The 144,179-nt window shown below is 42.2% G+C and overlaps 1 protein-coding gene across 1 annotated transcript; it reads left to right on the forward strand.

Moving 5' to 3' along the window:
• The first annotated feature begins 27,123 nt into the window (after positions 1–27,123).
• On the forward strand, positions 27,124–115,195 carry LOC146866309 (uncharacterized). The gene is made up of 3 exons (XM_085640843.1): positions 27,124–27,197; positions 60,531–60,599; positions 112,489–115,195. The coding sequence occupies exons 2-3, from the start codon at positions 60,546–60,548 to the stop codon at positions 114,544–114,546; spliced, it is 2,112 nt and encodes a 703-aa protein (XP_085496969.1). The 5' UTR covers positions 27,124–27,197; positions 60,531–60,545; the 3' UTR covers positions 114,547–115,195.
• Positions 115,196–144,179: the final 28,984 nt, after the last annotated feature.

Genomic DNA, 144,179 nt, shown 5'->3' on the forward strand with positions numbered 1-144,179 from the left:
TTTTTCTGCCGTGCGCGTACGGTAAGCTTACCGTACGCGCACCCCGCGATTTTTAAAAATAAATATAAAATGTATTTTTCATACTTTTGGGTCCTTCTTGGACCCCCTGACAAACGCTAGGGGGTCTGCAACTCTCTTCGTTGCCCCCTTTTCACGTTCTCCACCTTTGTTTATCAGTGTGAGACACACAAAATGGCGGCCGACACTTCCTGATTTCGACCGATTCGAATGTTTACAGTCATGTAACCACCAAACAGAATTAAGCTCGCGCACGGCAGCGTGCGCGTACGGTAAGCTTACCGTACGCGCTCGGAGCGCGCCTATAGATATATATATTGATTTAAATGCTATTTTCTCAGGAAATACTGAACAGATTTACACCAGACCTGCAAAAGGCACATTCCTGACCTGAGGACTACCTCTCTGCCAAATTTCAAGTAATTCTGTTTAGCCGTTCGGGCTGTAGCTTGGACTAAAGGTCCTATGGAAAAATGCATGGGGAAAACGCGTTTTGGGACCCCCCCTTTTCTCAGCCCCCTCTTGACGAATCCCCCCGAGACTTTCAGGGAAGGAGCGGAGCGGAGCGCCTCACAAATTTCGCGAGGATTCGTCAATCGGCTCCAAAGTTATTCAAAATAGAATGTTGCGGATTTCCTATGGAAACACGATCCTAACTATAACTATCTACTGGCGACTGCCAGTAGATAATATATATATTTTTATATTTGTCCTCATTAAAGAAATAAAGTGAGTGATCGTAAAACGGTATCATGGCACCCTCTTGAGCCCGACAGAAGGGAGACGTAGCCCTGTAGATCTCTTTCCACCTCAAGGGTTTTTAGGGACACCAACTGTATGACACTTGGGAAATTTCCGAGGGTAGTATGACGCCCATGGTTTATCCATAAACCATTTTCCCCAAAACTCACTTGTTTCATAATCATTGGACTTTTGTGCTTACTTTGAAGTTGCAGGACTCAAATTATTAGCCCAATTATCCCAGAGCCCCCAAAATCTCGTTCTATTCTTTGCCTTGCAACCCATATCCAACTTGTGAGTTCTTTTAACAAATGACACCCAATCTAAAACCTTTGGAGAATTAGGAGAGATCCAATTTAGACAGATTTCTCTCTTTGCCAAAAGGATTAAAACAAACAATAATGAGGCTTGGAAATTTGACAATTTGATATTAATACTGTCTTCAGGTAAAATCCCAAAAATAATTATTATCAGGCTTATCTGAATTTCTTGGCCCATTACATCTGAAATGGTCTAACCAACTTGCCTCCAGAAGCCCTGAATCTGAGGACACTGCATGAACATATGCACGTCATCTACGCTTCTCAGATTGCATTTCACACAGGACTTCTCTCCGCCTCCAAGCTTAGAGAGCCTCTTCGGGGTCCAATAAGCTCTGTGGAGTGTGAACAGATGATTTCTCCTCAGTGATGCAGCCTTCACAACTTTCCACAAAGTGCATATAAATACTTGCCATAAAGATGAAATATCGCTGGAAGGCAAATCTCTTCTCCTGGGCTCCTCCATAGGCAGCAGTGGCAAATCTCCTTTAATCAATATCCAGTACCATTTTGCCACTTCTTTTTTTTGGTGGCATGGGACTAAAAACCTGCTCTCCGATTCCTCATGAATAACACCATCTTTGCCCTGCTTTATAAGCCAGCAGAAGAGTTGATAAAATTTAAATCTGGATAAACTTTGATTTGTTTAGGATTTAAGCTCGTCCCATGGCAAAAGTTTGTTATCACGCAGTAATTGGCCCCATTTCTGAAAACCATATTCCCATAAAGGGGCTGATAATCTGTCATTTAAGCATTCTGGAGTGCCTGGAGAGTTCCAAATGGGTACGCTAGCATAGCAATATGGAATTTTAAGCAGTTTCCTCATCTGGAACCACAGGTCGACCGTATCACATTCAGTTTAATTTTTTTAAAGTATTTGGGGTGTCCAAATTTAAAAAGAAACCCATCACTCCCTTGCGGTGAGCTATTAGACATAGCTAAGAGGTAAGGCGTAAAACTGGAAGATTCAAGAAGAAGAGATCTTATGTTCTTAAAAAGAAAAGTCCAGCTGTAGAACCTGAGATCAGGACTGGCTATTCCCCCAGCTATTTTTTCGCATCTCAATTTCTTCCATGCAATCCTGATCCCTTTGTCAGCCCAGAGAAAACTATTTATGTCCGACCGCAAGATTTTTAGAGCAACTGAACTGAATAATAGACAGATTGCACCAAAGATGAATGTCATTTTAGTCAAAACCGACATTTTAACCAAGTTAGAGCGACCAAGAATTGATAACGGGCGGTTACGCCAAGATTTCAGTAAGGCTCTAATCTCCTTCCGTTTAACCTCTAAGTTAACCTGAGCCAATTCGTTGCTGTTCTGGGTTATTTGAATACCTAAATATCTTATTTGATGGTATACCAAAGGCGAGCTGAATTGCCAGTTCCATGACATAATCTCAGTTTTTTGGGAATTAACTTGGTAGCCCGATATCTTCCCAAAATCTGTCAACAGTTGTTCTAAACTTGGCAAGATCGCAGGTGAATCCTTTGTAAAAATCATCAGGTCATCTGCGTACAGGGCCAATTTTTTAGACCATTCCCTAAATTCAAAAGGGGCAAAGAACTCACTGGACCTGATTATTTGGGCAAGTGGTTCTATGTAAAAATCAAAAAGAAGAGGGGAGAGGGGACATCCATGCCTAGTGCCTCGCTCCAAAGTAACTGAATTGGTTAGGTTCCCATTAACTATAATCCTAGCTGTAGGGGTTTTATAGATCTTCCTAAGAGTTCTTGCAATATTTTCTCCTAGGCCAAACGCTTGGACTAGCTGGTGTAAGCAGGTCCAGTTGACCGGGTCAAAAGCTTTGGCCACGTCAAATGCAAAGATCGTAAGTGGCAGATTGTTAGCTGAAGCGATATCAATAGCACCAAATAACTCATGAGTTAAATCATGCAATTGGCGCCCTCTGAAAAACCCCTTTTGATCCAGATGGATTAAGTCTGTAAGACTCACATTTTTTTTGTCTTTATTGGGTTTCAGAATCAAGGTGATGGCTGCCTCGTTCCAGGAACTAGGGATTGGGGAATTATTTGTAAAGATGCTATCAAAAAGTTTCTCTATGACCGGGACAAGCGTCTTATTTAGACCAATGTAAAACTCATTAGGGATTGCATCTAGACCTGCAGCACTCCCCCTCTTTAAATTTGTTGTTACAGCCCTGATATCAGATAGTGAGATCTTCCTATTAAGCTGTTGAGCCTGATCTTCAGATAATGACTGTAAGGAGGTATTATCTAGGTAATTTTCAATTTGGGAGTCAGTGACTACTAGATCTTCAGTATATAGATCCTTAAAAAAAGTTCAAACGCTTTTTCCATCTTGGCCCTATCTGATAGTATCTCCCCTGTTTCTATATTGCGGATCTCTTTAATCACATTTCTCGTTAGATTAACTCGAGATTTCCAGGCCAGGAGCTTCCCACTACCTTCTCCATATTCATAGTTAGCCAGTTTGCTGACTTCCCATCTTCTTCTAATATTACTGTCTAGATAATCTGCCATGTCTTGTCTTTTAGCTAACAGCTCAGGACTATCCTCCCTCTGTTCTACACTATTGCAATTAGTTGATTGGATAAGCGAGGCTTTGAGAATTTTGGCTTCCAATATCTTAAATCTTTCTTTATTTACCTTATTAATATTAGCTGAGATGCCAATAATTCTGCCTCTGATAAAAGCCTTATAGGCGTCCCATATTATCTCTAAAGGAGCAGACCTATCATTTGCTTCAAAGAAAAACAGAGTGTCCATTTTTAACTGTGCAACCACTGACTCATCGTTAAGAATAGATTTATCGAACGTCCATCTTTTGGTTTCTGATTGGCGAGAGAACTTTAAATCTATCCGGACAGCTGAGTGATCTGATAGATGTTCTGGGATGTGAGAAATTGCACCAGCCAGTTCTATCAATCTATGATCTATCAGAAAATAGTCTATTCTAGAATGGTGTTTATGTTTTTTATTATGAAAAGTGAAATTTTGAGGGCCAGTTATAGACTTATTTTTCACTCTCCAGATATCTACCAGATTTAAATCAGCCATAAGGGTTTTGATCAGTGAGCCCATTTTCGTATGTAATAATCTACCCCCTTAAGACCTGTCCAAAGAATGATTTAAAAGAACGTTAAAATCTCCACCCATAATAATGGGGTAATTTGAGTCAAGTAGGTGATTATAAATCGTTCTAAGAGATGGCTCATCGTCAATGTTTGGGCCATAATATCCCACCAAAGTCACCCACTTATTTTGTATTTTAAATCCGTTATGATCCAGCGCCCCTTATTGTCTATCATAAAGGAACCTAGAACCGCGTTGGCAGATTTTTTCAAGCTAAAAGCCACGCCCTTAGTACAGAAGGGTTGTGTGGTGTGAAGTGAACCATCTATCCATCTTTGTTTAGCAATAGCCAATTACCATTCATCAGCTGTAAGATGAGTCTCTTGTAGAATCATAATATCAAAGTCTGCTTGCCTTAAGTATTGAAATATCCTCCTTCACCTGCTTGGGACCATTAAACCATTAATATTCCAAGTACAAATTCTAATTTCAATCATTTGTACCAGCCCAGCGAGCCCCAACTCCAATCAAGCGAAATGCACTCTGGATACCGTCCCTTCCTATCTGGTTAGCAACTTCCTTAAGAAATCTGTATGAATGAGGACTTTTTCTTTTTTTTCCCCTACTTTTCTCCCCACCCAGTGAAAATTTAAAATTACATTCTTTCCGTGTATCCCCAACCCCCCCTCCCCTGGGAGTCCTCCTATTCCACATGGGGTTTGATATAGAATAACCCCTATGAGCTCATCACCCGCCCGTCAACCTATACTTGTCCTGCATTTTCTATGCAACATTATCCCTGAGCTTTCATTTGATCAACAAAGATCCCTACCTCCTTAGGATCCCTGAAATTATGCATTTTATTTCTCCACATCACCCTAAGTAAGGCGGGAAACCTCAGCTGTACTTTGGCGCCAAGTGATCGTAGAATTGTTATGAATTTCCCCAATTCCCATTGTCTATCTTGTGTCATTCTGGAAAGATCCGATCTTATCCGAAAGACCCAATCCCCCTTTGTGAAAGTCCCGGCTTTTAAGGCTTCCGATAGAACCCGCTCTTTTGGAGCATACGTTTTAAAATTAACCAGAATTCGCCTGGGATTTTTCCTATTTGGATTCTTGGAGAAAGGGTCTCTGTGAATTCTCTGGATGTCTATTTCTAGCTCCTTAGCATCTAATACGGGGATGAACTCTTTTAATAAACTTATAACATAGGTTTTAATGTCCTCCCCCTCTGAACCTTCCGGAATATTCATGATTTTAATGTTATTGTGCCTGGCATTGTTTTCCAATGTTTCCAGCTTTTCTAGCATGTCCTTTTCTCCCATTTTTAATGCCTGGATTTCAGTACAGTTCATCTCCACTTGCTTATTTAAAGATTCAATTGAGGCCTCCATTACACATATTCTTTCAGTAATGGCCGACATTTTAACTTCTAAAGACTCACATGAATCTTGGATCTTAGCCTGGTTTACCTCAGAAATGGCGAATTTGCTCCGAATTTCTGAAGAGAGGGCGCCTAACAACTGCACCAAGTTTGGCTGGTCGGGAGTAGTTGGCAGTGCTGAAATTACCGGAGGGGTCGATATAGTGTTAGCGGTGTCAAAACCAGATGTAGGTTCCAGGCCATTTTCACTCAGTGCCTCAAACATATTTTCTGTTGTAATATTGGGGAGATCCGCCCCTCCAGAAGCCGAGAAGATTTCCCTTGTGCCCATTTTGGCCTCAACTACCTTTAGTATCGTAGTTGGTGGTATTTTTCCACTGCCCTTACTTATAGTAAATAAATTTAAAACTCTACTGGACAAAACTTGCCCAATCTTATCGGATGATCCCATTATCGCCACCAGTCAATTTCATAATTGGCTTGGCGAGGCCTCAAATCTCTTGGTACCCACCAAGCGTTATTCGAGGAATAGAAGTACACCTACTGCTCCATGGTTTACCGAAGAACTAAGAGCTCAAAAACAAATAAGCAGGAATAGAGAAAGGCAATGGCGCAGAAGCTACGACGCCAAAAGTAAGACCATATATAAAGAATCTCTGGCCACTTATAAATCCATGATTGTCGCAACCAAAAACATATATTTTTCGGAGCAAATTGAAACTGCTAAAAAATTCCAGTAGACAACTATTCATCATAACTAAAACATTGACTGGTAATGCGCCAGACCTAAATCCCCCCCCATCCCAATTACTCTGTGACGCGTTGTCTGAATTCTTTTACTCTAAGGTTAACGACATCTACCACGCTTTTTCCTCTAAAAACAACATCAGCAAAGTCTCCCCTGCCTATACCGTCCCCAGTAATACTCTGACCAGCTTCAGAGCTCTTTCTACTGACCAAATAATAACTATTATCAAATCTATGAAATCGGGTTCGGCTCTGGACCCTTGCCCTTCTTCAGTATTCTCTATGGTAATGGACACTATTGTCCCTGTCATCACACATGTCTGTAATACCATATTGACTTCCGGGAGTTACCCTGATTGTCTCAAAAATACGCTGGTTAAACCCTTGCTAAAGAAACCTAGCTTAGACAAGGAAGAGCTTAAGAACTACAGGCCCATAGCTAGGCTTCCTTTCCTAGCTAAAGTGGCAGAAAAAGCGATGAACCAGCAGCTTGCAGAGCATTTAGAGACACATCAGCTCCTGGACAATACACAGTATGGCTTCCGCAGATACCACGGCACGGAAACCGCCCTCCTCAAGGCAGCGGATGACATAAGAATCATTCGTGATCAGGGCGGGACAGCGTTGCTTGTATTGCTTGATCTCTCGGCAGCATTCGACACGGTCGACCACAAGATCTTGGTGGACTGTGTCGGGAGGATGGGCATTGACCATACGGTGAGAGATTTACTCTCCTCCTTCCTGGCCGACAGAACACAGGTGGTCACTTTGGGGCCATATCAATCAGCCAAGCTGTCACTCCCGTGTGGGGTTCCTCAAGGCTCGTCCCTGAGTCTGACACTATTTAATATCTATGTGTCGGACCTTGCAGGTTTAATCAAAGCATTTGGGATGAGCCTAACCTCATACGCAGATGACACGCAACTGGTGCAGGCCATCAAGGGTGAAGGGACGGAAGTGGCAGAGCGCTTCCAAAATGCCATGAGCTTGATAGGAGAGTGGATGGCAGGTAACTGCCTAAAGCTTAACTCCGATAAAACGGAGGTGGTCATCTTTGGATCCCTCTCACCAACCTGGCCCGCTCCTTGGTGGCCCCCAGCCTTCGGCACTCCACCCAGCCCGACTTCCAAGGTCAGGAATCTGGGAGTTATCTTTGATGATCATCTCAACTTCATGGCTCATGCTAATAAAGTAGCAGCCACAGCCCACTACAAATTGAAAATGATAAGAAAAATCATCCCATTCCTCCCTGATGCTGCTGTCAAAACACTGGTCAGCTCCCTGGTCCTATCATCCCTGGACTATTGTAATGCACTTTTTTTAAATACCCAAACCAGAGTTATAAAAAAACTACAAAATATACAGAATGCGGCAGCCCGTCTCCTATCCAGAACACCCAAGTTTGTACCCATCTCTGATACCATCAGGACATTCCACTGGTTAACGATCAAAAATAGGATCAAGTTCAAATCTCTCTGCATAGTCTATAAGGTACTCCATGATCAAGGTCCACGCCCTCTTAAGGACCAGCTCAAACTCTATCGACCGACTAGACAACTTAGATCCACGACTCTCAATCAACTAGTGGTTCCACGTTCTAAAACAGTTTCCTGGGGTGATCGCCGCTTGGCGGTGGCAGCACCCAAGATCTGGAATACGCTGCCACAACAAATCAGATCCAGTAAATCACTCCTTCAGTTTCGCAAGAACCTGAAAACCTGGCTGTTTAACAAGTAAATCTTTCTGGTCCCTCCAACGTTGGGGAGAGTCAGCCGCTCAGTCAAGCGCCGAGACGCCCACGGGTATTCGTTCGCGCTGTATAAATGTCAGAAATAAATAAATAAATAAATAGTAAGCCGGGACTCCTCCAATGGCAGTCGGGGAGTTAAATACGTTTTCTCCTGTACCTTAAAAAAAGATCTTAAGGTCGGCTTCATTTTAAGACTTGAGGATTCTTTTAACTGTCGTAAGGACCGAGACGAGATAGTTTGCTGATCTCCTTTTGAATTCTTGCCTGGTGTTTTAATAGATTTTTTAGTAGCAAAGCTAGTAGCAAGGTTCCCTGCTGTAGGAGCGCATAGAGAGGTGGTATGGAACCATCCAGATGCTCCAACTGGTTGTAGATTTTATTGCGAAGAGTATATCTATTAGGGTGCTCTAAAGTCGTTGGCCCTTCCTCTGTAACCACTTGAGAGGACTGACTTTCCAGTGTTTCATGCAATTCAGCTGGGTTAGACAGATTAACCGCCGATGGGCCCCCCTTATTTATACAGTCTGCGGTGTGTGCTTGAGGGGGTATCACAGGCGGAACGCTAGATTTTACTTTTTTTTCCTCTCTTAGCTGGGAGGTTTGAAGAGGAGCTCACATCACAATCCCCCTTATTTAATTTTTTAGATCGTTTAGCTCGTTCGGAGGTCATAGGTTGGAACAGGTTAAAACACTCCTTTGTACTCCTACCCTGGGAACTATTAGAAGGCAGGGATGTTTGCAGCAAAGTTGTCTGCCCTTGTAAATGTTGAACGTAATACTGTACATTTTTAAAGTCCTCCCGTTGTAAATCCGAGAAGGATTCAGCCAAACAGATACTCCTGCTGCAAAGACCTAAATTTGTTTTCGCCCCACTAATACAGCAGTTACTATAAGCTGATTTCCACCTGAATGAGATCCTACCTGGTGTTCCTCGCAGGGAAATCCTGGCGGTTGCACGCCTGTCAGAGAGGATCCCAGACGCCGCCTGTAGTAGTCTTCCCCCTCCAAGAGCAACCGTAGGTCCCCCACACAGCCCTACCAGCTCTTGATCCAGATTTGCTGCAGGGAACTCCCAGTCACTGTTAACCAGAACTGGGCACCGCCCCCACCGCACCAAAGCAGGCAGCAAGAGGCAGGAAACAGCACGATACACCGAAGCGCCGCCAGACACCCCCACCACGTCAAACCGCAAAAGGCATCAGCGAGAGGCAGCGAGAGGCAGCGAGAGGCAGCGGCGGCAACCGGCACCCGCAGGATGCTGAAAAAACGAAACCCCCTGCGCTCGCACATGATGACACTTGGAGGCATTCAAGACCGGGAAAGCAAGGTTTGGATGACCGGCATCGGAGGCGCCACCTTCCGTGAGTGATTTCTTAGGGTTTCTCCACGGTTAGTGCTCAGGAGTCATTAGGAGGTGCCGGGAGGTGGGGGAGAGCTCGCGGCGTGACCTAGTCAGCCGCCATGTTCCCGACCTCTTCAACTATATTATGTATAAATGAATATTTATATATTAAATCAATATATTTAAATTCTTTTATACATTGAATTAGAGTCATTCTTGGGTTGTAAAACTTTATTTTATTATTTAATGGTTATTAATATAACTTTTAAATTAATTTACATTTATATTTTTCATTAAATATGTGTTAAAAAAATAGACTTCATGACATTCTCCTATACTTTCCCATAAGGAGATCTCCGTTTCCATGGTGGAAATCTCAGCCTCGTGTGGAGGACATGTCTGCCAAATAGGTAGCAAGTAAAATATGGTTGTAACATTACTTGAATTCACTTTTCAGTTATATATATAATTGTCAGAGACTCCACCACCCCCTCACTTGACAGGTTAAATACATATGTCTACACCTAAATGTAAAACTCCACTCAGAAATAGGGAATAGCAAAAAGTAGCGAGATACACCTAGGTGTAAGAGTAATCATAAACATGGGTAAATATATACCTTACCTTTGTAAATAGGGCCCACAGTGTATTGCACTATGCATAAGGCATGCAGGAACAAAGGACACATGCAGGAAACCGGGGTCACCAGTCCCTAAGGCGGTAACGTGACACGAGCGGCTGGGCACCCAAAGGCCTTTGTGTTAAGCAACCATACAACACGCACATCCCCTGAAGCAGTAACCGCACACAATAAGGGACGCCACACAGTAAGGTGAATGCAAATTAATCAGATTTATCTAATCAAAGGAGCACGCACAGTATCTTACAGGGTAATGTATCCTAACTTGTACACATTAACATTATAGGCAATGCATCTTAACTGGTACCCATTAACATTTGCATTTCCGCCTCTTATTACGATTACCTCAGCAACCCCATGCGGAATGACCTTCACTAGTGCTGCGGGACACCCTATGACGCTAAGGCGTCGCTCTACACGGAGTGCCTTGCACTTGAGGCCTCAACTGGAGAATGGAGCGCTTGGAGACACAAACGGAGGGTACACGCTATTTGGACTGGGCACTCATCGAGCACTTGTGAATACACATTAAGGGTCAGCGCTACTTAAACATACAACGCATTGAGTACTTGTGAATACACATGAAGGATCAGCGCTACGTAAACATAGAACGCATTGAGCACCTGTGAATACAAATGACGGATTAGCGTTACTTAATCATAGAACGCATTGAGCACTTGTGAATACACCTGAAGGATCAGCGCTACGTAAACATAGAACGCATTGAGCACTGCAAGTCACACGGACGGCAGTCCTCAGTTACAGGCAATCCCACGGAGGGGAAACTCTCAGTACGGGGGGAAATCCCACGGAGGGGGAACTCTCAGTACGGGGGGAAATCCCACGGAGGGGGTACTCACAGTCTCTGCATGCGGTGTCACTCCCACGTGGCAGGGGGCGCACCGGCCTTCTCAAGACTTCCGGGGAGTGGAGGGGCGAGTCTCAGGCCGCCACACGGCCGCGCTACCTCCCAGCCCCCGGGGGTTACCTTTGTCTCGTCGCTCGGCTCCGCTCCGGGCCCTTCGCCCGATACGCGCAACGGCGCGTAAAACGTCACAAATCCTCTCTCCTCCTCCTCATGCTGCGACGGCAGCGGCGGGGCCCCAGGCTTCTCCTCGGGCCCCGACTCGGACCTGTCACGTCCCTGAGGCCTACGGGCCGCGGCGGTGATCACGCTGCTGGTCCTCGCACCAGGGGGGTCACAAATTAAGCAGGAGCTCGGCCAGCTCCGCGCTTGATGACAGGTCAATGTAGGGGATTCCAGACCAGGTTGGGAAGCGCGGGAAACCCAGCACTAGTACCTGGTTGATCCCCTGCAGTCGGCAATCAATCTCCACAGAACGTTTCAATATGCAGCTCGTGGTCATTAGGTTCCAGCATTCAGTTCTTGTCATGGAGTTTCAGTATTCAGTTCTGGTGGCGCAGATGATACTGGCGCCCTTGGGGTTCTGTTCCTGGGGGGTAGGGAATGAGTTGGCGACTAGGACCTTCCTAGTCAGGCTGGGCAGAGGTTCCCTGGGTCCTCCTACTGCTGGGCAAGATCAGTGGGTTTCACAGGATACCTCACTCACTTAAGAGGCAGCACCTAAGCCCTGTCACTCTCAGAGGCATAAGTCCCTGGCTAGGCCCTACTGCCTACACTCCTGCGTGGATTCTCCAGCTCTGCTTCACCCCAACTGGCCAACTGACTAGAAAAAGTTCCCTCCCTCACTTATGTATCCCTAGGTCAGGTGACCTCTAGCCAAGGCGGCAAAAGTAAAAACCACACCTCCCTTCTAGAAGGTTCCAGCACATTCCAGGAGCTTCCCCATTCTACCTATGGGACAAAAAAAGGCGGGCTGGTGTTGCAACATTGTTGTGGGGTTCCACCCAACTCCTGGCAGCTAGGGTGCTACTATGACAGACCACTCTGCAGTAGCAGGGGTCTGTGGCAGACATATTGGGAGAAGGGAGCACCTGCACCTTAACACTGGTTGGCAATGAAAAGGCGCCCGGAGACCTAAGTCCAACATCAAAAATGAGGGTGGAAAAAATGAGGCACGATCAAAAATAGATGGGGAGACTACCCTAGGGCTGACAGGTCTAACAACACAGATATGTCTAAGTTTGCCCGCTGTCCTCCTCATCACAGCCGAAAGAGGGGAGAGCTACCCAACCTCTAGGGAGTTCTCATCGCTAAGGCGGAAAAACCTGGAGAGACCGTCAGCATTGGCGTGGTCAACTCCGGGCCAATGTTCCACCCGAAAGTCCATCCCCTGTAGGGAAATGGACCACCTCAACAACGTGGGGTTTTCGCCTCTCATCTGCATGAGCCAGCGAAGGGGGCAGTGGTCGGTCCGGATAAGGAAGTGAGTTCCAAAGAAGTATGGCCTCAACTTCCTAAGAGCCCAGACCACCGCGAAGGCTTCTCTCTCAATGGTGCTCCATCGCCGTTTCCGAGGGAGGAGTCTTCTGGATATGAAGGCCACTGGTTGATCTTGGCCCTCGGTGTTGAGTTGCGAGAGCACCGCACCTATGCCGTGCTCTGAGGCGTCGGTCTGCACAATGAATTCCTTGCTGAAATCCGGTGTTGCTAGTACTGGGGCGGTACACATCGCATGTTTCAGCGTGTCAAAGGCTTCCTGACACGCAGCTGTCCATATGACCTTGCGAGGTTGCTTCTTCGAGGTCAATTCCGTCAAGGGGGTGACGATGGTACCATATCCCTTGACGAACCGGCGGTAATACCCAGTGAGGCCGAGGAAAGCTCGGACCTCTGTTTGGGTCTTGGGGGGCTCCCAAGCCAAGATGGTCTCTATTTTGGCCTGGAGGGTTTGCACCGAGCCTCCGCCCACCAGGTGTCCCAGGCACACGACAGATCCCTGTCCAATCTGGCACTTGCTGGCTTTAATTGTTAGGCCAGCACGTTGCAGCGCCTGCAATACCTCCTGGAGGTGTTGCAGATGGTCCTCCCAGGTGCCACTGAAGACAGCTATGTCATCCAGGTAGGCCGCTGAGAAGGACTCCAGGCCAGATAGTACCTGATTCACTAACCGCTGGAATGTGGCTGGAGCATTTTTGAGCCCAAAGGGCATCACTCAGAACTGGTAGTGGCCCTCGGGGGTGGAGAATGCTGTTTTCTCCCTTGCTCCATCGGCCATGGCAATATGCCAATATCCGGATGTCAGATCAATGGTGCTGAGGTACCGGGCTGCTCCCAGCCGGTCCACCAGCTCGTCTGCACGTGGGATGGGGTGAGCATCTGTCTTCGTGACAGAGTTCAACCCCCGGTAGTCCACACAGAACCGAAGCTCCGGCGTCGTACCCGGTGGGGCTGCTTTTGGCACCAACACCACTGGACTAGCCCACGGGCTGCTGGAAGGTTCTATCACCCCCAGCTCCAGCATCTTTGCCACCTCACGCTGGATGCTATCTTTCACTCGGTCAGAGAGCCGGTAAGACTTGTTCTTCACCGGGGGGCTGTCCCCTGTGTCCACATCATGGGTACACAGATGAGTGATTCTATGCGTGAGGGAGAACAACGAGGCAAACTGTCCCAGGACATGGCGGCAGTCCCTCTGTTGCTCTGGGGTCAAGGATGGGGAGAGGATTACACCTTCCACCGAACCATCCTTCTCTTGTACCGCTAGAAGGTCAGGAGGAGCTTCACTCTCTTCCTCTTCGCTCCCATCCGTCACCATCAGGAGAGCAAGCTCTGAACGCTCATGATGCGGCTTCAGGCGGTTGACATGGAGCACCCTTAGGGGCTGACGGGGGGTCTTCAAGTCTACTACGTATGTGGTCTGGCCTCGTCGCTCCACAGTGTCGTACGGACCAGTCCACCGGTCCTGGAGGGCGCAAAGCTCCCAGGTTCCATGACCCACACCTTCTGTCCCACGTCCAACTCGACCGTCCGAGCGTTGCGGTCATACCATTCCTTCATCACGGTCTGGCTAGCCTCCAGGTTCTCTGAGGCCGCCTTCCACAGCTTGGCCATCTGGCTGCGGAATGCCAGCATGTAGCTGACAATGTCACGGGGAAGCTTCTGCGAAGTCTTCTCCCACCCCTCTTTCACTAAACTGAGGGGACCCCTAATGGGATGGCCATAGAGCAACTCAAACGGGCTGAACCTGACTCCCTTCTGCGGTACCTCCCGATAGGAGAATAACAAGCAGGGGAGGAGGACGTCCCATTTACGCCTCAAGCCCTCTGGCAGGCTCCGGATCATACCCTTCAATGTCTTATTGAAGCGCTCTACAAGTCCGTTAGTCTGGGGGTGGTAAGGAGTGGAGAACCGGTAGGTCACCTCACACTCCTTCCACATGGCCTGCATGTAGGCCGACATGAAATTTGTGCCCCTGTCCGACACCACGACCTTGGGGAATCCCACTCGGGTAAAAATCCCCAATAGTGCCCGCGCCACCACCGGTGCAGTGATGGTCCTCAGAGGAATAGCCTCTGGGTACCTTGTGGCGTCCACCAAAACCAGAATGAACCGGTGTCCCGCTGCGGTCGGAGGGTCCAATGGCCCAACAATATCAATACCGACCCTCTCAAAAGGGGTCCCGACCACAGGGAGCGGTTCCAAAGGGACCTTCAATTTAGTCCCAGTCTTGCCACTTGCCTGACAAGACTTACAGGTCTTGCAAAAGGTGTCTGAGGCAATCCTCATCCTGGGCCAATATAAATGAGGGACCAACCGTGCAAAGGTTTTGTCCTGGCCCAGGTGTCCGGCTAAGGGAATCTCATGCGCTAACTCCAGCAGGAAGGCCCGGTAACATTGGGGGACCACTATGGCCCTCGAAGATCCATGGACCGGCACCCTGGGCTCACTGTATAGTCCTCCCAATACACATGATATCCTCCCATCTCCTGACTGGCAACTTGGGCTTCGGCCTGTCGCCGTATGCCTTCAAGCGTGGGGCACGCCCTTTGTGCCTGACAAAATTCCTCCCGGGTAGGGCCTCCTCCCTCATGCCAGTCAGCAAGGGTCGGCAAGTCCTCCACGGGAACGACATCCACCTCCACGGACTCCGGGGGCCCCTCTGCGGCCTCCCCATCCATCTCACGGGGCGTGTCCTTTACCACCTTCTTCTTTCCTTTTCTGGGGTCGGGTTGGGCCATGATTCCAGGCTCCCACCCAGGGTGAGTTTCATGCTAGGCAGCCATGGACCGCGTGACTACGCAAGTCCACCCTGGTAATCCCAGCATCTCGGTGTGAGCTTGAAACTCGACATCTTTCCATTTGGTGTGCTCCAGGTCGTTCCCTAGCAAGCACCCCACAGCCAAGGCAGGGCTCACAGCAACTCTCAGTAGGCCTTTGACTCCTCCCCACTCAAATGGAACACGAGCCACTGGATAGTGACTCACACTGCCGTCAGCCAATACGGCGGGATGGAACTCCTCGGGGACTACTTGGTCCAGGGACACCAGCCGCCGCACGACAGTGGTCATGCTGGCCCCTGTGTCCCTCAGAGCCTCCACCTCCTCCCCGTTAATTCTCACCCTCTGCTGATATTCAGCAGTGTTCGGAGGCAGGGACACTACGGGGACCACCTCTCTATTCCCGAGTGAAACCAGGGTCAGGCCTGTCCACTCCCCTTCCCTATCTAAGGGCAGCTCCACCCCAAGCGCTATACTACTCACCCTGGGACTTTTCCCGCCCGTTGGGGCTGGGGGTCACTTGCGACACTTGGGATCTCCCTTGTAGTGTCCAATCTCCCCACATTCGTAGCACCGCACAATCCTTGGCTGCTGACTCCTGTCAGGGTAAGTGGGTCTTGTGGAATTGGACGGGGGTGGGGTTCCTACTCCCTTCCCAAACTTATTTTGGGGGCCTTTAGAGAACTCCACCTTTTTATCTCCCCCCTCCTTCTTCTGGGGGAACCCTGTCCGCCTTTCGAGCCATCTCCCCCGGGGCCCTTGTGAGACAACCGGGTGCTCACTAGGCCTGGGCAAAAATTTCGTTCCGTTCGCGGAAATTGCGATAATTTGACATTTTTGCGTTCCGCGGAGAGCGCGAAAATGTCAAAAATTCCGGTTTCCGCAGCTTGGCGATAATTTGTTTCTTGCTCGCGCTGTAAAATGATACATTCTCGCGCGCGCGCGATCGCCTTACCTGAATCCCTGCGTTCGCCGACAAGTTTTCTTGATCCGGTCGCGTTCTCCATGAGATGTTGTATTGTTTTTAGCCATTTGCGCTGTCTCGCGACAGTTCGCGCCCGCAGTGACGTCATGCGTCGCGCGATCACGTCTTTCTTCTCGCGATCATGCACCGCGAGAACAACTCAAAACAAGATGGCCGCGCCCGCAAGCAACCACATGGGTAAGTTGGCGACCCGCAACCATGCAGAAAATCTCGCGAACATGCCGGAAAAAAACTTCCGCATCTTCGCGATATTTCTGCTTGTTTGCGATAATTTTAAACATTCTCGCGATAATTTGCGAAGGTTAATTCCGCAAATTCCGCCCACCCCTAGTGCTCACCCAAATATCTGCCTCCTCCGCAAGCTCACGGGGATCCATTAACTTGCGGTCCACCAGATGTTGGCGCAGCTCCGGAAAGCACTTATCCAAGAGGTGCTCCCGTAAAAAAAGATTGTACACCCCTTGATAGTCCTGCACCTCGCTGCCACGCACCCAACCATCTAGTGCCTTTCTCGCATAATCAAAAAAATCCACCCATGTCTGTGTGGACAGCTTATGGCTGCCACGGAACTTCTGCCTGTACCTCTCGGGGTTAAGACCAAACTTTTTCAGTAAAGCCTCTTTCATGGGGGCATACCTGACCTGATCCGCCTTGGCCAAATATAACAGGGTGTCCCTGACGTTGGGAGGTATATACCGATATAAACCACCTCCCCAATTACTCTTGGGTACCCCATGGGCAGTCAAGGCTACCTCGTATGCCTCCAACCATTTAGCAATGTCGTCCCCCAATGTGTAATTGGCAATGACTTCCTTAGGTAGGTAGAATTTTGACTCGTGAGACTCTTTAGGTATGCTGCCACCATTGTCCTTATTGGACGCATTCAATTGGAGGGCGCGCAGCTCCAACTCTTTCAGCTGAAGCTCGTGCGCCAGCTTCTTTTCCTCCATTGCCCATCTCTTGTTTTCTCTTTCTCTCTCTCTTTCGTGTTCTAATTTCGCTAGCTCCCACTTTAATTGCCTCTCTTCCCTTCTGTCCTGGTACTCCTCTGGAGACGCGCTCCTCCTAGACCCTGTCCTACTACTGGCCCCAGAACGTCTCCCTGGGGGCACATTTTCAGACATATCTACGTTAAGTATGTCTAGTACTTCCTGGGCGCTCTCCTCCTGAGGTGCATCTGGCGCCTCCTGTCCCTCATCCTCTCTCCCTTCTGGGTGGGCCTCTACCCATGCCCTTATGGCGGTACGGAGTTCCGGTCCTTTGGCCTTCCGCACCCCAGGCACCCCCATCCCCTGCCCGAACTCTCTCAGTTGCTTTACAGTGTACCCCTCGAGGTCAGCTAACCGGAATTCCATCGTGACAGGTGGGGACTTAGATACCAAGGAAGAAATTCCTAGGATATGAGTGAGAGTAAGCAGCTAACCAGGATTCTTTTACACACTCAGCCGTCCAGTGGAATCAATAAACACAGCAATCAATGGTTTCAGAGCTTTTTGAAAAAACAATAGGCGTTTAATTGTGGCGCCCTCCACTTCACGGAAGGGTGCTGTATGGTCACAGGTCCTAAAATCCCACCGCTCGCCAACAATGTAGGAAACCGGGGTCACCAGTCCCTAACGCATTGAGCACCTGTGAATACAAATGACGGATTAGCGTTACTTAAACATAGAACGCATTGAGCACTTGTGAATACACCTGAAGGATCAGCGCTACGTAAACATAGAACGCATTGAGCACTGCAAGTCACACGGACGGCAGTCCTCAGTTACAGGCAATCCCACGGAGGGGAAACTCTCAGTACGGGGGGGAAATCCCACGGAGGGGGAACTCTCAGTACGGGGGGAAATCCCACGGAGGGGGTACTCACAGTCTCTGCATGCGGTGTCACTCCCACGTGGCAGGGGGCGCACTGGCCTTCTCAAGACTTCCGGGGAGCGGGGGGGGGGCCAGTCTCAGGCCGCCACACGGCCGCGCTACCTTCCAGCCCCCGGGGGTTACCTTTGTCTCGTCGCTCGACTTCGCTCCGGGCCCTTCGCCCGATACGCGCAACGGCGCGGGAAACGTCACGAATCCTCTCTCCTCCTCCTCACGCTGCGACGGCAGCGGCGGGGCCCCGGGCTTCTCCGCGGGCCCCGACTCAGCCCTGTCATGTCCCTGAGGCCTACGGGCCGCGGCGGTGATCACGCTGCTGGTCCTCGCACCAGGGGGGTCACAAATTAAGCGGGAGCTCGGCCAGCTCCGCGCTTGATGACAGGTCAATGTAGGGGATTCCAGACCAGGTTGGGAAGCGCGGGAAACCCAGCACTAGTACCTGGTTGATCCCCTGCAGTCGGCAATCAATCTCCACAGAACGTTTCAATATGCAGCTCGTTGTCATGAGGTTCCAGCATTCAGTTCTTGTCATGGAGTTTCAGTATTCAGTTCTGGTGGCGCAGATGATACTGGCGCCCTTGGGGTTCTGTTCCTGGGGGGTAGGGAATGAGTTGGCGACTAGGACCTTCCTAGTCAGGCTGGGCAGAGGTTCCCTGGGTCCTCCTACTGCTGGGCAAGATCAGTGGGTTTCACAGGATCCCTCACTCACTTAAGAGGCAGCACCTAATCCCTGTCACTCTCAGAGGCATAAGTCCCTGGCTAGGCCCTACTGCCTACACTCCTGCGTGGATTCTCCAGCTCTGCTTCACCCCAACTGGCCAACTGACTAGAAAAAGTTCCCTCCCTCACTTATGTATCCCTAGGTCAGGTGACCTCTAGCCAAGGCGGCAAAAGTAAAAACCACACCTCCCTTCTAGAAGGTTCCAGCACATTCCAGGAGCTTCCCCATTCTACCTACGGGACAAAAAAAGGCAGGCTGGTGTTGCAACATTGTTGTGGGGTTCCAGCCAGCTCCTGGCAGCTAGGGTGCTACTATGACAGACCACTCTGCAGTAGCAGGGGTCTGTGGCAGCCATCTTGGGATAAGGGAGCACCTGCACCTTAACACTGGTTGGCAATGAAAAGGTGCCCGGAGACCTAAGTCCAACATCAAAAATGAGGGTGGAAAAAATGAGGCACGATCAAAAATAGATGGGGAGACTACCCTAGGGCTGACAGGTCCAACAACACAGATATGTCTAAGTTTGCCCGCTGTCCTCCTCATCACTTTCTTCGAACCGGGGTTTTCTATTCAGCCTACACACAGACCATCAGCCAACAAAAGTTCTAATGATAAAGACACAGGGACTGATTGCCCAACTGATATTGAGAAGTCAAAATAAATGCATGCAAGCAATTCAGTCAAGTCAAACATTTTGGCAGGGAATCTTAAAGGAAAAGATAAGTTGGCTTACTGGATTGCTTTTTCTTCTTACAATCAATTTAGTATGTAAACTTGAAAAAACACACCACATGCCCACAGAATGTATTATGTTACTACAAAGATTGAGTCACTACGTTGATGGCATTAAACATTATAATATAGGTTTTAAATGCAATTTACTACTAACTTGACCTCACCAGCCAGACTGAACAACTATCTTGACCTGTACTTAATTATTGTAAAAATATTTTGTTTCATGTACAAGACACCAAACTTGCCTTGAAGATCCAAAGTTGACATGCACGGTGAGCACAGAATCTTTCAATCTGTCATGGCACAACAATTAGCATGCAGATATTTTTTGTGTGAAATCATTACTGATTAAATCATTGATATGTGACTCAGGAGCATAACTCAGGCCCCTGTCCACCTGGTAGGCTTGAACTCTCAGGAGCCCTTCAACCCTTGATGGGTGCCCGTTTCAGCAAAAGGTCAATAAATATCTGTGAGAGATTGGAGCCTCAGTGCACCCTCCTCACACTGTGTGGGTGACGGAACAGGCATTATTTTTCATTACACCACTGGTGTGAATACGGCACAACAAGATTTTTTATCAAGCACACAGACAGTGCTGAAAATGTCATTCAGCGCTGCAAAAACTTTTATAAATTTGTGCCATAAAGCTTTTAACTACTACACCTAGGTCCTGATTGGTGGGAAACAGGACAGCCTGACAAGCTGTCTGCAGTCCCACACCCTGAATCACAATGCGACCACCTTCAAGGCAGTTGCAAAGTGTATATTCTGTATTGCGGCAGGTGCTGTGGGCACACGCTGCAGTACAAAATATATACCCTGTGCATATCCCTGCACTATGTGGCAGGTAACATGCGGTGCCTGTCACATGGTGCAGGGATATATTGGGGGGCATCATAGGTGCCCCCCAGGTGCCATGTTCGAGTGCCAGGAAGGAAGGGGGGCCTGCTACGGGCCCAGATGTCCCTTACCACCTTCCTTCTCATGGCAGGTAACCCGCCATGAAACGGCTGGCGGGAAGGGACATTGTAATCCCGACGGCAGTGCCTGGGCAATCACCGCCACAGTTGTAGGGATACAAGTCCCTCTGACAGACCTGATGTGTGGCGGTTGGTCTCTCCGACTGTCAACCATCTGCCCGCCATCTTAATGTGTCGGGCGGTAATCAGTATTACGATTGTCGTGGGATCGCCACTGATGGGCTGTCGGTGGTAGTCCCACCGTCATCTTAATCAGGCAACTAGTTATTAAAGGATGAGTATTCCTTCAGAATCCCTCTCATTTTGCCTTCTCAAAGCCAGTGGTGTTTATGTTATGTTATGTTATACAAGTTTATAAAGCGCACTGTTACCCGAGGGTGTCCTAGCGCTGCACACTGTTTCCCTGAAAGAAAGTCCACCCTCCCGAATGTGACCGGATAATTAGTCTGGGAACAACCAAGTCTTCAAATTTCGTCTGAAAGTAGTGAGTTCCGTAGCAGACCTTAAGTAAAATGGAAGTTTATTCCAGGCGGAGGTAGCTCTGAGCACAATGCTCTTGCCACCCCAGCTGGCCTTATTTGCCCTTGGAACTGCTGCCATTTTGGCTTCCGATGACCGCAAAGTTCTCCTGGGGATATACCAGTGGATCCGTTCTCTCAGATCTTTGGGTCCTGTTCCCTGAAGGGCTCTGAAAACCGTGCAAAGAGCCTTAAATTGGGCTCTTTTTTTGATTGGGAGCCAATGAAGATGGGTAATCCCTTTCTTAATTGATACCGATCTTGGCGTGCCAGTAAGCAGTCTTGCTGCCGCGTTTTGAGCCATCTGGAGTCTGTTAAGATGTTTATTGTTTATTGACAAATAAAGACTGTTGCAGTAGTCTAGACAGGATAAAATTAATGTAGTGACTACCGTTCTAAAACTATCTTCCTCCAGAAGGGGTTTAATTTTTTTCAGAGTCTTAAGGATAAAAAAGCAAGTGGAAACCACTTTACTAACCTGATCCCCGAAAGAGAGGGTGTTATCCACCATCACACCCAGATTTTTTACAGAGCGTGCGGGTACAGGTAAGAGCCCCATCTCACTTGGCCACCATGCTGGGGACCAGAGATTGTGGTTATTACCAAAGCTTATCACCTCGGTTTTGCCCGGTTTGGAACTCTGTAACAACGTCTATGACTTTTTTCATGAAAAAAGCACCAAGATCTAAAGCAACTTCAAAATCCAGCCACTCCCATAGGCCTCCCAAGCCTGCTAACCTCACCAACTAAGGACTTCCAACTGACATCATAGAAACCTCTATCCATCGAGGACACTGCAGCAATAATGAACACAGTCCACGGAAATTCACAAACCCCTGCCCTCACCATATCTGCAACCTGGGAAGAGCCACGATCAGCGATGCACTCACTTACATCATCAACATCTTCCTCAAGACAGCCACCTTCCCAAACAGCGGGAACACGTAGAGGTCAACACCTTCCTCAAAAACTCAGTTACCATTGAAGTACTCAGCACCTATGACTCATCTCACTGCTTCCCTTCTCAGCCAAAGTCATCAAAAAGACGACCAGCAGACAATTCTCTGACCACCTAGAATTCCACAAAATCCTTGATGAGTCACAATCAGAATTCTGAAGCAACCTAAGCACAGATATAGACCTCGTCACTGCCATAGACAACATACACACCATCCTCAACTGTGGAAAGACCACCACCCTCATCATCCTTTAGACTATCCACCACTTTTTACACCATCTCTCACATCACCAGACTACACACAGTGGCAATACAAGGACCAGCACTCAAATGAATAGTGTGCTTCGTCTCAGGAAAAATGCAGTGAGCCAGGCTCCCGCCCTTCACATCAGAACCCAAGGAACCCATCTGCAGAGTCCCACAGGGATTATCAGCCCCACAGTTTTCGAAATATACATGACTGCTCTGGCAAAGATCATCAGATCCCATGGAATCAACGCAATCTCCTATGCCGCAACACCCAGCTCATTTTTTCCCTTTCAGATGATACTGTCATCACCACGACAAACGTCAAACACTGCATGACCAGCGTGGCCAAATAAATGAAAGAAAACTTCCTCAAGCTCAACACAGACAAAAACAGAATACTTATCTTCAGGAATAAGAGCTCACTTTGGGATTCCACCTGGTGGCGCACCGATCTTGGACCCACACTCACCCCAAGCAAACATCCTAGGAAACTCTACCTCATCCTGGACACCAGCCTTATCTGGAAGCCCCAGGTCAACACTGTCACCTCCTCATGCTGCCACATCCTTGGTATGTTACACCAAGTCTTCAATTTGCTCCAACTGGATGCCAGACATACTAACACCAGGCACTAATCACTAGCATATTGGACTACGGCAACGCACTCTATGCCTGCATCCCAATCATCTCCTTCACAGACTTGAAACCATCGAAAATGCCACCGCCAGACTCGTCCTCAATCTCCCAATCCAAACCAACACCACACCACTCCTCAGAGAACTCCACTGGCTCCCCACCCAGAAGCGCTGTCAGTTTGAGCTTCTCACACACTCATTCAAGTCACTACACAACACGAGACCTGCATACCTCAATCACCTGCTTCATTTCCACCAACCCACCAGACTACTTCACTTAGGATCACTCTCACTCACACACACACATACACCGCATCCACAAAGGCAGAATGGGAGGTCAGTCATTCTACTACCAAGCCCCTAAATTCTGGACCGACTTTCCCCCATACATGAAGGCCTCCTCCTCACTTCTTAAATTCCACAAGAGGCTAAAGACCTGGCTTTTCAATTAGTGTTCTTGCGTGACCATTAAGACTGCCAGTATTCAGGCCCAGCCTCACCCCACGGCTACACTCATTTACTCAGCACCTGGATACCCTCATGGGAGACAAGCAGCACTCTACAAATCCACCTTACTTACAAGCACTGCTTTATGTACGGTGACATCCCCACATTTATTTATTACCTGTTTTTAGAGAAGTGCTTGTCTTTAACAGAATCATGCCCAGTTTTAAGTGCAGATACGAAATGCTGCACCACTCTAATAATGTCTTTCCTCTTTTCTGATGTCCATGCATTTTTATTTGCTTCTGTAAATCAAAGTATTGTGTTGTGTAGGGTCTGTTTTTAGTGAGCCCATACTTTGTTGTAGCGTAACTCCTCCTGCTGGAGACAAATCCAAATCTGACTCAAAACTGGTCATCCACAGTGCCAAACTCCCTCTAATAACAACTTAGGGCCTAATTACAATGTTGATTGGAGTTGGCTCCCGTCAACACCATTTCGGGGAAGGAACCGCCCGACCTTAGATTGGCGGTTCCGACAACCCCATTAGGATACGACTGCACATGGTGCGGTCGCACACTTCCATTTTTCAATGGGAGCTTGTGCAGCAGGCTGAAACCACCCGCAGCATTAGCTCCCATTGAAAAATTAAAGTTTGTACTCATGCCTGCACCATGAGGCAGGCACACAGTGCAGGTATGTGGGGGGAAAGAAGCCCTGCTAGGGGCCCCCAAAGTCGGTTTCCAACAGCCAATCCATGTCGGAAATGCCAACATGGATTGGCTGTCGGAAACCGACATCATAATCTCGACGGCGGAAACGCGATCCTTAAGGGATTATGGTGCAGTTCTGACTGATCGACGGGCTCCTTGAGCCCTCTGGAACTGAGTGGGATTACACCACTAATTTAAACTCTGACCGCTGTCATACTAATGAGGTGGTTGGAGTTTAAACCTACCACTTCGGTCACAAAGACTCTGATCAGCGGTCGGAGGCTTTCCGACCAACATTGTAATTAGGCCCTGAGCCTTCCCTTCTATCCCATTCACTACAGATTACCAAAAGGCGGGCATTGCTGTATCCTATTTGTACCAAGATATGAATCTTAAGAAAGTTAGCAAAAAAAAATCTTTTGGTTACTGGGACTTGTAGTTTAATTATCTTGAATATAAAAAAGCAGACCTGATGTTCGAGAATGGTGTGAAAGCCAGGGTCAGAGCAGGCACTGGTCTCAAGGGAAAGCTTTATGATGAGGGGGCACTACCACTAAAATAATGAAGAAACGAAAGCAGCATGGCCCAAACTCGACAGGCCTGGCACAGTTTCTCATCTGTGTGAGAGACATTGTGAGAGGCAAAAAAAGGGTAGTGCTGGCAGGCCTCATGCACTTTCCAGCGTGGCATTGCCTTTGAGTGAGAAGTGTTTGCTGCTGCTACAGGGCGCCCTCTTCTGCAGGGGAAGGGGAGAGCAGTCATCAAATAGTATGTGGCAGCATGTTTCCGTCACCACTACTTGCTTGTTATAACTTCTGAGAAGTGAATAATGACATCATTGTCTTATTACAGATGTGCTCTGAGGTCAGAATGTTAAAATAATATAAAGAACAGGAGTTTTTGCACTTATAATATCTCCCGCTGATTATCAATTAATACCTTCCCTCTACCTCACTCTTTGGCAAAGATACTACACTATGGAATTCTATCTAGTGGCCTGCAGAACTCAGACCAACACCCAGCCAGGCCACCCAGGCAAGGAACCTCGCGGGCACTAGTCAACAATGAGCTCGCTGTAACCAACCAAGTCAACGCAGTCTCGTGCTTGCACACAATAGGCTCAAAAAGATCTTCAAGTATTTCCGATTAACATACTCAGATCCGCCACTCAAGCCCTCCTCACCAGCATGCTGGTCTATTCCAATGAACTCTACGTCGGGATGAACACACAGCTAATCAGAAGACTCCAGAACAAACAAAATTCGCAGTCAGACTCACGCACAGACTACCTAACTGCACTCACATCACTCCGCACCTCAAAGACCTCCACTGGCTCCCTGTCCACAAACACACTCTTCAAAATCACACACATACCTCTGGACAACATTGGCCCCACTGACCTCAATAACGCATCAACATCCACACACCTACCAGACATCTTCGCTCAGGCAGACTCCTATCACCACACATCCCCCACATGTAACGAGACACAGTGGTTTTGCCTTTTCCTACCACGCTCACCGAAGCCTAGAACAACCTGCCCCTTCACGTCAGAGCCGCCTCCTCAGTGCTTGAATTTCGCAAAAAAAACTAATGACCCGACTCCTCACCTAGACAAAGCCCAGCCATGGCTGGCTGAGCAGCTGCTTCCAGCTCCAGTATACCTTCACGGCTGAGGCGTGTGCTCTACAAATACACCTAACATGACGTAACTTAACATACATAACATAGTATAGCCCTCCCTTCACCTTTTTTCTTGTATATAACACTGTCACCTTAAATGGTCATACATTAATGTATGTATTTTCTTGTTAATGCTCAGTAGGAAGCAAATAAGTAATATAAGTGCAGATGTATACAGCTTAAAATACTATTTATTACCATTGTTGAGTGTGGGGAGAGGGCACGAATTCATGGGAGGCACAGCCTCGAGGGGGTACAATGCCCCTTCCCTCCCTCATCGATAGTAATAAATGCCCCGATTACTTACCGGTAATCTTCATTACTCCGAGTATAGTCTTTTTGTGGTGTGGAGCTGAAGCTCACTTTGTTAGTCATGTGGCGAGGAAGACTAACGAGGAGGTAATGGAGTGTTATACTCAACTAATCCGCATGTATGGTTTGTGGCAGTCTGCTTTTCTATTCAATCCTGTCAGCCAAAGAACAAGGGGTTCAATCCATGCCGAGGTAGAATCACATTTCCCAGGTCCTCACATTTCCCAGGTCCTCAATTGATTTCTTCAGAAACTCTGGTAGTAAAATGGAATCTGTGAGAAAATAAGCATTGCTTCTCATGTTGTTAGAGCTGCACCCTATTCATAACAGGAATATGGCTTTTGCACTTCAGTAATAAATACACGAATTTGCGGTTTGAAATAAACTAGTTCCAAATAAACGTTTATTGGACCACATCTATTTTGCATGGCATACTCATTTTAGCATGCGCCTTGCATGTAGAACATATAAAACTATTTTTTTTCATTTTGGTTCATAAAACTTTATTTGTAACAACTGGATGTTAACACTTCAATCGTGAAAGGTAATTTATCCATCATGAAATATCTCGTGCAGTTCGACGTATCCCAGAGTTGCTTTCCTTGCCTAGACGTTAATGTGCAGTGTTACCAGCAAGGTATACAGTTGCCTACCAAAGGAAGGTGGGCCTCTGATCCAACCAATAAAACTGGGGCACTCTATTCATTCTTGTAGCAAAACACAGCCATAATTGGGTGTAGTTCCATCGCAGCGCGGGACCCGATTCCACTGTTCCCGCTGCAAAAGTTACAGCTAGGCCCCTGCGTGCATACATTCGTTTAATGAAAAACGCCACAATAAAGCCAATGGCTAGCCTTATCATGATGGAACGTAAACCCAGTCATTTTCACTGAGGTATGTAATTCAAAAAGAAACAATCAATTACCTGGAGCTCATGTAATCCATGCCCTTAATTCTGAGCAAGTGATAGTTTAACTGAAGCCAGCGTAATAATTTAAAGCCCAGAAGGTCAATTATATCTCCCTCAGAGGTGGCGTTGTGGGAGATTAGTGTGTTTACCTGGTGAGCAAATGAAGTCATTCACAAGCGGGTGAGATGTGATTGGTGCGGGGAAGCGCAAACGCAAGGTTATATTCTAGACGAGCAGAGCATTGTGGTTACAGTAGCCGTAGAGCCTGCAGTCGAATACAAACAGTAGGAGACTTCTGCACAGAAATAAAGGTTTCCCTCGCTGGCACCAAAAACAGGTAGGCTGCTTCATTAGCAACTATTGATCCGTTTGCTTTTCTTGAGTCCCTAGAGGCCTCAATGGAAACACCCAAGCTGGCTCCTGTAGGATTGCTTTATTCACAGTATTTATACATAGGAGCTTCGGTATATTCGATCTCATTTTAAAAATAGAATTTATGGCATTGGATATATGTAATCTAAAATAAGCCAAGCTGACACCTTGAAGTAAAGATAAGTGAGAGGGTGAAAGTGTATGAGGGAGAAATAGTGGGAGGGGAGGAGAGAAAGTGAGAGTGTTTATCTGTAGTTATGGATGCATGAGTTAAAACTAGAATTTATGGCATTGGATGTATGTAATCTAAAATAAACCAAGCTGACACTTTGAAGTAAAGATAAGTGAGAGGGTGAAAGTGTATGAGGTAGAAAGAGTAGGAGGGGAGGGGAGAAAGTGAGAGTGTTTAGCTGTTGTTATGGATGCATGAGTTAAAAATAGAATTTATGGCATTGGATGTATGTAATCGAAAATAAGTCAAGCTGACACCTTGAAGTAAAGATAAGTGAGAGGGTGAAAGTGTATGAGGGAGAAAGAGTAGGAGGGGAGGGGAGAAAGTGAGAGTGTTTATCTGTAGTTATTATGGATGCATGAGTTAAAAATAGAATTTATGGCATTGGATGTATGTAATCTAAAATAAGCCAAGCTGACACCTTGAAGTAAAGATAAGTGAGAGGGAGAAAGTGCATGTGGGAGAAAGAGTGGGAGGGGAGGAGAGAAAGTGAGAGTGTTTATCTGTAGTTATGGATGCATGAGTTGTGCGAGCAAGTGCAGTGCGTGCATCTTTTTATGAGTGTCTCTATGCTCTTTTGTACCTGAAAGTGTAGGCATCTGTGTATGCATTTTTGTGTGTGCACGTGCGCATGGGTAAATGATTGTGGGCCTGCACGTGGCCTAGATGTATCTCTGTATGGGTGTGTAAGTACGTGTGTGCAATCACTGTGCATAAGTATATACCTGAAAATGCATCAATCTGTGTGAATGTGTGTGCGAGAGAATGAAAAAGAGATACAGACTGGAATAGGGATGGGGTGAGATAAAAAAGCATACAAGAAAAAGGAGACAAAAGAGGGTAAACGACATTTGTGCTGCATGTGAAACCTGATGGAAAAGTTTGAGTGGTGCAATTAAAGAATAACCGAAAAAACATATATTTTTAAAGCATGATTTTTTGCCTATTTCTGTCACAAATGCAACTTATAAATGCAGTGTATAATATTTTATGGCACGCAAGGAAATCATTGCAAATTGTATCTGCTAGTAATGAACCTTTGCTCGATACGAGGTGCTATTCTAAGAGGAAAAACTGTTATGAAATGTTCATTCCTTAGTGGTTAATTATTTCAAAAATCTACATCACACCTAGACTGAGGGGCGACCACATGAAGAGAGTTAATAGCTGCCTGCAGAAATAGGTTCAGCTGAGTACAACTGGGGAGAAAGGATTCAAACATGTCCCATCTCTGAAGTACAACCATCTTAAATTTCTCAGACAAAAAATCGATTGACAAGTTTATTTTGAGAAAACTGCCAATGCTAATAATACACGCTTCACAGATATTGCTGTATCATGTCTGTATTTGTTATATTTTTCGATTTTCTCTCACAAAAAGAACATTTCTGTGACTGGTTTACCCTATACTGTTTTATAAAATCACCAAATTCACGAAGTTTTCAGTTTCTCAAATAACCTTCACAATGCCACTTAAAATGAACATACAAACATCAGTCTCAAACAGGTGACTGTATATAAGTAAGGTGGAGTTGTCTTGTTGTATTTTTGTTATTCAGAAGGTTCAGTCATTTTTGTTGTTTTCAATACTCTTCTAGCAGAGATGCAGACCACATTTATTCCACTTGCCTGCGAGAAATCCGTCCTCGTGGCTAAATCTCACATACAAAAGTCACACAAGACTAGTTCGACTACAAATTGTGCCCAGGCTGTGCCACAGATCAAGGGGTAGATTTACCAAAGACTTGCACTGCCCCTGCATGACACAAGTCGTTTCAAGGCAACAAAAGTCCTTAACAGGCACGCACAGACACTTTGCCAGTTTTGCGTGATTTAGTAAATAGAAAGTAACGCAACGCAACGCAATGCTGCCTTGCATTACTTTGTGTCGGGTGGGAGTTACATAGGTGGAGCATGGACATTCCCATGCATCCACCCATGAATTTTGACCGTCCCAGATTCACTAACACTTGTATAAATGGGTTTGCACCAAAATGGTGCATCTACCCAACAGAGGCGTAACAAGGAGAAATATCCTTAATTATCCTCTTTGCTTCCTCCTTCCACGTGTGCTTCATTTTGCAGCACAAATAGGAAAAATCAATGTGCCTCTAAGGATTGTTTTTGTGAGCTTTCTGCATATAAGTGTTGGGTCCATGCGTTATCAGTAAATCCATTCAAAAAGGGGACTGTCTAATAAAGGAAGCATGGACTGTTGAGTCAAAATGGAGTACAGGATCATGGATTACCGAGTTACTAGACAATGCTGAAGCAGTTGCACCGCTTACTTTCTGTTGAAGAGGAAACAACCCCTGCTGCATGCTAAAATTCAATGCATGCCTTGCAAGGGCCCAGATTGAGCAGGTCAAAACTGAATGACATCCTAAAGAGGGAGAGGGACAAGGGTTCACTTCTTTTCTGTCTTTGCACTTTCTTTGCTATGATGATCATCTCAGAGCTAAGGTTAGCCGTTTCAAGGGCCAGGTACAGCCTGGGAGGAATACTTAAAAAATCCAACGTTTGATGTGGATTTGGGCTCTTGCTCTACTTAGCACCTCATTATGAGTAGGCCAGTAACTGGAAAAATATTCATAATAACAAATACATCTGATTACACTGCGTCAGAATCCATTGGGTGCAATTCTACCCAATTAGGAGCTTTTTCTCAATAATGGGGAATAATATGCAGAGTTTGATGTTTACCTCACCAAAAACCGCTTCTCTGTAATACACTAGGCATTCTTGACCGATAAATATTAGCAGGCTTGACCTGCCGAAATGTATCCATGGATGCAGTTTTTATTGCAATATTCATAATTTTGATAAGTACCGTAAGATAAATTACTGCACGTATTAGAATTGAATGGCCAAATTAAATGAGGGACTATTTCTCTCTGACATCCATTGTTTGGACTACGTCTGATTTTGCAACCACAAGAAGGAGCAGAGGGTGTGGTCCAGTAAGATGTCATCCTTGTAGGTGATCCGCAGGCAGCAAAGAGATTTCTTGCACCAGTAATCCCAGTTTGGGTGTAGTTATAAAACATCTCAGAAAAGGTGACTATCAACAGTTTTGTCAAAAACAGCAAAATCTGTTGAGAATACTGACCAGCTTTCCCATTCTCCTTCTATTTCTCCTTATCAACATAACTAATGGGGGAGCAGCTAGATTTAATCTCAAGTACAAATTAAAATATGCAATCTAAAACCATCTAATAAAATTTATGAGCCTTGAGCAAGCTATTAAGCAAATTTAAGAAACATGGTAGGACATGATGAAGCATCATACAAAGGAATTGACAAAATGCAGAGATTCTCATAAATTTCCATACAGATCACCATTAATACTGCAACTATTCAGGAAGGAGGATATTATTAGCACCCTGCTACCATATGATAAGCATTCTTCTAGAGTAAGTCTGCAGATTAAAGACTGTAGGGCACATATTTCACCTCAGTGAACTGGTGGGAACGCTTTAGACTTGCAAAGACAATTGTAGGAACAAGTGGAGGATCAACAATACACTTTTAAGGTTTGATCCAAAAGACAAGGGCCCTGAAAAATAAGAGCCTGTAAATCTAACGCCAAATGGTTCAGGATCCCCCAGGGTACACGTCTAAGTTTCTGCAGGAGCTTCCCTTGAGTTACAGACCTCTGTTTTTGGGATTTGACATGTGATATTTTTAAGATCATTTCAATTGCAGAGAGGCACAGCCACGATGATCTACTTTGGGATGTTCTCATTGTGGAATTCATAACTACCTCCCTTGCTTTGAAACAGTCCCCCATGAGTATGCTGGTTCTGCTATTTACTCATCCTCTGAAATCAGCTGTGAATTTTCAGACTACAGAGCTCTTAAAGAAATGCTGGCCAGCTATACACACACTGCTCACACCATGTTTGTAAATAGCTTCATACCTCGGCCCATGCAGCTGCAAGTGGAGGTTGATGCCTATGGCACATAGGATCTGTAGGCAAATCGGGTGCAGAGCAGAATAGGGAGAATCATGCCTGTGCGGTGATTTATTGAATTGTTTCTTTATATAATTTATTCATTGGTTTTCAAACAGAAACACACAACTCTCAAAGCATAGCCAGATGTATGGAAGTGTTGCTATTCACTTCACCTCTTCCCTGGCAGGAGTAAGATGTGCTCCTTCTCAGTGAAGGATTCATTAAATTATCCTTTGTAGTACCCACCTACCAGGCCCATGTTCTTTTTAAATGGTATGGGTACTTCATTGGAAAGTCAAAATGAAGTGAGGCACCCTATCATGCCCTAAATAAAAAAATCTGTGTATGCTGTGGTTCCTCGCTCATACTTATATGGCACTGATGTGTATCCCTCCCAAAGAGGTCACCCTTTAACCTATTTGGTAGTACAGAACTTGCCAGAAGGAAAATGGACAGAAGGATGGAGGAACAAAGATGGGAGCAGGGTGGCTGAGGGGCACAGAAACACAAAGTAGAGGAGGGTTTAAGGCAAGACACAGGCAGACGGGAAACAAGATGGAGACATCTACTTAATTAAAAGCAGGAAGCACTGTGTGATGAACTGATCTTCTTGGGACTAGAGAGCTTTCAAAGATTCAAACATCTGTTGGGATGTGGGGATCATGGTGAGATTAGAGACCCAAAAACAGCCTTGGCGAACATTTACAAACCAACCAGCTCTCTCAGTCTCTTCGCACACTTGCTCTCTTTCCAACCATGTTTTTTCTCTCTCTTTCTCCTTCTCTTCTCTCTCTCTGTTTACTTTCCCTCTTCCTTTTCCCTCCCTTACTGGCCATGCCTGGGAGTACAATCAGAATACAATCAGAGTGTTACAGCAGATACATCATATGCTGTGATACAATCAAAAGAACAAACAGCACCTCTTTGAAGTATGGCACAAAGGAGGCTGAAAGTAACCAGTGAAAATTGTGGTGAACTAGGATAAGGTATGAGAGTGACAGACAACTTTCCTATAAAATAACTGCCCTCAGACTCCCATGAATTAGATGTGTGAAGTCAAGTTAATCCTTGCTGCACATGGGGACATGAGTGGGCACAGGTGATTCATTTAAGACATGGAGACTCATTGTGCAGGCGTGAATTCATTTGTCTTTGATTGTTTTCTTCTCACTCTTTCTTTTTGTTGCAGAGGGAGAGAGATGTTACATCACAGGTAATGCTGCTCTGTGGGTGGGACTGAGTCACTCTGCCCCTTTCACATGAGGAAATGAGAGAGGAGGGAGGGGAGGAGGACAGGAAAGAGTAAGGTCCGTAGTAGAAAGGGTGTAGAAGGAGTAGTATGCCATGAAGCTAACTCTTGACATAAACAGGTAATTGAAAGAGAGAATCACCAGGGTCATGACTCCAAGAAGGGGCAATGAGAAAGGTTTAGTGACTGAAGTAAGTGGGGCAACTGAAGCCACGCAGGATTAAAATTGGTGAGGTGGATTCTAATATTGAAAACACTTGAGGAATCAGAGTGTGGGAATCAGGGATCTAGACTCTGAGGGCCAGAGTCACAAAGGTAAAATGAGAGGAAAGTCTAACTTTACGACTTTCGGTATTCACAAAGGTTATTTATCACTCATAAATGCCCTTTGTGAATACAGAAAGTCGTAATGTTCAACTTGCTGATTGGTTGTCAGCACTTCAACCAGAAAGTGATGGCAGCCATCTTGGGACCAATTTACATAATAGCACCCCACTGAAATGCATTGTAGTGAATGGCTGTTTTTGAAGGTCACTAAAAAGAGAACATATATAGGGATAACAGATTTTAGTTACAATTTAAATCATTTGTTGCTATGGTGATTTTAACCCATGAAAAATCCCCTGCTGGGGTTTAAAGAATTATATTTGAGATAAAACAGTTTTTTCATGATTTTCTCATAGACGTTATAGATGGGGCTCCAGAAGCTTAAATGAGAGCATATTTTCTGTAAATTTGCACTCTGTTTCTCAGCCATATGAGAATGGAGTCTGACATTCTGAATAAAACATGTACCCCCAACAGGAGCAGCCTGTTAGTTGATTCCTTTGTGTTCTACTGCAGCCTCCCAGGGTGTTCTAAAGAACAACCAGAGTGCTAAGAGTCTTAAATATGACAAAAGTGTGACACACCTGAAACCATCTCGATTAAATCAAACTGGTAAAACTTAAAAAATTTAATTTAGAGAGGAACAAAATGAGGGGGTTCATTTTGTCATAGAAATTATGGTTAGTGCTGAGGAAAGAAAAATTATGACATGATTGAAGTGAGTTCTCAAATATCTTCCTCTTCTATTTCATTAAAACATTCTGACATGTAGACTGAGACATGCTCTTTCAACATTAGAAGCAGACTGCCAGTTAACCCCCTGATGATCAGTGTAATGTTGTACAATCAAGCAAAGTAGACATATATAGGAGATACTTTAATACAACACCTCATCCAACAAAAACTCTGTATTCTATGTTCTCTTTGACATTATTCTGCCTGGCGACATCTAAGCAGGCCACTAGACAATATCACAATACTCCTTTCTACAATAAGATATTACAATAACTGACTAACAAAACAAAATATGAATTGTAATATAAAATCTCAAAATAATGCAGACACATACATTAATTAAAAAATCTTCTTCATATTAGCTAGAAGCAAAATAGATCCTAAAATCGTATTTCACATAGTCCTTCAAATATGACAGAACAGAACAACTGTGTGTACTTCTTCTACATTCTTCAGACTATTTGTATTATAATCTCTAGACACTATTCCTCCCCACCCTCAAACCTGAGGATCTGACTTCAAGTTCTCATTTCCAATTACACCAGATTTTAGTACAACCATCAACTATTTTTCCATAGTCTTGTATCCTTAACCTTTACTGTATTTCGTCACTTGAATGGGGTTGGTACACTTAGACCAAGCCATTCATCATGCTGGAGCTTTGATCTGTGCCCAATCCCCCACATACTTCTTTCTACACTTAACTTTTTTCCTTCCATCAAAATGTTTTTATTTTTTTCTTTTGTTTTCAACTCACAATCTCTCCATGCCCTAGTTCCATTTAATTTTAGTCCCTTGTCCTAATCCATCCAGTGTGGACACAATAAGGTATTGAACGATCTTCCCTTGATTAACTCAAATGGAGATTTCTATGTAGTAGAGAGAGGTGCCATGCAATGGGCAAAAATGCATTTCTGTAACTCCTCCGTCCAATTTAGAGAATTCACTCTTGATAACTGTATGTTTTGTTTTAACACTCTATTAAATCTTTCTATGGCTCCATTCGTTTCTGGATGATACACCGATCCTTTTTTGTGTCGTCTTCCACATGACTCCAGAAAATCGTTCATTTTCTATGAGCAAAATAATGTCCCATTGTCATATAATAGTGATTTTGGAAAGATTTCCCTCTTAAACACTCCTTGCAAAATCTTGATTACAGTATTAGAGGTTATTTCCTTTACACAAGAAAACTCTACGCATCTGGAGTATAATTCCATCATAAGTGCAAGGAAAGGGGTATTTTGCTCACCTCCTAATGGCCCACAATATCAATTGTCACCTCTTGTCATGGAGTGTCCAGTAATTTCCGACATACCATTGGCATCGTAAATGGCCTCAACATTTTGTCGCTGCTCCTACATTGTATACACTCTCTAACCACACTTTCAATACTTAAATCCATTCCTGGCCACCAGAAATTTGTTCTTAATCTTTCCTTGGTTTTTACAATCCCCATGTGACCTTGATGTTCTTTCTCAAATGATTTCCACCTTACTCAATGAACTAGGAGATACCAATTTCATTCCTCTCAATAATGTGTCTCTATCCACAGACAACTCTTCAAATACATTAACCCAGGTTTTCAACAAGGTTTTCCCATTCTCTTTACCAGACTGTATTTTCGTAACAATTTCCATTAACTCCACATCCTTCCTTTATTTTTCTTTCCACACTGCTTCCATTAAGGCTTCCCATTGTGATTTCACAAACATCAAATTCCTCTTCTTTCTGAACATCCTCTGAAAGCTCAACTTCTTTTACATTTCCCAGCAATCTGGATAAACAATCACTGTCAGAGTACTAACTCCAGGAACATGATCAACCATAAAATCAAAATCCTACAGAGGCACCACCCATCTTCTGATTCTTGATGATATTCATCTAGACTTTTCTTTTGAAATATCTCCTTTATTGCCTTATGATCAATGTCAACTCTAAAATTAGTCCCCCAAATACAATTTCAAAACGTATTCAGTGCACAATATATACCCAAAGCCTCTCTCTCTACAACTGAATAATTTAATTCTGCTCCACGCAATCTCATAGAGGCATAGGCAATTAATTGTTCCTTATCAGTTCTCTTTTGCTTCAATAATGCCCCTACACCTGTGCAACTAGCACCAGTTACTATCTTCGTTTCTTCCCCAGGTGCAAAAGCCTGTAAATTGGGGACATTTAGCAATTTCCTTTTTAAGTCATCAAATTTTGTCTGATATTCCAAGGTCCACTTAAATTCCCTATTCTTCACCAGTAACTGTATCATAATATTAGATTTGTCTGCCAGATGATTCTAAATGAACTTTCCATAATACTCAACCAGGCCAAGAAATGACACCACCTCCTCCTTAGTACATGGTGCCGTCAATTTGGAAATCGTGTCCACTTTGGAGCCACAATTCTTCCTGTAATTAGGTGACCTAAATAATTAACATCTTGTTCAGCAAATTCAGATTTTTCTCTTTTCAGAGTCAAAGCTGCATCCATTAGTATCATCAAAACAACTTTCACCCTAGAATAATGCTCAGTAAGTACACTTCCAAAAATCAAAAGATCAGCCTGATAGCATTGAACACACATAACTCCCTTTAAAATTGAGGCAATAACTCTCTGAAATCAGCATCAGTTACATCACACAAGGACACGTTCCTTTTGGGCTTTAGGCATGGAGAGATTAAGTGATTTGCCCAGAATCACAGGATGTCGAGCTGATGCTGAAACTTGAACCTGGTTCCCTAGTTGCAAAGTCTGCAGATCTGGCCGTAACGCCACATTCTCTCCCCTAAGTTCAACATTAAATCAAGTGATCAACTTGGATAAAACAAATACCAAGATCGTCATTTAAAATCGTTATTTGAGAACTCAAAAAATATGTCCTTGTAGCTTTTTAGAGTACTAACTATGATTTCTATGGGAATTAGATACTCTCATTTTTATAATTTCTAAAGGAAATGCTTTCGGTATTAGCAATCTAGTTGCTCATTAGAATACTGTGGGGAGGTAGATGTTAGGGGCTCCGATAACTGAGGGCAGGGAGAAGGGTGCAGATGCAACAAGTTGACCATGCTGGGCAGGCCGGAGGGGCAGTGGCAATATAACAGACCATTGAGGGCAGAAGGACGCAGTAGCAGTCGACCAACAGGCCCAATTCGGACAGGAGACTCCTATTGTTTTTTTTAGCCCAAAAGGGATTTATTTTATATGTTTCCTGCCTAAACTCTCCTCTTTTTCAATGTAAGTCAATAGGGAAAATCCATTACCCAGGTTTAAAAAGAAAACATCTTACCAAGTTCAATATGTTGGCAAGTATGGTGCACTGGATAACTGAGGACAGGAGGAATGGGGTAGGGACATGGACTTGGATAACAGAGGGCAGGAGGGAGATGGGCAGGGGCACCAAACTGATCTTATATGGCAGGTTTTAATGGGTTGCAGCAGCACAATACACATCACTGGGCAAGTGGGACAGCAGTGCAGCACAACAGACCTTGGAAAGCAATAGGGAGGAGACTGGGCTATGTACATTGACAACAGAGAGCAGAGGGTAAAGAGGCAAGAGCAGCAAGATGACCATACCAGACAGAAAGGAGGGACAGTTGCAGCATTACAAACAATGTAGGGGAGAAGAAACGGGGCAGGGGCTCGACAACGGACCAGACAAGGCAGGAGGCAGGGTATTGGGGCCTGCACATTAAAAGCAGAGGGCAGGGGGCAGGGCCTCATCAACAGGCTGACCATAGATGGCATGTGCGATAGACACTGGCAGCACGACACACCATGAAGGGCAACAGTTAGACAATGGAGGGAAGGTGAGAAGGTGGGAGGAGTTCAGGGGCAGCAAGATGACCACACAGGGCAGGTGGGAGGGGTTGTGGGAGCACAGAAGGCCATGCATGACAAGCAGGAGTGCTAGTGGCAGCTCAACGGCCATGGTGGGCAAGAGGGTGGGGGCAGGGGCATGCACAAAGGACCATTTAGGACAGAAGGGAGGGGTAGGAACTAGACAGGGGAATGAGACAAAAGACCACACAGTGTATGACGGAGGAGAAGTTGCAGCACAACAGAGCATGGTGGGCAGAAGGGAGTGGCAGCAAAATAAACCATGGAGGACATGAGGGAGGGGATGGGGCATGAAACTTGAACAGGCAGAGTGGTGGTGCCAGGGACAGGCAACAGTCATCTGACCATGCTGGGCAGGTGGAAGTGGCAGTGGCATATAAATCAAACACTCAAAGTAGATAAGAGAGGCAGTGGCAGGTCAATAGAACATGGTGAGCAAAAAGGAGGGAGCAGTGGCAAGCACACAAACATTGGAGGGTGGATGAAGAAGGGTAGGAGCAGAAAGCTAAGTACAGAGGCTAAGCAGGAGGGCTATGATCGGGCCTAGAATTGGGCAACGGAGGGCAGGAGAAGTGGGCAGGGACATCAGGCTAAATGGAGGGCAGTGGCAGCACATCGTACCATGCAGAGAAGGAGGGGGTTGGTGCATGGATTCGGACAACAGATGGTGGGAAGGAAGTCGATGGGGCAGCAATCTAACTCTTCGTGGCAGGCGGGAAGTGCAGTGGCAGACCAACGGCCAGACAGGGCTGTAATGAGGGAGCAGGGACATTGACTTGGACAATGGATGGCATGAAGGAGGGGGGCAAAGTGACAATCTAAACTTTGTAGTGCTAGATGCGCTCCTATGGTTTGACACCACGTGATGACCTTTGACTGCCATCACTTTGATTGACTTTTGTTGTTTACTTTACCCTAGCCTGAATGTACGTCCTGCATATGCCTTTTTCTCTTAAAGATTTTTTTCCGTTTAATCTTGCAGTCTTAAACAGGGAGCTGTCACAGAGTACAACAGCCTTGCCAGGAACAGAACATGTGGGATGTGTATTTGAAAGCATGAGAGAGAGAGGTGTGGAATTTACTTTTTGGTCTCAAAGTCCAGTGTTATGAGCAGTGGTGCGCAAATGTGCATTATGTTGTACATTGGCAGATGAAGTGTGTAATGCTATAGGAAGTAGTGCACAAATGTGCATTTTGTTGTACATTGGGAAGTATTATGAAGTTCTTACTATTGGCTTTGACATGCTCTCATGTCATCTTGAATCCTGACTCTGTCTTGCTAGAGCTTTCTGCGTACACAGGCAGGTCTCCCCAGATTGCTCAAGTTGTTTATCCACATTCAAGGTTGCTTTGTTTTTGGAGGGGAGATTGTTGAATGTATCACCAGAGGTTTTCGTAAGCTTTGTTAAGATAACTGCTGGAACATGTGAGAATGTTGTAGGAACGTGGGAACTCCTTTTGCCCTGGAATGTTTGCATGGAAGGTGGCCAATTCCAGTAAGTTTCCTTGGTGCAGGGGAAGGTCTCTCTGAACTTTCTAGTGTGTTTTGAGACTATAAAGCTGAGGTTTGTTGACCTGGAAGCCAGGATTGTTCGAGCCTGAATGGTGGGCGCATCATCAGTGCAGGCATCTGGTTGCTGAGTCTCCTTACTTCAGCTGTGAGTCCTCCAGTCTGGAGTGGGTCAGGATGAAGATTGCACCAGGTGAAGTGTTTTATTTCTGATTGTTGCCATTGGTATGTGTGGCTGTTTGTGTGCATTTTCAGTTTCCAGTTGCATACCATTTATTGTGACGCATGACTGACAGTGTGCACTGTCAGTTTCCAGTGGCTATAATCATCTGATGTATTTAGTGTATATATATCTTTCTGATTTCTTGCCGGACGTCCGGTATAACTTGCTTATTCTCGTGTTTTATTATCCATGCATTTAACAGTTGCATTTGCCAAGTGTGATGTTATGGCTTGCATATATATATATATATATATATATATATATATATATATATATATATATATATATATATATATATATATATATGTATATTATCTACTGGCGGTCGCCAGTAGATAGTTATAGTTAGGACCTATTTTCCATAGGAAATCCGCAACATTCTATTCCCAATAAGTCTGGCGCCGGTTGACGAATCCTCGCGAAATTTTCAAAACTAATGGGGCGCTCCGCTCAGCTCCTACCCTGAAAGTCTCGGGGGGATTCGTCAAGCGGGGGCCGAGAAAAAAGGGGGGTCCCAAAACACGTTCTCCCCATGCATTTTCCCATAGGACCTTTAGTCGAAGGTACAGCCCGAACGGCTGAACAGAATTACTTGAAATTTGGCAAAGAGGTAGTCCTCAGGTCAGGGATGTGCCTTTTGCATATATGGAGTCAATCTGTTCAGTAGTTCCTGAGAAAATTGCAGTTAAAGTACATAAATATCTATAGCCGCGCACCGTGCGCGCACGGTGCGCGCACCCTAACGTGCGCGAGCGTAATTCTGATTGGTGGTTACATGTCAGTCAACGTTCGAATCGGTCGAAATCAGGAAGTGTCGGCCGCCATTTTGTTTGTTTTGAGTGCGAGAGTGAAAAAGGAAGGTGGCGAACGTGAAAAAGGGGCAGGGTAGAGAGTTCCTGACCCCCTAGCCTTTGTCAGGGGGTCCCTGAAGGACCCCGAAGGCAGAAAAAAACATTTTAATTTTTTTTTTTAAAAATCGCGGGGTGCGCGCACGGTGAATAACTTATTGGGAATAGAATGTTGCCGATTTCCTATGGAAAATAGGTCCTAACTATAACTATCTACTAGCGACCGCCGGTAGATAATATATATATATATATTCACTTAAAAAACCATAAGTTTCACACACGTTATAGTTAGGAATTAGCATTTAAAAAACCTTGCAAATTCACTTAAAAAACCATAGGTTTCACACATGTTATAGTTAGGTGGACATTTCACTCGTAAAAAACCAATGAAATTACCCCGTTATAGTTAGTTCAGATAACTATAACTCGCCCGACCGCCACTCTATCAAAAGGATGATGACATCAGTGATGTCATGAGTGATGCCACTGACCACGTCATGAGCAGAGGATTGCAGGCGCGCGAGTTATAGTTATCTGAACTAACTATAACGGGGGAATTTCATTGGTTTTTTACGAGTGAAATGTCCACCTAACTATAACATGTGTGAAACCTATGGTTTTTTAAGTGAATATATATATATATATTATCTACCGGCGGTCGCTAGTAGTTATAGTTAGGACCTATTTTCCATAGGAAATCCGCAACATTCTATTCCCAATAAGTCTGGCGCCGATTGATGAATCCTCGCGAAATTTTCCAAACTTTTGGCCAGCTCTGCTCCTACCCTGAAAATTTCACGGTGAGCCGTCAAGCGGAGGCCGAGAAAAAAGAGGGGTCCCAAAACACGTTTTCCCATGCAATTTTCCATAGGATCTGTTGTCGCAGCTACAGCCCGAACCGCTGAACGGAATGACACCAAATTTGGCAAAGAGGTAGTCCTCAGTTCAGACTCGTGCCTTTTGCATAAATGGTGTGAATCTGTTCAGTAATTAGAGTTAAAAGTACGTATATATCTATGGCCGGGGAGGATCCGCGCACCCTGCCTGCACCATAAGCGCACCCTCCTCGAACCGAGCGCGCACCCTCCCGATCGCCGCTGAATGCTAATTGGCTGTCGAGTGTCTGTCTACATTCGAAACCAGGAACTGTTGGTGGCCATTTTATGCCTCGGTAGAAGCGAGGCTGAAGAAGCAAGGGGAATAAGTGAACATATAAAGGGGGCAGAGTGGAAATACTCTGACCCTCTAGAGGTGCTTAGGGGGTCCCAGAAGGACCCCCTGGGGCCCCTCTTTTTTTTTTTTTTTTAAACAGCGAAATCCTATCGCGTTGGGTGCACGGATTCTCTTGCGTTGGGTGCGCGGATCCAAGGAAAAAAACTTGAAAAAAGACAAGAAATCATTGGTTGTATGAAAACTTTCTACACTGAAAGGTAGGGTGTATATTTCTGTTTTTTAAAGGCATGATTCTTATTGGTTAACAAAAACTGATTGTAAGGAACATTATATATGATAAGCTGATATGTTGAAAAGTCAAGCACACTTGCTGTCTTGTTTAGTAACATTGTGTGCTGAACTTGTGACCTGTGTGCTCAGTGTTTCTATGGTAACAGGCAGAAGGAAGATTGGGGGAAGGGTTGAAATGTATTTCATTTGGAAAGGGTTGAAATGTTTAACCAATAGAAATGTCAGTTTGCTTTTGAATTTATATGTGAAGGGTTGTGATTTGATGTTTACATGTATATGTGTGGAAAATGAAAGGGAAACTTTTCCATTCTTTGTTTTTGCTGAGAGGTGCACAGTGCAGAGATTCTGTAAAAGAAAATCTGGTGTGTGACTGATATACTTCTTAATCTACAAAACAACTTGAAAGGTGAGTTATTTAATTGTGAGGGGATGTATGTAGACTATTTTGATTTTAATCAGACTAATGTATTTCTCCTGCTAAAGTGTAGGGAGTACTTTTTTTCTCTACAATCTTATTGACAGTGTGTGTGCATGTAAAAACCATTCTGTGATAAGCATTTGTGTTTTTCATGTGTTTGCAGACAGATAACTGTGCTGTTTTTATATTTTGGTAGAATTAGAAACCAGTCATTGTCTATGAATTTGTGAAATGAGTTATGTTTCTATACTAAAATGTAGTACTCCTTCTAGATGAAGAAATGTGTTTTGGTAAGCTGCTAGAGATAGTGAAATATGAAGATTGTGTGCAGTTTCCTTACCACTTTCACAGTAGTGAATGATTTTTGGTAAACTCCTAGGTATAGTGGTTGTTGTCTAGATTCACACTGTGAGTCTGTGTGCATTTGGGAACCACTGTGAGAGAAGCATTTGGTAACATCGTGTATTTGCTGACAGATAATTGTTTTAAAACCTGTCTTGTTGTCAAGTTTTAGTAGCATTAGAAGGCAGTTTTTGCTTATGCTTTGATTAAATGAGTCAGGGTTTGACACAAAAGTGCAGTCCTGAAATGTGTAGATTGTGAGCAGTTCCCTTACCACTTCCACTGTAGTGAATGAGTTTTGGTAAACTCCTAGGGATAGTGGTGCTTGTCTAGAATCACACTGTGAGTCTGTGTGCATTTGGGAACCACTGTGAGAGAAGCATTTGGTAACATTGTGTATTTGCTGACAGATAACTGTTTTAAAACCTGTCATGTTGTCAAGTTTTAGTAGCATTAGAAGCCAGTCTTTGCTTGTGCATTGATAAAATGATTCATGCTTTGACACTAATGTGCTGTACTTTAATATGTAGATTGTGTGTAGTCTCCTTACCCCTTGCACAGTAGTGAATGGTGTTCTATAAGTGTTGTTGTGCATGATTGCACTGAATACTCATAGAACAAGACACATGTCTAGATTTGTCAGAAATTATAAATTTCGATATGTGTGTGTGAATGCTGCACCATTCTAAAATTGGTGTAGGAAAGCACAACAAGGAGAATTGTTTTCATTTCTCCACATTTTTATATCTACAATGCTCAGCATACATTGAAGGAGAAAAATGCCTTTACTGATTGTTTTTGTGCAGGTAGGTGTGTCTTCCTGCACAAAAACAAACAGCACATGACACAGATATCCGTGCACTATGGTGCAAGGGTGCCTGTGTCACCACATGGCTGCAGTTTAAGCAGCCATGCAGAGAGAAGCATAGATTTGCAACATATTTATGTACATATGTTGCATCCCTGTGCTTTGGAAGTACTGCAGCACACTGCAGTTAAAGAGGTTACTGTGTGATGCTGCAGCACTTCCTCATAGTTTTGCACTTATACATTCCCCATACACTACTAATGCATTCATTCAGTCAATTACGTACTACACATACATTCATCTAAACTTTCACACACTAACAAAGAAATTTAGCTCTTTTTTTAAACCAGGAAAGTTAGTTCTTACAAGAACTTTTTTTTTCTTCTTACTTTTATATATTTTTTGGGGTTTCTGAACAATTTAAAAAATGTTTTTGGTTTTTCTGCAAAAAAACCCAAAAAACAAAACAGGAGGAACCAAACAATGAACTTCAGGGAACAATAAAAAAAACAAAAAAAACCTAGCAAATGTGACTTTCTTGCCGGCGGCAGATCAGATCGATCGACTGCTCACCGTAACACAAAGTCGCATTGCACTTAGTGCAGAGCAGTTTTAAATATTGAAATTGAGGACGGATGTCCAAATTTTGGGCTGATGGATGCACTCTTGAAGTGCTCGGCTGTGATGAGGTGGAAGGCGCAGGAGCAGGAGTGTCTCTCATCCGTCGGCATTCTTCTTGTGCAAGATTGTTTGGATGAAGGGTCCTTGGGTGCTTCATCATACTAGCCGTGCCGCACGAGTATTTCTTGTTAGGATCCCCTCGCGACAGCACTCTTTTGCAAATCTTGCATGTGACCAAGGTGGCATTGGTCTTTTTCTGCCCCTAGGGAAAAGTAAAAAATTTCCACACCACTGAAGAAAAACGTTCTTTGCGTGGTGCCTCCTCCAAAAATTCATCCTCAGATGTATGAGGAGATGCAGGTGATGCCTGCTGCCCTGAAGCAATTTTTAGTTGAAAAAAGTAAGAGCTAAGTGTAAACTTAGTCTAAAAAATCTTCTTCTCTGCAAAGAGATGCTCCTCCAAAGAAGGTCAAAGAAGAATGACTGAATTGGGTGGGGTCTTTCAATAGTTAGAACAAGAAGTGTAATGAACCAATCAAATCTCTTTTTTTGCAGGTCACATGGGATCCGCACACCCTGCACTTCCGCAGCATGCACCCAGCGCGCATCCGCGAAATTGAATTAAATTTTTTTATAGGATTAGATGTAAAAATATATTAGTTTTAAGACTAGTTTAGAGTTTGTCTTCAATTAATATTCACATGAAATACATATATATATGTTTTTTTAATGTTAAATATTTTGCGGGATCTGCGTACCTACCGCGTCATGGACGCAGATGACGCATCGCAGAAGTGCGTAAACGTCACGGTACCAGTCGCATTGCGATCGCGCACTAAACACGTACCCAACGCATACCGTGCACGGATGCCTCCGCGTAGGGATCGAGAACGGTGCGTATAGGGTGCGCGGATCCAAAAACATTGAAAAAAAATATATAAAATAAAGTTTTGAACATATAGTTAACGAAATATTTTTAAAAATATAAAAAAATATGTTTGAAAAACCCAATAAAAACAAATAATATTTGTTATTTTTTAAAAGAATTAATTAAATAAATACATTTTAAAAATGGTGATAAAAAATAATTTCAAAAAAACACAATTAATGAAATTGACACACTGAAATTGAAAAATATAGGAATCTAATGAAAATCATTAAACATGATATCTTTAGAGATAAGTTATAGATAGGAATTAGCATTTAAAAAACCTTTGAAATTCACTGAAAAAACCAAGGGTTTCAGGGGCCTTATAGTTAGGAATTGGCATTTAAAAAACCTTAGAAATTCACTAAAAAAAACATAGGTTTCAGGGGCGTTATAGTTACATCACTCATGACATGGTCAGTGACATCACTGATGACATCACTGATGCCATCTCAAATGACATCACTGATGACATCACTGATGACGTCATCCATGTGATAAATTAGTGCATCTTGCCACACCCTAATATAACCTTTGATACACCGACTCAAAATTTCAGACGGCCATTTTGAAAACCATAGATACTCCAATACCAATAACTACATACCCACTCATTGACTCTTAGGTCTACATACACCTCCACTCACTCACCTGTACAGTTACTCATACTTAAAGTCACTCAGTACAAGACAATCATATGCATTTATACACCTATATAGACACTCACACACAGCCAATCATCCATTGAGGTACTGACACACCTAGTCAGTCATGCAAATAATTAATTACAGTCCAATTTACTCACCTATACAGTTAAATACACTCAAGTTCACTTACTCATAAAAATACAAACAAATTCTGACGCTCTTATACAATTACTGATACAAGCACACACTCATCCATACAGCCACTCCCAAAATCACACACTCTCACATATAAATAGTTATATATTCTTACACACATATACACTGTGTTTCACATATGTAGTTACTGACACATGTACAACTGAGATACACATTCAATCACTAACACACCCTTACATACAGTCACCCAACCATAAAGTCCATCACACATGCACTCTTAAAACCATGCACCCCCTGAATCACCCACTCAGACATATATGCACAGAGTCACACACACCCTACCCACACAAACACTCAGGCACCCATACAGATACTCAGACAACCAATCAATAACCCATATAGACACTCATATAGCTATTCACAAAACCACGCAGCCACTTATAAACCAACACACAGACACATACAGACATTCACACAGTTTAGTCACTAGTCTGCAGTAAGATACATTTAATGACTCACTTATAGAGTCAGTTACGCACCTAGAAAATCACCCATTCGCACACTTATACACCCACTCATTCTTCCATAGGCATTTCACTATAAATAAATAAAATGTATTTAAACTTTTCAGAAAAACACAAATTCACTGGATGATGTCATCAGTGATGTCATCAGTGATGTCATTTGAGATGTCTTCAGTGATGTCACTGACCATGTCATGAGTGATTTAATATGTGACGTCATCAGCAGTGCATTGCGGGGGCGCGAGTTATAGTCAGCTGAACTAACTATAACAGGGGAATTTCACTGGTTTTGTACGAGTGAAATGTCCAACTAACTATAACGCCCCTGAAACCTATGGTTTTTTCAGTGAATTTCTAAGGTTTTTTAAATGCTAATTTCTAACCATAACGTGCCTGAAACCTATAGTTTTTTCAGTGAATTTCAAAGATTTTTAAAATGCTAAGTCCTAACTATAACGTGCCTGAAACCTATGGTTTTTTAAGTGAATATATATATATATTATCTACTGGCAGAAAAAGCATTTTTTGATTTGCTTATAACTTTGGCGTCGTTCGACGAATCTTTATGAAATTTTCCAAAAAGTTCCTCTTTTTAGGTCAGCTCCTATCCTGAAAGTTTGGGGGTTTTTCATGAAGGGGTCCCAAAACGTGTTTCCTCCATGCAGTTTCCATAGGAAACTTTAGACAAGGCTACAGGTCAAACTGCTGAACGGAATTATGCCAAATTTGACAGGTAGAAAGGTCTTGGTCCAGAAAGCATGCTTTTGTTTAAATGGTTTGCATGTTACGTAGGCTGTGGAAATTATGTCTGCAGAACAACAGTGCGCGGTATTGCGGCAAGGTTGCGTAGGCTCTGGAAATCCCATCGGGAAAGCAATGCGCCGTATTGCGGCAAGCAGTGTGTAGGGTGCATACACAGGTAGTGTGAATGTGCGGTATTGCGGCAATGTTCAGTAGGCTGTGTAACGGTGCACACACAGGTAGTGTGAATGTGCGGTATTGCGCCAACAGTAGGCTGTGTAAATCATATCGGGAAAATAACTGCGCCGTATTGCAGATTTCCTTTAATATAATGCGCAGTAATGTTTACTTATAATGCAGTGTTTACTTTTATCACAGACAGTGTCACTTTCTTAGATGAAATTTAATATTATGTGGGAGGGCGTGTTCTGTTCCTGTGCCCGAAACAAAATTAACATTTAATTGGCTGAGATGTTCCAACAACGAGCTCAATGTTCATTGGCTGCGAACTATTGAAAGTAGAAGTGTTACCAGCCATTTCCTCCCCATCCGCGGAGTAGCAGGGACATCTGATTGGCTGACGTGTTCCAAGCAGGACCTTTCCAAGCTTCATGTTTATTGGCTGCGAACTATTGAAAGTAGAAGTGTTGCCAGCCATTTCCTCCTCTCCCGCGGAGTAGCAGGGACATCTGATTGGCTGACGTGTTCCAAGCAGGACCTTCCCAAGCCTAATGTTCATTGGCTGTAAACCATTGAAAGTAGAAGTGTTGCCAGCCATTCCCTCCCCCTCCGTGGAGCATCAGGGACATCTGATTGGGTAACGTGTTCCAAGCAGGAAATTCCCAAGCTTAATGTTGATTGGCTGTAAACCATTGAAAGTAGTAGCTGGGAAGGATAGGAACACTATTAACTCGATATAACAGAGTGTGTTGCAGTGTTCTTTTTATTGAGTTAGCAATTGGGATACTTCCCAGGAGCACTATTTACTTATAATGTGGTGTTTACTTTTCTGACGGAGAGCTGTGGTTGCTCAGCAAAAATTTCAGTCTAGACAAATAAAACCGCAATTCATAAAATATCCCTTAAGCATGTCCACACACACCCTTTTTTAGCTGCTATAGTTTGTAAAAGTGTTGCCCCATATTCTTGATAATATAAAAGGGCATGAGTTAGTTTTAGATAAAGTAGAATTGAAGTGCTACAAGAAACACTCCCGCACTACTGTTGCGCTGCAAAAATTTCAGTCTACGTTTGAAACAGTTTTTATTAAGCAATTACAAATATACTTCCTTCAGAAACTGAAGCTGTATATATCAAAGGGGTGACAAATAAAAAGGCAATTTATAAAATATCCCTTAAGCGTGGCCACACCCTCCCTTTTGTTGCTGCTATAGTTTGTAAAAGTGTTGCCCATATTCTTGATAATATAAGAGGGCATAAGTTACTTTTAGATAAAGTAGAAAAGAAGTGCTAGAAGAAACACTCCCGCACTACATCATTTGAGGTCAGAAGAACAATAAGAAGTAAAAACAGTTAAACACAAATGACTTTATATTACATACAAATGTACGCTTTATCATTGAAAAAATTTTCTATTCTGCAGAATTCGGGAAAGTTCTGTCGTAGTGCTTAGAGTTCGCTCACTGCTCGGCTAACAAATCACATACTCTTTTAAGAATATATAGGATAGTAGAATAATAATATACACTACTGGTCCTATATATTGTATAGGAAGAAGTTGAATAGGAACCACAACAGAGAAAAATAGAAATACCCCAAAAAATGTAGGGTTTACCAAACAAATTCACTAAGAAAGTATGCTAACTAACTTTATTTAAACAGTAATTTCGAAAAAATATTGTCACTGTGAAAATATCTGATCAAGTAAGTTATAAAGGTTAGTAAGCTGTATTTTAGATGGGTTACTCCTGGCAGCGACAAATCTCCACTTCCTGTTGTGTGGAAATATGACACTATGGGGCCGATTCCTATCCGGGTCGGAAAGCATTCCGACCGAGCCAGATCCGGAGTGTTTTCAGACCGAGCCGGAGTCCTGCAGTTCGACCGAGCGAGTACGATGCGGCCGTATGCTGCCACACTTGGTTCGGTCAGACTCCCATAGAAGTCAACGGGAGCCGGTCGTACGACGAGTACATGGGCACCCACTGACTGAATGGGTATGTCGCGGACAAGTGCGCCCCTACAGTGGGTACGCGTCAGTGCCATCTGCACCGTACATGCCTGTGTTGGGGAGATCCATGGGTCTCCCCCTGTGTCCGAGTCGTAGGGCTGCGGGTGACAGGGGGTCCGACGCGGACCCCCAAAGGCAACCACCCCGACAATTTGCAAGCCGGACACTCCGGCTCGCACAGGCTGTCCGACGCATGCATCGTACTGGCTCGGTCGTGAATCGCATCCATTGCATGCCACGGTTAGCTTACGACCCAGACGTACGGAGCGTTTCGGACCCAGAAACGACTCGGTCTGTGATTTTCATGTAGCTCACATCGTACTGGTTCGCTCGTACAGCTGTACGAGTCGGGCGGAAAAGACGCGTACGGCTCGTAGTTTTTCCGTCAGGATAGCGTTCGGTGCCCTTCCGACCCGGATCGGAATCGGCCCCAAAGTCACACAAAAAGGAAAAGGAGGATAAACTCATGACTACAAAAGAAGATCAATAACTAAATACTTTTAGCGATGAATATGTTCAGAACTTCTTTTCTCCGGGACTTCAAAATGTTTTATCTTCGCGCCGACGGTTCATAAAGTCCTCTGAGATCATAATGTGTGGTTATTATAGTAAAAACAACAGTTGATGGACAGAATGCAGAACAATGTCATACATTCACCCCAGTACAGAGATCTGGGTCTAAATCTATCGTTTTTTGCTCACAAAAACGAAACTAATCTATCAACGGGTGTGGTTTATATACTTTTTGGTTATTGAGTAGTCTATGGAAGGAAGATGTGGCTCCACCCATTTAGATGTCATGTTTTACAGTTGACACGTGCTCACGTTTTAACTGTTTAACTTGTGCACGTGTTGGGAAAAGTTACAAAATGTGAAGCGGTAAAGGTTTCGATTTCGATTCTAACACATATAAGGTCCTTAATATGTACATACGTTGGAGAGCTTTAAAAATGATACACGGTAAACCATGTCATTTTCATTTTCAGGACTAAATACATCTATTAATTGCCGTAATTCTAAATAGAAGACATTAAAAAAAATATCTTTTAAAATAGAAGAAAAAAAAGTGCTAATATTTCTCATCAGTATGGTTTTAAATTAAAAAAATGTGAGCATTTGTAAAGCGTAGAGCTACCCCTGGAAAGGTGTGTCGGGGCTCGGGGGCAACGGAAAGATTAAGCAAGGTGTTGCCCACAGTGACATAGTGGTGGGCTAATGTCACACTGGAGACGGGCATCGAAATGTGAATGCTGTTGTTCGAAGTCAGGCATCATAGCTGCTGCGTCACACTTTTTCTATACTTATATGTTAATTACTGCTAATTATGTTTCAAACATTGTTAAATTATAACTTATAACAGACTACGGTTACAGTTAGTTTTTCACTACAAAAGTATGCACTTCTTTTTAAAATTCACTTAAAAACAATATATGTTTCAGGGACATTGTAGTTAGAAATTAGCATTTATAAAACCTTTGAAATTCACTAAAGTGATGTCACTGATCATGTCATGAATGATGTAATATGTGACGTCATGAGCAGTGCATTGAGGCTGCGCAAGTTATAGTTAGCTGAAGTAACTATAACGGTGGAATTTCTCTGGTTTTGTACGAGTAAAATGTCCAGTAAACTATAACTTCCCTGAAACCTATGGTTTTTTCTGTGAATATATATATATAATGTGACCGAGTTACGGCATTGTCCTTTTGAAGCAAGTGTCGCACACGGTAAACAGCGAAGCAAGTTGAGTTTTGCCAAAATCGACATTGAAAACCAACAAAAGAAGGTAAAGGGCAGCTATGGAGCACTTTGGGAGTTGTAGTCCCAGTAATCATCAAAAAAACACGAATGTAATTCTGCAACGAAGGAACACATTTATTGCAAAACCATTTGGGGGTTAAATGGATAACCTGAATTAATAAACTGTACTCACCCTCGTTGCATTGGTGATATACGGCATGAACCATGAACTAAAAACCAAAAATTGGCTGCCCTTTTAAATTGAGATTGGAAGAATTGACGGTTGTCCTTTTTCAATGTCTAAAGAGTTACGTTATTTAAAAGCCAACAAACCCACCGTTGTAACAGCAAGTGGCATATGATTAAGAGTCGCATGACTCGAAACGCGTAATGCCTGTTTGTCTTGAAATAAACAACCTTTGAAAGCACTGTTGGTGTGGCCCGTATTACGCTGCTGAAGGAGTGCGAGTTGCTTTAGATATATATAGGAATGAATGATACAGCGTTTTGTTCATATATATACCGATGGAAATTGCGAGGTTGGAAGTGTGGGATGTAAAGACTGTTATTGCCCAGCACTGCGCTACAGATCTTACCTGGTCACATTTTAAGTCGGTTTCCTACTTCAGAACGCAAAGAAAATACCGGCTAAACGGAACCACTCACCAGCACGATGGACAAACTGCATGCTGGGTATTGTAGTCTCATAATAATGCATTGCTTGAGTGATTCCGTATAACGTGACTCAGGTGTGCTCCATACAACTTTAGGCATTGGGGCTATATAATAGACTCACTCAGGAACTGTTAGCACCAGAGGCACCTTTAAAACGAAAGGCATTTGAGAAAGGTGTAATACCGAAACGCGTCATGCCTGTTTAAATAAATGGTCTTCACAAGCCCCGCTGTGTCTCCTCATCTACTTCGACAGAAGAAGGTGGTTTTTGGATGTTGTGCGTGCTGCCACTGACACGCGAGGATGGCCCTTCCGCAAGAGTCCTGGGGTTTAATGGCAATTTTTCCGGACTACCCCGCATTCCAGAGTGAACAGAGAACATGCTGACAATGTGCAGTCCATACTTACATGGAGAGACGTTGCTACTTCAATGGCGTCTCCGGACCTGCTACCGATGGAAATTGCGAGGTTGGAAGTGTGGGATGTAAAGACTGTTATTGTCCAGCACAGCGCTACAGATCTTACCTGGTCACATTTTAAGTCGGTTTCCTACTTCAGAACGCAAAGAAAATACCGGCTAAACGGAACCACTCACCAGCACGATGGACAAACTGCATGCTGGGTATTGTAGTCTCATAATAATGCATTGCTTGAGTGATTCCGTATAATGTGACTCAGGTGTGCTCCATACAACTTTAGGCATTGGGGCTATATAATAGACTCACTCAGGAACTGTTAGCACCAGAGGCACCTTTAAAACGAAAGGCATGTGAGAAAGGTGTAATACCGAAACACGTCATGCCTGTTTAAATAAATGGTCTTCACAAGCCCCGCTGTGTCTCCTCATCTACTTCGACGGAAGAAGGTGGTTTTTGGATATATATATATATATATATTCACTGAAAAAACCATAGGTTTCACACATGTTATAGTTAGCGGAAATTTTACTGATAAAAAACCAATGAAATTCCCCCGTTATAGTTAGTGCAGGCAACTATAACTCACGCGACCGCAATCCTCTGCTGATGCTAATACTGTATTAAGACACTTATTTGCCCATGTCTTCTTCCATACATTTTTAGCTATACATATATTACAAATATTTTTTTTTCATAAAGACACATATGTCATCAGCAGAAGATTGCGGTCGCGTGAGTTATAGTTGCCTGCACTAACTATAACGGGGGAATTTCATTGGTTTTTTATCAGTAAAATTTCCGCTAACTATAACATGTGTGAAACCTATGGTTTTTTCAGTGAATTTGCAAGGTTTTTTAAATGCTAATTCCTAACTATAACGTGTGTGAAACCTATGGTTTTTTCAGTGAATTTGTACGGTTTTTTAAATGCTAAGTTACTTTACGCCATTCGTGGCGTGCGCGCCCACTTAACGCAGTTCGTTCCGTGCGCACACGGTGCGCTTCGCGCACTGTGCGCGCAGAGTGAGCACGCGGTGCGCTTCGCGCACCGCGCGCCCACTTTACGCAGTTAGTGCCGTGCACGCACGGTGGGCACGCGGTGCGATGACAAAGCAAGAAAGCACGTCAACAAATCTGTTTCTGCTTTCCTCCGTGACTATGGTATGGGTGCCATTTACCACAACAACTTGCGTTATGACATGCAAGACATTTATAGAGGAGATGGTGTGCACTTCAATGATGAAGGGAACAGAGTCTTCCTCTTGAACCTTAGACTCTGCATCGGTACTTACTTGTAGGTACCACTAAAAAATCATTTCATAAACACAACGGCTCTTTTTAGAGCCCCCTAATATCTAAACACTTAAATCTGATTTTCTTTTTTTTTTTTTTCTACCGTACGCTTACCGTAAGCTTACCGTACGCGTACCCCGTGATTTTTTTTAAAATCAATAAATGTTTTTTTTGTACTTTTCTGTCCTTCTTTGACCCCCTTACAAATGTTAGGGGGTCTGTAACTCTCCTCATTGCCCCCTTTCCTTGTTTTCACTCTTTTTTTTCAGAGTGAAATACACAAAATGGCGGCCGCCGCTTCCTGGTTTCGGCCGATTCGAATGTTTACTAAGATCTAAGAGCCAATCAGAATCGCGCTCGCGCACGCCACCGTACGCTTACCGTAAGCGTACGGTAAGCGTACCGTAAGCGGGCTCAGATATATATATTGATTTAAAGGCTATTTTCTCAGAATCTACTGAACAGATTTACACCAAACCTACAAAAGGCACTTCCTTGACCTAGGGACTACCTCTCTGCCAAATTTTGAGTAATTCTGTTCAGCCGTTCGGGCTGTAGCTCGTTCTAAAGGTCCTATGGAAAAATGCATGGGAAAAACGCGTTTTGGGACCCCCCTTTTATCTCAGCCCCCGCTTGACGAATCCCCCCGAGACTTTCAGGGTAGGAGCGGAGCGTAGCGCCCCACCTATTTTGAGAAATTCGCGAGGATTCGTCGACCGGCGCCAAAGTTATTCAAAATAGAATGTTGAGGTTTTCCTATGGAAACGTGGTCCTAACTATAACTACCTACTGGCGACCGCCAGTAGGTAATATATATATATATATATATATATATATATATATATACATATATATATCCTCAAACAGAGTCTCCAAGCACAAGGAGCCCCCGACCCTTCAGGGCGGCCTCATGAAACAGTGAGCATGGAGCAGCTCACCAGTAGTCATCACGACAAGGCAAAACAAATGAGGCCCATTTCTGAGAGCAAGTCATTTATTACGAAGGCAGCAGCACACATTTCCCTTTCCTTACGCGAGTTTCAGCAGATGCCTTGGTCACAGGTTGGAATTGATTAAAAAAGCAAAGTGCGTCTTGCATACTTAAATACGTAATGTCACATGACCAGTTCGTAAAAAATATAGGTTCCACAATGCATTGTACTGAGTTTAAAATGTTCCACATAGACTCTCAGTAGATCTGTTATTTAGCATGTGCAAACTTCATTCTTTCAAAGTACCTGCATTGTTTCAGTGGCAGTATAACTCATGCAGCCATATGCTTTGTTGTTTATTCCTGCAAGTGCTCACAGTTAACGTAAGCCTACGTGAAAAAAATCATTGTTCCTCAGAAAGGTCAAAAGCGGGATGTCATCCCCTCCGACTCCCTTCCACACAGTCACCTTTTTCACACTAGTGGCATTTCCTTGGTAGGTGGGGTGACTGTAGTGGGTCATGCTCCAGATCAAATCCTCAAACACAGTCTCCAAGCACAAGGAGCCCCCGACCCTTCAGGGCGGCCTCATGGAACAGTGAGCATGGAGCAGCTCACCAGTAGTCATCACGACAAGGAAAAACAAATGAGGCCCATTTCTGAGAGCAAGTCATTTATTACGAAGGCAGCAGCACACATTTCCCTTTCCTTACGCGTTTCAGCAGATGCCTTGGTCACAGGTTGGAAATGATTAAAAAAGCAAAGTGCGTTGTGCATACTTAAATACGTAATGTCACATGACCAGTTCGTAATAAATACAGGTTCCACAATGCATTGTATTGAGTTTAAAATGTTCCACATAGACTCTCAGTAGATCTGTTATTTAGCATGTGCAAAATTCATTCTTTCAAAGTACCTGCATTGTTTCAGTGGCAGTATAACTCATGCAGCCATATGTTTTTTTGTTTATTCCTGCAAGTGCTCACAGTTAACGTAAGCCTACGTGAAAAAATCATTGTTCCTCAGAACGGTCAAAAGTGGGATGTCATCCCCTCCGACTCCCTTCCACACAGTCACCTTTTTCACACTAGTGGCATTTCCTTGGTAGGTGGGGTGACTGTAGTGGGTCATGCTCCCGATCAAATCCTCAAACACAGTCTCCAAGCACAAGGAGCCCCCGACCCTTCAGGGCGGCCTCATGGAACAGTGAGCATGGAGCAGCTCACCAGTAGTCATCACGACAAGGCAAAACAAATGAGGCCCATTTCTGAGAGCAAGTCATTTATTACAAAGGCAGCAGCACACATTTCCCTTTCCTTACGCGTTTCAGCAGATGCCTTGGTCACAGGTTGGAAATGATTAAAAAAGCAAACTGCGTCATGCATACTTAAATACGTAATGTCACATGACCAGTTCGTAAAAAATACAGGTTCCACAATGCATTGTACTGAGTTTAAAATGTTCCACATAGACTCTCAGTAGATCTGTTATTCAGCATGTGCAAAATTCATTCTTTCAAAGTACCTGCATTGTTTCAGTGGCAGTATAACTCATGCAGCCATATGCTTTGTTGTTTATTCCTGCAAGTGCTCACAGTTAACGTAAGCCTACGTGAAAAAATCATTGTTCCTCAGAACGGTCCAAAGCGGGATGTCATCCCCTCCGACTCCCTTCTACACAGTCACCTTTTTCACACTAGTGGCATTTCCTTGGTAGGTGGGGTGACTGTAGTGGGTCATGCTCCCAATCAAATCCTCAAACACAGTCTCCAAGCACAAGGAGCCCCCGACCCTTCAGGGCGGCCTCATGGAACAGTGAGCATGGAGCAGCTCACCAGTAGTCATCACGACAAGGCAAAACAAATGAGGCCCATTTCTGAGAGCAAGTCATTTATAACGAAGGCAGCAGCACACATTTCCCTTTCCTTACGCGTTTCAGCAGATGCCTTGGTCACAGGCTGGAAATGATTAAAAAAGCAAAGTGCATTGTGCATACTTAAATACGTAATGTCACATGACCAGTTCGTAAAAAATACAGGTTCCACAATGCATTGTACTGAGTTTAAAATGTTCCACATAGACTCTCAGTAGATCTGTTATTTAGCATGTGCAAAATTCATTCTTTCAAAGTACCTGCATTGTTTCAGTGGCAGTATAACTCATGCAGCCATATACTTTGTTGTTTATTCCTGCAAGTGCTCACAGTTAACGTAAGCCTACGTGAAAAAATCATTGTTCCTCAGAACGGTCAAAAGCGGGATGTCATCCCCTCCGACTCCCTTCCACACAGTCACCTTTTTCACACTATATATATATATATATATATATATATATATATATATATACATTTGAATGTCTTTCATTTGACATCTGCGAAAGCCTTTCTGTTAGAGAGCATTGCATAAATAATACCCCAAGCCTTATTCTGAAAACAGTCTTTGATGCACTTCATTTTATAAAGTGAAATCCCTCTCCAGGGTGTGTGGTGTTGTGTCTATTGCCATGTGATATTCTGTATTATCTGGATCTGCGAAACAAGACAAACTTGCAGTCGGTATTACAGGTATTCTAATAGCCATTAAAAGTAGTATAAACAAAAAGGAACATGTAACAAGCTATGGAGAAGACATAAAAAGCAGTGCCCTGGCAGTCAGGAGTGGGGGACTGGAAACATTGCCTTAAACCACACTTCTGTTAGGAGCGCTGAATGTACCAATACTCTTTGGGGCATATTCTCAAGGACGCATCGCCGATCTAGTATCTAATTACCACCACAAAATTGGCGATAGACCCATCTCCCTATTCACAAGCCTGCGCTAACAGCTGACATTGCCAGTTTATCCCCGATAGCTGCAGCAAAAAACATTGTAAAGGCTGACAGCTAACGCTAATCATATGCAGAGTAGGCATTCCCGTCCAAAAACTCACGATAACACCACTTCACTATATTCTCAACAACCAGCCAGATCGGCGATGCGGGCCAAAAACAGGCGATGAGGCACATTAGCAACAGGGACTTAAGACCTGCTTTTACCTGGTCTTAAGTAGGACGAAGACCTGTAGTAGAAAGGGAGCCCAGCCCAGAGCCACATCTGAAGAACAACAGATGCCATGGACCCACCAATCATGCAGCTTGGAGACCCAAGAGGGCCACAACACCCACCGCCACCCCCCCAGGACCACCCCCCCGGTCTACCATCCAGGCAGCGCAGAACAAGACAAACATTTGCCCTCTCGTACTTGTCCACAATATTAACAATCAGAGTCACCAAATAAGCTCAAAATGTTTATTTTGACTACAGTGAGACATGATACAGCCTGCGAGCCACGAGCAGCAGCAAAATGCATGAAGCGAGCCCCATCAGCTTTGTCACAATACCATAGAATACAAAAGGAGTCGTTATTCCATAAAGACAGTGAGAAAGGCAAAATTACTAGGCCCAATCACCCTCCCCTCAGCAGTAAGAAGTTACGTTACATAACAGAAGATCCCTAGGAGTCATTAGCAGACCCCCTACCTGAAAGCCTAAACGCATAGGTCTACTTCATAGGAATAGCAGAGCTCAGCTCCATGGAACAGCTTCCTTCGAGTGTGTTTCAAAAACATGCAACCACGTCATATCAAAGCACGATTAGTCCAAATTTCAGCTGATGCTAACATGTCTTGCCTAGGTAATAGGGACTGACCAGAACAGAACAACAAGAGATATTTTCGACCGACCGTGCACATTACGTCCAGACAGAATTTGATGTGAAAGCTGAGAACGTGAAAAACTATCTGTCACCATGTACAGGGCAGAGGTGAATTGTCACAAAAACAATCTCTAGCAGAGGCGTGCGCAAAAGCAGCAGCATAGGGCAAGCAAACTCAGGCTAACTTAGCAATGTTGACAATGTATCCAAAGGGTCTCATAGCCCCAAATAACACCCTCCCCCTGGTGAGTCAGTATGACATAGACAGAAGACCAAAAACAGAGTTCAAAAGTCAGGTAGTGTTCAAAATATCGGTGAGAGACTACCCCCAAAAAGAAATGGACGAAAGTTTTGAAAAAATGGAAAGTTAGTAGAAAAAGCTAACAGCACATTGAGCTGTGGAAAAAAGAGTCAATAATGCAGACAGCGTAGTTGTGATGACCTCAGCTGTTAATCCATGAAGGTACATGTGCAAAGAAATACAATTCCCTCCAACAGTTCATCCTTGTCATTGGTAGAAAAAAGCAATGACATCCAATTAAGTAAGTCGAAGGAACAATGATGTACCTTATATGCAGGAGCATCCAAAACCAGAAATGGGAAACTTGCATGATATTCAATGAAACTACGTTGTAGGAATGTCTGCATAGTCACACAGATATCCCATTGAGTCAAGATTCCAAGTAAAGCTGCACGCATCATATGACCATCCCCAGAACAAGCCTGGTCATGCGCCTTCAAGGGAACCATCAACTGGCTGAAATCAGGGACTGGACACCACGTGTTTGATAGGCACAATTCCATCGCCCAGGAGAAATGACATCTCCTGCAATGGAGCACAGGCTGAGCGCAAGTATAGTATGCAAATCGAAAGGTCAAGTTGTAACTGACGACAATCGTTGCCAAGGGCAAGCATCCAAAAGCCTCATACTGGCGAGCACGGTAGAGTTGGAGCTGGTCCGGCCTGTGCATAGCCTCAAAGTGAGCAGCCATTACGAATCACAAAGAGGAGAATCAGGATATCAGCCTCAATCACCAATATAAAGTGACACCCGCCGAAGACACTGGAATAGGTAGAATGAATGAAAGCTGGTATTAACCCGAATACAGTTGGACAGATCAGACCATGCCAGATCCCCCACATTTAAAAAAAGGTTCAAGGCCTGTCATCTCGGATGCATTGAATATTTGGTGAATTAGTTCCCCCACATGAAGTGGGAGGTCAATGTCAAGAAGCGACTGTATCTTGCTCGAGGTCCGAGCCACCTGCAATCCTTGGATTATTCTCTGGCGGAAGTGAGGGCCACCTCCTGTTGGAATATAAGGGCTTTGTGCCTGCTCTAATTTTTTAACTCTACTTTCAAAGTCGGAATGGAAGGCCAAAGTGTAGAATCTTGACTCCCATGCGTGGGCGGGAAAAGGACCTTGCTACAGCAAGTTACGCCCTGCGAAGCTTTTACCAAGTTTTGGACTCCTGCCCGCAAGCCACAGCAGTCTTGATTGTGTAACATAAGTTAGCTGCCGTCAGTAGGCAATGTAAAGACAGGCATGAAGGATGGTCTTGGTGTCCCCTTCAGTAGGCATGCTGGATTATGCTCAAACACGTTACATCCGACGTGCAATTGGACGTGTTTGCACACATGAGAATGACACACTGTCGATTCACACTCCTTCCCTGTAAGAAAAACTGCTTTATCCTCCCTCAGACACCAATAAACAAAGGTTACCTCGCATGATTTGTGCATGAATGCACTACCAAGCGGTTTGAGGCGGCAAACAGGAAAGTTTTGTTGTCAGGCTTGTGGACATGCGCAGACAGGCATGACAATGGTATGCCGTAGGAGTGCACGTGATGCACCCGCGCAGCGCACACATGGAAATATGCTCGGGGGAGGGAGGAGCAGCTGTGAGGCTACCTAATACACGTTGATTCCACACATTTGCCCGGAGCAAAACATGGCAGACATGAATCCCAAAGTCGCACACATCGCACGCCACAAAACTTGTAGGTCTGCTAACACAGCATGCAGAACCACCAATTCACCCATGTCTCACTTACCTCTCACAGGTGATCATGGATATGTACTCTGCCCGTGGATTATGACACCCCTCCGAGCCTCGAATACCCCAGACCAGAGGCAGTACAAGGTGGCCTACAAACGCACCAAGGGCATTGTTGGTCGCACATTTGGCGTGTTGAAATCACTTTTCAGGTGCCTGGGACTCACAGGTGGAAGACTCCCGTGCAGCCCAGAAAAAGTTTGCAAGATGATCATTGTATGTTGTCTATTGCACAACATCTGTGTACGCACCAATGCCCCATGGATCCAGGTACCAGATGCACCATACGATGATGAGGGGGATGAGGCAGGTGGACCACACTCCACTGATCTGCTTATCGCCGATGATTTTATCGCTGTTAGGCCAATCGCAACTTTTTTTCATGTTAGGGTTTCCTTTTTTATCGGCGTCCCGGTAAGTTTAACGCGGCCATTTGACGCGTTATTGGAAAACTATCGCCTGTTGCTGGCGTGTTGAAAATACGGCGTTAACACGGTGTTAGTTTCCCGTGATAGACGGCGTTCTGTACACATGCGTTCACCTAGGTTGGCGATGATTATCGCACGTTCTTGAGAATATCCCCCTTTGTATGTAATGAAGGGGGAGGTATTTCATGATGTTTCTGTTGTTTCTGTTAAATAACATTATTCATTCTCACAGTAATGTTTCCCAAGACATTCACTTTATGTAATCTTTAACTAAATTGTTTGTACCTTGTTTCTTGCAGGAACAAGTCTCAAAGATGAAGAGGATGTTCCTGGTCATCACCCTAGTACATATAGCCTATGCATCCCCGGTAAGTAACCCAGAGGGTTTTAAACATTGGCCATTTATTTTTGCATGTACACGCTACATTCACCTTTCTGCTGTATGGGTTGCTCTGAAGCTAGCCTAGGCATTTTCTTCAGTCTCTTCTGGTCCAGTTCAAGAGAGCATTGCCATGCTTTACTCTAGAAACCATAACTCTAGTGCAAGAAAATGGGTTTTCCGCAAAGGTGGGCATACTTGTTCAATGATTGGTAGTTGTGATGAGTCAAGGAGAGGTTGAAAGGTTTCTGCACTCTTATTTTTTTGCTCTCATTTACTGCTTAGAAAACCCATCACCCATATACTAGCAGTGCCTGGAAAGCATTCCACAGACCCTTTAGTGTCCCCCTCCAGGGTCATACTGTTACAAGTGGCCAAGGGAGAGGGAAGAAGCAGCCACCACTGATTCCAGCTCCTTCCTAGAAACACAGACTGGTCTGAACCACATTTTTGGTTGATGAAGTGGCAAGGTATGATGGGAAAAAACCTTTACAATGCATCATTTACAACACATGCGTTTACATGCAAGTCGTTACAACGATGTGTTGTTACATCACATGCCATTACAACACAAGTCGTTACAACGAATTGCGGTAGGGGGCAGAAGGTTTTGGATTTGTTGGATTTTCAATCCAACACCTTCCCTACTGTTGCACACACTGGAGTTGAAATAGTAAATTACACTATTCCAAACTCCAGCGCCCCCCACTGCAAGTCATTGTAACAACTTGTGTTGTAATGAGATTGTCATGCAACAACGCGTCGTTGTAATGACTTGTGTTGTATAGAGTGCAATTCGGTAAGACAGATTTCCCAACCACACTTCTCCCTGCTTTGGAGGCAGCAGAGGACCTAATTTCTGTGAGATCCCTCCTTCTTCTGAGGCCGTGGTTGAGGAGTTTCATTCTTCTCTTCCATTACTTCCTCCTTCTGCTTCTCCATTTCCTCATCCTACTCTTTTTTCTGTGCTGTAGTTAGCAGCTGATGTGCCTCTTTCCAGGCCCTGGAGGCTTTCTGGATCTCCTTTCTCTTAGAGCTCTTTGTTCCACCCTGCAAAATAATTTTAGCTCTGCCACAGTGTATCTTTCAAGATTGCTGAGATTTATCTCCATGCTTGCAGGAAAGAGTTTCAGGTGCACAAATGAGGTAGGAACTCATTTTGGATGGAAAAAAGGAAAAATCGCCAATCGAGGAGAATTTAAAAAAAAGGTTGCATTTGATGTCAGATTATTTCTCTGGAATTTTAGTGGGACTCCAACAACACAAGGGTATTTGGTTGCACTGGATTGGGACAAATTCACAAGTTCAGTCCTGCCATGATGGAACTCAGTTCGGACACAGGTTTGGCCTGTTGACAGTAGCATCTTATGTCTTTGGTGCAAGGACTGCAGAGCATTGCTTGCAAAGCTTCAAGTCATTTGGCATTGGTTGCGATGAAGTTTTGGTCTGTGAGGCTTTGCAGGGCCTTCGTCACTCCACATTGGTCCCGATGAAGTTTCAACTGTGCGGCGAGGTAGTGCGGGACTTTGTGTAGCTCATTGTCGGTTCCAATAAAGCTTTCAGCTGTGCAGTGAGACTGTGTGTGGCTTTGTGTCACTTGCCATTGGTTCTGATGAATCTTTCGGTTTTATGGTGAGGCTTTGGGAGGCATTGTGCCTCCATGCGCCAGATGTGATGGAAACTTTAAATAGGCAGGGAATTATCTCTGATGCAAGCCAAAGGTCCAGGAACAGGAGAGGCACCTCTTGGGGATTAGGGATTCACTCAAGCAGAAGCCAGCAGGGCTCAAGCAAGTCCAGCTGCAGGCCCAGTGCAGCAGGTCAGCTGTGCAGTTGCTTGTTGTGATCTGGTAGTTCAGGCAGGGGGTCGCCAACTGACCCTTGTAGTTACTCAGGTTGTCTCAGGTGAAGGGAGCATGTCCAGTCTTCTTTCTCAGAGAGCAGGGCAGTCCTCTGTCATGTAGTTCCTATAAAAAGTGTACAAGATCTGCGAGTTTTAGACAACATACACTGTAGCATTGGTGTCAGGCGAACTCTGATCACCCCCACCGGGTGTGTTAGCCTTTTGTACCAACTAGCTCACAGTGCCACTAGAATCTCCTCTTACCAAGGAGAGAATAGTTCCTAGCAACCGTCGAACATGACAACACTGATCCCTCAGGACCATGGAAACAATATACTACCATTCGCTCATTCACTCGTGCTTGCTTAGTCTGTCTCAGAGAAATACACAGAATAAACAGGCTGGGCATTTTCAATAAGCATTTATTGAACAGTTGTTATTCTGGTGTAAAATAAATGAGCTGAAACAACCATTACGCAGCATAAGATATAAATGATTAGCAGTACTATAAAGGTAAATGGATGGTGTAGCTCTACCATCTTACAATAATCATGAATACATCTGAGTATATAAAACACATGATAAAAAGATGCGTACTCCTACGATGCCTCCCTAACTCGATGTACCTAAGTGTACCTAACCTGTGTGTAGGTGTTAAGCCAAGAATCCCTCTAGGATTTAATCAACCCCATTACCTAAAGTGAGAGACTGTGGGACCCCGTCCTGGTCTCGAGTTGGACACCCCGCGAGAGATGTTAGACCACTGCGAGCTGGAGTGTCTGCATGCAGGAACCTCAGCGTCTCTAGTCAGTTTATCTGCCAGGAAGTCTCGGTCTCCTCTGTCTATCTTAGCAAGATGTGATATATATGTACCCATAAGCCTCCCTAGGGGTCCTACCTTGCTGTATTACTGTGTCGGCCTAAGGATGACGTCGGGCATGAACTTTGTACATAGATTTTATACAGAGGATGGTAGTCCTGCTGTGCTTTCAAGAATCCTCATGCATAATGTATGAGATGTTGAACTAGGGAAAACCCACGTTCTGAATGCAGTGTATTATCTAGGTAAAAGGTCAGACCCTGTAAACCGTGACAAGTGTAATGTAGGGAAGAGTATAGGTGAAGGGTAATGAAGTTACCGAGGTCTACATTATGGTACCTATATGGAATATAACACCCACTCCTCTTCCGAATGGACGACATAGTTACATTTCTAAACGTACTACTAGGCTGACTAGATATTGGTACGCAAATCGTTAAAAGCATTAGTTTTTTGTTTTGCTAAAAAAACAATGTTCACAAAGTTAAAAGTTTAAAAAAAGAAAAAAATATTCTAAAAGAAAAAATGGAAATTGACACTGAAGCTATAGCTCTAATATGTTCGCAGGTATAGTTCGAACTACTATGATCATTTGAAAGCCATGCATGCTCAAAAAGAATGTCAATTTTGATACGGAATTCCAATTTTCCGTTTGTTTACCAAAAGTCGAATTTTTTCCCAGCACACGACGGGCCAAATGAGTCAAATATTTATGTGTCCTGGCTAGTAGACGCAAAATTTTCGTTGCTTGCCTCCGCAGTCGACGGTCCCTGTAACACCTTGCATATTATGTCAATTGAGCACAGATGATCTTCCGTACTGTCACCAGCCAGTGCTGGGGCAGCCTGTGCGCCATCCAAGGCCTGGGTGTCAGAGGAGGAGCCGGTGTTCATACCAACAGCAGCAGATACTACCTGTGGTGCCTCTCGGAATGCCGACATCAACATGGGAATATGCTGGGGACACTGCAGAACATGGGCCGTTATCGGGTCCAGTGGAGCATCAACGTCCAGTTGCGCACAGGATGGGAGTGTCAGACGGAGATTCAACACCCATTCTTCTCTGCAAAACAGGCATCGGAGGACAGGTATGATGCAGTCCATCCAGATTGGTCTAAATGACAAGAACCAAGAAGCACTTAGTTCCCTTAGGCGAGGTGTGCCTAGAAGTTGTACCATCAGATCACGGTATTTTCTATCCAGGAGTACTGTTTCCATCTCCTTGGTGACTGGGACGTCCATTGCGTAGCAGAAAAACGTCAATCAGGATTACTGCTATTAGAAACAAGATCAGAGGCAATCGTCCAAATATGCTTCCAAATACGGAGTGTATAAAGTTTGGTATAACTCCGAGGACCGTCTGTAAGGTGCTTCATAGTCTAGAACCTATGGTCTTAAATAGGTGGACAATGCCAATCGTATCGGACATGTTAAAGATACGACTCACCATTTCTACGAAAAAGAAGGAGCAATTTGTATGTATAAGTGCCTGTATCTCTGCCAAAGACCTTGCAACTTGAAGATCAAAAGTCTCTTGAGCGGCAGGACAGTCCTTTGGTAGCAGCGGGGCAATTATCTGGGGAGCAAGGCTGGCCTCATGGACCAAGACAGTCCTCTGGGAAACATGGCAGTCATTCTGTCCAGGTCCAGGAGTGCACGCAAGAATGGCTCTAGAGATCCAATATTTATTCCTGGTGCCAGCCTTTGAAGTGGTAGGATTCCCTATACTAACCACACATATAGTTCTGGAAAGTTCTTCCATTCTCCTGTCAAAGCTCCAAGAAGTTTGGCGTGACAAATGACTATTGTCAGGTTCTTTTATGTGTGAAGCAGGCAAAGACCTTTGAAGCAAGTGGGGTTTCAACTCACGTCCTACCTTTTTAAATACAATGCACTCTGCTCTATGGGTCATTAGGTCCTATCTTAGGGGTGAAATGTGTATTACAAAGGTAGGTTCAGGCCTGGCATATAGTTTACTTTGTTGAAAGGATAGTCTACAACTACACTACAGGCTGCAGTGGCAGGCCTGGGACATGTTTTAAAAGGCTACCTCAGCAGGTGGTAGAATCAGTGGTGCAGGTCCACTGGTAGTATTTAATTTACAGGTCCTAAATACCTATAGTACCACTTTACTAGGGACCTCCAAGTAAATTAAATGTGCCAATTTAGTGTAAGTCAATTTTACCATGTTTGACAAAGAGACCATGAGCACTTTAGCACTGGTTAGCAGTAGTAAAGTGAACTAATGCCAACATAAATGGTTTAATCATAGAAGGCAAACATCTGGGGGAGATCCTGCAAAAAAGGACCTGGTCCAACAGGCGCCTAGTACTTTTTGGCACAACAACATCTAAAATTTTGAAGATTCATATCTCTGGTTCCTTTCATCCTATTTGTGCCGTGTTGGTGTCTATTTGCTCATTATCATTTTCTCTATTTTTATCAATTATTGTGTTGTGTTTTCTACTCTGTAACTGTGTTGGTACCGATCAATTATTTATACATTTTTCCTAAGTTGAGCCCATCTGCTCCATGCTACAGCTATGAAGGTGTGAGCTCGGGTTTAAATTACTGCAACCTAACTGGACCTAGTAAGGAATAGTGCAATTACTTGAAGAGGACTACCATCCCTTTCAACAAATAATCCACTTGTTCACAGATCTATGTACTCATAGTTAGGTCAGAAGTTTAATAGGAAGAGTGTTTTTTGTTTTGCTAATACTTTTAGTGCCGTTTGATGGTTCTGCATGAACTTTCCAAAAATAGTTCATCTACCTCAGTTCCTTCATGGAAAGTTTTGCGCTGATCCATCAGGCAGGAGCCAAGAAAGAGGGGGTGGGTTCGAAAATGTTGATTTCCCATGGTAATTTTCATCGAAAACTTCTGTTGCAGCTACAGAAAGGACAGCTAAAAGGAATTAGAACAAATCTGCCACAAAGTTAGAACTCTAATCAACTGTGCTTTTTCAAATTTGATGTAAATCCATTTAGCCATTTTTGATAAATTAAGCATTTAAAGAGGTGCTTGGCGTGATCAGAAATGGGTTGAAAAATAGGTATATTGAGACTGCTCGTCCAACAGGAGTCCAACAGTATCATCATTTAAAACAATAGATTCCTCCTATTGGATGAGGAAGCTTTTCGCCCCATCTGCACATTCCATTCGGTAATGGGGGATCGGTGTCAATCTTGCTGTACTGAGTGATCTGATTGGCTGGCAGCAACCCGCAGAAAATATTGTGGCTGCCATTACAGGATGTGTAGACTCAGTCCTGTCTCCTAGAAATGTTTTAACAATGGTCTAAGGAGGCAAAGAAGGGACACCCTGCACCCTCTAGCACTTCTGTGGTGGAGAAGAACAGGGCACCCCGCCAGGGCCACAAAATAAAATGAAAAATTTAGAGCCACTTGTACCACTGTATACTTTCATGGTACCCAGAGCAGCCCTTCCATGAGGTATCATATTACTCCCACAGTACCAGTGCTCAGGTTACTTCCCTGTAGTACCACATTACCATGCAAGGTTCACCTGAAGAAGCTTGCACGGTACCGTGGTACCATGAAGGTGAAGCTTAAGCGCCAATTACACAGAAGTACCATAGTACTGGAAAAAAAAAAAAAAATTAAATAAAAACAAAATGAGGCTTGCATGTCTGTGAGAGGTTGCTTGCAAATGGGAGTTGGGTGCAGGGCCTGGCCGGAAGCCAACCTTACGGCCACCCCTGCTGCACACTGCCAAAGATCATACGTTGCAGGGGGATAGCCCCCACTGCACATGGATGAAGGCTGTGCACAGCAGGGAGTTGGCCGCCAGTAGAGGTGTGGAACTCAAGGCTTGGCCTTGGGCCAAGCCCTGAGGCCAACCTCTGCAGTGCGTGGCTGAAGGCCATGTACAGTGGTGGTGGGTTTGTCCATCAGTGAAGATTTGACTGCCTGAGGGGTTGGGAGCCGGGTTTGGCCAAAGGATTTGGCCTATGGCTGACCCACATTGCGCACAGTCAAAGACCGTATGTAAGTGGGGATGGGCCTTCTTCAAGTGGTTGCTCACAGGGCAACACAGTGCTAGCTGGTTGTGAGGGCATTGATCAATGAGGATTGGATGCAGTACTAGCTCACAAATTAGGTACTGTCCTCACCCTCCTCACTGTGGATAGTTGGGGTTGGTGTTTAGTCGAGCAGGGGATATGTTTTTGGGACTTAGGCTCTGATTAAAAGTTTGGTAGACATTGATACTCCACCACAAACATGGCGGATAACCTGTCCGTCAAATTAAAATTCCATTATATCCTATGGAACTTTTAATTTTGGCAGACAGGATATTCCTCACATTTGTGACGGAGTATCCCATCCACCAAACTGCTAATTAGGCCATAGGCTTGCTTGCACAGTACTCCGATGGCACCAGGAAGATAGCTACCCCAGAAAATACGGTTGAAATGGCTATTTTATTGTTACAACAGGAAACTATGGCATCAAGGAAATTTAGCAACAAATATTTAAATAAAAAAACATGCATAGTATTAAAAATGAGCTGGCTGTGACAAGACAAGTTGTGCACACTTACAGGTAGAACTGGATACCTTCATTTATCTTGTTTAGGAAGATCCTGTTCCTTTTTACTGTGAAATGCATCCATCTCTTTTGATGTGTCAAAGTCGATAGTATTGTGATATTTGGAGCCCATGTCATAGTCGCAGAATGTTTTGGAATGGACAAAGGCGGTGCAAGGGAAGAGATTCAGCATATCTTCCAAGATGTCCTTCCTTTGAGCTGATGGAGCTAACCCTGTGATTGTGCCCAAATCGATTCCAGAACACAATCATGATATGAGGGTGCTTTCTATTTGAAATGCTTTCCACCACAGACAATAGTTGATGGTGTTTCATCCTCTCTGGCTATTACAATTAATGACTTTGGTAAACCCTAGAGGTTTGTTAAAGTTACATTTTTCACATACTCCTGAGACAAATAAACAAAGGAGTGGCCTACAATCTAGATGCAAACCGTGATGCTAGTGTCCTCGTGCAACACATTGAAGATTTCTGCTGCAGAATGGGAAGTGTTCTGGAAGAGTATGTAATTTGAAGAGGAATACAATTCTTTTAGTGTTGTAGATTTGTGAATGGTTGCTGTTCGTGATTTAGAACTCTAAGTAAGGCAGCAACTAACTGCCAATTTTTTTAAAATTGTGATTGGACAAGAGGGAGTGCTAGGTTTAGAGTTTGTTACTATTCGTTTAGACTCATTAACAGAACAGGGAGACTGCCAATCATGTTATTTGAAGCCTTCTATGCTTGGTAAACGTTTGAACTGGAGACAAGCTTGAAATATGATCTTACTTTGTTTGTACAAAACTGGTGAACAGCATTAGAGGAGGGTTCAATGGTAGGAGAATGGGAAATGCTGTTTCAGTTTAACATGTGGTTTTCAACTCAAGTACAATAGCAATGTATATATTTGTTTAACCCGTTGCGTGCTCATGATGTGAGTGCCGTGCTCTCCATGCCACTGGAATCAAGCTATCCTGGCTGAAGAGGGGTGAAACCCTGAAACCAGTCCTAGGATGCTTGTTTCCAGTCCAGGGAGGACCTGGCCTGGCAGTTTGGGCTGGACTGTTCCCATTGGGCACAGGGTTAAGACTGATTTGCATATGGCTGGATCCAAACTGGAATGGCATGGTGAGCAAAAAAACAATGAATTTAGGCCCAGATATCTGTACTGGGGTGAATGTATGACATTGTTCTGCATTCTGTCCATCAATAGTTCTTTTTGCATATGACAGACCCTGGCAGCCTCCTAGCTTCCACCTTGATCCTATCATTTTCTTGATGCTCACTCCCTGAAGTCTTAGAGAAAAGCAAAAAAAAGGAGAAAAGGCTAGAGCTCTGCACAGAAGCTGTTGAGTTACAGAGAGCAAAAAGTGTGATGTTGGAAAAGAGGCAGGAACTAATCAGAGAAGCTTACACTGTGACCCATTGGTCCCACAGTACTTTGCACATTTCTGTATTACCACTAAAGTTAAAATAAGAAGATAAGTATGAAGACATTTGTTTAAACATCTTCAAATATACTTATTAGAGGCTGGTAAAATACCTTAGGCTTCAACTAATAAAAAGGCTGTTTCCTATCAATATATATATTTTTTTGGGTCCAGCAGTACCTTTACAGTCCCACAGGACATGGAACAAAAATTAAAACTCAAAATGGAATTCATGTGACACTCCACCAAAGTCTTTATGGGTCCTGCGGGAGTACCACAGTACCTTATTAGATGTAAAAAAATGAAAGCAGCAAACTGATTGGCTGAAGTATGAACACTTTTCATAAAACGTGCCCACAGTCTATAGATGCAATCAGAAATTGGCTGCAGTATGAAAACTTATTACACAACATGCACACAGTCTACAGATACATTCAGAAACATATCTCCTGACTCACATTTTAAATTGCTAATTCAAACAGGCTGGATTTGCCACAAGCAATCCAAAGCCATCATGTCATCTGGATACCCTAGAGAGATGGAGACATCGAGTACTGCAATGACTATACATACTACTGCTCTAGACACCCAGGATGAAGAATTCATTGTGCTTGCAACAACTTCCACATCACCATCTACAACTAAGCCAGTGACAAAAGAGTGTGGCAGTTTTTTAGTATATCAGCTGGCAAAATACAAGTAAATGCACGTAGTGTTATATGCACCATCTACAATTGAGAGCTGCACAGGGGCCAGTCAGGAGAGTACTCAATGGGAATATCAGGGATGTGCAAACAGTTCTAATTATACATCCAAAAGAGATTGTCCAAGATGAGTACCAAGGACATCATTCAGCTTCAGAAGAAGAAGAGGTGTAAACTGCTTCTGTGGATGCCTTGCAACAGGAAAAGGAAGATTTGCAGCATACTGCAAACAATGCCACCAAGTCATCAGTTTGGGCAAAAAGCACAAATTAGTTTTTTTTAAAGTGTGGACGAGCCACTTCATCACAAAGATTTGTGTAAAAGCAAACAAATAAACAAAATAAATATAGTGTTTAAAAACATAAATAGGCTTCTAAAAATCAACAGTTGTAAACTGACATAAACAATGCAAAGAAAATCAATCCAATGTACAACCCCCTCAAAAAAAGTGTGCATCCAATTTCTTCTACACATAGTCTTAGCTTGTGTGATGATTAGGCCTGGGCGGTAAATTCCGTTCCGTTCGCGGAATTTGCGGAATTTGGGTAATTTCGAGTTCCGCGGAGAACGCGAAATTGCCCAAAAATCTGCGTTCCGCGACTTCGCGAAATTTTTGGCTTGTTCGCGTTCTCAATATGCGTGTTCGCGAGATATTTCACCCCGAGCACGCAAACAGCGATCGCGAACAGGAAAAAAGTATCGCGAACAAGCAATTCCGCGTGTTCGCGGAATTTCTGTGTGTTCGCGGAGATTTTTTACCGTTTCGCGGAGATTTGCATAACGCGATTACGCAAATTCCGCCCACCCCTAGTGATGATGCAGTCAGTTTAGATGATTTCACAGATGTGGGCACAACATCTGGTCAGTGATCAGGTGCTGTGACAAGTCTTGTTCTTCATATGGCTGAGCGACTATTCACACACATTATTGCCACCTGAAGGAATTATGTATCATGGCTGTAGCATAGCAGACTGAAGAAAATTCACAGAAAATAACAAAGGTTAAATTGACATTATAGTTAGATATGGAAAAAAAGACCTATTTGCACAAAAAATCTAGAAATTTGCTGAAATAACCCAGTGGTTAAAGTGACGTTGTAGATATGTTTGTTAATAAGAACCCCAAAACACAAAATTAGCCATTAATAATTTAGTGAGCTAACTATACCTTGCGCCACCATCGTGTTCTGCTTATGATTTTGCACATTACATCAATCATAGCATGTTTTCATGTCATGAGTGATGTAATATGAATGACATCAATGATGCCATTAGAGATTACATCAATAATGACATCTCAAATGGCATCACTGATGACATAAAACAACCTACTGCTTCTTAAATTACTCTATAAACTGCTAGGTCTTTAAAAAAAACATAAGTTGTAAAGGGCCAACAATCATATATGGTATTACTTGACAATATGTACATGTGTGCATGCACGATATTGAAAAGTGTGGTACTGGAAACAAATCCCATTCAATATGGTAACATTTATATAATGCACATGTTAGCTACAACTAAAGTTTTAAGAGGTGGCAGTACTTCATTTACACAAGTTAGAGGCTGGGCTTAACTAATGTGAGTTGCAGTTGTACATTTCAAATGATTTTTGCATAAATCAAAAGCTTATTGATAGTAAATGTGGAAAAAATTAAAGCTTCTTAAAATGCACCCTTCAACTGTGGATTTCTGTGCACATCCTGACATTAAACTGTTGTCATGTAGCGCTACCAACAGTTTCTATATGCACTAGAGATTTATAAGTTGCAGTTACATATTTCCTGAAGTTCTGTAAAACTTTTGAGACATTATGAACCTCATTATGAGTTTAGCGGTGAGGGAGCGAGACCGCCACACTCCCGCACCGCCAAACCCATGTACAAACTGCCCACCAGATTAGGATTTTTCTCCAGTCTGGCGGGCAGTTCTTTGGCATTCCCAGGGCAGTGCCTATGAAATGGGAATGTCAAAGGCAGTACTTGCATGGCATGGACTGATGCAATCCATACCATGCAGATACTGGTGTGCATACACACAGGGGGAACATCTTTTGCCCCCTGTGTGCATCCATATGGCGTGAGGCACAAGGAAGCCCTTAAGGGCCCTCTTTGTTAACTCACCCCTACACTTTCCATGGTGGTCGCACCGCCATGAAAAGTGTGGTGGTGAGGAACCTCGTAATATGCTTGGCGGGCCACAGCGGTACAGCCAGGAATATTGTGGCCTCAATAACTCCACATCACCGCCAGGGATCTCTGATCTCTGGCAGTTGATGTGGCTCCACGGCTGCCCGACGGCCTTGGTCGGAATGGGGCGGTCAGAAGACCGCCATCACTGCACCCCTTGAGTCTGGCGGTCAGTGGACGCCCAGACTCATAATACAGCCCTGTATATTGTTTAAGAATGTATAATGTATGGGTGACTCATTTGCAGCCAGTTTAAGTTGCAATACGACTGTATGTTTTCTTCTAATGGTGTGTTTGGACAAAATATCATAAAAAATATTGTGATACAAAAATATTGTTTCACGAATATTTGGGATATTAAAAATATCATCAAGAGGAATATCATAGGTAAAAATATAATTTTCTATGTTGTTTTTAATATCATTTGAAAAATATCGATGTAATAGATATTGTTGTATGTAATATCATTTGTAAGTGTTAATTAGCACCTTGAGACCCACACGGGTGAGTAGTAATGCTTTATAAGATTACTGATTAATTGTTTGATTGAATTAATATGGTAATTATTGTAGTGTGTTTGACTGTATAAGTTTATTATTTCGATTTGTGCTTCTAGTAGCATAATTTATTAGCTATGAAATTATTGAAATATGTATTTTTAGTTGTAATAATGTTTGTAAATATTTGTACTGTATTATTTTTTGTTGCAGGATATTGGGATTTCAGGAGATAAGGGTGGGGAGATATTTTAAAAGTTTATCCTGTAAATTGTATTCTATGTTAATAATTTTATTAACCGGCAAATTAATGATTTAGTATTTTAAAATGTATTTTGGTGCATTAATATTTTTAAGAATTTTGAATTTAATATTTAAAATATATTAATGGCATTCAATGTAATTATTTTTAAATATTTGTTTTTAACATTTTAAAATATTTCAAACTATTTTAATATAAAATTTAAAAAAAGATTCAAGTTTTGTAAAAAACATTTAAATAGTTAAATTTTTTGGTTCTAAAAGTGTAAATTTATATTGAAAATATATTTTAATTTTTAAAAATATTTTTAATTCCAATGTTCTTAATATTGGATTATGATTTTAAGTTTTAATTTATGTTTTAAAGTTCAGTAATACTTGTAAATATTTATTTCATTATAATATTTATTTATCGTTATAAAAATATATTTTATATATCTTAATATTTATAAATAGGTTTGTTATATTATCTAGTGTGTTTTTAGATAAAATTGTATTTTATTTTATAGTGAAAATATGGTGTGTGATTATGAAGTATTAATTGTGTATTTAAAATGTTTCATTTCTATTACCTTGTTTAAAATATTTTATAATGAAGTGGATATTCCAAACTTTACCTTTTTACCATACAACACCTTCTTGAAGTAGCCTCAAATTGGAATGAGAATAGTAAATGTCACCCCTTTAGTGTCCAATGCCTTTCTCAAATTAATTTAGATTGGACTGTAAAATAGTAAATGTCACCCCTTTAGTGCCCAACGCCTTGCCACTATATGGTTAGAGAGTGGGAATAGAAAATCTCACCACATCAGTGTCCAACACTTTCCTCAAATTGGTTTAAATTGTACTGAGAATAGTAAATGTCATCCCTTTAGTGTCCACCGCCTTCCTCAAATTGTTTAGATTGGAGTGAGAACAGTAAACATCACCCCTTTAGTGTCCAACACCTCTCTCCAATGTGGTTAGATAGGAGTGGCAATCGTAAATCTCACCCATTTAGTGTACAACACCTTCCCCAAATAGTAAATGGCAATCCTTTAGTGTCCAATGCCTTGCCCCAATATGTTTAGAGAGGAGTGGGAACAGAAAATCCAACCCCTTCAGTGTCTAACACCTTCCTCAAATTGGTTTAGATTGGACTGGGAATAGTTATTCTCACTCCTTTAGTGTCCACCAACCTTCCCCCAATCTGGTTAGACAAGTGAGAATAGTAAATGTCACCCCTTTAGTGTCCAATGCCTTGCCCCAACATGGTCAGAGAGGTGAGGGAATAGAAAATCACACCCCTTTAGTGCCCAAAACCTTCCTGTAGGGCTACCTTGGTTCCTCCACGTCAGACTTTTCATGGCAGGGCTCCCGCAAAAATGGCTGGAGGTGGCGGAACTTGTATGCTCAGTGGTACTGTGCCAGTCCAGCTGAGCATCTTACATTGTGGTGCACCTCTGCCACCGCCAGGGAATGACTATCGGTGTTGGACCCACCGACATCATAATCAGCCCCTTAATTTTATTTTTTAAATTTCTTTGAGGTGGGAAATGTAATATTATTTTGTTTGTGTCAATATTATGTGATCGTTATTTGCAATCGTTTGGTTTATATGATGGATTGAGGTTGTTTTTTAATTTCTTGGTTACATTTTTGAAAAAAATTATATAATTTTACTATATCATTCTTCATTAGCATTGGCATTTGAATTATTTTTTTTTGACTGATGTAATAAAATATATTTATTTTAATTTGGGTTAGATTTTTTCATAATTTTTGAGGACTTTGGTATGTAACCATTTATTTTAAAATAGGCTTTTGGCTATCATTTCTAAGTAATGTTCTCCTTTGTTATTTATGAAGAGTTTTACCTTAAATTGTAGCATGCTGTAATTAGTTTTGGTTTGTTAGCTAAATTTAGCTCAAGGCTATCCCCACAGGCAAGGGAGCAGCTTTGATGAAAGTCTTACTAAAAGCATCACTTTCCCTGTCTGAGCTCACAAAGCTAAACTTTGGCCCTTTACAGATCAAAAGAACCATTACCAATTGAGTATTGAATGTATTTTCCTTTTTTTACCAAATTATTGAATTCTAGCACAAGAGTTATTTTTCTCATTTGGAGTGGCATAAGGGATCATTATTTGGTCCTGATGAAAAGCTGCGGGTAAGGCTTGAAACATGTAAAAACATGAAATACATACACATAATTGTATGTCTTTAATTTTTCCCCAATGTGTAACTCATAATACGGCGGTCGGATGGCCTAGTCGGTGGCAGTTAATCCAATGATGACGAAACAGCAGTCTTGGGACCAGCAATCTCATAATCAGGCTGTTAGTGTAGATTTTTGAAGTTGTCTCCATATACTTTGAGTGAAAAGATAGTAACAACCTTGCATGGTTGTGTGAGAGTAAACTTTTAGAATGGTTTGAATCATGACTTGCTCAAAGTCTATGATTATTTTTGGGAGGTGGTAATTTGTTTTATGTTTATGATGATTTAAGAAGTTGTAGTAACTGCAGATTTGTTTTTTGGGTAGTAAGGAATATATAAAAAGGAAATTGGTGTTTTGATATTCACCATGTATGGTGTATTTCTGAGTGAATGGTTGGGGACACATTTCAAAGATCTCATCAATCATCCACATTTCACATTGACTAGGTTTTGTTAAGTTTTCTGCTGTAAAGAATATTAGGATTGCTTTCTCATTATTAAGGTTGTCATGTAATAGGAAAGGTTCCTCATTATGTGTAATTGTTAAATGTTCAGGTATGTGTATCTCTTGATATCTTCAAGGGGCATGTGGTGTATCATTGGTCTCTTTTTTGGATTGTGCAAATAAACATTTTAAAGTGGGTATAGATGGTAGTTCGCCTGTTCAGACTTTAGGTATTATATCTTTAACGATTTTGGTTGTGGGTTACGGGAAGCAAATGCTTGCCTCTCTTATATCCTGCAAAATCCCCTTTACTGCTATTTCAGTTAACTTTGGCGGGTGGTTGTGCTTTCTGACTTGAATTCCAACATCATCTTTCGTAGGTGCCCTTCCATATCATGCATTAGAATAATATTTACCACAGTTCCAGTTTATGTTTTCTGTTGATGCACTTTCTTGGCTGTAGGTGTAGCCCATGTGATTTAGTATCTGCTTTCCTTACTGTGAAGTAATGTACTTTGCAGCATCTGTCGCTGTATCTGACAGTGTAATAGTATAAATATATATAATATTTTGAAGTTGGTTAACCAGATGATGAAGCATGGGTGAGGGTTCTTTTGAAAAAACCTAGTGGTTTTCCCTGAGAGTTGATCAACATGAATGACAGATGATTTGCATGGTAGCAAGCTTGTTCTTTTTGTTGGACATATCAAGTAAGAGAATAGGAACAGGCTTTCCTTTCTCACTCGCTTGTTGGTTTGAAGTAATATAAAGTTAACAATATTTTTCTTTTCAGTATAGATAAAAATTGAGATTTCTAACGATATTTGTGTTCCCGATATTTGTGCTTTTACTAATTAAGTGTTTGTTATCTTTGTGATTGATATTAAAATTTCAATATTTTTGTGTTTCAATATTCAATATTATATCCATCAAAATTATGTCAGTGTTCCTCTAATGTTGTATGCCATTCAGTCTATGTGTTGTGTATATATATATATATGTGATCAAGGCCTCTTGCAGGCTGAAACGCGTCATGGCGGACAAAACGGGTCCTTAAATAAAGACTTCACTTCAAGCACTGATTTTGGGTCTGCATCGTCCTTCTGCTGTGGATTGCAGTGGCGAAATACGTCTATATATATATATGCTCAGCTCCTACCCTGAAAGTCTTGGGGTGATTCGTCAAGCGGGGGCTGAGAAAAAAGGGGGGTCCCAAAACATGTTTTCCCCATGCATTTTCCCATAGGACCTTTAATCGAAGGTACAGCCCGAACGGCTGAACAGAATTACTTGAAATTTGGCAAAGAGGTAGTCCTCAGGTCAGGCATGTGCCTTTTGCATATATGGTGTAAATCCGTTCAGTAGTTCCTGAGAAAATCAAAAGTAAAATCATATACATATCTGGGCGGAGCCTAACCACACATCTCATTGTGAGATCTGATTAGCTGTCAGCACTTCATCCAAGAAGTGTTGGCAGCCATCTTGGGACCAATATACATGATAGCACGTCATTAAAAAGCATTGCAGTTAATAGAAGGTTTTAAGACTTTAGTTACATTATAAATCATTTGTTGATGGTACCATACTCATTTTAGGAATTGTGGTATGTTCTAAGGTGATTTTACCATGTGAAAAAGCCTTCTGCTGGGATATCGTGAATCATGTTTGAGAGAAAACTATTTTCACATGCTTTTCCCACAGAGGTTTGGAAGGTGATCTATAAGCTAAACTGAGAGCATATTTTCTGTAAATTCACATTATCTTTCTCAGTCATGTGAGAATGAAGTCTGACATTCTCAGTAAAACATGTACATCCAACAAGGGCAGAAACTGTCAGTTGATTCCTTTGTGTTCTACTGCAGCTTCCCAGAGTGTTCCAAAGAACAACTAGAGCGCTAACAGTCTTACTTATGACAAAGGAATGGCACACCTGAAGCCATCTTGATTGGAATAAAGTGGTAACATTTAAAACATTTAATTTGAAAAGGAACAAAATGAGAGGGTTCATTTTGCCATAGAATGTATGATTAGTGCTGCAGAAAGAAAAATTAGGGCATATTTTGAGTGACTTCTCAAATCCTCTTCTATTTCATTAAAGAATTCTGACATGCAGACTGAAACATGCACTTTCAATACCAGCAGCAGACTTCCCTGGTGAGCAGTAGCTTTACTACAGTGATCTAATGAGCAACTAGAGTGCTAACATTCTGAATTTATGGCAAATGTGTGACACATCTGAATGCCTTCTTCATTGAATCAAAGTAAAAAACTGACAGTATGCCTACTGAGGAGACTGCAGTAAATGAGGAAATTAGGAAACGTCATAACAAGTCTCCCAAGATGGCCACCAGAGACAAAAGAGCCCAAATGTAGCACAAATATCACCGAGATGTAGCCCAAGTATAGCCCAATGACAGAAATCCCAGAGTGTTTTAAAGAACAACTAGAGCGCTAACAGTCTTACTTATGACAAAGGTATGGCACACCTGAAGCCTTAATTGGAATAAAGTGGTAACATTTAAAACATTTAATTTGCAAAGGAACACAATGAGGGGGTTCATTTTGCCATAGAAATTATGATTAGTGCTGCAGAAAGAAAACTTAGGGCACATTTTGACTTCTCAAATCCTCTTCTATTCCATTAAAAGGTTCTGACATGCAGACTGAAACATGCACTTTGAATACCAGCAGCAGACTTCCCTGGTGAGCAGTAGCTTTACTACAGTGATCTAATGGGGAACTAGAGTGCTACCATTCAGAATTTATGGCAAATGTGTCACATCTGAATGCCTTCTTGATGGAACCAAAGTAAACAAGCATTGAAAATGCAATAGGTCTCGCCCTCGTTTAAGTTAAAGCAATTCTGTTTCTAATTAGGTGGCTTTTTAGCTTTGCATTTATTAGTGTTTTTCAAAATTTCATGTACATAACATGCATATATGTATATGTATGCATGCATTTATATTTGTATTTATATTGATATGCAGATTATATATATGTTTATATATGTATGTATATATATATATACACATACATATATATAAATGCATATGCATATATGTGCATATGTGTGCGTGTAGAGAGAGGTAGAGGTGTAGATGTAGAGACGTAGAGGTAGAGAGGTAGAGGTAGAGAGGTAGAGGTAGAGAGGTAGAGAGTAGTAGAGAGAGAGAGGTAGAGAAAGGTAGAGAGGTAGAGAGTAGAGGATGAGTAATAGAGAGTAGAGAGTAGAGAGAGAGAGTAGTAGAGAGTAGTAGAAAGAGTAGCAGAGAGTGAGTAGGAGAGAGTAGTAGAATGAGTAGTAGAGAGTGAGTAGTAGAGAGTAGTAGAGAGTGAGAAGTAGAGAGTAGTAGAGAGTAGTAGAGAGTGAGTAGTAGAGGGAGTAGTAGAGAGTAGTAGAGAGTGAGTAGTAGAGAGTAGTAGAGAGTGAGTATTAGAGAGTGATAGCAGAGAGTAGTAGAGAGTGAGTAGTGGAGAGAGAGTAGCAGAGAGAGAGTAGTAGAGAGTGAGTAGTAGAGAGTGAGTAGTTGAGAGTGAGTAGTGGAGAGTGAGTAGTAGTGAGTAGTAGAGAGTAGTAGAGAGTGAGTAGTAGAGAGTAGTACAAAGTGAGTAGTAGAGAGTGATTAGTAGAGAGTAGTGGAGTAGTAGAGAGTGAGTAGTAGTGAGTAGTACAGAGTGAGTAGTAGAGTGGCTAGTTGGGAGTAGTAGAGAGTGAGTAGTAGAGTGAGTAGTAGAGTGAGTAGTAGAGTAGTAGAGAGTGAGTAGTAGAGAGTGAGTAGTAGAGAGTAGTAGAGAGTGAGTAGTAGAGAGTAGCAGAGTGAGTAGTAGAGAGTGAGTAGTAGAGCGAGAGTAGTAGAGAGTGAGTGGTAGAGAGTAGTAGAGTGAGTAGTAGAGAGTAGTAGAAAGTGAGAAGTAGAGAGAGTAGTAGAGTGAGTAGTTGAGAGTGAGTAGTAGAGAGTGAGTAGTAGAGAGTAGTAGAGTAGTAGAGAGTGAGTAGTAGAGAGTGAGTAGTAGAGAGTGAGTAGTAGAGAGTCGTAGAGTGAGTAGTAGAGAGGGAGTAGTAGAGAGAGAGCAGTAGTAGAGAGTAGTAGAGAGTGAGTAGTAGAGTAGTAGAGAGTGAGTGGTAGAGAGTAGTAGAGAGTAGTAGAAAGTGAGTAGTAGAGAGTGAGTAGTTTAATTTAAAAGGAACACAATGAGGAGGTTCATTTTGCCATAGAAATGATGATTATTGAGGAAAAAAGAAAAATTAGAGCACATTTTGAGTGACTTCTCAAATCCTCTTCTATTTCATTAAATAATTCTGACATGCAGACTGAAACATGCACTTTCAATACCAGCAGCAGACTTCACTGGTGAGCAGTAGCTTTACTACAGTGATCTAATGAGCAACTAGAGTGCTACCATTCAGAATTTTTGGAAAATGTGTGACACATCTGAATGCCTTCTTGATGGAATCAAAGTAAACAAGCATTGAAAATGCAATAGGTCTCGCCCTCATTTAGGTTAAAGCAATTCTGTTTGTAATTAGGTGGCTTTTTAGCTTTGCTTGTATTAGAGTTTTTCAAACTTTCATGTACATACCATGCATATGTATGTGTTTATGTATATGTATATGTTTGCATGAATTTATATTTATTTAGATATGCAGATTATATTTATATGTTTATATATGTATATATATATATATACACATACATATATATAAATGCATATGCATATATATGCATATATATATGTGCATATGTGTGCATGTACAGAGAGGTAGAGAGGTAGAGGTTTATAGGTAGAGGTGTAGAGGTAGAGAGGTAGAGGTAGAGAGGTAGAGAGTAGTAGAGAGAGAGGTAGAGAGGTAGAGAGTAGAGAGCGAGTAATAGAGAGTAGAGAGTGAGTAGTAGAGAGTAGTAGAGAGTAGTAGAGAAAGTAGCAGAGAGTGAGTAGCAGAGTGAGTAGTAGAGAGTGAGTAGTAGAGAGTGAGTATTAGAGAGTGAGTAGTAGAGAGTAGTAGAGAGTGAGTAGTAGAGTGAGTAGTAGAAAGTAATAGAGAGTAGTAGAGAGTGAGTAGTAGAGAGTGGTAGAGAGTGAGTAGTAGAGAGTAGTAGAGAGTGAGTAGCAGAGTGAGTAGTAGAGAGTAGTAGAGAGAGAGTAGTAGAGAGTGAGTAGTAGAGAGTAGTAGAGAGTGAGTAGTAGAGAGTAGTAGAGAGTGAGTAGTAGAGAGTGAGTAGTAGAGAGAGAGTAGTAGAGAGTAGTAGAGTAGTAGAGCGTGAGTAGTAGAGAGTGAGTAGTAGAGAGTAGTGGAGTAGTAGAGAGTGAGTAGTAGAGAGTAGTAGAGAGTGAGTATTAGAGTGAGTACTAGAGAGTAGTAAAGAGCGAGTAGCAGAGAGCAAGTAGTAGAGAGTGTGTAGTAGAGAGTGAGTAGTAGAAAGTGAGTAGTAGAGAGAGTAGTAGAGAGTGAGAAGTAGAGAGTAGTAGAGAGTGAGTAGTACAGAGTGAGTAGTACAGAGTGAGTAATAGCGAGTAGTAGAGTGAGTAGTAGAGTAGTAGAGAGTGGTAGAGAGTAGGAGAGAGTAGTAGAGTGAGTAGTAGAGAATAGTAGAGAGTGAGTAGTAGAGCGAGTAGTAGAGAGTAGTAGAGTAGTAGAGAGTGAGTAGTAGAGAGTGAGTAGCAGAGAGAGTAGTAGAGAGTGAGTAGTAGAGAGTGAGTAGTGGAGAATGAGTAGTAGAGAGCGAGTAGTAGAGAGCGAGTAGTAGAGAGTGAATAGTAGAGAGTGAGTAGTAGAGAGAGAGTAGTAGAGAGTGAGTAGTAGAGAGTAGTAGAGTGAGTAGTAGTAGAGAGTGATTAGTAGAGAGTAGTAGAGAGAGAGTAGTAGAGAGTGAGTAGTAGAGAGAGAGTAGTAGAGTAGTAGAGAGTGAGTGCTAGAGAGCAGCAGAGAGTAGTAGAGTGAGTAGTAGAGAGTATTAGAGAGTGAGAGTAGTAGAGAGTGTAGTAGAGAGTGAGTAGTAGAGAGTAGTAGCGAGTAAGTAGTAGAGAGTAGTAGAGAGTGAGTAGTAGAGTAGTAGAGAGTGAGTGGTAGAGAGTGAGTAGAAAGTAGTAGAGTGAGTAGTAGAGAGTGAGTAGTAGAGAGTGAATAGTAGAGAGTAGTAGAGTGAGTAGTAGAGAGTAGTAGAGCATGAGTAGTAGAGAGTGAGTAGTAGAGAGTGAGTAGTAGAGAGTGAGTAGTAGAGAGTAGTAGCGAGTGAGTAGTAGAGAGTGAATAGTAGAGTAGTTGAGAGTGAGTAGTTGAGAGTGAGTAGTTGAGAGTGAGTAGTAGAGGGTGAGTAGTAGAGAGTAGTAGAGTAGTAGAGAGTAGTAGAGATTGAGTAGTAGAGAGTGAGTAGTAGAGAGAGAGTAGTAGAGAGTAGTAGAGAGTCAGTAGTAGAGTAGTAAGAGAGTAGTCAGTCAGTGTCAGTCAGTGTCAGTCAATGTCAGTCAGTCAGTGTCAGTCAGTCTGTCAGTGTCAGTCAATCAGTGTCAGTCAGTGTCAGTCAATCAGTGTCAGTCAGTCAGTGTCAGTCAATCAGTGTCAGTCAGTCAGTGTCAGTCAATCAGTGTCAATCAGTGTCAGTCAGTGTCAGTCAGTCAGTGTCAGTCAGTCAGTGTCAGCTAGAGCAGCTCTGCTGACCTGGTTCTCTGGCTCTAAAGCAGCTCTGCTGACCTTGTTCTCTCTCTCTAAAGCAGCTCTGCTGACCTGGTTTCTCTGGCTCTACAGCAGGTCTGCTGACCTGGTCTCTGGCTCTAGAGCAGCACTGCTGACCTAGTTCTTATGCTACAGAGCAGCTCTGCTGATCTAGTTCTCTGGCTCTACAACAGCTCTGCAGACCTGGTTCTCTGGCTCTAAAGCAGCTCCATTGACCCAGTTCTATGGCTCTGAAGCAGTTCTGCTGACATGGTTCTCTGGCTCTATAGAAGCTCTGCTGACCTGGTTCTCTCCCTCTAAAGCAGCTCTGCTGACCTGGTTCTATGGCTCTAAAGCAGCTCTACTGACCTGGTTCTATGGCTCTAGAGCAGCTCTGTTGGCCTGGTTCTTAGGCTCTAGAGCAGCTCTACTGACCTGGTTCTCTGGCTCTAAAGCAGCTCTGCTGACCTGGTTCTATGGCTCTAAAGCAGCTCTGCTGATTTGGTTCTCTGGCTCTAGAGTAGCTCTGCTGACCTGGTTCTCTGGCTCTAAAGCAGCTCTGCTAACCTGGTTCTCTGGCTCTAAAGCAGCTCTGCTGGCCTGGTTCTCTGGCTCTAAAGCAGCTCTGCTGACCTGGTTCTCTCCCTCTAAAGCAGGTCTGCTGACCTGGTTTCTCTGGCTCTACAGCAGCTCTGCTGACCTGGTTCTCTGACTCTAGAGCAGCTCTGCTGACCTAGTTCTTAGGCTCTAGAGCAGCTCTGCTGACCTGGTTCTCTGGCTCTACAGCAGCTCTGCTGACCTGGTTTTCTGCACTCACGACGCACGCACCCGACTTCGCGAAAATATATTTAAAAATAATATAAGTTTCTTATAAGTACAAATATATTATTTTGATGAATATCTTACATAATCTCTTTCCTTAATATGTACATTAAAGACACATACATATCATTTTGAAACATAAAATTTTTTTGCGGGAGTCGCGCACCCAGCGCGCCCCAGCACGTATATGATGTCACGCGGGACCCGCAAGTGCGCAGACATCTCGTACCATAATGCGCATGTGTTGCGAATGTGTGGGAGCAGGAGTCGCAGACTGGTCGCATACCAATCGCGCATATCACGTGATATTAAATGTATATGATGTAACTGAAAAACACGCAGCCGTCGCACACCATACGCGGATCCTTCATGACTTTTCTAAAATGGCGGCTAGAATGCGCGCACCCACCTTGATGTGTACACTTTGAGTGCGCGACTGCGAAAGAAATTGGATTTTTTTTTTTTAAGAAAATGATATAAATATATTAAAATAAAAAATGAAAACAAGAAAATTAATCAATATTTCAGTTTTAATTAAAAAATGTTTTTTTTGCAATTTTCAGAAAAATATATAATGTTATTTAATTAATAAAATATTTATAAATAAACAGTTAAAAAACTGTAGAAAATCAGTACAAAAAAATAGATATAACTACTATCACACTTAAAAGTTAGCATTTAAAAAACCTTTGAAATTCACTGAAAAAAACCATAGGTTTCAGGGGTGTTATAGTTAGCTGCCCATTTCACTCGTACAAAACCATAGAAATTCCTCCGTTATAGTTAGTTCTGCTAACTATAACTCACGGGCCCGCAATGCACTGCTGATGATGTCACATATTGCATCATTCATGACATGGTCAGTGACATCACTGATGACATCACTGATGACATCTCAAATGACATCACTGATGACATCATCCACTTGACAATCCGATACACCACATCATACATTAGTATAACCTTTCATCACTCACTGTAAAATACAGAGTACCATATTTGAAACCATTGACACACCAATACCAGTTACTACATACCCACTCACTGATTCCTAAGTCTACACACACAACTACCGATTCAACAACAGAATCATCTATACATGCAGTCACTAATTAATAGAACACTATCAAATGCACTTATACACATATATAGACATTGACACATCAGCAGTCATCTTAGTCGGTTATGCAGTCATCCTACTCACGCATGAAAAAAATGTATCGCACTTAAATTTACTCACAACGACACCTCATTTATTCAAACACATAGTAACTCATCGTTAATATGTTAAAAAAGCACCATTACAATTATACACTCATTCATATATTTACTCTCACAATCACTGACTCTTACACTAACTTATTTATATACACCAACTCTCACATACAATGCCTTTTATTTTTTTACTTTGTTGAAGATGTACAACTAAAACATATATTCGCTCACCAACACACAAATAAATACACTCAGTCACCCAAACAACTGTTTCCACATGCACTCTTAAACCCATACACCTAGTCAATCAACCATTCACACATCTATGCATAGAGTTACACACACCCCATCCAACCACACACAAACTCAGTGTCCCATACAAATACTCACCCAACTAATCAATAACTAATATACACACTCATGTAGTTAGTGACCAACTGAGGCAGCATGTTATACAACAACAGAGACACTGCTGCACACATTCACATAGTTTAGTTACTAATCCATGTATTAAGTGAGACACTTTTAATTACTCACTTAAAAAGACAGTCAGACAGCTACTAAATCCTCCATCCAGAAAGTTATATATCCACTCAATCTTCAACACAGATTGGTATATATATATATAATACATATTTAAATTTCAAACTAAATCACATTCAGTGGATGATGTCATCAGTGATGTCATTTGAGATGTCATCAGTGATGTCATCAGTGATGTTACTGACCATGTCATAAATGATGCAATATGTGACCTCATCAGCAGTGCATTGCGGGCGCGTGAGTTATAGTTAGCAGAACTAACTATAACGGAGGAATTTCTATGGTTTTGTACGAGTGAAATGGGCAGCTAACTATAACACCCCTGAAACCTATGGTTTTTTTCAGTGAATATATATATATATATATATATATATATATATATATATATATATATATATATTCACTGAAAAAACGATAGGTTTCAGGGACATTATAGTTAGAAATTAGCATTTAGAAAACCTTAGAAATTCACTGAAAAAAACCATAGGTTTCAGGGACGTTATAGTTAGAAATTAGCATTTAAAAAACCTTAGAAATTCACTGAAAAAACCATAGGTTTCAGAGACGTTATAGTTACTTGGACATTTGACCAGAGAAATTCGCCTGTTATAGTTAGTTGAGCTAACTATAACTTGCGCGCCCGCAATGCACTGCTGATGATGTCACATATTACATCACTCAAGACCTGGTCAGTGACATCACTGATGACATCACTGATGACATCTCAAATGACATCACTGATGACTTCACTGATGATATCATCCAGTCAATGTGTGTTTCTGTAAAGTTTAAATATTTTTCATATATATCTATGCCAAGGTGTATTGAAGAATGAGTGGATTTACAAGTGCCTGAAGGGATTATTTAGTAGGTGCTTGACTGACTGTATAAGTGAGTGATTGAACATGTCTAACTGAATGCATGGGTTGGTGAATAAACTGTGTGAAAGTCTGTATTAGTCTCTCAGTTGGTGAGTAAGCAACTGCATGGGTTGGTGAGTAGCTACATGTGTGTCTATATGGGTTATTGATTTGTTGTCTGAGTATCTGTACGGGTGCCTGAGTGTCTGTGTGAGTGGGTGGGGGGTGTGACTCCGTGCATAGATGTCTGAGTGGGTGATTTACTGGTTGTATGGATTCAAAAGTGCATCTGGGAAGGGGTGTATGGGTGAGTAAGTGTGTGTATGTGTGTGTTGGTGAGTGAATGAATGTCTCAGTGGTATATGTGTGACTAACAACATGTGTTTTAAGGCAGTATATGTGAGTGTTGCAGTATATAAATGACTATACGTGAGAGTAAGTTATTTGAAGAGTGGGTGTATAAATGAGTGTCTGTTTGCATCAGTGATTGTACAAGACAGTAAGTATGTGTTCGTAACTGCATAAATAAGTGATGTGGTGTGTGTATAAATAATGGAGTTGGTGTGTATAACTGTATACATGAACAAATGGGCATGTGATTGATTCTTTGCATGACTGACAAAGTGTGTGAGTAACTCTATGGATGAGTGTGGAGTGTGACTGTATGTAAAGGTGTATGAGTGCATATTATAGTACTGTATTGATGAGTAACTGCATGTATAAGTGACTGGATGTATGTGTAGACCTAGGAAATAGTCAGTGGTATGTAGTATCTGGCATTGTTGTGTGTATGGTTTCAAAAATAGTAGTCTGTATTTTAGAGTGGGTGTATCAAAGTTTATATTAGGGCATCAGTATGTGCATCAGATTATCACGTGGATGATGTCATCAGTGATGTCATCAGTGATGCAATTTGAGATGTCATCAGTGATGTCACTGACCATGTCATGAGTGATGTAATGTCATCAGCAGTGCATTGCGGGCGCGCAAGTTATAGTTAGCTCAACTAACTATAACAGGCGAATTTCTCTGGTTTTATATGAGTCAAATGTCCAAGTAACTATAATGTCTCTGAAACCTATGGTTTTTTCATTGAATTTCTAAGGTTTTTTAAATGCTAATTTCTAACTATAACGTCCCTGAAACCTATGGTTTTGTCAGTGAATTTCTAAGGTTTTTTAAATGCTAATTTCTAACTATAACGTCCCTGAAACCTATGGTTTTTTCAGTGAATTTCTAAGGTTTTTTAAATGCAAATTTCTAACTATAACATCTGTAAAACCTATGGTTTTTTCAGTGAATTTCAAAGGTTTTTTAAATATCGAACTACTATTCTGCTTTTTGTCATTAGTACTCTTTTTTCTAACTTTTCAACTACATAAAATAAACTGCAAAACAGCTATGTAATGTAATATATTTCACAAATTACAGTGAGTTTTTAAATAATACAAAATAATTTAACATTCAGAAAACAATTTTTCTCCCTTTTTTTGCTGTCATCAGCTTCAATTTAACTTCACTATTCACAGTGATGTCAGTGTAGATTAATCATAAACAGCAGGGAAAAAAAGCATTCAACTAGATTGTTAAAAAAAACAAATCCCTAATTCTTGCAAATATAATACAAAATCAAAACAAATAACACATCCAATACTATTTCCAATCTTCAAATCTTACCCTTACTTTGTAGTTTTTGTTCACATTTTCCCAATACGCCAAATAATGTATCAAAAATTTCGCTTTGAAATCATCCAGTATGAATTCCTTAAAGTATCTTTACACCTTCCCACTAGGCCGAACGATGTATCTAAAATCTTTGTTTCAGAAATATCAAGTATGAGTTGGGTAATTCATAAGGCAATCTCGGTTTCATTTCCAAGTGTATATCGTTGCAGTGACTCCAACCATTATTACACTTTAAATAAACTGTATAATGTCCACTTGTGGTAGTACTTCCAGCATGGAAAACAATAGCAACTGTTGCAAAAGTTCTTCCAGAAATAGATACTTGACTAGCAACACATTTTTTAATTTTGGTTTCCACTTTTTTTCCATTTGGTCCACAGTGTTGCAGCATTATAATCAAATATTTTCCATATCTTTGTAGGCATAATGTAGATAGCATTGTTCATTTACAACGAGAAAAGATCATCTCGTGATCAGCTTCTTTTACTAATTTGGAAAATGGTACAGATTTGCAGTCAGGTATGGTTAAATATAGAAATAGTTCTCTGTCAACTATATTGCTTGAAGTTAATGAACACTGTTCACATTTATGTTCCCATTTGTAACTGAGTCCAAATAAACTCTCAGTCTGAATTCCTTCATCTTCTAGTACTCCAAGCATAACCATCAGGAATTCTTGTGCATCTTGTTGTATATTAGCACTGAACGTTAAAGATCCAGTACATGTATCCAACAGTTGGCGAATACCAGAAGCAGAATGGATCTTACTTCTATCAGTTCTCAATTCTTGAAATAAATTATAAAGTGCCGAACATAATCTTTTTTCCTGACTTTCCATAATTTCGCCATAAACATCTTCAAGATAAAATATAGCGTTTAGAATAACACTACCATAGCAGTTGACACCAGAAGCATTTTCTAATTGGTATCCAACATCATCACTTGTTTGTATTTTCTGCTTCTGTCCATCTTTTCTTTTCTCTTGATTTTGTTTCTGATATTCAATCATAGTTGATTCTTCAACATGTTTGAGTTTTGAACACACAGCACGTTTCTCATAAATAGGATATTCACCTAAACTTGGAGCATTAAAGCCTTCTCAAATGGTTATATTCTCTTACACAATTAACATCAGCACTAACCTTGTTCTCATCAAAATTAGGCCTGGGCTAAATTTCCGTTCCGCTCGCGGAAATTGCGATAATTTGACATTCTCGCGTTCCGCGGAGAGCGCGAAAATGTAAAAATTTCCGCATTCCGCAGCTTAGCGATAATTTGTTTCTTGCTCGAGCTGTAAAATAATACATTCTCTCGCGCGCGCGATCGCCTTACCTGAATCCCTGCATTCGCCGACAAGTTTTCCCGATCCGGTCGCGTTCTCCACGAGATGTTGGATTGTTGGTAGCCATTTGCGCTGTCTCGCGACAGTTCGCGTCCGCAGTAATGTCATTGGTCGCGCGATCACGTCTTTCTTCTTGCGATCATGCACCGCGAGAAGAGTGAAAACAAGATGGCCGCGCCCGCGAGCAACCGCATGGGGAAGTTGGCGAGCCACGACCACGCAGAAAATACCGCGAACGGGCGGGAAAAAAAATTCTGCATCTTCGCGATATTTCCGCGTGTTTGCGAAGATTTTTAACATTTTCGCGATAATTTGCAAAAGTCACTTTCGCAAATTCCGCTCACCCCTAATCAAAATCAATTAAATACAAACCAGACAACGTTCTAACTCGAGATAATGCAACATATACCATCCCCTCTTTAAACACAGTTCTTCCTACATTTACCAAAGCATTATCTACACCTAAACCTTGAGATTTATGAATAGTTATTGCATATGCTAAACAGAAGGGAAACTGTTTTCTACGAACATACAAGTCTTTTAGAAGCAAAAAACATACAGCACAACGCGCAATCTGTTTTACTTCTGTAATCTGATCAAATTTAACTTTCAAGAATTCAATTCCATTTCTATTTTGATATTTCATGAAATCAACAACTTTCCCCATTGCTCCATTCACTAAACCTTCTTCTACATTCAGATTACGCCTCAAAATTACCCGACAGTTTAAACATACATCTAAAAAAAATTCTAAGCCAGCAGTTGTTGATACAGACTTTTCCAAAGAATCCAATTTAGTCTATAGTTTTTCTGAAAGAAGAATTGTTATTCCTTGATGCTCGATTTTATCAATAGCTTCAATGTGAACTATTTCTTGATTTTCCAATTTCATAAGCGCTCTATTAAATGTATAACACTCTTCGACTGTAGGCATAAAGCAAACTATAGACTTTTTTTCTTTCATTTTCTTGTACATTACTTCTGCTGGTGTGTTTTCATTTGTAAACAAGTTCTTTAGTAGACGACTTTGAAAAGCTTGTTTACCATGTTTGCTTAGAACACCAATTCTTACATCTTTTATTATATTTGCATAATCTTCATCTCTTGCTTGTCACATATTCTGAGTGAGTTCTTTATATTGAAAATGTAACCACAGATTCACATTTCCAATACTTCCCAAAGATTTAAATGTGTCTTCATGTAGAAGAGTTTTAAACACTGGTTCTACTTCTACAGGGGTTAGTAGTAGCAGATCTCAAAATACAATTAAATGTTTTCTTCCAAATAGAACGTCGTAATCTGTTTTTAATACCTGTTGCATTCTTAAGTGTACAAAAGCAAGCATTAAGTTTGATACCATGCTCACCTAATCAATAATTAATAGTTTCATTTTCTTCAGCACTCTTGACACTTCATGAGAAGCTTCTCCAGACAACTTCTGATATTGCAATTTATTATCATGCTCAACTGGTAACATCAGTAATCTATGCAAAGTAACTCCTTTAACATTGTGTGCAGCTAATCCAGTTGGAGCTGTAACCACACAACATAAATGTGAACCAGTAGTTTTTTTAAGATAACTGGTCAAAACTTTAATTAAAAAACTTTTACCTGTTCTAGCTTGACCACTGATGTACATCAGAAGAGGTTTAAAAGATGAACACACACATTCTTTTTTTTCATGCAACAATCCATGTTCTATCTGTTCTCTCACTTGTACATATATTTCTTTCTGTTCAACATTTAGTTGTTCTTCTAAGTTTTCCAATGTAATATTCTACTTGTGTGCTTGTTGCATTGCAATTTCGACTTCATGCATAGCAATCGCTGCTTCATTTTCCAGTATTGGTTGTCCAAGAGGATCTTGACTACATGGACCACTACTTTGACTATCTTGAGAACTTTCATTAGCTATTTCAGCTGTAATAGTCTTTTCCTGTTCAACTTCATCATTCAACATTTTTAAATATGTAGTGAAAATTGTACATGCAATGCTATCTTTACATGCATTAAAAGAATCTTCGTAGCAGTCAAAGTCTCCAAGTAATTCACTTACGCTACACCATGGTTTAAAGAGTTGGAGAAGTGCTAAATAGTACAATTCTCGCTTATCTGGAGTTTCACAAGTGAGTTTCTTGTGGTTTATAAGATTACCCTTTGCATGTTTTACTAAACAACCATGACATCCAACTACTGCATATTTTCCTTCTTTTAAATTCTGTTTAACATTTCTTTTGAAGCTGTAGTGTTGAAGTACTTCATACAGACATAGCTGTTCCAGATGTCGACTCCTTTTCGGATAGTATGTGTCCAACATATTAGTTTTAAGAATTTCTGTACTGTCTGGTTCATTTGCTGCTAAGTATTCAATTTCTTCTAATGATTTCAACACTCTATTCCGTGAGCAGGCAAGACCTAAACTTACCCAAATGATTCCTCGTGACTTTGAATATAAACTTGAAGAGCACAAGCGGTCTGAACATTCATAGGATCCAATTACTCGGAGGGAAAGCATTTTCAAAGTAAAGCTGTACAATTTTTTGCTAAGGCTTTTCTCTTGTGCAATTTCTTCCCACATTTTTTTCATCTCTGTTTTTCTGATTTTGTTATGTACGATGTAACATAACGTGCAACAGCAATTGAGTTATCTGCAACATACTGGATGTCCATGTTCACATTCCACATTTTTAAAATGACTGGATTATAGTCAGTGATATACTTTGACACTTCTGTTCTTTTTAAGTTGTAGGTATTCTTTGTAGATTTCCGAGTTATTGTGTGCCTTACAGAAGAAAAAAAAGAATTTACTCTTCCTTTATAAATGACTGGATGTGGAAAACCAAACCGACATTTGGTGTAAAATTTTCCTTTAGACTTGTATTTTCTTCTGCAGTACTTTCCACAACGGTGAGTTTGGAAATGTATAACTTGCTGTCTCAAGCTTCTATCTCCTTCTTCTCTTGGAATCTCACATGTCACATACTGTTCGATGAAAGACAATACTGTTTCATCAGAATCAGTTCCAAATTTAGGTGCAGGCTTGATCCATAGTAGCATATGTATATGAGGTGCACCTCTTGATTGGTACTCCTTTCTCCAAAAGAAATCGGTAACTTCTCCAAGAGGTAGTTTCTTTGTATTGCAGATAAAATACATCATAGCTTGAAACCTATGATTAAAATATCTGCACACATTTACAGGATCCAATGAACATAGTTCACCAGGAGTCTTTATTTCCACATTTTTTATATCCAAATTCGCTTCTCTTAGAAACTCAAGCAAATCTTCCCATGCATACTCTGCACAGCTAAGTGTGACAAACCATGTTGGTGTACCTAAGTTCCGTAACATACACTTGAGTTCTCCATGATGACAAAACCAATACTCATTTGTTCCACCTTTACGTGCCATCAAATTGATTAACTGTGCTTCTAAATTTTCATCTGTTTCTTGAACTTTCTCCACAAATTCTTTCGCGGAAAGAATTGATTGATGAACTTCAGTTTTAAGTATGTGGTTCACTGCATACGACAGAGAAGACAGATCACTTTCAAACAAAAGGTGAAATATGTATGGAATGCACGGCCGAAATCTAGGCTCTTCAGATTATAATCTTGTTGACCGCTATTCTGAAGCTGGAATCCGTACAGGTCGATCATCATATTGTCCACCTTCTCCAGTAGGAAACAGCTGTGGAAAACAACGAGCTTTCAAGCTTTTCTCCCATACACTCACTGGAGTTCCCTGTGCTTTTTTTCATTTGAAATAACTCAATGCTGCTTCCTATTACTTCTTTTGAATGCAAAAGACATATTGTGTAATGTTTATATATCTCTTCAGTCCTTGACTTGTCCACTTTCTCTATTTGACCTCTTGAAATTTCAGATCGATCTTCTAAATGTATTACCTGTTCATCCACATTTACAGTTTTGTAATAAATATTGTTCTCTATAAGATATAAGGTAGCCTTTTCAAATGTATTAACATCCACAAATTCTTGCCATATTTTCCGACTCTTTGTTGGTACACCATTTACTAGAATGACTACTGCCTCATTTTTCTCTTTCTCTCCAGCAATAGTTTCAATATTTTTTTTAAAATCCAAAGGTAAGTACACCACTCTTCCTTTCAGCCCTTTTTGCAAGTCTGTTGGTGGCAGTTTACCTGTTTTAGGCTCCATCTGAATTATGGTTTGAAAAGGATGAACAGATTGAATTAGAACCAACTCATATGTATTCAATTCTGTCAGTTCCTCCGGAATAGCTACTAATTCTAAGTTATTTTTAAGGGTGGGCAACAATTTCCGTTCCGCCTGCGGAAATTGCAAAAATTCGACATCTTCGTGTTTCGCGCGGAACGCGAAAATGTCGAAACTTCCGCGATCCACGAGGGAACGTAAATTGTCGCCCACCCTTACAGTTGAGTAGAGGTATTGCACAAAACGGTGGCATCTTCTTGAATAAATATGCAGGGCAGGATTCATTCTGGCACGATGCTCCTTTCACAAAAATTAAACCTCAACAGGAAGCACTTACTTATACTGAATTTGACCTTCAACTCGGGCACCTGCTTTATTTATATCTGTAAGTCTTACAGATATAAATAAAGCAGGTGCCCGAGTTGAAGGTCACTTTCAGTAACGCATTAATCACCACAAAAGATTCATGAGCACAGTGGAGGCTAGGCAGGTGTGCTTTCTCCCCATATCTACTGTCAGCAATTTGCTGTAATCATTGATGTAGGTCTGTGCATCCATGGGTTTCTCGAGCGCAATCCCCGTGTAGTTCCTGACACCAGGAGGTTCTGTCTCCTCATTTGCTGCTCTGGTCGGTCTCTGACCCTTTATAAACAAGAGGCATGTGAACTGCATACATAGATCCCCGCCCCACACACTGGCGGTGTGCAATGTCTTCCCGCCCTTTCCCCACTATGATGGACAGCACACTCGAGGGACCCCAGCGCCCATCGGTGCGGTGGCAAAGTTACAGACACACATGGTCGCTGGAGACAACTCTTCTGACCCTTTACGCAGCTGTAGTGTAGGAAAAGCACTATACATTTACCCAACGAGGTAGCACTTACTGATTAGCCAGTAGAAAGTACTCCAGTTGAGTAGAGGTATTGCACAAAATGGTGGCATCTTCTTGGATAAATATGCATTGCAGGATTCATTCTGGCACGACGATGCTCCTGTCACAAAAATTAAACCTCAACAGGAAGCACTTATACTGAATTTGACCTTCAACTCGAGCACCTGCTTTATTTATATCTGTAAGTCTTACAGATATAAATAAAGCAGGTCCCCGAATTGAAGGTCAAATTCAGTAACGCATTAATCAGCACAAAATCTCTGCGATCACGCAAAATTTTGTGTGATCGCGGAGATTTTTTGCCGTTTCACGATATTTTGCGAAAGGCACTTTCGCAAATTCCGCCCACCCTTAGTTATTATGTACTGCTCTAGCAGGCATTTTGTTCTCTTCTAATTTGTTGTAACAATATTTACATATACGTTGATCACTACCTAACTCAAATCGACCTTCCACCAACAAGTAAGTTGCAAATTCTTCCCACTTACCATTGTTCTCCTTTTCACTTTTCAAATACATATCAACATTCCTAGTTTGACTTTTATAATGAGTACGTCGATAACAAACACAAACATAGTTTGGTATTTCAGAGCACACTACATTAAACTTTCCAATTTCTTCTTCAAACTGATCAGTGCTAATCACTTTCCCATCTCCTTCAACATCTGTAATTGTCAAACTTTCACTTTCTATCGACTGCTCTTCTGAACCAAAATATCGCATTTCAATATCATCACACTTTTTTTGAACATCTGATAAAGAACCATGTAAAAGACCTGTATTCAGTTCACTTAAACATAATGCAGGACTTTTTAGATAGTACAGTTTCCTTACAAACTTCCGCATTTCTGAATGGTGTACTGCTAACATCCTCAAGTGATGAAAAACACTTTTACACACTTTTCTTGAAAGACAAGCCAGAGAATGCCTATGCTTCTCAGTATATTTTCCTACATTACATGGATCTAGTCCTTGTAACAACTTAATCTTCTGTTTAATACTTTTCTGTGTATATTCTCGTAGCAAATTTCGCATTATATCAATAGATTCCTGTCGAATACTACAGATACTGCTACAACCCCACTTATACACAGGAGATTGAGTACGTTTCCCTTACACTTCTTCAGCTATTAACTCTGCTGCACTTTTACCAACCATTTCCACTTTTGGAAGGGGACAACCATCCTGAACTTCGTAGCAACGACCTCCAGTATCAACTGCAAATGGTAAACTATTTTCCTGAAAGTAACTTTCCTCATAAAAAAAGGCTCATTAGTAGAAGTATGTTTCCAATGTCCACTAAAGATTTTGCAAAAGTTGGTTCTGTTCACGAGTCTTTTTCTTCTACTTTTCTCTTTCAACACTTTGATTATTTTATCCAACACTTTGATCCTCTTCAAAATCACAATGAATAACTTCTGTTTTAAAGTGAAAGCAGTATCCACTATACTTTCAATACGCTGCTTCTGTTTGAATTGCAGAACATTCTTTTTATATTTGCAGCATGTTTTCATTAAATTCTGAATCACTCTAGTTCGAAAAAGTCTCTGACGAATTTCTTGAAATTGTTTTTGTCTCCGGGTAACAGATACTGTTTCTTTATCATGTTTTCTTTTCCTGGTATTTGAAATTAAAGTCTGCTTCTCCTTACTTGAAAAATTCTTCTTTTTGGTTTGTGAGATGTTATTTTCATGAAATGTTCGTACTATTTTTTTCAAAAATTGTCTAGTGTTTTTACCAGAAGATACTGTTTGTGAAGTACTCTCATTTTTTTCTAATTGCAAATGTTTCCTTTTGTTTCTGAAAAATAAAAAATAGATTGAATTATTTTTTACATCTGTTCAATATGTTAAAATATTAACATACAATTGCATAAGTTCTACTGACGGCTTCCAGAGGCAGTGCTGCAACGTGATGGAGCAGGGCAGGGGAGCAGTAGAATGACGGGTAGTGCCATAGAACATACAGCAAGTATTTATTTAATCATTTACATACACCTTTTACAATTTATATGTAACTGCACTACCTCGTACTTTTCACCTCTCCGCCTCACCCCACCACCCCACAGCACTCCCTCCGCAACCCACCACAGAGAACTTTATACATAGTATTTTTTAAAATTTTAATTTATTTACTTAGGATGATATTATCAACCAAACAGCACACACAAAAATTACCATTATTAGCCTAACATTTTATCTACAACTTCGTAAACATAACACTGCACCCAAAGCTTGAAGTGGGGGGGGGGGTCTGTGGGGGACTGAGCACCGGCAGTCTATATTTTGGGGCCTCGCAAAGGTAGTACATTTGTTTTTTTTTTATTGGACTGCAGTGAGACAGTGAGAGCATGCACATTGCTCACTACTGAGAAGTGGAGACATCATGCCAGGTGAGTCGCGTTGTAGGAGAAGGGAAATTCTTTAAAGAGAGCCATTTTCTCTCAGGATTTCCCTTCTCTTTTCGCAGCGCAGGAGCAACATCATCGTGGCGTGATTAGCAGAGAGACCACCAGGCGCGCAACGCCCATTGCCCCGGACTCCCTGAGACAGCTTCCCAGGCACCCACACACGCACCCGAGTACTTCACAGGTCTTCAAAAGACCATTTGCTTGTAAATGAGGCTCTGTTTTTTTTCATCCCTTTTTAGAGACCCTACATCCCCACTCTGCCTATTGCTGAAAGAATTAGCCTCCCCCGAAATGTTGCTCTGGTTGCGCCTCTGGAGACGACCACAGGCAGCCAACTCCAGCACGACCCTGCTCTGACCTTTCACAGTGTCTTTTTTTAGTGCTACGAAAACACACGCTTTGCCTGGCTCACTTAGTTCTCACATCCCCACTTTAATATGAAGATAGTAGCTTTGGAATTACCTTTATATTCCTATACTGTGCTTCACATGGAAATATAGAAGTGCAGGTTCTCACCACCCCAAATTAGCTGTTTTGTATACTCTCTCAAATGTAAGAACTACAGGTATTCAGTATCTATCAGTCACAGACAGTTTAAAGCAGTGTTCCTGTATGGAAATGGACAAAACTTTATGTTTCTAAATTAACGTCTTACACTGAAAAGCTGCTTTACATTTCTTTCCCTACATCAACCTTTGTTTAAAACACCACCAGAGAAGGGTGGTGAACTATGGTCCACAAAGAGCAACTCAAAGCTTTCTTGTTCTTTATCAAAAACATCTGCCTCTCAATGCTTATCGCCAGCCTTTTCGGCCCCTGAAGAGGCTGGGTGGATGAATATAATATGCGGTATTTAGGATCGGAGGTGGAGGGTGCACGGAAATAAGGACGGATAGTTGAATAAAGTGCGAGTGGATGGATGGCCAGATGGATGAATGGATAGCTAGATGGATGGATGGATGGATGTATGAATGGATGGAAGGATGAATGGATGCATGGACCAGTACTTAGGATATACGGGTGGGCTGATAGATGCTTAGGATTGGTTCTGGGACACATGTATGTATGGATATATGGGCGTATGGCTGGATGGATGGCACAGTGCTTACCATAGGTGAGTGGACTGATAGATGCTTAGGATAAGTGCAGGGACAGATGTATGTATGTATGTAGGTAGGAATGTATGGATGAATTGAAAGATGGTTGGATGTCGCAGTGCTTAGGATGGATGGATGCCAGGCTTTAAGTGGGCCAGGTCTGAGCACCGGCAGTTATTTTCAGGAGGCCTCGAAACGGGTCTCTATCGGGCTCTATTTTCGGCCTTCGCAAAGGCAGTCAGTTTTCTTTTTTTTTATTGGACTGCAGTGAGAGCATGCACATCGATGTGTGCATACTCATTTTGCTCATTACTGAGAAGTGGAGACATCATGCTAGGTGAGCCACGTTGGAGGAGGAAGGGAAATCCTTTAAAGAGTGTGTTTTCTGAAGGTAGGATAATTGAAGGGGATTTTCTTAAGCACACAATGCTAGTTATCTTGATTTAGACCACGCCCCTACTTAGATAGCCCACACCCCTTTAAGAGGCTTGCCACACCCCTTTTAGAGCACCTCCAGTTTTCTTTCCCACTTAAATCCCTGACTGCACCATAGTAACAAAGAAATGGTCCAAGCTTCCATTTAAATGTACAATGGCACCAAGTTTCATATTTTGCCATCAACTCTGGCAGCCTTCTACCACAGTGCAAGAGTGTCTATCAGCATGAAGATTTGTTATCCGCAGAAATGTTGAGCGATGTGCGTAGCTGTCTGCTGGAACGCTCATCACCAAAAGGTATTAAAACATGCAAATGTGCGAGTAAAACATCTACCATACCATAAAGCGGTTCATAAATAGGCCCAGTGCCACTACACCACCCTCATTGCATCCTTGCTTAACCTTACGAAATCAAAGAAAGAGCCCCAGCAAACCTGGTAGAGCCACTATAGCAATACAGGGACTTAATTTCAACAAGGGTCTGCCAGAACTCTCAGCAACAAAAGGTATTAAAACATGCAAATTTCCTGATAAAACATATACCATGCCATAGAGCGCTTTATAAATGGACCCAGTGGCACTACATCAAATGTACTAGCTACATATGTGCACGTTACAAATGTACATGTTATAATCAGCAACATACCCACCTCTCCCACCCCCACCCTTGCTTAACTGTACAAAATCAAACAGAAACCCCCACCATTCCTAGTAGCGCCACTGTGCCCATACACGGGGTTAATTTTAACAGGTGTCTGCCGGAACGCTTATCAGCAAAAAGTATTCGAACATGTAAATTGGCGGGTAAAACATAAACCATTCCATAGCACGGTTTATAAATTGGCCCAGTGGTACTACACCACCTTTAGCTGCTAGACATCTGTATGTTACTAAAGTCGTTTAAACACTCTGTAGAGTGTATAGCAGAGGATGGGGAGAGTAAACAAAGTTCTAATTCCCAAACTTTTGACATAACGTCCTTTTACTGTATGTATATTAAGGACATTAAATGGAATGAAAAAATTGACGAGTGTATCAAAAGGGATACTGAAGCTGAGCACCGGTAAAACCCGGACCACCTACGTATATTCACCAGAGGGACACAGCCTGACAATTAGTATCACTTATAATCATATGTAGTTTACTAATGTCAAGAAAGTCATACAGAAAATATACGGAGCATTTTCATTTCTTTTTTCTCTCTCTCACATTTATAAAACACCTCTTCTAAAGAAACACTCCCCAACCACTTCTATTTCATAAGATTCGACAATCATTAATAAGTTTACTGCCATATATTTTAGTATATCTACCTTTTTATTATTCACTAATCAGAAACTACTAAAACTATTAACTATACCCAAATGCAAACCAGAAACCATGTTCATATTATATCTCAACCTATGATCAAATGATTCAAACTATGCGTACATATAAAAGGAACGCATCACTTTTACTATCTCCATCTCCTCTCCATGTAATCTCCACACACTGTAAACGGCCTCACAGTACAACAACCTACCTCGACTTATATTCAAATCCACCTCTCAGTGTCAAAAATGAGACCACAACCTGTCCACATAACATTTCTGGCTTTGGTTTTTTCACTTTTAACTTAATAACACATACATCTCCTACCCCCCCCTTCCCCACTATTTCCACAAAAAGTATAATTTGCAAACGTGGGACATTTTGCATATCTCGCCTGAATACATTAGCAAACCTAAATTAACGCCGTACCTCATTTTCAAAACCATACAGTCCTTTAAAGATGACAAACTACACTTCTTCTTTGTGAAAAATATCTAAACATATATAAAGTACTTATTTAATGACAGGTCAAACTTTATGCATATTTTATAACCTATATGAAACACCACACTTTACTAACAGTATATTATTTTGAAATAAAAAATGCTTTCAAACTTAAAAATATCCCCTCAAATACTTAATCTACTACAGAACACATAACACACCTTGTTCGTTTCTACCTCACCTTTGTAGTTGGTATGCAGATTTCAAATGTCACACACGCATGCAATTCTTTCTTTGTCACACAGTACATGTAATGCACCGCTTTCATCAAGAATGGAACCAGTAATGGCACAATTTCTCTGTCGCTTCACATGTAAATACATGTAAAGAACAAATCAGAATACTTCATTCCTTCATCGACATTCCAAAACTTATCTCCATTGGTTATTTTAGAATTTTCCATATGAAAAGCTACTTAATATTCCGCGCCACATACAGGTCAGAAGTTCAACCTATTTTTATCACCACACTTTCTGGAATATTCTATGACACCTGCAGGTTAAAAGTTCCTGATTTTTTTAAATGTAACTTCTTTTTTTCCAGCATATTCTCGAACATTTAACAGCACCTGTGGGTTAAAAGTTCACCATTGTTTTAAGTTTCCAATGTACCTTCCAAATGCAAGTAGCATGTCTGGTTGAGCTGAGCACATTTCATCCTATCGTATGTACTCCACGTTTAGATTGCTCTTTATTAACCAATGACAAACATGCTTTTTCACGCAACTAATATGCACCCTAGTTTTTAGTACCCAATGCTTCTTATCTTCCAATCAATTATCGTTTTCTGTGGGAAAAAAACAATTTTTCCCCATCTTTAAACATATCTCTTACTCTACGAAGGAACAGCATGAGCTACAGACATCTTTCCATACCTTCCAGCCATTCAAAATGCTAGTGTGGATCGTAGGACATAGCAATGTTTTCTGGTGCAAGAGGTATGCAGAACAGAGACGTATTGACTTAGACCTAGGTTTACAAAATGTGGACATTAAATGGTTTGCACAGAGAGGATTGAAGTGGCACCAATTGTTGCCTTTGGTTAAAAGCTGTTTGCCTCTCCAACACCCTGACCTTATGATTGTGCATTGTGGTGGAAACGACCTAGGCACATTGACTGGGGTAGGTTTGGGAATGCTAATGAAGGACACCTTTTGACAATTGATGTTGCTTTTGCCTCAAACTGTCTGTGTATATTCCAATATATGCCAAAGACAGAAGTGGAAATGGTGAAACCAATTTTTGTCCTCAGATGGAAAAATCTAGGAAGAATTTTAACAAAGCTGTGTCTGCATACCTCAGCGACCATAGAATGGGGTCGATCTACAACAACAACATACGTTTTGATATGGCTGATATCTACAGAAGCGATGGAGTACACTTCACAGATCAGGGAAATCGAGATTTTCTGAATAAACTGAAGCTGTGCATCCGCACTTATATGTAGTTCCAACTGAGAAATTGGATCCTATGAATGTTCAGACCGCTTGTGCTCTTCAAGTTTATATTCAAAGTCACGAGGAATCATTTGGGTAAGATTAGGTCTTGCCTGCTCACAGAATAGAGTGTTGAAATCATTAGAAGAAAATTGAATACTTAGCAGCAAATGAACCAGACAGTACAGACATTCTTAAAACTAATATGTTGGACACATACTATCCGAAAAGGAGTCAAATTCAAATTCAATTCAAATAGACTTTATTCGGATTTCAAAAACCATCCATAAAAGCACAAAATAAATTGTTAAAATACACGTATAATACTACAGTTTTGGGCCACAATTCATCATTTACAAATATAATTTATAAAAGCAACAATGAAAACTCAAATGACCTTTTTTACTGTACAATGCACAAAACCACCTTAAATACGATATATGGCGGTACACAGAGAAAGGATAACTTTCAATATTATGAAAACAAGACAAATACATTACATTGCATTAGGTTAGTGCAAGTCGTGTATTAAAATGCAAAAAAATGCAAATCTCAATATAAAATTAATCAATTCTCAGAGACCTGCGTGAACGTACAATGGCATTAAGAAAATTACTGACTCTAAAAATCAATTCATCTGATCCCAGCATTAAAAAGTGTCTGTAAGCATAATTGTGATCGGTCATGTCGTACTTTCTACAGTAGGGGATTAAATAATGCCTTGTAAATTTCTTGTAGAAACCACAGCCAAAAATAAAATGTAAGATACTCTGGGTTCCACCATGGTCACAAGGGCAGTTTAATTTTTCGAGATTTTTAATGTAACCCAGTGGAAAGCAGATGAGATTTACAATACTCCGGTCCCTAAATCTGAATAGTAAGGTCCTATTCCACCTGCCCAGTTTTTTACGTAAATAGGGCTGTGGTAGCATCGGGAATTCGGGGGATGATTCCTGAATTTGTAAGTAATTAATTGTAGAATGTTTCGCGGAATCTACTCTTTCCCTCTCTTTGTGGAAATGCTGATAGAGTGCCCTTCTGACCAAATTTTTGTGGGAGCCATCGATCTGATCGGGTTGTGTGAAAAGGTGACCATAGTTGACACTCACGAGGCTCTTTTCTACCGCATTAATCCATGGAATTAAACCGACATACTCGCTATTCAGGCAATCCATGATAATCTCACGGGACAGGGAAGCTGCCGGGTTTTTCCAGACCCTTAACCAAAACAATGCGGGTCTGGCTCTTATAAAATCCTCAACATAGTGAAGTTTTAATTCGTTATGGCATACAGTAGTTGGTGCACTAATGACTCCCCCCAAGATTTTCCGGCAAAATCTGTTCTCTTCTCCCTGTAATTCGGAGCAGTTCGAGAACCCCCAGACTTCAGCACCGTATGTACCAGTTGGAAGGCATTGGGTCCGATAGATTTGTAGTAAACTGGAAACCACGTCCGCCTGGCGCGGTTGACGGAGAGAGGTAACAGAGTTAATCGATTTGGAGAGTTTATTTCTCCCCATTGCAACGTGGGGTTGCCACGAGCCGGTATTAGAAAATAGCAGGCCCAAATATGGGAAAGTGCAAGTGCTTTTTAAGAAGTTTTGACCTATCACAATCTTTGGGATTTTATAATTTTTAGGGCCGCAGGTCATTATAAAGGATTTACTAAAATTAGTGCACAGACCTAAATCAGACATGTAATCAACGAATCCCGATATTAAAGTACGCAGGGCATTCGGAGTGCGGCCCATGAGTACCGCATCATCCGTGTAGAGTAACGCCGGGATTGGTTTCTTATTGATGATGGGGACGTCTTTTGTCAAGTTACATAAAGAATGGGTTAATTCATTGATGTATAATATAAAAAGCAAGGGGGCCAGAACGCAGCCCTGTCTCACCCCCTTGCCTATTAAAATTTCATTTGAGACCTCGCCTACATTATTTATTCGGACGCGGGCCTTCAAGTTGCAATGGAGATTGGCCAAAAAGTGGACTAGTGGTTCCATCTAAACCGTAATTTAAAAGAATGGACCATAAGCGAGAGCGGTTTACAAAATCAAATGCTGAGCTTAGGTCCATAAACCCAAAGTACAGAGGGGATTGTTTGGCTCTTGTGTATTTAGCCATTATAAGGTTGAGGATCAGACATTGTTCCACCGTGCCAAGTTTGCTCCTAAAGCCTAGCTGGCAATGGTGGATAATAGAATTTTCATCTGCCCATGTGCTAATTTTATTAAATAGGACCCCACCAAGGACCTTCAGGGTATTATCGATCAATGATATTGGTCGATAGCACCCCGGGTCCAACCTATTTCCCTTTTTAAAAATAGGTACGATGGTACTGCTGGACCATGTCGGGGGGATGGATTTCTTACTCAGATTGTTAAAAAGGTTACAGAGTAAGGGGGCCCAGAAGCTTGTATTGGATTTTATCTGGTCAATAGACAAGCCATTCGGGCCTGGTGCCTTATTACCAGCACTATTTGCAATAGCTTCCTCCACCTCCTCTAATGTTATGACTATGGTACTGTCGGGGAAATTATCCTCAGTAGGATCTCCAACTTCCGCATAAAGTTTTGAGAAGTGGGTGACCCATGAGTCTCCTGTGATATTGCAATTGATCGGGGTGATGTTACTTCCCAGGGCTCTCAAGTTCTTTACATCTCTCCAAAACCCAGTTGAATCTTTTAAGGCAGCAGATTTCGTGAGATTATCCCAGTGACTTATTAAAAGCTCCTCAGTTCTAACTTTTAGTGCGTGTTTGTATTTAGAGCGTAGTGAACTGACAAGGGACACATCTCGGGGTTTAACTGCCAAGGCCTTCCTAAGTTCTCTATTGGCCCTTGAACAGTTAGTATCGAACCATCTCTGGTTAGTTACATTATGTTCTTTTGACGGTCTGGATATTGCCCTTTTTATAGCTATGCATAAATCACAGAAAGACTTAATTATATCAGGGCCACCAAATGCTAAACAGTTAGAGATCAACAGAGGATTATTCCTAATCACAGTAGATAGGATCTCTTGGTTATCGATCCCTCTCCAGACAATCCTGAGCCCGTCTGTGGAGACGGTAATATTTTGGGCTCCTGTCTCATGTGGGCCTATAGGTTTTTTAATAGATTTAAGTTGGATTACTATGGGCAGATGATCACTATATGAACTACTGACAACCTCGGATCTGAGTAACACTTCACTAAGGAGGGAAGAGATAAACATATAATCAATTGTAGTTGAACTACCACGGCCAATATAAGTAGGCGCCGGCTCAATTCCCTCAGGGGTTCCACTATGGCTCATTACATCGTCTAAATCCCTACTATGCAATAAATCCAATAATTCAGCACCACGTCTACACGGCGGGGATGTATAATGAATATGAGCATTAAAATCTCCGCCGACACAGATACCATCAAATTGGCCAAACTTTTCTCCATTTGCAACTTCATCAATAAAATTGAACAATTCTAAAAGGGTGGGATTTGGATGGTTAATAAAATCGTTATTATAAAAGTTAATGAGACAAATTTTTAACCTTGCAACATATTTCACGGCTATCATATATTTACTGACCACATGTAAAGGTTCAATTTTCACATCCTTGGAGATTTTTGCCCAGATGGATAAACCACCACTTGGACGCCCCGAAACAGAGGGCAAAGCAGCAAGATTGTGGCAGAAAAAACCCTCAAGTAATTGGGCGCATGTGCACCACGTTTCTTGCAACATTACCACATCAAAGTTACTTATCCAGGTAACCCATTCTTTAATTTTCATCTTACTTGAAAGCCCAGCAATATTCCAACTAATGACACTAAAAGTATCAGTTAGTGGAATAGTGGTGGGAGAAAGAAGGGCAATGGGAGAATCGGGGCGTGCTACATGGGGTGGAATTGATCCATCTGGGCAGGGCTTATAAGTATTTATGGCTTTTACCGTTTCCAAAGGCATTGTGCTGATAACCTTATCAAGTTTTATAGGAGATGTTAGTAGTGGTCAATCTAGGCTTCCTAATTCGGATAGAACAGAAAATCTATTAGATAAAGGAATGGTATTAGGGGCCGTTTGAAATATTCTGTGTGGGGGCCTATAAAAGTGGCCCAGTGGGTGAAGAGTTATGGCAGTAGATGTGCTGGCATAGGTGTTATGTGTGTCTATAAAGAATCTTACAGAGCTCGGGTGTCGGAAGTTGATCACTATACAGTCCCCACTAATATTTTTATGTTGTGGGCCCACCCAACTTACCCGGCGAGTTGATATAATCTCATTTGATATGTTCCATCTTGCCCCTTTATGTTTAGTCAGCCAATCAATGCATTTGTTATGCAATTGTGGCCATGACTCGCTTTGGTTTTCTTTAAGGGCTGGTACGCCTGCTAACACTAGAACATATGGGCAGGCTTCTGGGGGTAAGTGAAGTGGTGGCCCTAAATTATTAGTGGTACTATTTCTTACTAACGCACCTCTGCTTATGCTTACACTATCTGAAGTGTTACCTGTCCTATCTTTTAGGGTTACTGATGGAGTGATAGTGGGGTTAGCATCCGGGCTCACGATATTAGTTGAAGCTCTTCCTGCTACTCCAAAAGAATCATGGTTAGGGCCCATGGTCAGTGCGGGTGGGGTATTAGCTAAAGTGCTGCTAGATGAGACGGCTTTGACAGCTGTTGAGCTTTTGGTGTTACTATGGCCGGGATCATCAGCAGCGGCCAAACCCCCCTCCCTCAGACCATTACATAGTGATTCTAACTTGCTCATAATTTTTTCACCCCGGGCTGCATCCACACTAATGATGCCTTTCCTTTTAATTTCCTCTTTTTTAACAAGGTTTTCAATTTTGTCCAGTCTCTTAAAAACAGCATTAAATTGTTTAGCTATTTGAATTTCGACTTGCTTAAAAATGGTATCGACAATGGTTTCTATCAAATTGCCATTGACTTTGGGTTGGATATTTCGGTCGATGGGCTCAGTCTGGGTACTGACCGAATTGTCAGTACTCTCATCACATGATATAGGGACCCCACAAGTACCTTTATCCAGGGCTGAAGACTCTGGTCTACAAATAGAGACAGTGAGTCTTCCCGTTCCTTCATCCAGTGGTGAGAGTTGCGATGATAAGTCCTCAATGGTACCTGATATCACTATTTCACAGTCATTTCCTTTGTTTTTGTTCCATAGACTTTGTGGGGTCGGTTGAGTTCTACAGTGTCTTGGTTGTTTCCTTTTGTTTATAGTACATTTCACTGGGCCTCTCTTACGTTTCTCCCTTGTTGTTGTGTTGGAACATGGTGTTTTATCTAGTGCGGGTTCCACTAATCGGTCAGTTACAGGTACAGTCACCAAACTGGTTATGTCAATAATGGGAGTTACAGTATCAGCTTGAGCTGATGGTTTGATGACCGTTACTGTAGGGGAGAGAGGGAGACCCAAGGCAGGTAAAACGTTAGGAGACTGGGAACATGGCAGGGTAGTAGTAGGGAATCCGAAGGACATCCTGCGTTCAGTATCAGCAATCTCGTTAGTAACCATAGTAAGGGCGTTAGCCAGTAATGTATCAATCGATGTGGACTGTTCGGTGGGGGTAACAGTAGTGGCAGATGTGGGCTTCATTGTGCGTTTCCCCATGTTTTGTATAAATACCTATACAACCTGACGATGCAAGGGGGGTGGCCCAGCCCTGCCTCTGTCTGCCCCTGACGCCCACAGACGGCCCGCCCTCTGCCCGGGCTCAGCCCGGCGACGTCCGCGCGCGTCCCGCGACGCGGGGAAAGGGTCTGCTGAAGTAGCGCCACCGGGCGCGATTTCCGCCGGAAATGGGCGGTTCTCAGGTGGAATGCTGGGGGCTGTAGTCCCCCCCAACAGCAGCCTCGATGGAAGGAGAGGCGGCGGGGGAGGCTAGAGGCAGAGTAGCGAAGTGGCGGTGAAAACTCTGTCCCCGTGCCCAGGAGCCAGGTTGGTGCTGCTGCGTGGCTGTGTTTAGGCTGCTGTATCAAACGCGGTCCCCCCGCTCCACCGGGAAAGGGTCTGCTGAAGTAGCGCCACCGGGCGCGATTTCCGCCGGAAATGGGCGGTTCTCAGGTGGAATGCTGGGGGCTGTAGTCCCCCCCCAACAGCGGCCTCGATGGAAGGAGAGGCGGCGGGGGAGGCTAGAGGCAGAGTAGCGAAGTGGCGGTGAAAACTCTGTCCCCGTGCCCAGGAGCCAGGTTGGTGCTGCTGCGTGGCTGTGTTTAGGCTGCTGTATCAAACGCGGTCCCCCCCGAAAAGGAGTCGACATCTGGGCTCTTTTTAGAGCCGCCTTATAACTGACAACTTAGGCCCGCTATTTTAGGGCCAGGTAACGGCAACTCCCTCGCCAAAATTTATTCTCCACACAGCTGTGGCGCAGCGGCCAGACCATCTGACTTTGGCGCGCAGAGCTCTCGCTTTGATCACCGGCTCTAGCGATAGCTCAGGATAGCACCATGTAACTCTGGAGCAATAGCTCACTTAATTTCCACGCCGGTCCCCAGCGCCTGCAGACCCATACGAGTGAGCAGTTTGCACTTTACAAATACCGAATTTATTTTAAACGGCACAATTGAACTTCACACTCCCTCTGTAGCACCCCCCAATCACCCTACATGTGTCACACTGTTTAAAACAAAGGTTCCTCCTAGTACGTATGCACACATGCTGACACTACTTGGACAGGTGTGCCGCAGCGGCCAGAAAACATGAGTTCAGAGCACAGGGCTCACGGTTTAATCCTTGAGCGAATAAATCATTTTGTATGCACTGAATTGCGGTCCGTGCTCCTTTCTTTTCGACACAACGAAACGCTCACAAAAGCGGAGGAGTGCTTCTGATATATATATATATATATATATATAGATATATATATATATATATATATATATATATATATATATATATATATATATATATCGACACCAACATCCCTCACCGTAGCAGAGGAAATAGAGAACCACGGAACACCAGGTGAGCTGCCAAATTCCATTTAATTCAGGCGTTGTGCATGACGCGTTTCGTTTTATGTAAAACTTCCTCAGATGCCGCCAGGAATCTCACAAGTGTTTCTCCCGCCCACGTTTAAAAGCTATGCATCCCGCTGCGATTGGTCAGGATACTGCTGGTTTCTTCGCGCTGGGTAGGTACAAACTCAGGGAACTGGATTTGCACGGAGCAGACATCGTAGAGTAAGTACTGACCCCAGTGGGCGATGTCTGCTCCCTACTTCCCAACGCGTACCTAGATCTTTCTCCTGGGCGATGTAGCAGCTCCCCGTGTTCCTCACCCCACCGCTGGAAATCCCGACAAAGGTCCGTGCATACCGCCTCAGTAAGCAGCATGTCCACACGAAGTCGCAGTCCACTAGATAGCGGCCGGACAGATCTTGGGCATGCGGCGTGTCCAGGCGCTACCACAATGTTTGTAGTTAGTCCAAAAGCTTGTCACCAAAGTCACCGGACGCTCTTGGGGTGGGTTCTCTAGGGGGTGTTCGTGGCTGCACCCCAAAACATCGACACCAACATCCCTCACCGTAGCAGAGGAAACAGAGAACCACGGAACACCAGGTGAGCTGCCAAATTCCATTTAATACAGGCGTTGTGCATGACGCGTTTCGTTTTATGTAAAACTTCCTCAGATGCCGCCAGGAATCTCACAAGTGTTTCTCCCACCCACGTTTAAAAGCTATGCATCCCGCTGCGATTGGTCAGGATACTGCTGGTTTCTTCGCGCTGGGTAGGTACAAACTCAGGGAACTGGATTTGCACGGAGCAGACATCGTAGAGTAAGTACTGACCCCAGTGGGCGATGTCTGCTCACTACTTCCCAACGCGTACCTAGATCTTTCTCCTGGGCGATGTAGCAGCTCCCCGTGTTCCTCACCCCACCGCTGGAAATCCCGACAAAGGTCCGTGCATACCGCCTCAGTAAGCAGCATGTCCACACGAAGTCGCAGTCCACTAGATAGCGGCCGGACAGATCTCGGGCATGCGGCGTGTCCAGGCGCTACCACAATGTTTGTAGTTAGTCCAAAAGCTTGCCACCAAAGTCGCCGGACGCTCTTGGGGTGGGTTCTCTAGGGGTGTTCGTGGCTGCAAACAAAACATCGACACCAACATCCCTCACCGTAGCAGAGGAAACAGAGAACCACGGAACACCAGGTGAGCTGCCAAATTCCATTTAATTCAGGCGTTGTGCATGACGCGTTTCGTTTTATGTAAAACTTCCTCAGATGCCGCCAGGAATCTCACAAGTGTTTCTCCCGCCCACGTTTAAAAGCTATGCATCCCGCTGCGATTGGTCAGGATACTGCTGGTTTCTTCGCGCTGGGTAGGTACAAACTCAGGGAACTGGATTTGCACGGAGCAGACATCGTAGAGTAAGTACTGACCCCACTGGGCGATGTCTGCTCCCTACTTCCCAACGCGTACCTAGATCTTTCTCCTGGGCGATGTAGCAGCTCCCCGTGTTCCTCACCCCACCGCTGGAAATCCCGACAAAGGTCCGTGCATACCGCCTCAGTAAGCAGCATGTCCACACAAAGTCGCAGTCCACTAGATAGCGGCCGGACAGATCTCGGGCATGCGGCGTGTCCAGGCGCTACCACAATGTTTGTAGTTAGTCCAAAAGCTTGCCACCAAAGTCGCCGAACGCTCTTGGGGTGGGTTCTCTAGGGGGTGTTCGTGGCTGCACCCCAAAACATCGACACCAACATCCCTCACCGTAGCAGAGGAAACAGAGAACCACGGAACACCAGGTGAGCTGCCAAATTCCATTTAATTCAGGCGTTGTGCATGACGCGTTTCGTTTCATGTAAAACTTCCTCAGATGCCGCCAGGAATCTCACAAGTGTTTCTCCCGCCCACGTTTAAAAGCTATGCATCCCGCTGCGATTGGTCAGGATACTGCTGGTTTCTTCGCGCTGGGATATATATATATATATATATATATATATATATATATATATATATATATATATATATAGTAAAATGTTTCTGCCACACGTTGCCGCTCTCAGCACAGTGGGTGCCTCCAGCTTGTGAGGATGGGATTGTGAATTATCTTGTTGTCCAGTGAACTGGGAATCATCTTGAATATTGTAGCAAAGTGAATGAAGCAACCTTCCTTTATAAGAAGATTGCTTGAGACAGTAGTTTTTGAATGGATGGTATTTTCAACAATCTTATTTTTATGTTTTATATGTTTTATTATTTCTTTTTTAGATATGCATCTCAAAGCTTAAGAAGAATTTGCAGGCCCTTGCTTCCAGTTTGTTCTCTTTAAGGTTTATAGAGCTAGGGGTATTTACAGCTCTCATGCTATTGGCACCTCGACTGAAAAAAAAGCATTTCCTTCAACCATGGTCCTGAGCCATAGAACAAATGTGGGCTCACGTGAAACATATATTTTGGGTGGGAAGCTAAATTTGAACCACATAAGAAGAGGTACCTAGTTAGTGTGCTCAATGAGAATATGTTTTGGGAGAAGGCAGGTGGAGACTTGACAGACTGGGTCCATCTGAGCTATGATTTTAACTGCTGACCTGTCATTAAGTGATGTGCTCTGTCCAGGGCATGTGAAAGTACAAAACATTCCCTGGGCAAGAATTTAAAATGTACTCAAATCATAGATTCCTTGCTGCTTTTCACTTAGGGGCTTATTTGGGGTTCCTACATTGACAGAGCATCATCTCCACTAATCTCTTTGGTACTCCCACACTATCTAGAGGTGAGGGAACAACTGAATGTTTAATACCTGAGCCTCAGCTGGCTAGTTTGGGAGAAACTCTTGACCAAACTGTCCATTTGCCACAAAACTGCTGGGTCACAATGACAAATGCCCTACCTCATTTAGAATGGGGCATGCACCTCTGATTTTTCCTGTTTTGAATCCCCTTTTGAGGCATTCAAATCTGGGTGGGAAAAAAGAAAATAATTCCTGATGGACTGGGAGAAAACTTCCTGCAATTACTGTCCTTTTCATTTTTGGTTTACAGAAAAAAAACTTTACTATAAGGGCTTCTCCGTGAAGCAAAAAAGAATGCTGAGCGGGCCACAGAAGCATGCCAATCTGTTCATCATACAGCTATTCCAAAAGTGCATCCACTACATTGTTAGATGCACTTTCCACAAAGAGAGCAAAAGGCAGTTATGTGACGGCCAGTTCCAGTGCTTGATTTGTAAAAGAATAGGTGCAGGGACCCAATTTTTACCTCAGAAGCCCGTGGCCAGTGCTATAGAAGGTCAGGCTGATGCATACCAAGGCAGCACCTCATGCCTCTTTAATCCACCACCAGGTACTCCCTGACCCTTTCTCTAACACTTGCAGGTTTGTTTCATCCCTGCTTTCTCTCTTGGTCTGTTTTTCCATCTTTCTCTTCCACCTTCTTTGCACTTTTAGTATTTTTCTCTCTCTTGCTCTTTATCCATTTCTCTTGAAGAAAAATGAGTGCTCTATCCCAGGAGGAGTGCCAGTGGGCCCCACTTGCAACCACCAGCTCAAATTAAGCACTGAGAAGTTTGTCTTCTGCGGGGAGTGTGAAGACAAAGGCCTCCTTTGGTCCTAATTGATTGCTATGGTGCAGATAATCCACAGGACTAATGTTAATAGAAACGGGTATTAACAGATAAAATGTTTCCTTATGACAAAATGACTTTTCACACCCCCACCAATTTGGGAGCTTTAGGGAATAATTCACAATTACATTGCAGACATAATGCAGCATTTATTGAAAAAATATATATATATATATTTTATTCTAATTTGCAGAGAACAATGTAACCAGGCACAAACAACGTTTGTGCTGATCCCAATATTGCTAGTAGTGATGTCATTGTCTGCACCAATTTTCCCTTGTGGCCATTTTGCAAAGTAGTCCTTAAATATTTGTGTAAGAGAAAACTATGCAGTAATTTTGGGAAAATGGATTTTAAATGTGACAAATTCACCACACATAAATCCATTCACAATGAAGGAGTAAGCATAGTTTCAGAAACTGGGTGCTAAAATCTTTAATAATGTTGTAAAATATTCATAATGTAATGTCTTTATCAATGCATTTTCACACCTTTCCAATAGTTATCATCTGTCCTCCATAGTGAACATCAATGTTCTCATCCCCAACTCTAAACTCACAAAACAACGCTCCCTTCTTGTGGATTTTTGATGCCATTTGTGGCTGATGATGACAATATAGGTGTGAAGAATGTTGTGCCAATCAGGTACTTAGCATTGTAACAGTTGCATTTCTGGATAGTTATGGTCATTTGCTTTTTTCCATATTTGTGTCATAAGATGATGTCACCAAGCCTTGCTGCCTCTGTCTCATTGCATTTAGAGTTATTGTTCTCTAATTGTATTAATTAGCTATTGAGGACAGAATTGCTGCGCAGTACTTTTATCTACATTTCATCCACCTGGAATTGTGAAAAAAGTGCATTGTGCTGGTGTCATGGTCTTGACTGTCATGGTCTTGACTGTAGACACTGTAAAGATTGTACCTCAGCATTGATACTGTGCTTCCTTTAAAACAGATCAGAAGCAGTGAGGATCAACTGAGAAGAGACCATGTGTCAAGAATTGGAAGAAGCAATGACCTATCTCTAACTAAAGTAATCTTAGACACCGACAGTGATGATCTGAAACAAACGGAGAAAAGGAAGTATGGACACCAGGATGAAAGAAATGCTGATAAAAGTAGTATATTGGCAATGGATACAAAGGATCGTGTTCCTGGAAACATCATTAGCAGTGGAGGAAAGGAAGCTTGGATTCAATATAAAAACACCCTCCAGGTTAACAAGGATGATATGAAATGGGAGCATCATTCCAGCGACAGGGATGATAAGGTTAAAAAAAACATAATAAGTATTCAAAGCCAACATGTTAGGAAGCATGGAAAAGTACAATCTGAAAGGAATGATAAGACTGATGTGCAAGAGGCTCTCACTCAGAACGTACCAAGGATAAGATTAGGGATAAATGCAGGCATAGAGAAAGCATTCAATTCTAAATTTCAAGACTATAGCAGTGGAAATGAAGATAGGGAAGACTATGTCATCATGGCTGGCAAAATGAACACTAACCCGACACATAAGACCCACCCATCCCATATGTATGACCTAACGACTGAGGGTTATTTAAGAAAAAGTGAAAAGGATTATAGAAATAATACAGACAATGGATCAGATATGGCTTCTAACCAAAATGGTTCTGTCCTTTTTACACTGAAATCAGTCAATAAAGGATTAATTGGTGAAGTAAAAAGAATAAATGGTGATGGAAAGGTCAAAGGATATGACATAAATAGCCTCAGTGAAAAAGATATTCAAATTAAAAGTCAGGGTGGTGACAGTGGTATGTTTGTTGGGTATACCTACTTTGCAAACTATTTTGTTAGTGATGATGGAACGCAAGGGAATGAACCAAATAATGCTGTCAACAGCAGTGATTCTAGCTCTAGTCAACAAAGTGCCAGTGATTCTTTTAAGAAGGCTCGTCAAGATGACAAATCCAGCTCTTCTGAATCTAAGCAAGAAATGTCTTCTTTTTCTATAAGTTCAAGTGATTCAAATGATTCAGAAACCTCTAGTCAGTCAACAGCTTCAAAGAGCTCCATTGACTCAAGAGATTCTAATAGATCCAATGACTCAAGCGTATCTTCTTCTTCTAGTGACTCTGATACCTCCAGTGATTCAAATGACTCTAATGTCTCCAGTGATTCAAGTGAATCAAGTAGCTCCAGTGATTCAACTAGCTCAGAAGGTTCTAAAGGCCACAGAAACAACACAATGTCTAATGAGTCACATGATAGTAACACATCCAGTGATTCAAGTGATTTCAGCAATTCACAGGACTCAAGCAGTTCTAACAGTTCCGATGACACAAGTGATTCTAAAAGCTCCAGTGATTCAAGTGAGTCTACCAGCTCAAGTGACTCAGATGAGTCGAATAGCTCAAGCAATTCTAACAATTCCCAAAACAGAAATGATTTGGACAGATCTAGTGAACCTAACAATTCAAGAGATTCAAATGATTCCAGCAATTCAAATGACTCAAGAAATTCCAATACATTGAACAGGTCCAGCGAATCAAGTCATCCTACAAGCTCAGGCAACTCCACTGATTCTTGCATGGTAAACACCTCATGTGACTTCAGCACATCATGCAATTCAAGTGATCACAATAGCTCCAGTGCCTTGAGCGACTCCAAATGCAACAGAGACTTAAGTCACTCCATCAGCTCCAAGAACTCAAGTGACTCTAATGGCTCTCGAGTCTTAGGTGATTCCAAAACCTCCAGGGACTCAAGTGACTCCGCCAGCTCCAGCAACGTAAGTAGTTCTGGCAGCTCCAGTGGTTTAAGTGATTCTAAGAGTTCTAAAGACTCAAGCGACTCCACAACATCCAGTGGCTCATCTGAATCTAAGAACTCCAGTGACTTTGATTCACACAGCTCCAGTGACTCAAGTGATTCTACTAGCTCCAGTGACTCGAGTGATTCAAGTGAAATCAATAAAGTTGGAATGTCAAAGGGCCGAAATGTAACTATTGACAATGAAACACTGTACAAATATGGCAGTGGGAAATAAGTTATCCCAAAACAGTTTTTATGGAAAAATACAAATTGTAAAAAGGTAATAAGATAAACACTGAAATTCTAATGTATTAATTGTCCACTATCTTGATATTAAAAATATTTCATGATTAAAATAAGAAATAGCAGCTCTGATTAAACAGATGAATATTAGTAGATGTAACTATAAACTATGATCAAAATGGAATAGATTAATCATAGGAAGATGTAAGTCTACCAGAATAGCCAACATTGAAAAATGTGTTATCGAAATGTACAGTTTAGCTTTTGTGGGACAGGGACAATGAGGTCAACTTCAAGGCTATTTGGTCAATATTTATCAAATTACATGATAACCAAAACGTTTTATTGACTTTTAAGTTCAACACCTTAAAATTTATATACGTTCTCTAGCAGTAGACTAATAATTAAAAAAACAATTGTTATGTATATATGCTGATGTTTAGTCTTCTGTAATAATTTTTTATGAATTTAATGTTCTAATGGATCCTAAAATTACTCAGTGAGAATTTCATTGAACTCTTATGTATGACATACTTTGTCTTTGAATTTTGGAAAACAGGTTTCGGAATGGAATTCGTCTTGCTGTACCATATAAAGCAGTAGATAATATCCATCAAGCTATTTAAACTGCGAAATAACAAATAAAGAATAAACTATGGGTAATTAATAGCGAGCAGTATATTTCTGATTAATAAAGTGAAATATTCACTGGGTAATGGTTGTTGCTGACTGTACAGTTAATTTTGCTAGTTGAAAACATAGTCTTAAGTATCATATTATTTTTTACTTAAAGATGGAAACGTTTTAAAATCTCTGTTTACGTGTGTGCATTTTAATTGCAGTACTCAGGTGAACCTACTGAACATTTTAATTTGACTCTATTTTAGTTTTTTAGTTTTTTTCAGGTGTGAAAGGGGCATTCCATGGGTGTTGCTGTGGGTGTTCCCACATAACACCCATAGGACCTAATACATTTCCAGATTTATGAGAAATCGTAAACCTGGAAATGTGTCTGAATGCTACGCCCTCCAAGGGGAGGCGGAGGGAGGCGCAACGAGGAGAAATATATTCATTTCTCCTTGTTTTTTTCCTCTTTCGATGCGTGCTGCATTATGCAGGACACATAGATCGAGAAAATCACCTCTTATGATTGTTTATGTGCAGTAAGGTGTCAGTTCCTGCAAATAAACGATCATTAAAAAAATGATGTTTTGCAACTCCTATGCATGCTAATGCAGCACACATTGAAGTTTTCAAAACGCCATTTCAGATTGTTTATGTGTAGGAAAGGACACCTTCCTGCACTTACACAATCATCCCCGTGACGCAGGCATCTTTGCACCATGGTTCAAGGGTGCCTGGGTCGGCGCATGGCAGCAAATTGTGCACCAGCAAAAGGGAGAGCAAAGGGATCTGTCATATCGTTGTTGATATTGGAATTAAGGCAGCTCAGGCAAATGGCTAGCGGCACAGCGCTGCATTGATTCTTAATAAATAAGGCCAGTAATTTTTTACCGGTACTAAATGTATGTTTTTACTTATTCCATTGTGTCAGCTTGGGCAAAGAAAAGCATAAAATTTGTTGATTCAAGATGGACATTGGTAAAATGATGACAAAGTGACAGTGGACAAAACAGGAGACATGCCACGCAGACTGAGTGCCAATGAGAATTAGCATTTAAAATATAACTGAAAGCATTCAGAATGGTAGAGTTGAGATAGTTACCTCCCTGTACTATTGCTCATCCAATGCATCAATTAAAAATCACTACAAGGTGCAAGTGCACGTAGATTGACTGCACAATAAAACAGATATACAGCTAGCAGCACCGGGTGCAAAAAAGCATGACATACTTTATTGTAGATCATATAACAAAAAGACAATCACACTTATGTAGTAACACACAAACACCAGTCTACCAAGATTAAACAGCTGTGTGAAATTGCAGCAAAAAGTCCTTAAAACAGAGCTCTCACCCCGGAACCTCCTCCCACAAACAAAAAATAGATCAAGTGTGGCGCAATTTTCGGAGAAAAATTGGGTCTGTACTGGTGGTAGTGTAGAGACTGGGGACACAACAAGTTATAGCTTTAGCCCACAGTCAATTTTAGATTATGCCTTAGGCCAAAATCTTCCAAAGGGAGCCTATATTTGCCAACAGTGATAGGGAGCTGGGCGTAGAAGATTGGACGTGCTCCTCACAATACTTTTAACACAACTATCTCCCGTTAAAACAACTTGATCATAGGGCCCACCAAAAATCGCTTCCAAAACAAAAGCGTTGAACGAAGAAACTGAATTTTCCACGTTGAATATCCTAAAGTTAATTCAGAATATCCAGACCACTCTGCCACTACCTTAATATCGATCCCAACTAGTCCGATTGGGGTTCAGATACCCTTATAACTACTAGTAACTGCGTGAATAATATAAGTTGTGAACAGGAGAAGCCGAAGGAGATCAAAGAGTACAGCTGGCACAATCTTACCTGTGTTCAAGATACGATGGAAAAGTTGGCTGGCCAGTCAGAAGCTGCTAAAATGTCAATAAATGAGCAATTAGTGGAAATAAGATTTGCATTCCAATAACAATCTCTAATGCCTCACATTAATCTCAATAAAGTCAATCACCATTCAGCTGAAGGATCTTGAAATGACTTGGCTAGCTCATTCCAGAAAGCACACAATGAAATTAATTTCTCGAGTTGGGTGTGGAACAATTGCTGTTATGTTATGTTATGCTATGTTATTATGTTTAAAGGATTAATTCAGTGCAAACAATTATCCGGATGTGTCACAACACTAAGTCCAGGGGAGAGATTGAGATTTGAGAGAAAACTTTACTTAGGGAACAGCCATGTTTTTAGGTTCTTCCTGAACTGATGAAGATCTGAGATTACTCTAATGGAATTAGGAAGTGCATTCCATTCCTTGGCAGTTTAGATGATAAAACTATGGCCTCCCTCGTTGGTTCTCCTGAACCTGTTTATCACATGTTTTTGGGATCTAGAAGATCGCAGGCATCTCCGGAACACACTATTGGAAAGTTGGAAAGCATGCCTAAGGAATTCCGGAAGGACCCCATGCATGGCTTTGTGGGCAAGACAAAGGGCCCTTAAGTTTGATACATGGCCTAGCAGGCAGCCAATGAAGATGTTAAATGGCCGGACCCGCCAATTGAAATTTAGGAGTCCCTGTTATCATTGTGGTGGCAGCATTTTGCAAAACCTGCAGGTTGTTTAAGTGTTGTTGCTGCATGTTGAGATATAAGGCATTGCAGTAGTCGATCGTAGAAAGAATAAGTGCAGTGGTAACAATTATTTGAGAAAAATTCTTGCAAAGAAGTAATTGGTATCCCATAAAATCTACAGATAAGTTCACCATTGAAGATATAGTTCAGATGCTAAAAGTTCAAATCTAAAGCATAACATTGCCTTTAATCTTCATAGAGAAATCCAGCCCATTTATTTTGAAACCTTTTCTGAATCTTTTAGAATCCATCAAAGCTGTGAAACGTTCTGATGAACAAACATTGGTGGATAGGCAATCCAAATGTTCTTTTGAGAAGAGCAGATGCAGAAAAGCTCCTGTCATGCTATCCAAAAAAAAAGAAGCATATTACTAGTGCTGCTTACAATGATTATTAGTAGTATTTAACAACACTTGATTCTGTACGCTGTATTGTTTTATTATACAAGAATTATTCAGTACCCTGAGTTACTACGGATATGACGAATCAATCGTACAGGTATTCAAATGTTACCTAATGAAAAACCATGACATCAACACGATTTGAAATTAAGACACAGTATATTATTCCTTACATATCGTGAAATAATGCAAATAGTAACATTTCAAGGGTTCACACAGGACTTTTGTAAAACATATACGTGAACAGATACATACAAACTTAACAGAAATGTATCAAGACTGTGATACATAAAATACAGGAGACATTTACAAAGGTTAACATACAAAACATAAATAAATCAATCATTACAGTATCCATAGAAAACATCAATATGTTGGAGCAGATATCCTATTTTGCTTGGATATACAGTCTACTCGACATAAATCAAGAGCACCTCTAGTTGTCGTCGATGTTTCGACCCAAAGAGTTTATGTGTTTTTCTAAGACATCAACACGGGTCTTCTTCAAGACATGAAATAAAAGAGAACAGCCTGTGTCAGAAAAAAGATGTCAGTGAAAGGATTAAATCCATATGTAAGATAAGTGGAACAAAGAATGTATCCACTAACTAAGGAATCTCACCTGTGGTTAGGGTGAGGTAGCCTCAATAGAAGGCATATTCTTTGCATATATTGGTCACTGGGGGTCCTTAGTCCAGTAGGGTTAGTGGATCCCGTGATATTCTTCCTCTTTATATTGGAGCCAATGGTTAGACTCCCATGAGTATATGGCTGACTAGCCGATATCGCAGAGATCCGTAATGGATTCTCTATAGGGAAGCTTAACATTAAGTAAGGATGTATTCTGAGAGGATGATACTTTCTGCTACCTCTTAAGTGGAATCACCAAACTAATGGACAATGATGTAGTGCTCAGTCTGTCCTGAACCATCTGTAGCGATGTATCACAAATTCTTTAGTTAGTTCATTATATAAATAATAATAGTATGTTTCAAATCACTCAGAGTAGAGCAGAAAGAAAAAACAATGGGTATAAAAGTGTAAACATGTACACCTCATGTAAGCCGTGATGAAGGATGTCACAATGGAATTAAAACATTCTGCTACACTTAATTAGTGAACATGCTTGATGGACGAACTATTCATAAGAGGAAACACTGCTAAGCCTGTTTTGAAAAAACTATGGTGAGGTATCGTCCATTTTACAGCTAAAAGGATAAAGTTATAACCTCAATAGCGGTTATTCTCGCTGATTTAACTCTCTTCGTAAGTTAGGACAATACTACCTAAGATCTTTAGGTTAACTCAACCGAGACCTTATTATTCCCTCAGTGGTCTTAGGACAAAGTCAGACTCACCAATAATGGTGACAGAAGCTCATCTCGCCGTCTGGGGAACTGAATCAACCACCTGGGACGGGAGAAGCGCGGCTAAAGTACAAAGGAATGAAGCGTCCACATGCACGCTTAAGAAATAGACAAGCTTGTCATCAATGCGCACGTTGAACACGCTGGGGCCAAGCGATTCTATTATCATGGCAACCGGGAAACGAAAGACGTCAAAAATAGAAGTATCGGGTGTTACTTGCATTTCATAAGTGTGCTTAACTTGAGAGGCTTATAATCAAAAACAGAAAGGGTATTGCTTACACATATCAAGACTAAATTGAAAATATAAATAAATTGTAGAGCGCTAATGTCATTACAAACATGAGAACAATTGTTTGTGGCCACATGATTTAAGGACTATATAGTTACACTAATGCATTAAATAGTCAGATGCTATAAAGCATCAGTTGTTTATGTACAGTGATAAGCCTGAATCATTGTAGATGATACTCACAGTAAACGGTACAGGCATGTCTAATAAACAAGAGATTACATCATCTATATAAACATGTGGCTTGTCCATTCATGTGGTACACAATCAAAGATTGCTACAAAGTCATTTATAGAGGGTGATATTTTTGACTGAATGATTGACAAGGCATCATAATATTTAACAATTGCAATAGTATTATATACACATAAGTATCTTCTGATAGCTTCTTGTAAACAATGTCATATGAAAACCTTCCAAGAAACATATTGTAGTAGTATAATACCCATTGTAGCTTGTCAAAAGGGGGGATGTGTGTGTTTGGCATGTACATAAGCCCAGAGAAATGTAGGCACCTAAATATCAATAGAAAGTAGAAAGTAATTCCATACAGTTGTGAATCCTATATCAGTAGTCCAACAGCACTCTGTCTATAGAAATTCACCCAGTGTTGAGAAGAGATGCCAGTCTTGCTATCTCCTCGAACTCATTCAGACCATGGTTAAAAGTATCCAACACGTGTATCCATTTACAATCTCTTAGGTTCAAGGTCGATGGTATATCTCCTCCTCTTGTGTTACGTATAATCCTTTCTAAAACCCACCAGTGTTTGTCATCTGCTGTGTGCTGCATCTGGTGGAAGTGTTCCACTAAAGGTGCTCTCTGAGTGTTACAACGGACTCTGGAGCAATGTTATAAAATCCTAGGGCCATATTAGCAAGAAGCTCATTAGAATTATCACAGTTTTAGCAGCAGGACATCTAACCTGGGCTTCTATTGGAATTCTATAGCGTATATTATCAAGCCCATTATCGCCACTTTAGCGGCAGTTTCCTGCCGCTAAAACGGCGATAATTTTAATGAGCTTCTTGCTAATATGGCCCCTAGTTTTTACTTTTTGTTGTGTTTGGTCCACATATAGCTTGTCACAGGGGCAAGCAATATTGTAAACCACATCAGTTGAGTTACAATTTGTGTGGTGCTTGAGTGTATATATGACATATGTATGCGTAAAATCTTTTTTTTCGACTGTGAGCGCACAAGCCTTACAATAGCCACATTAAAAGTGACCTAGGAGTAGTGGTAACATCAAATTTGCCCTCAAAGTCAGGGGGAGTAGCTGTCTTCAAGTATGATTTGACCACATGGTCTCTTATGTTCCTGCCTCTTTTAAAGGTAAACAATGGTTTTCCTTCACTCTCTAGCTCATCTGAAATCAGAGCCCAATGTGGGTTAATAATCCTCTTGATTTCATTGCTCCTAGTCTTGAATGTCTTAACACACGCTATTCTATTTTTGAGGTATCCTGACTGATTTTCGCTTCCAAGAGAGTTTCACAAGGGCAATACCAAGCCCTTTTCCTAGCTCTTTTGAGCAGACCCTCCAGTAGCCTCTCTCTTTAAGACACGCCAGTAAGTGGTCTGTTTCTTGGAAGAAGTCATTCCACTAAATGTCATAGGTTCTGCGGGATGCTGGGTAACCCCATTAACCTTAATGGTCTACACATTGATTATTAAACAAACTACTAAAATGTAAGAGACATTGCAAAGGATGAAAAGAAACATATGATATCAATAAAATCTATTGCCTTAGTTTAATATGCACCGTGCACACCAATATGCAATTCCAGAAGAGCTTGGGCTCTTTGAGCTCATGGAGATTCTCCGTGGATGGTTTACCACAGAAGTTTCAAGGGGAGATTGTTTTTCAAATTCACAGGGGTGTAATAGGGGAAACAATGGAAGCCCTCATAATGAAAATAGTAATGGTATATATTCTAAAGAATAGTACGAATGTGAATATAATTTAATGGAAAATGAATGTGCTACTACATACGGCATCAGGCATAGCTGTATTCCTCAGTAAGAGACCACTCTGCTCGATCAAAATGGCCTGGTGTCCCCGCACTCCGGTGTCCCAAGTGTGGGAACACTGGACTCCAGTTTACTTGCTGGTAATTCTAACCAGTAAAATTTAACAAAGCATTGGCTGCAACAGCCTCCTGCCCTCCACCTCCCACCCAGCACCTACTACCCAGCTCACATTTCCTACCTGCTAAGAGCAGGTGAAAGATGAGGGAATTAATTAGGGGTGGGTGGAACTCGCGGGGTTTCGCTCCAGTATGGAAAGTGTTGGATTCTGGAAGAATTGCATTTACTTTTCCCACTCCAGTCTAAGCAACAGTAGGGGAAGTGTTGGACTCTGAATGGGTTAGATTTACTATTTCCATTCCAATCTACCCAACAGTGGAAAGTGTTGGACTCTGGAAGGGTTACATTTGCTATTCACACTCCTGTGTGAGCAAAAGTACAGAAAATGTAGGACTTTGGAGGGACTACAGACCCAATCCACCTTCAAATAATTTTGTACAAAATATGTAAATTCCTAATATCAAATACAAATAAAATACATATTATGAAAAAACATATGTACAAAAAAAGTAATAAATATTTAATACAATAAAAAATAAAGTACATTTTAATATAATTTACTTCCCTACAACAAACAAACTGGAAACACCAAAAACAATAAATTACATAATACATGCAACATTGTTTACAATATTACTTGTACAAAAAAAGTTAATTAGATTTAAAAAATAATAATATGAACAATTATAACAGCATATATCAGTGTTTCCCAAACTGTGGTCCGCGGTCCCCCAGGGGTCCGTGACACATTCCCAGGGGGTCCTCAGGCAGCAGTTTTAAAAGCACTGCAAAGTTCCTTGTATAATTAGAAGTTTTTTCTGCCGGAGAGAGATGAGAGTTTTGTCCAGTGGCAGCTTTGACTTATCTAATGTTGCACAGAGGGTTAATATGCCTACTTCAAAGAACGTGTACCTGCATTTTAAGAAAACTGTGTTTTATCTGCATAGGTCAGTGGGTTACTGCTTTTGTCACAGAGATTCTTTAGTTACTGTGCAGTGAATAAGTGACAATCGTGATCTAGCACAGTGACCTATAAACTGGCATCAAAAAGATGTTTGCAAACTGCATGGTACAAGTTAGTAACCTATGTTTTTTCCCCAGTCTTTCATTATCCTGATGCTGCTAAAAAAGTTTATTTGAACGGAAATAAAGTTTTATTGTTAAAGTCAATGCTAACCACTGTGTTATGTCCTGAATCCTGAGTTTCTTTAAAAATGCCTACCAGTATGAATGACATGTGAATCCTACACCGTGTAGTACCCTTTTCCTTATGTAACATTTTCTATACACTGATTTACACGTATGATTCATTGTCTCTATATGTGTGTGATGTAAAGTGCTCAGACATCCTACAATGGTATGAGAGATGCTATAAAACAAATGAAGTACATGTGAAGGAGAGGCTATGGAGAGATGAGAGGCAATGTTGAAGGGTTATAATAAGGGAATCATTGAAGAACCCCAACAAAGATTATTGTATCCTTGTGCATAGTAAGGTCTTCATTTACCATTCGTTAAAAGCTAATACAATTAAATATATAATGATAAATGTGTTTTAGAATGCACCACTGTTTCCTAAATTTCTTTGGGGGGAGAGCCTCCCAAAGCCCCCTTGTAGTGGTCAGGCTCACTCACTGCACTTGGTGTGCACCATATGGCGACTGGTTTAAAAACATTTGCCAGGGCTGCTTTGGGTTTCCAGTCTGACCCTGGCAGGAGCAGGAGCCTCGTACTGCGAAATAAAACCAACCAATTAAAAGTTAGTAACGGAGTTGCAGCACCAACCTTCCCATTAAATTGTTTTGTTTTTTGCAAATTCTTTGAATATAAAATACTAAGGGAGATATTTACGAAAGAGGCGGAGCGTGTCATTAGCCTCCTTGGCTTAACGATAGGCTCAACCACTTCAGAAACGCAGGGCTGCACCATATTTACAAGAATATGGCACAGCCCTGCATTTCCCCCAGTGCTGGCACTACACTTAGCAGTGTAGCGCCAATGCAGGCACCCTTGCACTATGGCAAGGGTGTGTGCATGCAGGGGAAGATTCTTTATGTACAGGAAAGTCCCCCTTCCTGCACATAAAAAATCTTGAAATGCCGTCTATGTGTGCTGCACACATGGAAGTTACAAAATGGCATTTTTTTAAAAAGATTGTTTATGTGCAGGAAGGGTCACCTTCCGGAACATAAACAATCCAAGGCGTTTTGCTTTTTCCATGTGTGTTGTACAAGGCAAGTCACATGAAAAAAGCAAAAACGAGGAGAAATAAAAGATTTCTCCTCGTTTTGCCAAGTTAAGACCTGGTTTTCCCTGGTTCTAATTTTGGCGCTGCTTCCTATTTATGCTGCCCTTGTAAATAGGGGGCAGTGTAAAAATCAATGGGTGTTACAGGGAACGCCCACTGCAACACCCACTGCCCACCCCTTTCACGCTAAGCATTGTGTGACAGGAGACCTTATTTAAAGGCAGCATTAAGCCATGTTATGTGGCTTAACGCTGCCTTGTAAATAAGGCGAAGCCTCTATTGCCACGGTAACGTGTGTTTATTTTTGGTTAATTACTGTCTTAATGTTTGAAATTTAAATCATGCAAATTGCTTGGGGGTCCACGGCTTCCAGTGGTGACTCAATGGGGGTCCTCAGGAGTCAAAAGTTTGGGAACCACTGGCATATATTAAAACTCAAATACCTTCCAACCCTATTCCCCTGCAAACCCAACAATCCACTACTAAAATGTACTTTACCAACAAAAATGAAGACATTTAAATATACAATAAATTAAACAAATCAATACATTAATAGAACAATTGGAAAATAAAAAAATGTACATCAATATTTATAAATAACATAATTAATGATCAATTAAAAATTAATTAGCAGGGACATGGCCAAATCAGTGACCAAAGTGTCTACGTGGCATTAAAGCTCTGGGATCATATGCCCCAAAATTTAGCAGTTCCACCTCTATCTGCCACTGAATTCCAGCAATGGCACTGGGGCTTCCTGGGCGATTACTCCCCCTGTGACCTGTGGGGGCTGCCTGACAGTGGCACAGCACTCGCATTCTGCCAAAGCCTGATGCAGCCCTCAGTGGCCCTATGGCAACAGGAGCTGTGGGTGAGTCTGAGGGTGGGGCTCTGGTTACTACCGTCAGACTACAATGACTAGGTGGCCCTGCTCTGTAGCGACAGTGAGGAGATCTGGATCTCTGAGAGGCCTTATGCGCCAGCCTGGACCCACTGGGAGAGCGCTGTTAGCTGCGCTTTGGCAGCTGCGAGATCTACTACGCACAAAGCAGGCCTTGGTTGCAGTGGCTGGGCAGACACACTGGCACTCGAGCGAGGGCATAGGTGGTGAGTTTCTGGGCTCTACGCCTGGCTCCCCCCTTCCTTCTGCAGATCCTGTTGGCTGCTTTTGCCCTCCAATACAACATCATCCTCCGGTAATTTGCTACTGACTGGCGCAGCTCTCTCCCGCGCAGTCTCATCATTGTGGCCCGCCTTACATGAGAGGACTGGCAGATGCGCCCTGGTGGGCCCTGCTAAGAGCTGTATCAAGCATTGCAGTGGTGTCCATCGGCCCCCACAAGTCGTGGACTCACTACCAACCTTCCAGACGGTAAGTCAGCCTGCAACCTGCTTTTTTTTTTCCATGCTGCCCTTGGGCTGGGAACATGTGTCCTGTCACTCTGCGCTCCCTTCCTCCTTGAGCAGATCCCCACGCAACTGCCTATGTCTCCATGCTTGGCAAGCCCAGCACTTGGCCACTAAATAAACACCCCTCCCCAATACTCTGAGAGAGGAGACTGCTCAGCTATCTACCTGTTACCATTTGGATTTGGTGGTCTTGTCTCGCAGCTGCTAGTGGCACCCTATGTGGAAACACATTTGCACAGCAGTATGAGTGGCATCAGCTCTTGACCCCATACTATGCTCTATCTGCTGTACAGTACTGCCCACCAACCAGCAGGTGTAGGGTGCTCCCATTGATAGACTTGCAGCACCAAAGCTGCCTTGCTGTTACACCCATATCTCCTGGTCCCCCATCAGCCCTGCAAAATGGGCCGCGGAGTGTCGAAGCAAAGAAAATTTACATTTAACTCTGTTAGGGGTCCCGAACAGAAACATTCTCTCTACTACTAGGAGGAGCCTCCCAACAGTGATTCCACTACTCTATCGGCTGATGGCACATCTGCTATCATGGCAGAGTTACTTGCTGGGTTCCAGGTGATTGACACCTCTAACACTATGAAGCGCCTAGAAAAGGTGGAACGCCTGCTCAAAACTGCCATGGTGAAAGTGAAGATCTTGAAGCTAGATCTCCGCAAAGTAATCTTCGCATAATGGGCATGGTCAAATCCACCAGCATGTGCGCCCAGACACCTTTGTGGAGAAACTACTCACCAAACATTTCAATCACCAGGCCTTCACTGATACCTTTGTAGTGGAGAGAGGACATGGATACTTGGGCCCAAGCCCAACTGCTGGGGCTCCCTTGCCCCCGATTGTAGCTCATCTCCTCAACTTCCAGGATAGAGACACTGCACTGCACATGGCCAGAGAGCGTGACCCTCTTCAATATCAAGGCTCAACACTGTCCATGTTCTGGGACCTCACTCTTGCTGTACAGGGGGCCAGACGCACATTTTCTGATGTGAAAAACACCCTCCAAAAGCAAGGCCTCAAATACAACATGCTATACCTGGCACGTCTTCGAGTGAAGGTTTATGGTTGACACCTGATCTTCAAAAATCCTGCAGAGGTAGTTCAGTTTTGTAAACAACAGAATAGTGGTGGGTATCCCCTAAGCAGGTGACACCAGAGCGTTCACCCACTGCCTCTGTCTCAACACCCATAAGTGACCTGCTGGATTGAATCTCTCTCCACCGAGGTATCTTGCACTGTTGCTGTTCGAAAGGTCTTCTTGCTTGAGTTCCCTATGCAGATGTGATCACACCCGTCTCCAAATATGCCAGCCCTACAAACACTCTGATTATGGACCACTGACATGAACGATCTTCGAACGTTTCTAGTAGGTAGTACCTTCTTGAGGCTTTGTCACCCCTCGAAAGGTGTACATCTGAATGTTTGCTTTCTTAGTTTGTTTTCTGTTTAACAGGGATTCATCAGTTACTGGTTACTGATGTGGGTGGGGATGGGTGATTGCTGTTGTATTATTGTTTTGCTGTGGTTTCACAGCTGCTTTGTTGCTACACTATATCCCCATACTATGCAGTCTCAACATACACATGATGATACCCCATTATGCTCCACGCTGACCATCACCCTAAGGCATTCCGGGACTTTGGTCTGACATGCATAACTTGAAACATCCTTGGCTGAACTAATCCTACGAAAGGTAAACAGGTATTATCCTATCTCAACAGACACCACATCAAGTTGGCGTTTCTTCAGGAAACTCACCTTTCCACCACTGTGATAGTTGCTGCTAATCATCCACCTGGGGAGCGTTAGTCGATACTCTTCTCTTACAGCTCCTACTGCCGCCGGGTTTGTATCCTATTCCTAATGCATAAAACTCTCCAATTTATATACCACGATCCCATCGCTGACAGCAACAGCAAATATGTAGTGGTATGAAGCACTATAGCTGGTAGGGCAATGCTGCTGGCACCTAACCTAGACACCCCCAATGTTTACCACACTCTTTCCACCTTGATAGGATGCCTACGGACGGACTTGGTTATACTGGGAGGAGATTTTAACATCATTCATCACCAATCTGTGGACTCCACCGGCCCTTCCACCAGTACGAAACCTCAATCATTGCGATCACTCCAAAACCTCATTGACACATACCACCTTTCTGATGCAAGGTGCACCTGCCACCCACATGCCAAGGGGTACACTTTCTACTCAGCCCCCATTGACACCTAGACCTCCGTAGATTAGTGGTTCATCTCCCGAAGTATCCTCCTTTGGCTGGCAGAGGTGACGCACAAGCCCTGCATCCTGTCCGACCACACTCCTGTTAAGCTTGCAATGGCTATCCCGTACCCTGGAAGTTCCCCAGACATTGCCGCTTCCCAGAGAGCGCACTTCATGATGCCCTCTTTAATCCAAACTCCTGGATGCTAATAACGAGTATTTGAAATTAAACTCTATGGGAGGCCTTAAAAACCTACATTCGAGGCGTCGGCATATGTAAACATGCATGGCTTCTGAGGAGCATCTGTGGAGACCAGGCCAGAGCGGAGAGGGAATTGCAGGCCATTGACTCCACCACCACTGATGGTCCATGGGTCTCCCAGTTGCACAGGCTCTCGACTCTGCTGTAGAAATTTCGGAACCTGGCAGGCCGCGAATTATCCTACCTCAGTAAATACGCTACAGGGAGGGTGGAAGACCACGCCACAACTTATCACAGCTTTTACTATGCACTAACTATCAAGAAGCATATATTATGAGTCTTCTTACTGAAGATAGCACTTCATTTACAGATAACACCAGGATATCCCAGACGCTCCTCGCTTATTACCAGAAATTGCACACCACACAGTCACTGGGCAGTGCTGACAAGATTGGGGCTTATCTGTCTAAGATAGCTCTGACCTGGCTTACGGATGGACAGCAACAATTTTCGGCAGCCCCCATCACACGGGAGGAAATTGCGCAGGCAATCGACGTAATGGGAGGGTCCAAGGTCCCTGGCTTAGATGGTCTTATGGGTCACCTTTATAAAGCTTTGAAACATGTATTAGTCTCACGCCTCTCTGAGGTCCATGCCAAGGCACTTGAAGACTGCATTCTACCACCCACCCTATGTGAGGCAGTCATCACTCTCCTCCTCAAACCTAGCAGGCCAGCTCATCTCTGCACTTCATATAGGCCCCTGTCCCTTCTAAACTATGACAGTAAAATACTCACCAAGGTCATTGCAACGTGCATGGCGCTCCTCATGGAACAAATAATTTCCCCACTTCAAACGGGCTTTAAACCACATCGCTCCACCACTATTAACCTCAATGTTATATTTCCTGTCCTCTATCAAATCTCCCCGACACTCTCAGCTGCAGTTGCCCTCTTTGACACCGAAAAGGCATTTGACTCATTGAAGTGGCTATTATTGAAGGCAACCCTTAATAAACTCAGCATACTCCGTGGCTTTCGAGACCTCATCATGTTGCTATATGCGAGTCCCATGGCTGTCTGAGTGTGAACAACCAACTCAGTGACATCTTCCCTATCTCTAGAGGAACTCGCCAGGGTTGCCCCCTATTTCTCCTACTTTTTAATATAGCCCTAGACCCCTTGATCCGATATTTACAAAAAGGACATATGTACAGAGGCCTACGCTTTGGCATCCGCATATGCTAATATTATACTTTTGTTTGTGCAGGACCCCCCTACTCACCTTTCCCCATCATCCGGCAAATCATAAGATTTGGTGCTCTTTCTGGTCTCTCGATAAATTGAAATAAATCTGAGTTATTTCCACTTATAAACGCCACTGTCCCCTGTACTCTGGACTATCCACTCTCTGGTGTGATAACCCCCTTCAATATCTTGGTGTCTTCCTAGATATAGGGACGAGATTTTATGTTGAAACTATGAGCCTGCAGTCAACGAGCTAACAACTCAGGTTGACAGATGGTTCCGGTTGCCACTCTTCATTGTGGGGTGCATCTCCATCTTTAAAATGGTGGTGCTCCTATGGTTTCTTTACCTTTCCCTAAACATTCCAATTGCACAACTCTTTTTGCACCACCTTACACAGCCTTCTGATTCACATCATATGACCTAGCTGCCATCCCAGAATGAAATGGGAAACGCTGACCCTCCTGTATGTTAAGGAGGTTTTGGTGTGCCGGATCTAAGATTATATTACCTGGTGGCACAGTGCCACTTCTCCTGTTTCTGGTTCCACCCGGATTCCAGACTCCCCTACCTGAAACTGGAGCAAGACAAGACAGAACAACTCCCCCTGATTTTGATTCTTCCTTGAGGGTAACAGCGCAAACCCTTAGATATACACACTCTCTGCAAACTTCTGAGCATGGCCCAAACTCCATAGGTACCTAGGCACCAAACTCCTGTACTCTCTAGTCATCCACCTTAAAAACAATCCATAGCTCCCAATGATACAAGAAACCCTAGTCCAGCATACACCTGTGACCCACCATCTACACATAATGGCTGCCCTCTTCACAAACGGCAAAAGAGGAACTACATAGAGCATTTGAGGCTGCTGAGATACCTCCACTGAAGATATCACAGTACACTACGTGACATATTAACTGCATACCCCAAGGAAACAGCAGAATTCCCCCCTCTCACTTTAGTGATATCAACTATTGAGGACACCAGGCTAATCTCCCACCGTTGTAAAAACAACAATTGATGGACAGAATGCAGAACAATGTCATACATTCACCCCAGTACAGAGATCTGGGCCTAAATCCATCATTTGTTTGCTCACCATGCCATTCCAGTTTGGACCCAGCCATATGCAAATCAGTCTTGACCCTGCACCCAATAGAAACAGTCCAGCCTGAACTGCCAGGCCAGGTCCTCCCTGGACTGGAAACAAGCATCCTAGGACCGGTTTCAGGGTTTCACCCCTCTTCAACCAGGATAGCTTGAATCCAGTGGCATGGAGAGCATGGGACCCATGTCTGGGAATACCCGTCCCACTCTGGGTGACAAATGCAAAAACAACAATTGATGAACAGAATGCAGAACAATGTCATACATTCACCGCAGTACAGAGATCTGGGCCTAAATCTCCCTCCTTTACCACTCCTGTTTAGAGATAAGGCCAGTGCGAACCTTTGCATCAAAGGCGGCATCGGAGCGGGACCTGGGCTACCCTATTCCAGATAAGATGTGGCAATACTGCTGCGCACAAACTAAAATAGAATCCAATAACAGCTCACACAAATTACTTCATTACAAATTCTTACTCTGTGCATACACCACCCTCAGGCCCAACTGCGACAAGTGAACTCGATGCTTCATTAGAGCCACCCACTTCCAGGCCTAAGGACATTTGCGCACCCCTTTGTGCATATCTTCTGACGCTGGACTCTGGTACCGTAGACAACACCACTGGCTGATATGCCTGTGCTTTGTCTGTATGCCAATTGCATATTTATTTGCCCGATGAACTGCTATCTAAGACATTGTCCCCACATGGCCATCAATGTTCACAAAGGTAACACCCCAACACTTTCTCTGTACCCCACCCCTGAGTACCCCCTCTTTGTGACTGAATTTGTACATACATATCAGGCTTTCTTTGTATATGGCACTTAGATGTAAAATACTTAAGATTATTCCTTTCTGTTTCCAGTGGATGCAGCACTGTTGTTGTTAACAGGAAATGCAATAAATACATTGAAAACAAATTAGCATTTAAAAAAAATTATATATACTTTAATTAAATTCCCTACTCATTTCCAACTAAAACAAACAACCTGCTACTATATTAACAATTACAAACAAAAGCAAAAACATTTAAATATACTGTAAAATAGAAAAATCCAACAAAAAAAAGAGAAAAGAATTGAAGTAATTTAAGTAATTAACAATCAATTGCACATTTAGCAAACAAATAATTATTTAGCAATAATATAAAATTATTATTATTTAAAAAAAACTTCCCACCTATTCCCCAACAAAACCCAACCAGCTACTATAATAAATAATATTATTCAAAATTTGAAAATTGAAATATTCATTATAAATATCAAATTAAACTCAAATTCTTAAAATAACTATTAAACAATAAAACAATTTAAATATTTATAAACTGATTAAATATGTATTTACAATTCAATGATTAATTAACAGCAGCATTAAATTCATTATAATTAAAATGATTTCCTACCCAATTCCCCTACAAACCCAACAACCCACTACTACATTAGAAATTTTAAATTACAATCAATCTAAAACAATACTAACAATTATAATAACAATACTAAAACTTGCAATTATTATTATAACTCCTATATTAAATTACACAAAAATTACATATTTTGCAACTTTGGTTAAGCAAACGATATTGTGGTGTAGTTCCTACAAATCCTTATATAGGATCTGTGCATTTAGACAACATAAACTAAGGGATTGGTGTACAGACTGATTCCAGGCACCCCCAAAAAATATGTTAGTCTGTACACCAGCTAGCTCACAATGCCACTATAAGCCCCACAACCTTACCAAGGCGCGAATAGTTTCTGGCAAGTATAGAACATCACAATCCTCACCCCTCAGGGATTATGGAAACAGTATAATGCTTGTCACTCAGTCACTCATGCTCACTGGGTCTCAGAGAGGTATGCAGAAGAAACGGTGGGGATGTTTTCAATAAGCATTTATTGAACCAGCGTCAATCTAGTATAAAATATGTGTGCTGCAACAACCGTTATACAGAAACAGATATATATGTTAATAAGCACAAACAGAGAAAATAAAAGGTAGAATTCTACCATGGTGCTAAAACAATGAATATATGGAGTCATATAGATACATGGCAGTAATCACGAGTACTCCATGATGCAAACCCTAACTTGATGTACCTAAGTGTACCTAGTATGTATGTCGGTGTATAGCCAAGAATCCCCCTACGAAAGAGCCATCTCCATTACCTGATGGGAGAGAATGAAGGACCCTGTCTTGGTCTCGAGGTTGGACATCCCACGAGGGATGTCAGACCACTGCGTGCTGAAGTGTCTGCATGCAAGGACTTCAGTGTCTGTGTCAGCATGGAAGCTTCTCCTCTGGTTTGGCCAGCGAAGATGTGATACTTATATACCCAAAAGGTACCCTCAGGGGTTCTACCTAGATGTGTCATGGTAGTGTGACGACTATGACGATAGTAGGGACTTTTGTAAAGCGTTATTGTGCATAAAATGGTAATCCTGCTGTGATACTAAGAATCCTCATGCCTAATATTGTATGCTAGCTTTCAAAGAAAACCACACGACATTTATTCGGCAACCAACTAGGTAAAAGGTCAGCACCAGAGCTGTTATGTAGGGCAAGGTAGGGCAAATGTATGTAAAAGGTCGTGCAAATACCTAGGCCTCTATTTTGGGGCTCATAACAATAATAAATAAAACAATAATATTTTAAATTACATAAAATATAAAAAAATGATATTCTTGATAATAAATCCTGGTTCACAATATTTCTGCACTAACAATATTTTTGCCACTATGTTTTTGTATCACACTATTAAAAACTCGATATTTTGTCAAAATAATTTTTGAAATACCAAACAAAAAGTTTTGAAACTAAATTTGACACAGTGTAATAATGTTACTATCTAAAACAATGGGTGTGATTATTCAGCTATCTGAATCTATACGGTCATTAACCTTAGTGACCTATAGTGATCTTAGTGAGTCTATACAATATGCCTAGCTCTTCTGTCTACAGTCGTGGATTGTGAGGTTTGTATATCTATCCAACTTGCTCCTTTGAATGAAATTCCCAGTCATAACATGACTGAGAACATTTTCAAAAAGGAAGGATGGAGAAATAAAAGGACCTGAAACATAGACGTTGAAAAAGTGCGATGAAAAATTACAGGTCATGTCAAATAGCATGTTTTTTAACTTCTGATGGCTTATTAGACATTTTACGCATCTTTAAAGGAAGTTTTTCGAAAGACACCATTTTGCCACACTTTTCACAAATATTTCTTAGGGTTGGGTCATGCTTTCCTGGCTTACTATTAATGTATTTAAATATTTCATGAATGCACCATCAGACCAACCGGCTTGTTTGCACATGTATGAGAAAACAATGTTCTAAAAATCACTTGTTGGCCTGATTTTTTCGATGTCTGACCAAATTCCTTGCCAAAAGGTAGGCTCACTTGCATAGTTCACTCACGTAGTACAATGTAAAGCTTATATTTACACAACACCATTTTCAAGTACTAACAGCTGGACAGCCACTTAGAAACTAGATTTTTGAAATAAGGTAAAAGTTCCCTACATGGTGATGGGTGTAAACCCCTGCTCTGGCTGCCCCTGATGCATGGATATTTGGACACCATGGAACAGATTTTTGATCATGGGCTAACACAGATTGTGCATGTGCAACATGACATATGCCCATATCATGGTAATGGTTAGACCAGAGGGTGCACCAAGCACTACCCTCATAATGGTAGAGGGCTAGTACCCTTATCAGTCACTAAGAGACATGTGCTCCAAGGTGGTAGTATACACATTTTGTAGTAATTAGTACTTTGAACAGACCTTTTTACCTGTGTCACTGGAGTGATGCTTCTGGCCCACTCATGTACAGTTCAGCTGCTGTGTACTTAATGCACCATTGGTCTACATGATGACTAAATGCAGCCCGGGCAGACCTGATGCCTGCATATGCATGCTGTTTTGTTTGTGTGCCTGTGCTTGATACATCACATAGAGGCCTGTTGGTTCCATCTTGGAAGCCCAGAGCCTGGAAAGGCTAGTTGGGGGTGAGGACTTCATCCCCAGGCAGATGCGGTGGTTTACTGCTATTCATGAGGATTGGGAAGGGAACACACAATCTGGGGGAAGGGGAGCAGAGCATCCTCTGTGCACATCAAAGGTCTCTTTGATTCAGAATGAGTTACAAGTCAGTGGGGCAGAAAGAAACTCCCTAATGTCTATTAGCTACCTACTAAATGCAAAATCCCAGAATAAGGGCAATTCCAAGAATTGGGTGAGGTAGTCTCACTCACATAATGTGATATGCTTCATCATTTGCCACCTCATCCCAACCTGGTAAGATGGAAATACCAGGGCGGACTCAACCTCAGGGGAACTAACCTGAGGGAGTTCTTAGAAATTACTCATTTTTTCTGGATAAAATACTAGGATCCAGTTTTTTGGTTAAAAAAGCCTTAGGATAAACCATAAAATGTTCCTTTATTAAGGTGAAATCCTAGGATTGTATAAAAATACCAGAGTGTATTATCAAGAGGCATGTGGCGGTGTAATGACCTATATGCATCACTAATTGGATAATATTCTCATGCCAACATGCTTCTATACTAAACCAAGAGGTCTAAGGCATTCATCAGGGCGAAGTCTGTGTGTCCCATTACCACAGGAAAGTCAGTGCAGAGTCCTATAGGGAATATAGAGAGGATCTACCTCTCAAGTGAAGAATTTTGGTTATTTAACCTAGGCATAAAATGCTATTTGCTGCATGGACTGTTCGGGGTGGGCGTCTCCTGTTGTTACACTATCATCACGGTAGCGCGCCCACTTTTGTCCTACTGTACCCCTTTGAATGACTGACTGGCCAGAGGGAGTTCAGGACATGCCAGCAGTGATGCGGCTATTCCACAACGACCGCCAATCACCAGACGGCAGCGGCCTAGCTCTCCTGTATAAATTACAAGCCTGGGGCCGGTGCGCAGTGGATGCGTCACTGGCGCACCTAAGGCATGTCAAAGGCAAGTCCGTCTGTGCCTGTCTGCACCTCTCTTCGCCAAACTGTCACCAGGCAACGGGAACCCTAAATCTTCACGCCTAGTTATTACCCCTTTAATTCACACTCCATTACAATAAAAAAGATTTAATAAACCTGAGAACTAACTACTCACATTGCATCCCCCATCTCCCTATCACCTTTGAAAGTCCTATTGCTTGCCAGAAATGCAAGTTCACATGCTCTATTACTAAACCTACAGTACTATTCGACAAGGATGATTGTTCTGCCTTACATAAACAGGTTTACAAAGCCTCCGTGAAGCCCTCTCCCTCCACACGCCGGCCATCCAATAAATTACCACATTTTCCCTCCTCGCTCAAATGAATTTATCTCAATGCTGGGTCAATTCCCAACCACTCTGTAGAAATGTGGGACCTTCTAACATCAACACAACCAGATCTGTGCATCATCACAGAAACATGCCTACACCAGTCAGCAATACCCAGTGTCCCCATAGCTTTCCCAGACAACTACACATTAATTAGCAAGACAGGGGACACAAACCAGGAGGAGGTATAGCTGTAGCCTTAAGGGATTACCTGAGAGTCTAAATACATGACTACCGATTCACAGACTGGGTGGAGCTGATTATATTACAATTATATCTCTCCTGGAACGGTACTCTTCTCTATTGCCCTCCAGGACAAAAATAAGGATATCAGTCCCAACCTAAAAGAGTTACTAGCACACTACACACTAGCCACACAAGACTTCCTCTTGATTGGAGACTTTAACTATCACACCAATGTGACCACAGACCCCGCTGTCCCTACTCTGCTAGCAAATCTTGAAAGGTTAAACCTACATCTCACAAAAACTGGCCCCACTCAATCTGTTGGACACCTGCTAGACCTCATTTCCTCCACTGCTAAGCTCCCACAAATTGACACCGGACTGCCACTAACATGGTCAGACCACTTCTTGATCAGTGTCTGAATTCCAATCATGATTGTTCCTGATAGACCCAAGGCCCAGAACCATGCTACCACAAGGCCTTGGAAACAGATCACTCCTGATGCATTTCAAGTGGCCTTACCCACTTTCATCCCAGACAACTCTCATGATATTATTCAGGACTGGCACAGTTCAATGACACTCTCTCCCATGTATTTATCATTGTGGCCCCCTACAAACCACTGGTACACAGCTGAACTGAAAACAGATAAGTTCCACTGTAGAAGGCTCGAGCACAACTGGAGGATGGCCAAAAGTAGTACAGATAAACAATTATTTAAAGATGCCTTAAACGCACATCATGCAAAAATAAAGACAGCATGCATGCAACATATTGTTCATAAAATAGATCTGGCAGGCAACTCATCTAAGGAACTATTTAAAATCATACAGACCTTTGTCAAACCACAAGCATGTTCCTCTGACACCCCAGCCTCCCAAACATTCTGCGACATTCTGGCTACTTATCTTCAAACTAAAATTGATACTATTTATAATAACTTTCAATACATAACCAACTCAGCCATACTTATACCACATCACTTCAGTCCATAAGTACTAGATAGCTTTGAGCCTATTTCACTAACACTGATGCTGGACTTCCTAGCCATAGCAAAATCAGGATCCCTTGTTAACCTTTGCCCCCCAAAAATTATTACACATCTTGCCCCACTTTTTGCCCCAACCATTACCTCCTTATGTAATAAATCAGTGACCCTAGCTACGGTCCCTTAACAATGGAGAGCAGCTCAGGTAACACCTGTTTCGTAGAAACCAACCGCCGACCCCAAAGACCCTATGAATTAACATTCCATAACTCTCCTCCCCATGCTGGGAAAGATCTTGGAGACCCATGTCAACAAACAGCTCACAGCCTACCTAGAGAGCAATAGTCGTTTAGAAATCACTCAGTCAGGCTTCAGACCATCTCACAGCACTAAGACTGCTCTACTTGCAATAGTCAACACCATTGGACTATCCCTAGATGATCAACAACCAGCTATGCTGGTTCTGCTTAATCTATCAGCTGCATTCAAAACCATCTCGCATTCAATCCTGGTGCAGCGCCTTCAGCAGATAGGCATTCAGGGGTCAGCCCTGGACTGGTTGGTAGACTTGCTAAGCAATAGGGTCCAAACATTTTCCATGGGTACATTCCATTCTAGAACCATCCCCCTGAACAAAGGAGTCTGTCAGAGCTCCTCCCTAAGCCCTACACTCTTCAATATCTTTGTAGCCCCCATCCCAACTAATCAAACCCTTTGGGTTCAAAACGTTTTCATATTCAGATAACACTCAATTAGTCATCTCATTTGGGCAGGACATCGAAAATGTCAGAGATTTTCTACTTGCATGAAGGAGATTGCCATCTGGATGTCCAACAATCATCTCCAAATCAATGGGGACATGAAAGAAATTCTACTGTTTGGTAAAGCTCAGAGCTACTGGACAGAGGAATGGTGGCAAGCAGAACTGGGCCTCCTTTGCCCACTAGAACCGCAAAAAACCTATTCATATTTTTTGATGACCAGCTATCAATGCAAGACCAGATTGCCTCCACATGTGGCACCTGTTTTGGCACGATGGCTCTACTCAAAAAAATCTTTAGATGGCATCCGCTGAGCTCAGGAAAAACGCTCTCCCAGGCACTAGTCATCAGCTGCCTTGATTATGGCAACACCCTGTTTTTTGCCTCCAACAAATCTTTTCTGTCAAAACTACAAGTTGTCTAAAACACGGTTGCACGTATGATAGGCAACTTGACTCCAGGAACCTCGTCCAGTGCCATATTTAGAGCTACACTGGCACCCCATCCTCAAGAGAGCACTGTTTAAACTGCTCTGCCTGACACATAAATCAGGCCCAAAATATCTTCAGAATAGGTGTATCCCTTATGCTCCAAGCAGGAACCTGCGGTCAAACAACCAATCTCTTCTTTGCCCCTGACGAATTCACACCGCCAAATACGGAGGCCAAGCCTTTTCCTATCTGGCTCCGCTTTAGTGGAAAAAACTTCCTCTGTTCATTCGAGTATTCCCTAGTCTTGCAGAATTAGGAAAACACCTCAAAACCTGGTTGTTTTAAATGCTGCCTCTTTCACACCTACCTGCTGATTCAGCGCCAAGATGTCTCTTCGGGGATGAGTTGTGTGCTATATCAAGACTTAAGCAACATAGTATAACATAACACGAAACCCTCAGTCGGCACGCCCCATTTAAAGGAATGCAGGCCTTAACTATGTTGATATCAGAGCCAACTCTGGCACTGTAACTGACATACGCCTCCGACAGCCTTATTTAGCGTGGACGGCTTTATGTGGATTTTTATGTTATCCCTTACTGCCAGGTAATATACTTGGTGGTGAAGCAGACAAAAAATTATATAGCCTCCACACCATCGGAAGAAAATTCCTACGGTGTGTGGGGTCAATTAGTGTTTGGTTTTTATAAAAAACTAAATCCCCTTTTGGGAAATGGGATTTTGTGTTAAAAAAAACAAAACTGTGTAAAAGTTTCATGGGTGGCCGTCCATTTGACAGTAAAGTCCATCAAACTTTTAACACATTGACAGGAACCCCCATGATGACCGTTTCTGCCAGTGACAAGGGATATCTTCAGTGCTTGCAGTCATCTCTAAATGCAGAGGACAGATATTTCTTCAAGACAATGGAATACAAACTGCACTCTGTACTTTAAATCAGGACAATTATTATCACACATAACATTGCGTCAGTTAGTTCTTGGAAAGTGAAAGGACTACTTATTTTATTAAAACAACAAACATACATGCATGGCTTCATTTAGGTAGATGTGGAAATAGAGTGAAGTACATGTAAGTCACTTCAAAGCACTAGAAAGTGGCCTTTGCTCACCACAATAGTTCAGTTGACTCCCTCAAATGTGGCACAACATAACTTTGCTAACAACAGATTGTTAGTGGATGGAGCACCATTTCAGCTGACATCCAGGGATTGTTAGGTCGTCTGCATAGATAGTATTTATGAAATGAGGAGTAGTGCTGCTCCTTCAGTGTGTATATATATATGTAATAGACCCAACTCAAGGGGCTTGGTGGAGTAACAAGGAGACAGCTAACCTAGAAGTATTTGAATCACATGACAGGGATTGTGTCCTGATGGGGGTCAGCAGACCACCAAGTCTATGATTGCCCTTTCAGTAAAGTAAACAGGGCTTCATTTCAAAAGAAAAGTTAACTTTTTTTCCGTTTAAGAGTTGGCAGTGTCCCACTTTTGTTTGAGAATTCCCATGGGCCCCTGCTTGCTCCTTTTTACATTCACAAAGGGGAAAGAGTCCCAATGGGACCCCTTATTTTCTGTGAATGGGTTACCACTCCAACTTGTTGGTCGGTAAAATTCAAATGTTTTGTGGCCGGATTCCAGCTGCAAAACATTGATACACACGATACTAATTCGGTATTTGAAAGGGACACCTACAACACACCCCTTCCGGATAATGAAGCCGTATCCATTAAGGAACCCAATTTAGGAGTCAGAAAAACGGTTGGACTCATCAAATTGGATTGGTATATAGTAAAAAGCATTTTAATGGTCACCTATATCGAATTAGAGCATTTGCGACTGTTAACAATCTTCGTACATGTGGTCCAAAATCCTATAAAGAGGATTTAATGGGAAAGGCATGACAGAGTACTTAAGGGTACAAATAACACAAAAGGCCCTGTCATGATCCAGATTTTTAGCACTACACAGATGCAAAACAGGCCTATGTCATCCTATGTTTTAAAACCCAGTTGTCTGCAGTGCATACATTAACGTGGGAAGAAGCAAGTTAATGCATGAACTGCCGGCAGCACAGCTCAGAAACACAGAGAGGCTGCTGTGCCCAGAATATGTCTCCGTTCATCCAAGCCTAGAGCTGGATATTGTAACCCCATATTACAGGATCGTGGAAGAATGGGCCGAAGCCCAAAGTCTTTCTGGGAAGCCTGCTATCAGTGATGCCAAATGTCCCGGTTGCTGAATACCAAGGCTGTTTAGTGTTTATTCTACCTCATGCCTCTTATGTCCACCACCTTACAGTCCCTAGCCCATCACTTACTCTTGCAAGATATTTTTCTTTCCTGCTTACTCTCTTTGCCACTGTTTTTGTGTCTTTCTTTCACTCTGTCTTTCTATTTTTTTCCCCTTCTCTCTCTTGTTCTCGGTCAAAGTTGGAACGATAGAAAGATAAGTCCGCTTCCCAAAAAGTGAGTGCTGAGGGCCACACCTGCAACCCCCTCCTCAAAGTAAGGACTGCTTGGGGTGAATAGTCAAAGAGATTTGTCTTTATTGTATGTGAAAGAAATAAAAAGTCTGACACTTCATTCTGATTGTGGCCATTCATAATTTTACTACACTCTACACACACTACAATCTAGTGTACATTTATTTTTGGAGGATTAATGCACCTACTGCAGAGATTAGCGAGTATCCTGTTTATCACAGTTTAAAATGTAGAAAGGAATGACAGAATGTAATTTTTGGAATTTGATTTTAGTAACTACTGTTGAAGTGGGCAATTTTGTGATTTCATGTCAGGTCTTCACTCCTCTATCTTTGGGACAGACTCAGCCACATGTCTGTGAATGAGGTACAGTCTACCAGTCATATTCATTTGAGAAAAGGAGTACCAGTAAAGTATGTTATAAAAAAAATGGGTGAGACATGGCTGGTCATGTCCCTCAGATAGACATAACCCCTAGCCGCCTTATTAAGGTCTGATACACTTAGCCATTATTTTTTTATTTTTTTTATTCCTCATATATCAAAGTGGGCAGTCTAGATGGGGAAACCCGCCCCCTCTCCTCTTCCCGAGTTGTTCCAGTCCCGATATTTTGGGGTCTGAGGAGAGATGGGAAGGAAATACCCCTCTAGTAGCAACTGTTTTCTTATTCCACTCCATTCCGTTCAATCCATTTGACCCTTAAATGTTTTGGAGATAAAGAACCAACAGTGCCCAGGTGAAAATCATTGGAATATACTCATCTGTTCCGCCATGCCACAAGGGCCGCCCAGATCTTATCGTGGCTTGTGCTATCACAGGCCATATCAAATTTACTTATGTAAATGAGGTACTTCAGACAATCTGCAAAATTGGGGGCATTTTCACTCTTCCAAGCCTTACAAATTTCCCGTCATGCCAGGATGATAACATAAAAAATAAATTTAGAAGCCGGATCATTCTGTTCAAAATGCGGTGTCAATCCGAACATAATCATCCCAGTAGTCACTGTTAATTGTCTGCCTAGTACCTCAGCCAGGAACCCTTGTATTTTAAGCCAATAATTCTTTAACATTGGGCATTCTACAAACATATGCAGATCGTCTGCGGCTAACAGTTTGCATCTTGGGCAATAGTATTGTAAGCTTGTAATTTTAACTAATTTTTTAGGTGATATGTATACTCTATACAATGTAAAAAGGTGATTTCTTTTTAGGAGGGCAGACTTAACCACTATGTGGAGCATCGTAAAGGAATCCACCCAAAGACCTCGCAAAGTGTTAACGTCCGTACCTATAACATTGCCCCACAACTTTTGGAGTTCAGACTCGGTTACACCCTCCACCTCTATCAAAGCCCAATACCAGTAAGAGAGTTCTTTTAGCCATCTGCCCTTTTTATTTACTAGATCAAACTTCGGGTTTGGGATGTTAATATTCCATGGAATGGTGGCCCACCAACCCGAAAGCTGATAGTATTTGAATCTGGTAAGTTTTCCCCCAGTCAAACTCGAGAGGGATTCCCAATCAAGGAGCTCCGAGTCTCTCTGTATATCACTCCAGTATACTAATCCTGCTGTTTTGAGGGGGGATGAAATCTTGTCCTTAAGGCAGTCCGGTGTCCCCGGTGAATCCGATATCGGGGCATTAAGAGCGTAATAGGGGATGCCCAATCTTTTCCTAATATACATCCAATTTTTTAATGCCGTACTTAGAATTTTTAGTCTCACCCTTTTGTAGTATTTGGGATCTCCAAATTTGAACAGAAAGTATTCCTGTCCTTGTGGGATACCATGAAGAAGTGCCTGAAACAGAAGACCCAAAGAGGAGGCATCTGTCTTATCCGGCAGGAGTCTAAAGTTTTTAAAATGAAAGGAGTGACAGTATATAAGTAAGTCAGGTAAGGCTAACCCTCCCATTTTCAGGGTTCTCCTCATTTTCTTCCAGGAGATTCTCGAAGTCTTTGTGTTCCAAATAAAGGAACCTATTTTCCCCTGGAGTTTGGCTATATCTAATGGGCTAAACATTAGTGGGATGGAATTAAACAGGAAAGTGATTTTAGGTAATATAATCATTTTGATTAGGTTCACTCTCCCAAAGATGTTCAACGGGAGGCCTGACCACCGTAACAAAAGGTTACACACCTCCTTATGGACTCTACTTAGATTTACGATTTACTTTCGGTATCTCTGAGATATCCTGAGCTAGATGGATTCCAAGATATCTCATACGAAGTTTTACGTCTGGGGCTTCCACCCCCTGATTCCATTGCATGATCTCAGTCTTTTCCCTATTGATCTTATAACCCGAGATCTTCCCAAAGGACTCTGCCTGGATGAATAGCCTGGGGATGGCTTCTGCCGGGTTAGATGTAAACAATAGAAGATCATCGGCATATAAGGCTAGTTTTAAGGTGAGATCTGCTATGTTGAAAGGTTTAATTACCGGGTCAACTCTCAACTGACAGACAAAGGGCTCAATATAAAGATTGAACAATAGGGGGGAAAGAGGGCACCCCTGTCTTGTTCCCCGCGAGATATGAACCCAGTCAGTAAGTGACCCATTTATCAAGATTTTTGCCCTGGGAGAAAGATAAAGTGATCTGACTGCTGTTACATAATTTTCTGGTATTCCAAACCTGGACAGAGCCAACCATAAGTATGACCAATTCACTTGGTCGAAGGCCTTAGCAGCATCGATAGCTACAATAGTCAAGGGAAGTTTTTTATCTGTAGCGAAGTCTATGGCAGCGATAGCCTGAAAGGTTAATTCGTTTAGCTGCCTGCCTGGGATAAAACCTCTCTGGTCTCCATGTACTATAGATTTTATAACTTTAGCCAGTCTTGCCGCCAGGACCCCTGCAAAAATCTTATAGTCCACGTTCAATAATGAAATTGGCGTATACGACTCAATTTTTGCAGGGTCCTTGTCAGGTTTTAGTATCAGCGTGACTGTTGCTTCTGACCAGGTTTGTGGAGTTACCTCACCTAATATCAGTGTCTTATTAAACAATATAGTGACGGCCGGGGCAACCTTATCTAAACCTAAATGGTAGATCTCTGCAGGGAGTCCATCAGGACCCGCTGCTTTCCCTTTTGCCATTTTTTTGATCTTGGTATAGACTTCCCCCTCTTGTATTTCAGAGCTTAGATAGCCTCTATCGGCCTCTGATAATTGTGGTAGTTCAAGCCGATTTAACCATTCTTCGGTGTCGTGTATTGAGGGACCGCTCTCTTCTGTGTAGAGATCCTGCATGAACCGTTTTGCCTCCCCAGAGATTATATAATTGTCATGGGAGATGACCCCAGTGTCACCTATAGTTAGACCCTTAATCAAGTTTCTGGCCCTATCTGACCTGGCCTTCCAGGCAAGTAGTCGGCCGCATTTTTCCCCATACGAGAAGTTTTGCAGATTACTTGCGTCCCATCTGTCTTTGACTATTTTGTCAACACTAGCCTGATATTCAGCTCTCAAAGTGTCAAATTCATTCTGTATAGTGGCTAGATTAGCCTGATGGTCTAGTGAGGCCTTCTGCAACTGTTGTTCTTTCAGTTTAATTTTGGTGA

This window comes from Triturus cristatus, chromosome 2_1 (genome assembly GCF_964204655.1).
Source record: "Triturus cristatus chromosome 2_1, aTriCri1.1, whole genome shotgun sequence".
In the NCBI taxonomy this organism is placed as follows: Eukaryota; Metazoa; Chordata; class Amphibia; order Caudata; family Salamandridae; genus Triturus; species Triturus cristatus.

Coding starts and splice junctions, on each gene's coding strand:
- LOC146866309 (XM_085640843.1), top strand. CDS start 60,546: ATGAAGAGGATGTTCCTGGTCATCACCCTAGTACATATAGCCTATGCA. Junction 60,600..112,488: donor ATATAGCCTATGCATCCCCG/GTAAGTAACCCA, acceptor CCTTTAAAACAG/ATCAGAAGCAGTGAGGATCA.